The sequence below is a fragment of the Astatotilapia calliptera genome, chromosome 20 (genome assembly GCF_964374335.1).
Source record: "Astatotilapia calliptera chromosome 20, fAstCal68.1, whole genome shotgun sequence".
Taxonomy (NCBI): domain Eukaryota; kingdom Metazoa; phylum Chordata; class Actinopteri; order Cichliformes; family Cichlidae; genus Astatotilapia; species Astatotilapia calliptera.
Window position 1 is genome coordinate 19,584,601 of NC_137441.1, and position 144,179 is coordinate 19,728,779.

General features: G+C 41.7%; 4 protein-coding genes across 11 annotated transcripts in view; 1 reads left to right on the top strand and 3 right to left on the bottom strand.

Moving 5' to 3' along the window:
- Nucleotides 1-8,030: 8,030 nt before the first annotated feature.
- atp2b3b (ATPase plasma membrane Ca2+ transporting 3b) lies at nucleotides 8,031-110,025 on the bottom strand. Of its 4 annotated transcripts, XM_026155339.2 has the most exons (27): nucleotides 109,467-110,025; nucleotides 99,571-100,357; nucleotides 81,348-81,545; nucleotides 79,282-79,539; nucleotides 77,267-77,392; nucleotides 75,927-76,052; nucleotides 74,009-74,065; nucleotides 72,508-72,549; nucleotides 72,229-72,393; nucleotides 71,773-71,844; nucleotides 71,487-71,629; nucleotides 69,453-69,585; nucleotides 68,188-68,297; nucleotides 67,841-67,975; nucleotides 66,930-67,036; nucleotides 66,678-66,753; nucleotides 65,368-65,526; nucleotides 64,686-64,865; nucleotides 36,824-36,911; nucleotides 36,626-36,732; nucleotides 36,057-36,248; nucleotides 27,693-27,906; nucleotides 26,131-26,342; nucleotides 18,662-18,769; nucleotides 18,219-18,401; nucleotides 17,065-17,224; nucleotides 9,027-9,201 (listed from the first exon to the last, which is right to left on the bottom strand). In XM_026155339.2, the coding sequence occupies exons 2-27, from the start codon at nucleotides 99,818-99,820 to the stop codon at nucleotides 9,176-9,178; spliced, it is 3,627 nt and encodes a 1,208-aa protein (XP_026011124.1). In that variant the 5' UTR covers nucleotides 99,821-100,357; nucleotides 109,467-110,025; the 3' UTR covers nucleotides 9,027-9,175. The 4 variants fall into 4 exon arrangements, with proteins under 4 accessions (XP_026011121.1, XP_026011123.1, XP_026011124.1 ...); XM_026155336.2 differs by lacking the exon at nucleotides 17,065-17,224 and having other exon boundaries at nucleotides 8,031-9,201; XM_026155340.2 differs by lacking the exon at nucleotides 74,009-74,065.
- Nucleotides 110,026-118,081: 8,056 nt separating this feature from the next.
- Nucleotides 118,082-127,748, bottom strand: ccnq (cyclin Q). Its single transcript, XM_026153303.2, has 6 exons — nucleotides 127,595-127,748; nucleotides 127,346-127,480; nucleotides 124,654-124,837; nucleotides 123,440-123,572; nucleotides 122,959-123,177; nucleotides 118,082-119,647 (listed from the first exon to the last, which is right to left on the bottom strand). The coding sequence occupies exons 1-6, from the start codon at nucleotides 127,596-127,598 to the stop codon at nucleotides 119,558-119,560; spliced, it is 765 nt and encodes a 254-aa protein (XP_026009088.1). The 5' UTR covers nucleotides 127,599-127,748; the 3' UTR covers nucleotides 118,082-119,557.
- Nucleotides 127,749-128,119: 371 nt separating this feature from the next.
- cfap126 (cilia and flagella associated protein 126) lies at nucleotides 128,120-141,749 on the top strand. Of its 2 annotated transcripts, XM_080294569.1 has the most exons (6): nucleotides 128,120-128,246; nucleotides 128,334-128,396; nucleotides 128,512-128,586; nucleotides 128,686-128,886; nucleotides 137,519-137,590; nucleotides 140,928-141,029. In XM_080294569.1, exons 1-5 carry the CDS (start codon nucleotides 128,220-128,222, stop codon nucleotides 137,579-137,581), a joined length of 429 nt encoding a protein of 142 aa, XP_080150695.1. In that variant the 5' UTR covers nucleotides 128,120-128,219; the 3' UTR covers nucleotides 137,582-137,590; nucleotides 140,928-141,029. The 2 variants fall into 2 exon arrangements, with proteins under 2 accessions (XP_080150695.1, XP_026009089.2); XM_026153304.2 differs by lacking the exon at nucleotides 137,519-137,590 and having other exon boundaries at nucleotides 128,126-128,246; nucleotides 140,928-141,749.
- Nucleotides 141,265-144,179, bottom strand: part of LOC113012887 (alpha-1,3-mannosyl-glycoprotein 4-beta-N-acetylglucosaminyltransferase C) — a 7,343-nt gene continuing 4,428 nt past the window's right edge. For all 4 annotated transcript variants that reach the window (XM_026153308.2, XM_080294566.1, XM_026153307.2 and 1 more), the window contains one exon: nucleotides 141,265-144,179. This exon is cut by the window's right edge and continues 433 nt beyond it. In XM_026153308.2, coding sequence (XP_026009093.1) covers nucleotides 143,717-144,179 — 463 coding nt within the window. In that variant the 3' untranslated portion in view covers nucleotides 141,265-143,716.

Consider the following 144,179-nt stretch of genomic DNA (forward strand, 5'->3'; position numbering starts at 1 on the left):
AGTTCAGCTGAAGCCTGAGTGAGTCACTATGACGACACACTCCGTGAAGCTAACCTGCCCCCTAGCAGGTTTACTACAACTAACCCTGACTGTCTCCGCCCCTTTGTCGGAAACCTGACAGTAGGAAGTGTCGGACATGGCGTGTCCCTTCCTTGAAGAGCCAGTAGATCGTGAAGCCCAAATTCTCCGCAGAGCTCTCCGCCGGGAGAGAGTGATCAGAGCGCGTTTGGACATTTTATCATTTCCTGATGATTTTCTGTGCGAACGTTACCGTTTCTCAGCACAATCTATAATTTATTTGGATAACATCCTCAGGCCATATATTACGCATGTGACACATCGCGGACATGCGCTCAGTTCATTGCATATTATTTGTATTGCACTTCGGTTTCTTGCAAACAGGAGCTTTCTGTATAATATTGGTGACGCTGAGCACGTTTCCAAGGCTACCGTCTGTCGGGCAGTCAGGAATGTTACAGTTGCACTGAAACGTCTCCTGCACTCGTTTGTGGTGTTCCCCGGTCATAGACCCACAAGATTTATCAAAGAGGGATGCCACAAAATTGCAGGTATCAGGATGACCAAAACTTAATGTATGATGTGGTGATACTTGGACTACTACTTAAATTGCACATTTATTTTCAGGGTTCCCAGGCGTGATTGGCTGTACAGATGGCACTCACATTCCAATCATTGCTCCTTCAGTAAATGAAGGAGACTATGTGAACAGGAAGTCTTTCCACAGCATTAATGTACAGGTACATAGTTCCCTGTAGCATGTCAAACTAACAAATTATTTCATTATAGTAATGGATGCTAATTTGTGTTCTCTGCACTGTGAAGATCATATGTGATGCTGCCAACATTATCACAAATGTGGAAGCCAAGTGGCCAGGCTCTGTCCATGACTCACAAATATTCCGTGAATGTACACTGAGCACAAAATTTGGACATGGTGAGTTGAAAATACTTTAAAATATATAAAGACCAATTGCTTCAGGGACATTTGAACTGAAGTGTACCCTTCTGTCTTAGGAGAGTTCACTGGCTACTTGCTTGGTGATAGGGGGTATCCATGTTTACCCTATTTGCTTACCCCTTACCCTGACCCTGAACCGGGCCCACAGCAGCGTTATAATCTGGCTAATTGCAGGACAAGAGCCAGAATTGAAATGACTATCGGAATGCTTAAGGCCCGGTTCCAGTGCCTGCAAAGACTCAGGGTCACCCCAGAAAGGGCATGTGACATTATTGTGGCATGTGTGATTCTTCACAACATTGCCACAATTAGAGGAGAACACTGTCCTTCTGAACCAAACATCAGCAGTGATCCAAACCATGAACATCCTGACCCTCCCACGGACATACAAGATGGAAGAGCAGTCAGAGACACCATATGTCACAATCATTTCTTTTGACCCATCACCTCAACATGTTGAAAGAAGAATAAACAGATTTTTTGTTCAACTGGCTTTATTGGTCGCCTGTATTTCCTGTACACAAAGTATTAAAAGATGTAAACCTCATAAAGTGTCTCTGTTGCTTCCTCCTCTGTAACAGCTGTCAATGTTTCTTCATTATTTTCCTGTAGTAAAGAAATAGACAACATTGCTGTTCTACTGTAAACTCATATAATCTGTGGAGTATTACTCACAACTGCATGTTGGTCTGGCTCAACAGGAGGCTGCACCAGATGCAGTACACCATCACCATCAACTGATAGAATATGAGGTTTATACAGGTCACTTATAACTTACAAGGGACCAAATGGCAATTAACAAACATACCAAGCACCTTACACTTCATTGTCATTATGCTCTCAAAGACAACCAAGGCTGAGGGAAGGCAAGATCAGTCGGAAAATAACTTCACTACAAAATAATCCATTATGGTAAAGAGTTTATCAAATGAATGAGTAGCACTGCAAAGGTGACTGTGAAGAAAGGATGTATGCACATCATGTATTATTTTGAATTTACCCCTTATGTAGGCACTTGTGTCTTGCGGGGTTATTGCCTCAGAGGATGTCCCCGCAGAGATGCCTTCGGCCACAGGGCGCCCACTGTTTTGGCTGAGGGCCAACTGCTCAGCCTCTGTGAGTGGTGGTGGTGGAGGACCCCCACCTGTTTTTCGGGCCTCCGCTTTTTTTCTGTTGGCTATAACGGGCCACATTTGAGCATACAGAGTAAGCAAATATGTACTTGTAATGTGCTCAGATAATTTCAATAAGTGCTTACAGAAAGAAAATTAATGTAGCCTCTAACTGCAATTGATTTACATGGGACAAACAGACCAAGCACTATGGCTCATAATACAATTACACCTTACCTGTTTGGACTATATTTTTATATTTCATTTTTACTTGCTGCCAGGCACGTTTGGGGCCTGTTGGGTTGCACCTGCGCTCACATCACATCACAAAATAAAATGTATAAAATAACAAATAAAATAACATATGATAAAATAACGTGTTAAATGGGTGGAAATCCCTCGATCAATGTTTATATTAACACTCACGCATTGACTCTGTCGGCTATGTTTTGCCATGCATGCTTTTGCAGCTGTGGCTGTGTTACTTTTTTCCGCGGAATTTGCATGTTATCAGCATATGCTGCCATCAGAATTTCGGCCTCGAGCGCTGTAAGATACATTGACCACGCCTTCTTTCCCTCCGTCTCCATGGTGACTCGCTTAATCTGTGCTCCGCTTATCAGGGCTTTATGTATCCTCGTCCGCGCGCTTCACTTGGGGTTAAAGCAACTCCGCGTTGACTGAACTAATTGTTATCAGCCTTTCTGAAACGGAATATTCCGAGTTGGACAGTTCGGGGTTACTCAACCGTGAGTGTCGTTTTTCACTCTGAGTTTTCCAAACCGGCTTCCTGAAACAGGGCCCTGGTCAATCCACTTTACATATTCCCATCTAGTGATATTATTTTATCATTGTGTTAATATATCACAAGGTTCAGTTAGCTTTGCACAAAAATGGAAACCTCCAAAGAGCTACTTTTCATCTTGAGTACATTTTTACTTGCGTAAAGAGGTTGAATCAGTACTAGAGTATTTTTTTTTAACAGTAGTATTTGTACTTCAACTTAAGTACAGAATGTTTGTACTTTTGTCAACTCTGTTTATACATACACAAACCTCGTTAACTTTAATATCTGAATTCACCATTGTGACAGGATGTATTACAGAAAATAAGAAACAGCATAACAAGCCCACTTTAATACTATCCACTCCACCTGTTTGACAAGCCACCATGTTTGTTGCGCAAGAGGTTTATTGAAGAAAGTAGCTGAAGCGTCAGGTTCATTGATGAAGAAACCCACACAGATATAAATCCTCGATGTTCATCAGGTGATTTTAGTTACCTTTGAGGGACAGGATGATGCATCACCTTGTGCAGAGGTTTGAAAATGGAAGGGCATTCCTGCATTATTGTGAACAAACAACAGGACCACACAAACTTTGTCAAAGTTATTATTGTAGAATACTTTGATTTTTTTTTCTTTCATACAGACAAAAGGTGTTGGACTTAATTCCCATTAAATTCTCTTAGATTTCCATACAGACTTAGTCTACAGTATACAGGTGTGTTCTTTCTCATATATAGATATTTATTCGCTTAAATAACAGGCAGGTAACTCTTTAATATATTCAATAGTCTTCATGGTTTGTTTTTTTTTCTTTTTTTTGGTCTTTTTTTTTTTTTTTCCTTTTTTTTTTTATTTCAGCACAGTTAAGGCTGCATTTTCTGTCTGCAGAACAGGACTGCTTTGTGCAAGAAGGGGGACCATTCCACACATAATATTTACAATAGTATGTATAATGAATAATGTAAAAGCCTTCATTTGTTCCTGTGGTAACATGGCAGTAAATACTGGTGGCAGATCTAAAAGAGCAGCCTAAACAGCACATGGAAGCACTGCACTTCTGCAGTCTCTAGCTCTGCATCGCCTTCTGATTCTCCATCTTCTGGGTCCCCACTTTGTCCAGTCTTTCAGACTATAATGAGGTACATTTGTATCTCCTGTTCTCTATTTATAGAGTGGTGTCTCTGGTCTTAAGAGACTGTAAGCATCTCTGCACCTCAGCACACTTCAGGGGCTGTTCACTGGACAGAAAACACAGCCCTCAGAATATGCTCAGGAGAATGTGCAACTGTCTTTCCATCAGTGGGAGCACCGGTGGAGAAAATCAAGAATAATAATCATAATAATAACAATATAATACAAGTGCTTCCATTTTGTTGTTCCTCTCTTTACAAAAAGCAATTCAAATAAAAGAAAGAAACATTTAAAAAAAAAGTGTAACAGGAACATAGTACCTGTAAATCAAAGATCCACATGTGCACATTTGGGCGATCTGTACAATGGTGCAGTTGTACAATTTAGAATTTTGATAAATAATTCTGATAAATATATTCTTCTTCACATTGTTTTGTCTTTTGTGAATCTGGCTCACAACATCATGATGTAACATGGCTGGACAGATGGACAGAGATGCCTGGACAATCAAATTTACACCACTTGAGATTATTGCCCTGTAGTCTGGTGTGTGTGTGTGCGTGTTTTCATACATACAGAAAAAAGCACTGATGTAGCTGTGCTGAAATAGAGGAGACTTGAGCAGGATGTGCGCATGCGTGCGTGTGTGTCTGTGTGTGTGAGAGACAGAAAGAGAGTGAGCGAGAGGAAGAGAGCAGATGTGGAGAGATCAGAGCCTAAATGACTTACCAACACATAAAGTGTGACATTAATGATACCAAATGCATGCTTCAAAACAGACAGACCTATTGGTCACCACCTGCCCCACCCAGCTCAGGTCGGTTTAGGGTGGTGACGATGATGATGAGCATTCAAGAAGACAAGAGTTCTGTACAGGTAAGGGTGTTCCCAGAAAGCCCTGCGCACTTACTGAAACAGAACTAGCAGGACAGATGCGTTCTCTCACTGTGGTTTTAATCCAATGGTTGGGTGCGTTTGTCGACATGGCAGTCTTTTGCATAACGTCTGCCCTTGCCTTAGTCTGGCGGTGGGACAAGTCAGCTGCAGGGGAGGTGGAGGGGCAGAGAAAGGGGAGGTAGCAGGAGTTTGCATTGCTTTGAGGTGTCACACTCTGAGGCAACATGAAGTCAGCGGTCCACCCACACCTAGTACAATATGGGATACAGGAGGGCGCTCTCACAGCTGCTCTGGAATGTGATGTTTGGAATGTATGTTCCATGGAATGTCAAGGTGGAGGTGATGTCACTGGTGTCATCACTATGGTGGATATCTGATTTTTTTTTTTCTCTTCTTTTGTTGTTTTCGTTGGGCTGTGTGCTCATGCAGTGTGTTATGGCCTTTTAGGTTGGCAGCTTAGACATAATGTCTGGCAAAGTGGCTGACTGGGTTTCTTGTAGTGAGTTAGATAAAGGCATGGGTTCAGCAGGAAGTTAGCTTAGTTTAGCTTAGCTTGACATAAAGACTAGAAACAGTTCAGTTCTTCTAGCAGCACGTATAAAGCTCACAGGTTAGATGTGGTTTAATACAGAAGTGTACTTAGCCTGACCCATAAATCACTCTGCACACAAACCTTCCTAAAACCATGACTTATCCTTCTATTTCTAACCATTTCTTTTAGGGATTCTCAAAGTTTAGATGATTGGTTTCCAGCTTAGCAAGCCTACATTTACTTCACTGTTTGTCTATCCAGATGTTTTTTTATATGGGTAATTGTGGTTAATTGTTTGTTTGTTTTTTAAACACTAGTGAGCTGTTCTATTTTTTTTACACTGAAATTGAGTTGAGTCATATCTCCTTCTGCACTGCATCACACCATGGTGTGATCCACAGATGTACAGTAATGTAGTTGCTGGCTATGTTTTTAAGGGCTATGACCTGGAAAGGACTTGGTTGATACTTTTGTTTGTTACCAGAGGCTTTGGCCTTATTTCCTGGATGTGTGTTGAAAAGTGAATGAAATGCAGCAAGTTTAAATTCCATGCCCTTTCATCTTTTATATGATGAGGCACCACAACAGCAAACCTTAAGAAAGCTCTGTTGTAAAAACTGTAATAGATCTAGATTAGTGTCACAAAGAAAACTTACTACCTGTTTCATGAGCCTGCTGTCCAGAGTCTGGCTGGGGATGTTTTAAGCCCTGAAATCTTTATTGCATCCAGTTTTAATTTTAAAATAATTTAATAAATGAGACTTGGACCTGCATAAACAGCATAAAGTGGAAATAATGTGTCAACAACTATGAGACCATTATTGGGACTGTGAGCTTTGTGGTGTAGCAGCAGCAGTTCCTCTTGTTTGCTGTCTAAAACATCCTCCTGCAGCACAGTCCACTGTCACCACAATGATGCTCTTTCTTGTAGCAGTTTGATGTCTCTTGACAGCCAAGAGAGAAGAGATTTTGACCTGCACGTGTCCTGTGTTTTTTAAAGGTTACAGAACCATCAATGTATAGGCTTAACCCCTGTATCAAACACTATCAGCCTTCACTCACTACTATTGTTATATCTGCATTTAGGATGGCATTTACAGATCCTTATCTGTGTGTCATATGTTTTCATAGATATTGTGACAATAATAATGCATTGGATTTATATAGCGCTTTTCAAGGCACCCAAAGCACTTTACAATGCCACTATTCATTCACACACTGGTGGATGTAGCTACGGTTGTAGCCACAGCTGCCCTGGGGCAGACTGACAGAAGTGAGGCTGCCATATTGCGCCATCAGCCCCTCTGGCCAACACCAGTAGGGTAAAGTGTCTTGCCCAAGGACACAACGACCAGGACAGAGAGCCCGGGGATCGAACTGGCAACCTTCCGGTAACAGATACACTTCCCAACCCCCTGAGCCACAGTCGCCCCAATATGAAAAGCTGTCAGACTTTAACTAAGATTTTGCTTGTTTCCCTGGCACAAAACAAAAGCAACAAAATTGCATAACTCAAAAATTTAAAAGGGAGACGTCACGTGGTAATTGGAGTGCTTTACAGGTGTTTCTGAATAAGTTAGGCTAGCTCTTTATGCTAAATGGAGCTAACTAGCTAAAACACATAGCCTTATATCTGTACAGAGTAATGAAGGGGAATGCGCAAGGACATAATAACATTTACAATATGCTCTTCTTGGTTGTACCTGATATCTAAAAGTGAACACTGACATTAGATGCGGGCATGTGGTTGAGACACTGAGCAGGTTAAAATGGCACAATCCTTTTGTCTGCGCAGAGGGCGCTGGTTACGTAACAGAGACGACCTGATCATGTGAGCAGGAGGGGCTTCCAACCGAGTGCACGTTAAGTCTTAAAGGGCCTTCGCCTGTGCATTGCGTGTTTGATGGCATTTAAAGGGTTAATGCTTCCCAAGCATTCAGCTTTTTTTTCAAAAAGAAAAAAGCTGACACACACGCACCGACAAACTCTTGGACGTAATGCGACAAAATGAGCAAAGGAGGAACAGCAAGAGAGAAGACGATGGGACACGGAACAGAAATGAAGGGACTGGAAGAGGATGTCAGCCATGGAGGTTGCCCAAGGTGACAGGTGCAGATATTCCCCATGCATACTGGGGATATGGCAGGAGGCTTGAAATGAAATTTACACAGTAATATATCCAAATTAACATGACATCTCATACACTGTTCATCTCAGAGCAATATTCCAGATAACAGGTCATGTGAACAAATGGGGCAGCATTCAAAGACAAAGTGAGGTGATGAATGAGTTCTGTGTTGTTGCTTCCCAAACATTTATATCTATGTACCTATAGACAGATACATAGATATAAGTGCCCTGATCTTTTAGACATTGTCACAGCCATTGTATTTAAATGAACAGCAACCTTTTTTTGTTATGCTTTTGTTTGTTTTTTTCAGAAGAGACAAGACAATATACGTACACACAATGAACGAGAAAGAGGGATGAAAGAAAAATAACTCAAAGTTTCTGAGAAGAAATAAAATGATATATAAGAACGAAATAAATGAGCACCATTATGTTGGGAAATAAATGAATGGGAAATGGAAATGACTGTTAAAGCTTTAACAAAGCGTTTTACTTATACTACAAGCAAAGTAGTGACTTTGAAGCGGCTGCAGAATCTACCCAGATAAATGGTGGTAGATAAATGGTGGTGGAAAGTGGGTGACGACAACATTAATGATGAACACCAATAGAAATGGAGTGAGTCAGCCCCCATAGCCGCATGGCCTTGTTCTGCTGAAGCATTAGGGAATGTGTGGTTTTCTTCTGGACGTCTGCCCCCCCCCCCACTCAGACCCTGCCAAAGCAGACCTGCAGGTGTGTGTGACAAGAGCGTGCATGAAGTTGGTGTGCAGCTGGGCAGGGTGAGTGGGGTTCCACAAGAAGGGGGTGACAGACTGAGTTGGATGGTTTTGTGGGTAAAGGAGGGGAGGGACTGGGGCGAAGGTGGGAAGTCAGACTGAGAGGGCTGGGGTAAGGGCAAAGGGAGGGAAAGTGGCAACATGTTCTCAGGGAGTTGTAAGCAGAAGTCTCCGGCCATTGTCCACTCCCTCCTTGTCCTTTGCTCCCTCTTGTGAGCTTGTTGAAAGGGCGATTAGATGAAAATGTCATGTGTGTAGGTCCTCAGCCCTCTCTTTTTCTCACCCTAACTTCATCCCCCCTTTTTCCACCCCCCCTCCCAAACCCAAGTTCAGATCAGTTATAAGGAGGTCTCCACACAGTAGAGATGGGCCGGGTAGGGGGTTGAGGGTTTCACCGGCCTGTCCCTGCCATGATGATTATGGTGGAGGTGGTGGTGGTGATGACGGGGGCTTCGGTTGTAGGTGATGACTGCGTTGGTGCTGTTTCGGTTGCTGTAGGCGACCATTGAATCAATGCTGCTGCTGCTGCTGCTGCTGCTGTTGTTGTTGTTGTTTCGGTTGCATGGGGTCACCGGGAGGCTGTACTGGCGGTAGGGCCGGGTGGGATGGGTGCGAGGCGGGGGTTGGGGCTGGGTGGGAGGCGGGGGCGGCTTGCGGAGGGCCGGGTGCAGGTGCTGGTATCTGCTGAGTTCTGATTCGTCATCCACATCGGTGTCGTCGATCAGCGGGATGTTGTGGATGAGGTCATTGATGAGGAACTCTGGGTGGACCATGAAGTTGTGGATGGAGTTGCGGGATTCCGGTTTCTCCCGGCCCTCGTACAGTGAACTACGGAATGCTTTCACCACTCGCATCTGCCCAGAAGAAAAGAGATCAGGGAGAGACCACAAAAAAGACAGAGGAGAAAGTCAGAGAAAAAGAAGAGAAAAAGGAGACATGGGACCCCAAAGACAGACCCACTTGTGTCCTCCAGCAGACAAACAGAGTAAGAGACAAGCAGACACTCAGGGCCAGGTGGCTGCAGTTAAAATAAAGGCAATGTAACTTCTAATGGTCAGTTAAATTTTTGACCAAGAGCTGCTGTGGAAGCTGAAATTAATAGGACTCGCTCAGGACAAAGGACAAAGGCACATCAATCTTCCACTTTTTAAACAGAGTACAAGTAAAATAATATTTTGAAATGATAAAATATGCTTCATTTTTTTTTTACTAAGATTTAAGGTGTTTTGACACTGCAAGTGACTAGTGCTCTTCAGAATGATATCAATCATTCTAATCGACACATCAATATTATTTTCAAGGATAAGAAACCCTTACTTGTATGGTAAGTTCATTCTCTTAACTTTGGATATGGTTAGGCTAGCGCTATATCTCTTGCTTTTTTTTGTTTTTTTGTTACTTAAGTTAAGCTAAACATAAACATCAAACTCTTAGTATGAAGAAAGATTTTGAAAAAGATTTTTAAAATGCTCAAATACACAAATCTGAACTGATACCCTTCTTGTGTCAGTCTGCTAAATATAAATGTACAGCTAGCACACTGTTAGCTAGGTCTTGATTCTGATCTTCTGCTCTTGATTTATCCTGTTTAAAATCCCCATCGGAGCAGTAGCTTTAAAAAAAAAAAGAATTTATTTATTTTACATGAATTACATTTAGAATTTAAGTAAAAACACAATAAAAGCATTTAATAAATGATGAATAAGTGATATTATATTTTAGGCTTTAAGGTGCTAAATAGTATGTGTCATCTGAACAACTTGACAAATTAGTTCAAATCCCTACTTAGCTGTTTTCGCTCTGCCCCACAGATGCCTTTTTGAATCATGCATCTTTAATTGCCCAGAGTGATCAAACCCAACTTCTTCATGCCCTAAGCCCCTTGATGTCATAGATTTTAACACTGTATTCTTAAAAGCAGCATAAATACTGTAAGACCTATGTTTTTAATATTTATATTATGGCATGGATTCAGGTAAGAAGCAAGTTAAGAAAATGCTATAAAGATGACGTGAGAGCACAAATTGATATAATCATTTGACTGGTATGGAAGAAGGTTGACAAATAGCCATGGAAAGGAAAACATGGATTAAATAAATATATTTATAACTTTGTTTAGATAGATGTTGTTTTAGGTAGTTTATTTCTACATCTGGATCTGCATGATGTCATTGAAAGTGGACATCCCTAACATAGACAAAAACAGCCCTGGCTATGAGCACAGAAGTCTCTTCTAGCTGTTGCTTAGACCTGTTGTTTATGAAGGGAGGCCAATCAAAAGAAAGTTGGCTTAAAGTGAGGGTAGTGTTAAAGGACGAGTTTCTTTCAGACAGGACCTCTATGACCTGAGAGGTTGTTATAAGACAGCAGAATAGGTCATCTTGAAAATAAATTGGTGCATTTCATTTAATTGAGATATATCACCATATCATGTAATAACCACCTAAGTCCTTTGTGTTGCCTGCATGTATGATCCATTCTGGATAGAAACACATTTTTCAGAAGCTACACCACATTGTTAAATAAGCAGAATAGATCTTGTTTAAAGTTTTTAACTATATCACCATCCAAACCATGGCACTGCACTAATTTAATAGCAATCTGTCTGACAATTGAAGATTAATTATACTGGGGTAACATCATATCTGGATTAATTTAGCGTCAGCTAGACATCCACCTGATCCTGTGTGTCTCCAACACACAAAAGTGAAAAATAAATAGTTTTAAAATGAGTTGGCTGATGACATGTTTCTGTCAGTTCTCACACATCGGTCACACCTTACAAGACAAAAACATTCAGTAGCCACCATCACAAAAAACACTAAAGCTGCAGAAACTTTACATCACACACACTTGGCATATGTGTCTATATGGCTGTTTGTGTGTGTGCAATCTGTTGGGCTGGTGATACATTATGCATGGGAAAAACACTCATACCTCAGCACACAGGATCACAGGCATGCACACACAGATGAAGGTGTTTGTTAGGCACAAATGGAGAAAGAAGCAGGAATGGTGAGTGTGTTAATTCAATATACAATAAAAGAAGAATTTTGCAAGAACCTATAGCAGTGACCAAACACACATACACACATAAATAATACATGCATGCAGCAGAGTGGACCAGAGTTATCTCCACATCGTGCAGTTTGGAGTCTGAATTCCGCATGCATCGGGCAGCTGTCAGTCATGGGAGCTGTTTGTTAAAGAGAGCTGCTTTATAAACACAGCCAAACTGTGAGTCATTCAGTCAGCACCCCGACACGTGTGCTCATGCACATGTGCAAAGTGTTCTGTGTGCCATGCAGCAGTGACAGACAGGAGAGCAGAGTGACAAGAATGATGACGATGAAGTTGCTGCGGGATGTAAAATAACAAATCTTGCAAAACAGAAAAGTGACATCATGAAGAATCAGCAGGTTAGAACACTATGTGATTAGCTAGATTACTAGTAAGAAAAGAGTGAAGCTTGGGTGTCAGCCCTGCCACAGAGAGAGACAGTCAGGTCATGCTTAATCAGATCTTTGTCACTTACACTCTCTTTCTGTCTCTCCCTCTCTCTCACAGACATGCTCGCACACAAACACACGCACAAGTGAGTTTTACGAGTGCACTTCAAGGTGGTGTATGCGTGCATAAACACATTCCTTTGCCATAGCAGTTGGTCCATGCACCCATCTCCAACGCCCAAACAGAGGAAAAGAAGCAGCATGAGCTCAAAAGAAAGAGAGACAGTTTAATGCAAATATACTGACAGGCAGAGGCAGACAGAGCCTTATACAGAGACAGTTTGGCCGAATGAGATCGGCAAAGAAAAAGCTTCATGTTCACTGCAACACCTACTGGAGTCCCAACTGTGATTATGAGAGGCGGATGGTCAAGCAGCTGAATGGAGTTCAATGCTGCAGTTGGCCAAACTAGGAGAAGTCTCTATATATGACTCTGGCTCATATGATAGACTGAGAGACATACAGATGTACAGACAGACGGTCAAGCGGTAGGTTCAGTGCTTATCTGTTTTTCCAAAGAGCATGTCAGACAGTAGAAAAACACCTCATGCAGCCTGAGAAGGTTTCAGAATGTTACTTTCTCACTTCGTCAGTGCTCGGTTTGTTTTCATTTTGTCTCCATGGTAAGAGTAAACTTTCGAGTATATGACGCCCACCAGTGTGACCAGAGAGGCCCGGAGGTCAGGGCACTGCTGTGTTACTTATTCCTCTCAACCATTTCTTTTCTGTCTCTCCCTCTCTCCCTGTTGGCTCTTTCAGCAGTGCTTGATGGAAAAACAATGATGGTTAAAGTACGAGGAGAAAAAAGGGCGCTGGAAGATAGAGAGGCAAAAGAACTGCTGATGAGAAGAGACTGCAACATAAATACTGGGAGAAGCTGTGAGGTAGATGACTGGTTAATGGTTCTTAATTCCCGAATTGAGGCCCAACTGAAGAGGCATTCACCCCTGGTATAATGAGCTGTAATCCATAGTGACACCTTGTGGCATTAAGAGCATCTTTTCTTCATATGTCATATGCTCACATCCCATTTAAGGGTGGAGGCTGATGTATTTTTTTAATTTTTAATTTAAAAATTCTTTACTAAAGAACTGAATGGATTAGAGTAAAATAGCTTATTGCCCTTTGTTTTTTCCCGACAAAAGTAAACTTAAAGGTTAATCTCTTTAATGGGACTTGCTCATGGAATTAACTAACTCAGCTTGAAATGAAATGAAACTGGATCCATAGATCACTTCTAAAGATCCAGAGGAATCTCTAAGATCCAACACAGCTCAGGTGAATGACGGCAATAAACAAAGACTTTTATCATTTTTATATCTCCACTTATTATTTGTGATATTTCCTTCGGATTTGCCTTTGCTGTCTTCTCATAGAATTGGTCAGGGAGTCAGTGGTGTCAATGTCAGGGTGTAGGCACACCATAATTCAACAGGGCACAAGTCTGGTTGCTTTAGAAAGAACTTTGGGTAGTGGATTAGAGTCTGTCCCTGAAACAAACTGTGGATAAGCAGCAATGCTGGGGGACAGGCCACTCTGTTTGGATAGCACATGGGCATCTGCAAGTAATGTGAATTTGGTGCTTTGGTCCAATCAGACAACCAACCCCTGGCAATGAAGAGGACATTTCCCTCATCTTAAGAGGTCATTAAAAAAAAAAAAAGGGTGATAATATAAAACAATTTCCTGAATTGTGACAGCTTCACTGCCAACTTAAACTTGTGGTCACTCATAGTATTACAATCCAAATCTCTTTCACACTGTTAACAAATTAATATAAATAATCATAGAGTAAAACTGTTTACAGGACAGCCACAACTACTACAAGGCCAATTTTACCTTAAATATTTTTTAAAACAATTTTCAGTCCATTTGCCCCAGAAAAGTATGACTATCCCAGCTGACACTGGACGAGTTGCAGGGTATAAACTGGACACTGCATCAGGTCATATGCGTACATGTTTGCACTGGCATAGAAGAGGAAAATACTGAAAAAAAAGTGGGGATTTTATTTCTAAAAAAATGTCACTATAAAAAGATTAATTTATACCCCTTGTAAGCTGTTATAAAATCCAGTTCTAGCTATGTGTTATGTGTGCAACTACGCTTGCTTACACACCGCTTGTGAAAAAATAAAAATGGTGCTCACAGATTTCCAATTTCCAATAAACATTCAAATTACTGTAACACAAAGTCAAAAGAGAGCCATGACTTTGATTTTCCTCCGGATTGTGGGTGTAAAAGCACACTTTACCCACTGTAAGCAGGTTAGAATGCGGACATTCACTGATAGCAGTAATGTCTACAACCAAAGAACATCTCAATACTCACAAATTTCTCACAAAAAATGGTTAAGCATTTTTATCACGATTTTGACCAAAGGGACTATAGATGGCATATTAGGGCCACAGTAAGAACAGAAACATTACTGTTAATTTTGAGAATAAAGTCAAAATCTTGAGATGAAACTCAAAAGACAAAAGCTAAAACACAATTTTGACTATGCAAGTTGTAGAGCGTATAGTAGCTGTGGCAGTGTTTGATTTGAAATGACAACTTAAATCTCAACATTCTGACTTCATTCTCAAAATATTATTTTAAATTTTATTTTAATAATATTTAATCTCAAAATCTCTTTCTGTAATCATTACAGAAAGCACTTAGAGTCCGTGGTAAATCTTTAACAGAAGAATCAGCATGCATTAGCTGAATGGTAGCATTTTATGGCAAAATCTTGGCCCACGTAAAGAAAGTGTTGTTTTGTTTCAGTTAATACAGAGGGAAAGATTCACCTTGACTGGCACATGCATAAAGAACCATGGCTGAATACTCTTCCAGGCACATTACAATATGTGTTAGCACCATACTTTCATTGTTGGTTCACCTGACCTCTCGTTTAAGAAAAACCCTTTCTGAAATATATATATATATATACATTTCTCTGGCTTAGGCTTGTGACACATTCGGATTCATATTTTCTGCATAAACCAAGCTGGAGTTGAGAACAATGGGAGATTTTATTTGACCACTGGATGCCTCCAGACAGCACAAAGTGATTCAGAGAACACAACCTGGGTCACATCAGACTCAAAGTTAATGCTTGGTCCTTCACATTCTCTCCCTGTTCCATTTGTTTGTCCAAATCCATTTTGTTTCCCATCAGGGGCTCAGCCACTACAGGATGGCTGCAAAATGTAAAAAGTATGTGTCACGCTGCTGTTGAGTAACAGATTTGGACATAACAAGCTATTCGAATTAAGGTAGAAGACTAGAAAAAGCAAGCAAATGAGCTAGCAGACCTAAAAACTTGCTTCATACTTGGACTGTACATCCCTCCTTCCACTCCTCTACAACCAACTTTACACCAAACCAATGTTCTACTTCCAGTGTTGATTTTTTTAACATGCTATATTATAAAGTGTTGAAGTGAAGGATATGTTTCCAAAGTACTTAAACAAAGGCCAGGTTCCTCCTACTGTCTGCACAGGGTGATTGTGACAATGAGGTGTCAACAGTGCTGCCTTGGGCCTCTCTCTGTATTTACACCTACATGTGATGAGAATGGTGGAGAGGAGGTCAGCATGAAATGGAGGAAGGGAAGGATGGACGGAAGGGAGCAAGAAAGGTAAAGAGAAGCAACTGAGAAGACGGTTGATGACAATCAAATGAAGAGACAGCACAAACACACACATGCATGCACGCAGTCACGCAGACAGGTATACGAGCACAGGTGCACACACTCACACGCCAACAGAGAATACACACAAGTCAAACTGCAGCTCTCGGATATGTCAGCAAAGAACACGTGTTCAAACAGGCTTTCACACAGACGTGCAGAACTGACATACAAAGAAATCAAGAGAAAAGATGGAAGGGTGATTGCTATTCTAGTAAGAAAATGGAGGATGACAAAAAGGGATGAGGTAAAGGACAACGTAAGGTCCAAGAAAACTGAGAAAAAAAAATTAAATGAAGAGAAACCTACTAAAGAAATCTTATCAGTATGCTACACAAGAGCCTGTATTTAGATCTGATAAAATCTAAATACCACTACAAAAGAACAACTCTACTTATGAAGAACAATTAGAAAACATTTCACATAATATTTCTGCAAACAGGGAACCTGTAATATCTCATAAATAAGGAAGAAAGACAAGAAAGAGAAAACTGCCATTGAGAGAGAGAGAGAGAGAGAAAGGGGTGAGGAAAAACAAAGTGGACAGAGAGAGAAATCAGGACTTTTTGGAGACGTCAGGGGGCCAAACTTGTGACGTTGGAGCTGGAAATACTGTTACAGAAATAACCAGTTGACAACAATTTCAGCACCGAACAAAAGTGAGAGAAGAGGAAGAAGGAAAGCTAGAAAGATAGAGGCAAAAGGAACCGTTTCTTTATAAAACTACATTCTTAAAAAGAGCAGTGTGTTATAGGGCTTTTATACTCGAAGGTTTACAGTATTGCTGAAGCCACATGGAAGCCTTTTGTTAATGATAATGAATTCTATGGCAGTGAAAAATATTTGTAGCATTTTCCAAAGTATGTAGAGACTCAAGAATGTATTAGAGAAGTACTACATTGTGTTGTTGTTCAGAGAATAGAAAGACACCTTTACAATAGAGATTTTTACAACAGAGGCAAACCACAGTAACTACGCTTGACCTCAGTCACGGACAAGAAATAACACATTGTGCAGGAGGAGCTGTTATCTGCTCTCTAAACTTCAGGATGCATCCGTAGCTTCTGAGAATTATGCATAACAAACTCCTTGTTTTTTTAAAATCTGAGTCACTTATAAAAGTGTTGCATCTTTTGCATCAGGGCACATCAGACAGAGAGAGAACAGTTAGCTCCCTCCTGCACTGACAAACAACAAAAACAGTCTCTGGCCTGGGACCAGGAGTGGGTTGGGACCAGACCAGACAATACCAGAACTACACAGCCGTGGCAGGATTGGGTGCTGTTTGAAAGGGAGAATAAGAGCAAAGAACAGAGGACACATTGCACACAACACGAGTAGCGAGCGAGCCGGAGGGACACAACCATAGAGAGTCAAAATACTGCAGTCCACGTGCCGTGCAGCTGTGTGGCAGTGTGTGGGTGGTTGAGTGGGTGCGAGTGTGTGTTTCTGTGTCTCTGAATGAGTGTGTGAGTGTGTGCATGTATGCACGAATGCTTCTGTATGTGTGTACATGCGTTCGGCGGACTCACTCCCAGGGGCTGGGCTGGTATTGGCTGTTGCAGTAGAGAGAGCTACGTGAGAGGGGGTAGAGATAGTGTTTACGTCGTGGAGCTGACTGAGCACAGAGGAGCGCCGTCTCACCGCTCCCTGAAACGAACCGCTTCGCTTGAACGTGCTCACTACCTCCATCTGCAGGACAGAGATACAAACAGCATCATTCAGTAAGGGCAGGAAAGTCCAGTCTGAGTGTGTGCGTGTGTCTTTGGTCCTTTTAAAAGATTCTCCTGTCACAGACAGAGTAAAAAATTCTCTGATTTCAGTGTATCATAACTGATTCATGAATATTACTAACAAAATCTGTGCATCTACACACTACGCACTCAGACCAAACCCTCTTAATGAAAAACTGGCCACTTTATGCAAAGACAGGCACTTAAGCAAAGAGTCTGGGCTGGCTCTCTGACACTCCTTAGGAGGAGACTGCTGTCGTTTCCCTGTCTTAAAGTCCGCTCTCACACAAAGTTGTGCAAGAATCAATCAAAGCAATCAAGCGAATCAGTGGCCTGTCTAGTTGCATAAGCTTGCGTACAACATGTAAATACTCACTCCTGCACGCACAAACATATACACACACATACACTCACACCATTTATCTCCTGTTATGTTTCTGAGCATCTAAAATAGCACTCTCAAGGTAGAGAAGGCCATTGTGTGATTGTGACTTTGTGGAACAAAAAGGTTAGCTGCGTTGGGGAGAGAGAGAAAAACAAAAACCTGAATCATTATGTTTGGCACAATTCAGAAGAGCACAACAGCATGGATGAGAGAGACTGACTTTTGAAGAGTAAGAACAAATCTAAAATTGTAACTCTCAAAGAAGAGTCAAATATGCAGCACTTCTTTCTTTCCAAAAGTCTCTTTAGTTAGCGTGTGACGGCCATGATACTAACAGTTTATTTAGGCAGTAAGAACACTCCCATAGTAATGTGGATTTTATCATGCTGCACATGATTAAAGAAGTGCAGCTCTTTGTGATTACATACCACATCTTTTAAAGATTCCCCAATCTATCTGTAATTAACCTTAAACAAACTGCTTGTGGTCATGACCAAGTGAAGCTTCTGGCTGACATGTCTAGAAATCTGTTGGTGAGACTTTTGGTTAGGGCCTGGTTAAACAGTACCTGGGTCTGGATACGGTTGAGGCCTCTGAACCAGAGGATCTGTCCACGGCGCAGCTCTCTTTCTGCACAGTCGATCTCCTCCTCATCCTCTGCCAGCTCCTCCCCTTCCTCCTCCCCTGGTTCTAGTCCCAACCCCGCCTCCTTCAAACACGGCAGTCGCTCTGCAGGAACTGTAGCAATCACCTGGAAGCCAGATTTGTAACAATGTTACTTGACCAGAACAAACCAGAGTGACAAAATAATGAGCAGCGTGTGTGCTTTTCCAACCTTAGTTCACATGCAGTGGTTTATTATTTAACTGTCAGTTTTAGCACAAAATAGCTCTGAAGTGTTCTCTCAGGCAGTGTGAATATATTTCCTTAGCCTCACCTTGGAAAAAACCAGGTCTGCCAGCCTACACTTGCTTAGTGTTGTTTGATTCAGCAGGCTAAAGAGCTACTTACCTGCCCCCAGAGCAGCTCTCCAACTCCCACAAACAGACACCAAAGCCACTGCTCGATGTTGAGAGGAGCACAGCTGAAGGGTTTCCCTCCAAACTGCACAATCACGATCTGCAGCAGAAACACAGGAAAAGAACTCATTACACATATACACAAACAAAGCAGAAAGCAGTGCTACACCATGTAGCTCTGCTCTATCCATCACTAACTTTCACACTTCTTAGCATATGACACAAGTCCCATGATAGGGGCAGAGTTCTCATGCCACCAAAACTTACAATCCCAACAAAAAGGGGAGTCCTAAGGGCTTAACACTGAGCCCTATTTCATCATGCCCAATTTCATCTAATCTTGCAAACTAATTAGGGTCGAGATTGGTTAGTACATAGATGGGTGATTACCGTTGAATACCAGAGCCTATTTGAGTGGTTGTGGCTTAGAATGGGTCAGCAAACAAAGAAAGTTTGTAATTGATCCTTGGCTCCACAAATCTATATGCTGAAGTATCATCAGGCAAAGTACTAAAGCAAGAGGTTCGTACGGAATCAGCCATTGGTGTGTGTGTGAATGTGAATGTTGTTGTTGTTTTTTCTACTCAGAGGACAATGTCTGAACATCAGGCTTTTCAATATGTTAGTGCTAACACTGATAAGTAAAAACCACAAATGATTATATTAAATAAAGGATGATATTACTTTCAGGTTGTGATTAATGTGGCAGAGGTATGTACACATACATATGAGGTCAGAATTACTAACCTCCCACCCAGAAAATGTCTGTTATTAAAGTAACTCTCAGGTGTTGTTAAATGGAACAAGAGAATTTCAACACAGCCAAATATCCTAGTTTTATGTGGATGCTTATATTATTTTACTTTGAAGACAGAAATACTTTTTTTTCCACAAAAAGCAATCATTTGCCTATCCTTTTTGCTCGATAACAGCCCGCAGTCATTTGTTGTCTCACTCATGTCTCCTGAGCAATCCACGCGGACTCTTCTTTGGTGAATCTCTCAAGCTCCTCCAGATTTTATGATCTTCTGGCATGGACCTTGGTCCACGAATTTTCAATGTGATTCAAGTCAGTGCTTGGTGCAGGCCAGCCAGTAATATTCACTTTGGTCTTCTGGAGGTATAATTTGGAACATTGTCGTGGGGGAAGGTGACAAAGTGACAACCCAGACCCAGTTTTGCTTCTGACTACTTAAAGCTTTCTTTCAAAATCTTTACATACAGTGGGGCAAAAAAGTATTTAGTCAGCCACCGATTGTGCAAGTTCCCCCACCTAAAATGATGACAGAGGTCAGTAATTTGCACCAGAGGTACACTTCAACTGTGAGAGACAGAATGTGAAAAAAAAATCCATGAATCCACATGGTAGGATTTGTAAAGAATTTATTCGTAAATCAGGGTGGAAAATAAGTATTTGGTCAATAACAAAAATACAACTCAATACTTTGTAACACAACCTTTGTTGGCAATAACAGAGGTCAAACGTTTACTATAGGTCTTTACCAGGTTTGCACACACAGTAGTTGGTATTTTGGCCCATTCCTCCATGCAGATCTTCTCGAGAGCAGTGATGCTTTGGGGCTGTCGCCGAGCAACACGGACTTTCAACTCCCGCCACAGATTTTCTATGAGGTTGAGGTCTGGAGACTGGCTAGGCCACTCCAGGACTTTCAAATGCTTCTTACGGAGCCACTCCTTTGTTGCCCGGGCGGTGTGTTTTGGATCATTGTCATGTTGGAAGACCCAGCCTCGTTTCATCTTCAAAGTTCTCACTGATGGAAGGAGGTTTTGGCTCAAAATCTCACGAAACATGGCCCCATTCATTCTGTCCTTAACACGGATCAGTCGTCCTGTCCCCTTGGCAGAAAAACAGCCCCATAGCATGATGTTTCCACCCCCATGCTTCACAGTAGGTATGGTGTTCTTGGGATGCAACTCAGTATTCTTCTTCCTCCAAACACGACGAGTTGAGTTTATACCAAAAAGTTCTACTTTGGTTTCATCTGACCACATGACATTCTCCCAATCCTCTGCTGTATCATCCATGTGCTCTCTGGCAAACTTCAGACGGGCCTGGACATGCACTGGCTTCAGCAGCGGAACACGTCTGGCACTGCGGGATTTGATTCCCTGCCGTTGTAGTGTGTTACTGATGGTGACCTTTGTTACTTTGGTCCCAGCTCTCTGCAGGTCATTCACCAAGTCCCCCCATGTGGTTCTGGGATCTTTGCTCACCGTTCTCATGATCATTTTGACCCCACGGGATGAGATCTTGCGTGGAGCCCCAGATCGAGGGAGATTATCAGTGGTCTTGTATGTCTTCCATTTTCTGATGATTGCTCCCACAGTTGATTTTTTCACACCAAGCTGCTTGCCTATTGTAGATTCACTCTTCCCAGTCTGGTGCAGGTCTACAATACTTTTCCTGGTGTCCTTCGAAAGCTCTTTGGTCTTGGCCATGGCGGAGTTTGGAGTCTGACTGTTTGAGGCTGTGGACAGGTGTCTTTTATACAGATGATGAGTTCAAACAGGTGCCATTCATACAGGTAACGAGTGGGGGACAGAAAAGCTTCTTACAGAAGACGTTACAGGTCTGTGAGAGCCAGAGATTTTCCTTGTTTGAGGTGACCAAATACTTATTTTCCGCCCTAATTTACAAATAAATTATTTACAAATCCTACCATGTGGATTCATGGATTTTTTTTCACATTCTGTCTCTCACAGTTGAAGTGTACCTCTGGTGCAAATTACTGACCTCTGTCATCATTTTAAGTGGGGGAACTTGCACAATCGGTGGCTGACTAAATACTTTTTTGCCCCACTGTATGCTTTTTTCTTCATAGTTCCTTCCACATTGATGAGATTCACAATTCCAACCGCTGAATAATATTCCCCCCACCGTGTTTCCGTGTAGGAAAGGTGTTCTTGGATTGTACATCTCGCTTTTCATTCTCCAACCAAAAGAGTGTGTCTATTCAATTCTATTCTATTTATACAGCGCTAAATCACAACAGTCACCTAAAGTCGCTTTATATTGTAAGGTAGACCCTACAGTAATACATACAGAAGAGCTAGCTCTATGGCTAGAATTCTAGTTTCAGCTCATCTTAACAATGGATGCATAATTGTTATGACTGCCGTCGTGTGCTGGGGTTCTGACATGTAAATGTGAGTGTGCAGGTGCGCCTCCAGGAGTGGTGGATCCCGAAGATGGTGTGCCCGGATTGGATGCTGCTCTGGAGGCGGAGTAGAAGATGGCGCGGTTGAAGACGGCAATCCATCCATCCTCGGTTTTACCCCAATCGGCTGGGGCTGCGTCATGCCCTGTGTTGCTTTGTGAATCCAGGAGGAAGTTGGGCACAGTTTTCTCATGTTTTGTTAGTCAGGAAGGTAAGTGATTATTGTTTGGTTATTTTTCTCTGGGGCTAGGCAAGCAGTTGCTCCTCTGAGTTAGTTTCCTTTTCTTTGTTATTTTGGCATGGGTCCACCCCAAAGCCTGAGTGACTCCTATGAAACCCGTTTTTGTTTCGTTCCTGTAAATAAACCATTCCTTATTTTAACTGATGGTGTGATGTGCTGCTTGGGGTCGAACTGGGGGTGGATCATTCCTCTTGCTGCGGTCGGGTCCCCTAGACCGGCCATAACAATAATCTTTTCTCAAGGTTGTCGATAGTATGCTGCAGTCTAACTTGAACTCATCTGCAGAAGTGGTTTTTTTTGGTCTTGTTAAAGGTAAACCTTGTTAGAGAAACCATAGTTGGCAAGCACAGCAGTAATGCATATCTTGTAGCTGATCACCAGGTTTGCACAGATCTTAAGAATGATTCTGGGAAACGCTCCAAATTCCTTAGTTGTCTTGGCTGCCATTTGACAGCTTAAAGCTTCAGCTCCCTCCACAGCTTTTCTACAGGACTGAGGTCTGACTTCTAGATAGACCTTTATGTGGTTCTTCTTTAGCCACTCCTTTGTTGGCTTAGTGGTGTGTTTTAGGTTACTGTCATGCTGGAGAACCCATCCATTGCCCATTTTCAGTATTCTGGCTCAGGTAATTTGTCCTGTACGCTTAGCACAAATACAGCCCCAGAGCATAATGGTTCTACCTCTGTGCTTGAGGGTGGGGATGATGCTCTTTGGATCATAAAAGCATTTATATTGCTTCATTTGACCACAGCACTTTATTCCAAACCTTCTCTGAATCATTTAGATGGTTACTGGCAAATTTAACACAGGCGACTGTGGCTCAAGAGATGGCAGTTCGTCTTGTAATCAGAAGGTTGCCAGTTCGAGCCCCGGCTCCGACAGTCTCGGTCATGGTGTCCTTGGGCAAGACTACTGGGCTCCGACAGTCTCGGTCATGGTGTCCTTGGGCAAGACTACTGGTGGCGCCAGTGTCCGGCAGCCCTGCCTCTGCGCCCCAGGGCAGCTGTGGCTACAATGTAGCTTGCCATCACCAGTGTGTGAATGGGTGGATGACTGAATATAGTGTAAAGCGCTTTGGGGTCCACAGGGACTAAGTAAAGCACTATACAAATACAGGCCATTTACCATTTTTTATATACATGTGCCTTCTTGAGCAGGAGGACCTTGTGGGTCTTGTCGCTGCAAGATTTCAATCCATTATGGTTTTTTCATCATTTGTCTCTGCTGTAGTAAATAGGCAAATATCAGCAAATAGGTTTGATAATAAATAATATCAACTCATTAATATTGTTAGATTTGTATTGTTGATTGTCATTTATGCTTAGAAATATTTAACCATATATGCTTAGAGGTGTATAATCATTTGTAGATAGAAAGGATGTCTCATCCTATTAACTCTGTGTAGAGGGGGGTGCATACATTCCTCTACTCAGAGTGTCCTGGCATGGATCACACTCCCTAGGAGAGTTTATCTTCTCCTTATTGATTTATGGTATAGCAAACACACGTATATCTGTTTGAGTATAAGAGCCTTTTGTTCAGACGTCCTGGCACCAGCCTTTGGGGAGTCTTCACAGGGTCACATCTTGACCTCACACACACACACACACACACACACACACACACACACACACACACACACACACACACACACACACACACACACACACACACACACAGTATTCTTTATTCACATGTATACCTATGTAGACGTCATATGTTAATGAACCTATGCATATTCATGTAACCTCAATAAAAGAACAGTGGTACGGGAGAACGGACGAGAGCAACTGGGGTCAAGCGAAGGAACGGCGTTTGTCCGGTCTCTCCCGTGCACGAGAAACATGAAGAACTTTGCCTACTCGTGTCTTGCGTAATTGTCTTGTGTAATTATATTGTCCTTAACGTTCCAGCGGATAGGTTCAAGCTACAAACCTATCAAATATACTGGCCTAAAATGTATAAGGCCATCTGCACCCAAAAGCCTGTATCAGGCCAGCTCTGATAAAATGTCCTTTATTTCAGGACATTTTATCAGTCTTGCAGTCTTTTGTACAACACAAAAGACTGCAAGTGTTTTAGTCTTATTGCTGCAGGGAAAACACTCAACATTGACAAATAGAATATGTTCCTGCTGCAGTGTGCTGATTTAAACGAATGAGATTTGAGTTTAATGGAGTATATAGTCACTGAACACTTTAGTAATTTTTTGTATTTCCCAGATTTCTTTGAGTGTGGATTCTTCTGATTCCAAAAACAATCAACTGGAGAAGAGGCTTGCAGTTGCCCTTTACTGGGAGATGAAGCTTTTTTGTTTGTTTGTTTTATAGAAACAGGAAAACATGGAGTGGGCTTTGAGAAGAGTGAGTGAAATCATATGACCTCCATATATGTGAAATATATTACTTTAACTTATCTTCAACCATCAGATGTACTGCTCTTGTGTCACCCTGCAAATATTTGTTGGTTTCTAAAAGCACACTTAGATCAAGTGACACGAGTTAAAACTTTGCATGAACTCTGAACTCTTCTACAAGTACAACCTCTTCTACTTTTTCCAGATTATCTGTGATACAGATAAAAACATCAACATTACATAATCATACAATGCTGCTCTTAAAACTGGATTTTACCACTACTTGAGTTGTGGAAACTTCTGGACCCCTGGAGATCTGTGACCCCTGGGCAGATTCATCTTTGGTAACTCAGACTTGATTGTAAGCTGAGAACAGGGAATCTCTGCCATATTAGGCAGAGCAGTCAGTCTGCCCCAACTTACATTACTGTGTAAAAAGATGTATATAATGTATAGAACTAAACTTTAAGAGTAATTATTCCAAAACAATATATGTGGCTTGCTCAAACCACTTCTTTAAGCTCAAAGTAAAGCAGCACTCTTATGTCCTCTAAGGTCTACATGCCTCAGTGGATGTACCAACAGCACTTGATCATTTACACGTGGAATAAGGCTTATCAGTGACACTGCCATCTTTGGACCAACCCAGAGAGTCAGAAATCACACTGTGAATACGATCCATCATATCACATATAATATCATTTTGTAGCTTTCTTACTTATTTCTTCCTCTTTCACCTCTCTCAAGCTGCTTCCACTCTTCAGATCTCTCTGATTTTATTTTAATACAAATCTGTTTTTTCATCACTATTATACCCCAAATCCCTGCTCCTCCCCTCAAGCCCCCCCTCTCTTGTTTTTCTCTACCCAGGGTAACAACAAGCACCGTAGAGTTCTGAAAATATTCTTCTTCTTTCTTCCCTCCTCTCAGTCTCTCTTTGTTTTCTTGTCTGTATTTCTGTGTACACAGAGTTCCTTTCTCATTGCATTGCTAATGTGTTCAGCATGAGTCAATTGATCCAAATATGGACTGAATCTATAAAAGTGACCAAAACAGCAAAATAAATGACTAAAATATAAAACCCAGTTACAGTCTCACTTCTTTTGGGAACATTACTTTTTACCCCAAACTAAACTATGTTGTAATCCTTTACCAAACTGTTGAGAAGAGACATTCATTTATGTCTCACTATAAATAATTATGATACAAAAAATAATTTAGAGTTCTGGATATGGAAATGTTAAAATAAATCACATGTCAGTGACATGCCATTTATGTAATGAAGTTCCAGTAAAAAAAACATGTGTTTTGTAGACTATGAGCTTCCATTGCTAGTCTTGCATCTTAGAATAGAACTTAACTGAACCAAATGCAAATGGTCATTTTTAATAAGAATTCATCCCTCATACGGTTATTATAAAGGTGAGAACCTTAGCCATAAATCCAACCCAAGCTATTTTTGTAGCATGCTGTAAACACTTTAATTTCATGGACTTAAGTGTGACATTTTAACACTGGAGTCTGTGAGGTTTGATTCACTCTTGAAACAGCCACAAGTGGTCATTGGAGGAATTAGTTTTTGGCACTTGAATAACACAGTATGCTGTACCATAAGAAGGACAAAACATCAGCGGCTCAAAATTTCCTCTATGAAATACTAAAAGGTGTTAAAGGATTAACCTGACCTGCACAGCAAAAGTTCCCAAAACAATGGAGCAGAAGATTGGGTTAGAAAAAATGCCATCAAAAACATTTCTCTCTCCATGGATTTTGCGAGCATTGATCTCGTTGAAAAGCTGCATGAGGACAAAGGTGTTGAAGATAATGGTGTAGTGCTCAGAGGGCGGGGAGTGAAGCGGAGCATTACGACCACTGTCAATGTTGAACATTCGTTCGCCTGGAGAGCACAGAAAAAAGGAAGAAATAAAAGAACATTCAGACTTGGTCTTAGTAGTAAGATTATAGACAGGTTTAGGTTAGGGCTAGCATGGCCAATTAATTCGGGATGTTACCATGCTGCCAAAAAACAATTTTAAGTACATAAAGTCACAAAGAAAGGTGCAGTTGAGTGTGTTATATTATTCTAAAAATTTTCTAAGGTTTTCTTCCATATTGCCAAACCCTACTTCTGAACTCGCTAGTCCTCAGTGCAACACAATATTTTACCTCAATGATATAACACACTGTTGGCATTAAAGAAATTGTTCATATTTATTTGATAGATTCCAAACTGAGCATGTAAATGGGAATTTTCTTCACACATAAAAGTTATGGAGTTCCACAGGGTTCTGTGCTGGGACTAATATTGTTTCACTTAGACAATATTATTAGAAAAAATTATAAATTTTCATTCTTTCTCCATGAAACCAGATGATACAAATCAGCTAGTAAAACTACAGGTATGTCTTAAAGCCCTAAATGCCTGAATTTACTTCTTTAAAAAACTGAATGGCAATGGGCCTAGAAAGAACAACCATGTATTAGCTTATGCAGTGGCTCCTTTTAAAATCCAGAATTGAATTTAAAATCCTTTTCCTCATAAATTTTTTTTTAACAAGTCATACTTTAAAGAACTCATAGTACATTATTATCCAATCAAAGCACCAAGAATGCACGCTTACTTGTAGTTCCTAGAATTTTTAAAAGTACAAAGGAAGACAGAGCCTTTAGTTGAGGCTCCTGTGGAATCCAGTTTGGATGTGGAAGAAATACACTCTCTAATTTTCTGATGAGAAACTTGCCTTTTTGATAAAAAGTTATTGTTAGGTGACATGATAGGTGTCCTTTGTGTCTCTCTGTTCTCTTCCCTTTCCCCTCACTCTTAACTGGCCATGGTAAATGATCGCCCTACCCTGACCCTGGTTCTTCAAGAGGTTTCTTCCCGTTAAAAGGCAGTTTTTCCTTCCCATCAAATGTTTCCTAACAGGGGATGTTGCTATTTCTTTCTAATATTGTCGTACATATTAGCCTACAATACAAAGTGTTTTTAGGTGACTACTGTCGTATATTGGGAATATAGAAATAAAATGTAATTGAATTGATTAACCTCTTAAGCCCCAATGCCCCCCTGATACGGGGGCAAAAGGCAGGAGATCAGTTAGGCTTGGGGCTTAAGAGGTTAAGGTTAGCATAAAGGGAAGGATATCCTTAAGTTATACCCTTAAGTATCCTGAGCCTGTGTATCAACCAGTACTCAATCTGAGTATATAGCCTGTATGTGTGTTTATTTTTAAGTGTATTTCTGTACCTATGAACAGCAGGGTAAAGATGATGACCAGCTGGTACACTCCATGGCCCAGGATGTTCTTCATCATGGTCAGTGAAATGAGCGGGTTGTTCCGGCCATAAGGCTTTCGTAGCAACAGGGCCTCAGTGGGGGGCTCGGTAGCAAGGGCCAGAGAAGCAAACGTGTCCATGATCAGATTTACCCACAGCATCTGCACCGCCTTCAGGGGAGAGTCCTGCAGAGAGATTTGCAACCATGGGTTGGTATCACAAATCGTGCATAAAGTTCTCCTGCAGTAATTTATTTCTTCTACAGTTGGAATTACTAATTATTTTATTAATTGTCTATGTGTGTCTGCGTGGTAAAAGTAATCTAAAAGTGACTGTAAGGTTGCTGAGGACAGACTGTCTGCAGTTAAATTCGTTTTGTATTTTCCATTTGTTTTTATTTAGTTTAACATTTTTATCGTCAGTTAATTTCAGAGTAGGTTTACTAATTTAACTTTTGTTTTTATATGTGTGTGTAGGTTCTCGGTCATTCTGTCATGAATCGCTGTACGGTAGGCAGGAGTTGGACCCAAAATGCAGGCACTCAGGCACGAGGTTTAAACACAAAGAACTCAGCTTTATTTGCTGGCAGGAGTTAGGATGCCTGGGTCGTTGACCCAGGGTTTTTGAGTTTATTATATTATTTATCATTTCTAATCTTGGGTTTCTTTGTTAGAGTTCTCTTTTATGGTTTATGTCTCTGTGCATCGTTAGTTGCTGTCTCCCCTGTCTGCGATATCCCCGTATCCAGTCAATGTCTGTGTCTGTCCTGGTCCCACGTCTCTGTTCCCTCTGTTGCAGTGCCTGCGTGTGAGTCTGTGTCTTTAGTTCAGTCTGTGTTATGTTTCCTGTTTTATTTTGAAGGTCCATGTCTGATGTTAATGTATCTGGTTTCGCTTCCCCTTGTCTCGTTAGGCCTGATTTGCCCCAGCTGTGTTTCCCTCCTGTTACCCATTCCCTGCCTGATTGCTCCCTCTGTGTATTTAAGCCCTGTGTTTCTCTGTGTCCGTGTCGTGATCTACCCTCATTCATGCTGTGTGGCCTGAAAATATTCCTGCCCTGCCCTGCCCTGCCCTGCCCTGCCCTGCCCTGCCCTGCCCTGCCCTGCCCTGCCCTTCCCTTGCCTGCCTGCCTGCCTGCCTTTCCTGCCTGCACACAGCCGGACAGCAGGAGAAAGTCATACAAAAGCAAACTAAACTGGAAACTCACAAACTAAACTCACAGTGAGACACAGGGATATCCCAAGGTAAGTTTTCTGTTCCACATTCGGAACAGAAAACAAAAGCAGTGCACAGTAAACACCGGAGCCCAAGAAAACAGCCCAAACACAGTTCAGTTCAGGGGGCCGACCGTGCGGACGGCTACGGCGGCGGCGTGGAAACAGTTCAGGCGGCTGACCGTGCGGACAGCAACGGCGGCGGCGACTCAGACGAAGGAGATCTTGGGGAAGAGCTGGCCATGCAAGGTGTGGACGAGGAAGTGGCGAGTCAACCGCAGGACCAGACCACACGGCAGCTTAGCAGCTGCGGGACCAGAGGAAGCTGAAGCTGACGCTGCAGACGAAGATCTTCATCTTCGTCTGCAGCCTCGGATGAGGCTGGACCAGACGTGGATGAAGACTCGGATGAGGCTGGACCAGACGAGGATGAAGACTCGGATGAGGCTGGACCAGACGAGGATTAAGCTGGACCAGGCCGTAGCATCTTGGACCCTCCAGCGGAGACGAGGAGGTTCTGGCCAGGCTGACCTGAACCCCCAGCGGAGACGAGGAGCGGCTGGAGAGGTTCCCCTGAACCCCCAGCAGAGACGAGGAGCGGCTCAAGGGGTTCTCCTGAACCCCCAGCGGAGACGAGGAAGTGCTGGCCGGGCTCACCAGAACCCCCAGCGGAGACGAGGAAGAGCTGACCGGGCTCACCGGAACCCCAAGCGGACGAGGTAGATGGCGGCGCGGGAGCCGCAGAGTGCTTAATCTGCTCACTCGAGCCTCCAGCAGGAGCAGATGCAGGGCTAGAGGGTGTGGGGACCCCTGACTGAACATTAGGCTGACTAGGTGGGTGAGTGTGTGGCTGACCAGGGAACTGAATTGCTACAAGGGACTGAACTGAAGTCTGAACTGGCACAGGGGACTTTGGGGTCCCTAAGGACCCCAAAGCGCTTTACACTACATTCAGTAATTCACCCATTCACACACACATTCACACACTGGCAATGGCAAGCTATACTGATGGCTGTAGTGATGGCTGATGGCTGTAGTGAGAGTGGTGAAAATGGAGTAGGTGGTGGAGTTGATGACTGCACAGGAAAATGAACTAGGGGTGACTGCACAGGAAACCGAACTAGAGGTATTAATGACGATTGGGGAGAAAGTGGAGCTGGTGGTTGAGTAGATGACTGAGCTGGAAACTGAGCGGCGACTGGGCGACAGACTGTACTGAAGGAGACTGAAGTGCTACAGGGAACTGAACTGGTGGCTGCTGAGCTGCAGGAGACTGAACTGGGGACTGTAGTGACGGTTGTGGTGACAGGGACATGGGAGACTGAGCTACAGGGAGTGGAGACACTGAAGACGGAGTTATGAGTAGCAGGGCTATAGGCTGTGCTGCGGGCAGCAGTGACGATGGTGGTGGAGGTGTAACGGGTGGAGGAGTGGCCGAATTGGTTGCGGGCCGGGCGGCTAATGGCTCAGCCACAGAGTGCATTAATGGCAGGGCTATAGGTTGAATGACTGACTGAGTAGCAGCCTGAATGGCTGAGTGTAGTGATGGTTGTGGTGGAAGAGAAGCAGCTGGTAGTGTGGATGATGGAGCTAAGGGCGACTGAGTGGCAGACCGAACTGATGACTGAAGCAATGGTAGAGGTGAAAATGGAGCTTGTGGTGGAGTTAATGACTGTGCTAGCGGGGACACAGGAGACGCAGCTAAGAGAGCTACAGGAGGCTGGGCAGCTAAGAGAGCTTCAGGAGGCTGGGCAGATTCACATTACTATCCGTAGCACAAAACACAACCCCTGAATGAATAGTCCCACGGTTCGACACAGAAAAAGAGAGTTTATGGGAGTGAGGAGAGAAAGTCAGGAGAGAATGGAGCCAGCTAAGAAGAGGAGGATGTCCTCCCCTGTGTGGGAACATTTTGATTTTATTCCTCCCAACAAGGTATGTAAATTTCTACAGAAGATGTATTTTCATAATACTGATGGTGCAATACAATTTATGTTAAGGGGCTTTACTTTTGTACAAGGTGAAGTGTTTGCTATGTGCCAGGGAGCTGGGATATAACAACATCAGATGTGCACCTTGTTAGGCCTCTGGCTTACCACCACATATTTTAAACGCAATGCAGGTTTCTGTAGAGGAAACCCTAGATGTGCCATGGGCACATTCTTTACATGGAGGAAGGGGAAAGTAAAACTCTTGGCTCTTATAAAGGGACAGCACCTAGCCACTGGTACAGACACCAACTAGGGATGAACAGAATGACAAACAGTGCTGAGGAGTAACTAGGGATGGGTACCGGTATCCGGTGCCATGATGGCACCGGTTCTGACATAAACGGTAGTAACCAGACCGAAAAGCAGCACACATTTCGGTGCTTTATTTCGGTGCTTTATTTCAGTGCTTTTTTTTTCTGAGCTGTGATACACTTTAGATTCTAGCCAATCATTTTACGTTTCCGAGGACAGTAGGCAGGTCCAGGTACGTACGTACGTTCTTTTAGAGCAGAGCTACAGATTAAAAATGCCCTAGGCGAAGCGGTCAAAAGTCTGGCTGTACTTCACAGCAAAAGATGCAAACTCAGCAGCAACAAGTGCTTTAAGCTGATACTGTGATACTGTCAAAGGAGGTAACACCTCAAATCCGATGAAACACCTGGCGACGCATAGCGTTTTTTTTTAAAAGCCGAGAAATGCGCCGTATTTGATAGCTTGCTGCGAGACCTCACACCGTGCACATCTACTGCGGGTGGGTTGCCAGTTATCGGACCCGGAGCAACATCCCCCAAAAACCCGAAGAATAAAGTCCTGGCCCCTAGCCCTGCCAGTGTAGCAGAAATGATGACGGATGATGATGGCAGCAGCCGCCGTTCTTCTCTGCGTGAGTAGCTTAATGTTGTTCGTGTGTAATTTACGTTGAGTAGGCTATTAAATTAATGCATGTAAGGTGAACTAACAAACATCATCATAGCTACATGCGGCTGTCTTCTTGTTTGATGGCAGACACTCCCTTCACCATGGCCAAAAAGGCTAAAATGACCAAAGAAAAAGTGGAAAACAGTTAAACATGAGAGGTTTTTGGACAAAGTTTGTGTTTTTTCCATTGTTTAAGCACTGCTTCCAGCCAAGAGTGATACCATATATGCCCCATAGCTGCAGAAAAGGCTAACATTGTTATCGTTTTACAAAAAAACAGCTGAACATGAGAGGTTTTTGGACCAATTTTGTGTTCTCCATTCTTCAAGCACCGGTTTGAGCACCGTTTAAGCACCGGCACCGTTTCAAAAGTACCGGTTTGGCACTGGTATCGGATAAAACCTAAACAATACCCATCCCTAGGAGTAACACAATACATGTACCGGCGTTACGTATTTAAAATACAAAATATGAGTAACTGTAGTGCGTTACAGTTACCGTTTAAATAGGTGATAATTAGAATACAGTTACTTTGTTGAAATAAACGGTTTATACGGCAGTCTTTTCCTGTTTCATATGTTAGGCTCTTAGGCTCCCTCTTTAATTTTGGATTCTTAAACGCATTGCCAGAAACCCAAAGAAAACATGCGAGAGGCTCTAGTGTAAGCATCCTGTTAATGTTGGTGGCATCAGTTATAAATGTGTCACTTCAGTCTCTTTGATGTACTATTGCTTGCTGTGTGATTTCTTACTATTACTGAAGGCTACTCACCACCGAGCTAACATTGTTAGCTGGCGTTAGCTAAGGTCAGTTCACAGACTACAGACTGTTAGACTTGATGGACAGCATTAACAACCTGCTAGCTGCAAACAATCATGTAGAGTTCTGAAAGCAGACAAAAAGAAAACATATTACTGATGAAAAGGTTTTCTATACGAAATCACTGCAAGAAGTGCAGCCTTACCTACTGTTTTTTTTACTGTTACTTATTATTTATATCTTTAACATGTTTCTTTCCACGTGTTTCTTTTTCCATAGCCGACAGCACCTCTGTCACTGTGGACGGGTCACTGTCACATGTTGAAATGTAAACTGATGCAGTTTTAGAATGCTCAAAAACAGCTGAATTTAATTTTTTCATCTAGATTTTAATAGTACAGAATATAGCCATTTTTAAATATGTTTCCAGCTTGTTTCTAATGATATGATACAGTATGAAAGCATGTAATGTGAGATAAAAAGATATATGATCTGATACTCTTTTGCAAACTGACCAGAACCATTGGTGTCCTATAATAGTCCACTCTCAGTGAAGTAGTGTGTGTGGCTGTCATCTCCAAGAACAGGAACTATTCTTTGAGAACTAGCCTTCTTTCTAGTTACAGCACCTCTTCCATTGTGTCTGCCTGCAATGGCAGATCTAGAAAATTGTACTTTACATTGGGTGGGGGCAAATCAGTCTAGGCAGGGTGGCACATACCTCTTAGTGAAGTATGTGGAAATCTGCCTGGTCTCCTCTGAGTTTCAGCCATGACTTAGGGACTGAAAGCAGCAGTTGCCCAGCTGACCGGAGGGAACTAGTGGTTACATAAGGCTTCAACAAATCTGACAAATAAACGGGGCCAAACCATTTAAGGATTTAAAAATCAATAAAAGAACTTTAAAACTGATCCTAAATTTGATTGGAAGCCAATGTAGAGAGGCCAAATGTGGTCGAACTTTCTTCTACCAATTAAAAATCAAGCCACAGCATTTTGAACTAATTGTAAGACCAGCCCCTATTAAAATGGAATTACAGTAATCCAGGCGTGAAGTAATAAAGGCATGAATTACAGTTTCTAAGTTACATTTGGAGAGAAAGGGCTTGCCTTCGATAGACGTCTGAGGTGGTAGAATGCTGATTTTACCACCCCATTCATGTAGTCATCAAAGGTAAGTGCAGAATCGATCTTTACTCCAAGATTTATGTTTGAACTATTCAAATGAGAGGTCAGAACAGCGAAATCAACATCTGGAGGGTTGGAAAATTGATTTGGGCCAAGTAAAATCGCTTCCGTTTTACGATCGTTAAAATTAAAACTTTTGTTAGACAGGTATGATTTAAACCTCAACAGTGCCAAGTCAGAAATTCCCACACAATGGTGAAGGTGGGAGATCAATAGATTGTGATCCACTGTGTCGAAGGCAGCGGTCATGTCCAATAAGACCAGCACTGCATATTTACCACGATCAGCAGCTACCAGAACATCATTGATAACTCTTACAAGGGCTGTCTCCGTGCTGTGAAAAGGCTTAAAACCGGATTGAAAAATTTCAGACAACTGGAAGTCATTCAAGTAGTCCATCAGCTGAGTATAAACAATCCTTTCCAAGATCTTACTTAGAAAAGGAAGCTTAGAGATAGGTCTAAAATTTGACATGATTGAGGTATCTAAGCCAGGTTTCCTAAGCAAGGGATGTATAACTGCATGCTTAAACTCACTAGGTACTTGACCAGACAGAAGAGTAGTGTTAATAATGTTCAGAATTTGAGGTCCAATAATACGAAATACCTTTTGGAGAAAGCGGGGAGGAACCACATCATTCGGAGAACCACACGGTTTAGCATTTAACACCAGTTTCTCTAAATCAGGCAGAGCAATTGGTAGGAAGGTGGATAGCAAACATGAGCACGAAACATGCTTAGAAGGGTCGGCAATAGGAGTTGGAGGTCTCATGCTTTCAACCTTGTCCACAAAGAAATTAATAAACTTATTACACAAAGCCTCAGAGGACGGCACGGAAGCATAGCAAGTACAGAATTTATAGTGTTATACAGAACACAAGGGCTATGCCAGTTTTCTTCCGAGTGGCTGCTACTCAGAAGAAAAAACAAACAAAAAAGAAAAACAAAATTAAGTGCACGGTGAAAACTAAATGTCTGAGATGACCTTTAGTACAAATGTACAAGTTACGTCTGACCCAAAAGCTCAGACTGCTTTCAAACATTGTTTCAGAGCATTTTTCTACACTTGGCTACCAATCTAATTGTTTGCAACATTGGCCAAATTCAATATAAGCATCAAGATGCTTGGAAGCATGATAGTTCCTTCTTCGTAATTAAAGATTGTTAAAGTTGTTCATAATACAGAAATACAAACATGTAGTCACTAGGGGTGGGCTTAAAAAATCGATTTTCCCAAATCAAAACTATTTTAGTTTGAATAATGCGATATCGATTCATTAAATCCTGTATAAATGTATTTTGCCAGAAACACCAGAATCTCAGGTTAAAGCTGACAAAACTATTTCAACAACCATCAAACAGCTAAAACAGCAAATAAGAGCAGGTAAACAGATTCCGCAAAAAGATGTAAACACAAAGCGCGGATCTCGCCGTTCACCCGGTGGCACATACGCGACACGCCATTGGGTGCCGAAAGTCGACATGTCACAGATTCTGAAACTGCAGGTTTTGTCACTCTCCCACCAAAATTCACTGAACCAGCAGCAATAGAAGATCAAAACTACGCTTCATGTTTGAAAAACATTAACATGATTTCTCTCTTGCTTTTGCTGTTCTGCTTCCACCAAGATAAAAATCATACTTCCTGCACAGCTATGTGTAGACCAGTTTACCATCAGAAATCTGTTTTCTGCATTATTCGTTTGCTTATCAAACACCAGTCTACGTTGTGCACAGCACTGTCGCCCGCTGTGTTTTTTTATTCAAAAATGACCTCCAACTAGAAAGTCTAATTTCTGCTGTTCAATATTGAAAAAAGTTTAGTTTTTACAAAATATGCCTAATTGCAAAATACTTACCTCTGCCTCTAATAAAACCCCTGCAAAAAGCCAGGCCAGGAAAATCTCCTTTATGTTTTTCTATGCTTTATCCTCAGTTACTTTGACACAATTTTGACTGTCTGAGTCAAAACTGAATCAAATCAAATCAGTTATAGAAATAGAAATCGATACCCAGCCCTAATAGCCCTATTACATAACTGTGCATTTCTAAGTTGATCATCATTACTTGTCAAACATATAGAAATGTTTCCAAGTGTCAGGACATCACTGCTTATATAAGCTTGGTGTACAAATGCATAAAAAAGCATTGTGCATTACGTTTGCCCTAGCAGGTATAAGTGAGCGACATTTACAGAAGTGATATCTGTGTGTGTGTGTAGGAAGGCACATGTGTCAGCATATATGTGTATTCATCTGTCTGTCTACCTGGGTGATACAGGCCCCGGTGAAGGCCACGATGACAGCCACTACGTTGACTGTGAGCTGGAACTGTAGAAACTTGGAGATGCTATCGTAGACGTTTCTTCCCCACATCACTGCCTTGACAATGCTGCTGAAGTTGTCATCAGTCAGGATAATGTCAGACGCCTCTTTAGCCACGTCCGTCCCTGCGATACCCTGACAGAGATTGAGACAGAGTGAGGGGGAGTCAGAGACTCATGACATGATTCATGCAAGCATTCAAGCATCCAAATTACTTTGGAGTGCTACTGTCTCAATATCATGCTGTCCTGCCTCCAAGTGCTACCACTTGGCATGAGTAAGAGCTGTGGCCAAAATAAAATGCACACTACTCAAAACACTTGTTATTACAAAGTACAATGGAAAATACTCTGTCCTTTACAGATTTATAATAGATGTATTTTATACATCTTGAATCATAAAAAGATTTACTTCAAAAATACAGAATAAGAGACTGATTACTACAAAAAATGTCATGACAGAAGCACATTAATCCCAAATAAACACTAATGGTGAACAGTATCTCAGGTTACCATGGCAAAGCCCACATCAGCCTTCTTCAAAGCTGGGCCGTCATTAGTTCCGTCTCCTGTTACTGCAACAACCTGCCTCTGTTCTACAACGCTGCTATCAATGATGCCTGGGTGCAAACACAAAGGAGGAAAAAAAACAGTTTTAATTGGCAGTGAATCGGTTTGTATATGAGTGTGTGTTTTGGTTTATGGACTCACCTTTAACCAAAGTGTGTTTATCAGTTGGTGAGGACCGAGCCAGCACGCGCAGTTTGGGCCAGATTTTATCGATACGCTCCTGTTCAATCTGTTAGTTTAAAACAAAGAAAAGCCATAAACTAGTCTCTGCTTTAACTACATGTCACTGTGGATTCAAAGCGTTAAACATGTTACAAAGGTGTGACTGACAGAAAAAAATAATAAGGAGAAGAAGCACTTGATTCTTATATACTGCCCTCCCTCATTCAGTGTAACCATCCTGTACCCTTGTATAGTGATCACTTACACACAGCATTTTTAAGTATACATTTAAATTCATACTCCATAGAAAACTAGAGCCACAGCACTAATCAACAGCCATCTATCCCATTAAGCATTCTGCTAAATTCAAAGCCTAAAGCTAAATAGGCGGGATAAAAGCATTGCCCATACAATTTTTTGCCTTTTATTGTGTACACTAACTACAGTGGATACAGCCATGCCAGAGGTAATCTGAACCTCTTTATATTGGTTGCAAACCTAAATAGCTTTCCTTTGATAATTTAACTGATTTTAGATGCCATCTTGGTGCAAGTGGACTATGAAAATAGAGTAGCTAATATTCTGTGTGCTGCATCCTGCATGCTCTGTCTAGGCATCTACCTCGCACAGTGTACTTCCTATAATTAGAATGCATCTGACTCCTAGTGTGTTTCATTTTAGATTTGTGAATTATTTGTGATTTGTGAATAGTTTCTCCTCCTGTCATGGTTTGGCAGCCCTCGCCAGTCGACCTTCACCCGATGTGTCTGTGTATTGTGTTTTGTTTTGGTCTTGGCTCCCCTCTGGTCCTCTATTTCCCTGTTTGTGTGTATTTGTTTTTGGACGTGTGTGTGTTTCCGGAAGTCCGGTTGCAAACGTCTGCAGACCCTGAAGATTTCCTGCGCTGAAGTCAGCCACACCTACTGCTCATCAGTTCTCGTCAGCTGCAGCTGCTTGTCATCGCGGGCAGCCTCCCTACTTAACTGTGTGGCTGAGCTTCAGTCGATGCTGGATTGTTGAGTTTAGTTGTCAGTATAGCCCCGGCTCAATAGTGAAAACTTTGTGTGTATATCTGTGTGTTGCTCGCTAGACTAATCATTGCGTCTTGTCTTGCCAGGATTTGGGATTGGAGCCCCTGTACAGATTGAAATTTGGAGTTTCCCGATACACGCCACAGACATGAACACTGTGTGGGATTTGGGAGAAATCGCCACGGGGGCCACAGTGCGGGGATTGTCACATTGTTATTCACCTTTGTTCACTGTAAATAAATTCACTGTCTCTCTTTTGGAAAAGTCCTGTGTTTGGGTCAGATTCTTACCACAAATGTCACACCTCCCAAATGTCATAAATTGACTACAAATTTATGACAGAAAGTTTTTTAGAAAATTGAGCCACCTATGACTTGTCAGTTTATCAGCATATTTTACATATTGACACATTAAATAATCAGGCCCCATCTTATCTTAATGACCTTGTAGTACCATATCACCCTATTAGAGCACTTCGCTCTCGCTCTGCAGGCCTACTTGTTGTTCCTAGAGTATTTAAAAGTAGAATGGGAGGCAGAGCCTTCAGTTTTCAGGCCCCTCTTCTGTGGAACCAGCTTCCAGTTTGGATTCGGGAGACAGACACTATCTCTACTTTTAAGATTAGGCTTAAAACTTTCCTTTTTGCTAAAGCATATAGTTAGGGCTGGACCAGGTGACCCTGAATCCTCCCTTAGTTATGCTGCAATAGACGTAGGCTGCCGGGGGATTCCCATGATGCATTGAGTTTTTCCTTTCCAGTCACCTTTCTCACTCACTAATAGACCTCTCTGCATTGAATCATATCTGTTATTAACCTCTGTCTCTCTTCCACAGCATGTCTTTTATCCTGTCTTCCTTCTCTCACCCCAACCGGTCGCAGCAGATGGCCGCCCCTCCCTGAGCCTGGTTCTGCCGGAGGTTTCTTCCTGTTAAAAGGGAGTTTTTCCTTCCCACTGTCGCCAAAGTGCTTGCTCATAGGGGGTCATATGATTGTTGGGTTTTTCTCTGTATCTATGAAGCGCCTTGAGGCGACTTTTGTTGTGATTTGGCGCTATATAAATAAAATTGAATTGAATTGAAATTGAATTGAATAAATACAAGCTTATATATAATAAACCCGGATTAAAAAGATGCATAAATAGTAAAAGATAAGTAAAGTCTGAGAATATAAATACCAAAGAGTAAAATTCATTTGTTCAATTTTCTTGTATATTAAAAAGATCAAAGTTCATGTAAAATGATTAAAAACATGTTTGCATTGTTTAAAATAAGTTATCTTTCTTTTATTGGGAATTGCTTGTGAGAACTGTAATTTCCTACGGGGATATGGTCTATGAAGGTAACACAGGGTGGAGAAAGAAAAGGAGAAATAAAAAGACAAGGCAAGAAGAGAGGGCGGTCTTGTTTTTATGTAATGTTAGTAAGTGTGTTTTGACTTTTCGTAAAGACAAGTCACAATGTCGATAAGCTAGTGACATTACACGTAAAGTTTCAGCGTGAGTCTGCTGGACTGTGTGTTTTGTTTCTTGTGGCCGCGCACGCATTTGAGTTAAAGTGAGGCTAACCCAGCCGTTCGCTAATAAGGACTACTGTAGACTGCCGTTTCTCTAAAGTTGTGGAACGTAACAAGCTGCAGAGGATCGTTACTGAACTGGATAACGACGGACAGACCCCAGATAGTCACTTAGAGTACCTCTGGCAACGTGGGAAGCTAAAACAGGTAGCTTGTGGAGCACGTGGAGATCACAGACCTTCCTCATCTTTGTGCTACTGCATCCTGTTGCCTGGATTAATCTGGTGGGAATTGCAAGTTTCACAAGGTATTGAGTTTATTTATTTTTTGCTCATTGAGTGAAGAACTTCCGGTTGGGAGATCTTTTGGATTTATACTGGAGCAATACAGGCCTGCAACGTAGGGTGTATTTCTGACGGCTTTAGGTTTAATTTGGGACTATAATTGTTTTATCACTGGTGGTTTACATTGTATATGAGGAAATTCTGTGTACAGCTGGTAAATTGCTGTGTGTATTTTGCTTTGCCTGAATACTGAAACCTGCCATTTTATTATTTTATTGTTTTCATTGTTTGGTAAATTGAAGGAGGGTTGCAATGCTCTACTTTACATGGTGTATGACATAATTTACTGCACTGTAGACACTAGTGTTCATTTTCCCGTGTAGTGCTACTGTTAAGGAATAAGCTTCATTGATCCCAGAAACAAAAGAGAAGTTAATTTAAAAATATCATACGAGAGTACACTAGAAAAAGAACCCAAAGCCCATTTATTTAATGGTATTGAGTAAATGAGGGCTACATAAAATGGAGGCACCGCTGGGATGTTTTTGGGTTTCATAGAAGTATTAAAGGGGCAACACACTAAAAAAAAAAAAAAAAGTTAACCTACAGTAGCTAGTTTACATTTCTTAGTATTTTTTGCTACAAAGAGTATGGCAGACCACACCGGGCTTGCTGCAGAGCTGAAGAGTTGGTGTCGGGGTGAAGGTTTGGAGGAAGCTAAAGCACTCTTGGTTCTGGTTCCAGAAGAAGTGGAAATAGCCCAGATAGAAGAAACCTTGGAGACTATTAAGTGTCTAGGGCGAGTCCGGGTTAGAGGGCACTTGTTCCACACCCCCTTGAGCTGCCTAATGGTTCTCTGCGAATGCAAACAAAGTATACCTAAAGATAATGCACCCAAAGAAGTGCTGGACCAGCACAGTGGTAAGAAATGAATGTGCAGCTCCTGACGATTTTGCTGTGAAGTTGAAGAGTCTCTTAGACACTGAGGGTAGGACTATGGAAGACATATACAAAGCTTATTAATCAGCCTTGCTCCTCCGCAGCCCAGCTCTGATCCTTCCATAAACTCCACTGAGTCTGTCTTGCAAGTGGTTGGTGATTTTTTGGAGAAGGCACATAAACCACAAGCTGAAGGTGGTTATTGGCGTTTGAGGCTGTTTTCAGGGAACTTGCCAGTTCCCCCTAGTGAAGACCCCTTTGACCATTGGCTTGAGCAGGCATGGCTCATGGTAGAGGAAAGGGACTGTACAGACAAGGAGAAAAGGCACAGGCTGATGGAAAGTTTAAAGGGGCCAGCGTTGGAGATTGCCAAATCGGTTCGTGAGTCAGACCCCGAGGCAGGTCCCGTTGAATACTTGGAGGCGTTGGAAAGCACATTTGGCAGTGCTGAGTCTGGGGATGATCTCTATTTCGCTTTCTGCTTAATGCAGCAACAACCAAGTGAAAAACTGTCTAATTTCTGAGGCGTCTGGAAAGGGCCCTTACTAAAGTTGTCCAGAGAGGATGATTTCCAGCTTCTAGCAAAGACAATGCTCACCTAGAACAACTTCTGAGAGGGGCTGTCACTTCCGATCTCATGCTAATTAATCTGCACCTGAGAGAAAGAAAGTCCAAACCCCCAACTTTCCTCCACCTCTTAAGTGAGATTCGCACAGAGGAAGAGTGTGAGGCATCAAGGAGAAAACTAAATACCTCAGTCCAGCATGTACAGACAAAACCTTCAGGGACTGGCAATACAGAATACAAAGTCTCAAAGCTGAAGTTAAAGAGCTTAAGGCCAAGTTAGCCACTTGAAGTCCCCTGATGTCATAGATAAAGATTCGTCCTCAGTACAGTCAAGTGAGCACAGTGACACCAGAGAACTGGCTGCTTTGAAAAGACAAGTGAAAAGACTGCAACAGAAAGTAGCCCAACGAGATACTGCTCCAGACTCTTCGGTAAAACTGGCTACCATGGGAGCAGTAGAGGCTACCTCAAAGACAAGGACCCTTTACCAGAACAGAACGCCTTTGGATGAGCAGTTCTGTTACCGTTGTGGGGAAAAGGGACATTTTGTCGCAAAGTGTCAAAATCCTGAAAATCAGAGCAAAGTTATACGAAAGCTCATCCGAACTGTCAAGACACTGAAAGAAAGTTCAGGTACTTCAACAAGTAATGCCACTGACACTGACTGCCATCTCAAGCAGTGTCTTCTGACTTCTTCCACCCCAGCTGGAATTCCAGAAGGACTGATTGGGCCGCCAAGTATTGTGCCACTTAAAGTGAATGGACAGCCCTGTGATGCCTTATTTGACAGTGGATCACAGGTCACCATAATATTCGAGTCCTGGTATAAAGCCCATCTGCCTTCCATCCCAGTGCATCCGCTCACTGGTCTCAACATTTGGGGTGAGTCCAATGTCAGTTACCCCTACCTTGGCTATGTTGTGGTAGATGTTGAGTATCCGGCTGAAGTGACTGGCACCAAACACACTGTACCAGACCTTGCCTTGATCTGTACAAGCCCAAAAGAAGAGCAGATTCCTGTCATTGTTGGCACTAACACCAGCCATGTCCGCAATTTGGTACAGGAATGCAGAAAAGAGGGGCTTGACATAACCAAAAGCCTGGGCATCCAAATTCACAGGGAGTCGCTACCCACATTCACAGACTCCCTCACACTAAGCTCTCGAGATGACCAGGTTGGCTGTGTGACTTGGCAAGGTTCAAATCCCTTGTCCTTACCCCCCAGAAAAGACTTGCAAATAACCTGCAAAGTTAATTTTCAGCAGACAGTTGGCAAAGAGATCTTCATGTTTGACTCTTCTCCCTTAGCTCCTCTGCCAGGTGATGTCCTGCTACAGCCCATGGTTGTGCCCGCCAATGCGGTACAAGTTAACAGCTTCAGAATCCTGGTGCAGAACCAGTCCGCCAGGGAAACCATTATCCCTGTTGGAACCGTCATGGGTCACCTTTATCGCACCGAAAGCGTCATCACCATGCCAAGCAAAAAACCAGAGATGACAGCATTTGACAGCAGCCAGATCGACTTTGGTGACTCTCCTGCGCCTGAAGAGTAGAAGGACCGGCTTAGACAGAAACTAGCGGAACGCTCCCACGTCTTCTCAGTCCATAAATGCGACGTTGGCCTCGCAAAAGAGGTGGAGCACACCATCCGCCTGGCTGACACAAGACCTTTTCGGCAAAGATCACGTCGACTGGCACCTGCAGACATAGAGGATGTAAGAAAACATCTGCAAGAGTTACTATGTGCATCATTAAAGAGTCCCGTAGCCCCTATGCCTCGCCGATTGTAATTGTTAGAAAGAAAAATGGAACCATACGGATGTGCATAGACTACAGGCTCCTTAACAGCCGGATCGTGCCCGACCAGCAGTGTTGGGACTAACGCGTTATTAAGTAACGCGTTACAGTAACTACGTTATTATTGTGGTAACGAGCATGGTAACTAGTTATTATACCAAAATCAGGAACGCGTTAATCATTACTGGGATTTAGATAGGCTCGTTATTCGTTACTTCGTGTGGTGGCATCGCGGAGCTTCCACAGATTCAGTAACATTAGCAAGTGGTGGAGGCCAGCAGGTGGATGAGGGAAAGGGGAGGCAGGAGGAGCAGAGACCTCAGGCGGCCACCGGTCCGGTCCGAGTGTCAGGTGAACTGAACTTCAGGTAAGAAGTTGTGACCTGCAGTCTATCTGGGTCAGATATAAACCAAGTTTAGGTGGAGTTTATTTTCGTTGTGCTGGCTTTTTCGTACTGCGTACTAGCTAGCATGACGGGGTTTCTATACAGCTGGGTGGGTGCTATGATGTTAACTGAACTTTATTTTGTTCATAAGGTTAATTATTAGAGTTGCCAACCATCCCGTAAAAAACGGAATCATTCCGTATTCAGAGAAAATATCATGCGTTTGGTATTGAGGTGAAAAGGAATGCAGTTTGTCCCGGACTTCAGCTACAATGAAAAACAGACAAAGCTGGAGTTATTCCGTTTCTTTACACTGCAGCTGCTTCTTCTTCTCTCATTCTCTCCCCTCCCTCTCCAGTTTCTACTTCAATCATGAAACTGATCAATGATCAGCTGATCGGCTTTTCTCTCTTGTTTGTTTATCTTGTCCCAGTCAAGCCCTGTATGCAGCTCATCTGCAGTCTGGTGTTACCTACATCTTCCTATTCAGAAGGCAGAATTTCCGAGTTCTTAGTATAATCGAAAGCACCACGACTGCAGTTTTTGTGTTGGATGTAAAAAGCGCACATGACGCTGTGACGTTGGCTAGAATCATGTCGGCGATCAACGACGGTCCAGGCGTGGGATTTCTTTCGTGGAAATATGCAGATTATTTTTTCCTTTCTATTGGTAGGTGGCACAGTGCACTTGTGGCAAGTAAGCAAGCTAGAAGACTGGCAATCTTGCTGGGTATCCAGTTATGGAAGCAACACATTAACAAGAGAATTCTGAGTAAAACCAAAGTTACTTTCCCTAGTAACTAGTTACTTTGAAAGTAACGAGTAACTTGCAGTAACTGAGTTACTTTTGATAGAAGTAACTAGTAATGTAACTAAGTTACTAATTTAAAGTAACTTACCCAACACTGCCGACCAGTACATGACCCCCTGCATTGACGAAGCACTGGATTCTTTGTCTGGGAGCAAATGGTTCCCAGTGCTGGATTTGCGTAGTGGATACTACCAGATTCCAATGGCAGAGGAAGATAAAGAGAAGACGGCGTTCATCTGCCCCCTAGGCTTCTTCCAATTTGAGAGAATGCCGCAGGGAATAACAGGAGCGCCTGCGACTTTCCAGCGTCTAATGGAAAAAAACAGTCGGAGACATGAACCTCCTCCAAGTCCTGGTATACCTGGACGACCTGATTGTCTTCGGAAAGTCACTGGAGGAACATGAAGAGCGGCTCATTAAAGTCCTAGATCGTCTTGGAGAAGCAGGACTAAAGATCTCCCTGGACAAATGCCAGTTTTGTCAGCCACAGGTGAAGTACCTCGGGCATATTGTGTCTGCCAAAGGTGTCTCTCCTGATCCGCAGAAGATTGAGGCTGTTACCACCTGGCCTCAGCCCCACGACCTAAAGTCTCTGAGATCGTTCTTAGGTTTCTGCGGGTACTACAGGCGATTCATTGCTAACTACGCCTCTTACTGAACTGACCTATGCTCCGATACAAAAGAGCAAGAAAAAGAGTCCAGACCTCAACAAGTCCTACTTGAAAGAGTCAGAACCCTTTGGAGATCGGTGGGATGACTCCTGCAGCAAAGCCTTTCAGCAGATCATCCACTGTCTAACCTATGCACCGGTATTAGCCTTTGCTGATCCTACCAAGCCTTATGAGCTCCACGTGGACGCAAGCTTCAAAGGACTGGGGGCTGTCCTATACCAGCTACAAGAAGGGGACCTAAGGCCGGTTGCATTTGCCAGCAGGAAGCTAAGTCAGGCTGAGAAGAGGTACTCCATACATCAGCTGGAGTTCCTGTCGTTAAAGTGGGCTGTGGTGGATCGCTTTCATGACTATCTGTATGGGGTGCACTTTACATTGCGTACAGATAATAACCCCTTGACTTATGTTCTGTCTACGGCAAAGCTCAATGCCATGGGACACAGATGGTTAGCTGCTTTGTCCACATATGACTTCGATGTCCATTACAGACCAGGCAAGCATAACATAGATGCAAACATCCTCTCCAGAAACTTTGACACTGACACTGAATGGGAGACTATACCAGAGGCAGCTGTTAAATCCATCTGCAAAAGAGTACGTGTGTCAGAAAGCCCAGAGTTACCCACCAGATGTGTCGACCAAACCGGGGCTTCCCCGGAATACATCCCTGACATCTATGCATTTCCTCTTACGATGGAGTTACAGTCACTGGAACACGTCTCAAAATCTGATCTCGCTAAGGCACAGAAAGAGGATTCAGTCATTGGTCCAGCGGTCAAAGCTGTCCAACAGAATTTATGGACAGGCAACAGTCCGGAGCTGTTGCTCCTAAAAAGAGAGAAAGATAAGCTGACTCTCCTGAGTGACGGTCTGCTCTAACGCATCACCAAACGTCACTCAGTGGAGGAGGTCCGTCAGCTAGTCCTGCCAAAGGTGTATCATGACGTTTTGTTGAGATCAGTACACAATGACTCAGGACACCTCGGCATAGAGGGAACTCTGGATTTACTCCGTCGAAGGTTCTACTGGCCAAGAATGTTGCAAGACACTGCGCAACATATCAAAAGTTGTGGTGAATGCATAACACGCAAGACTCCTGCCCAGAGAGCCGCACCACTTCACCAGATCTCCAGCAGTGGACCTATGGATCTGGTGTGCATTGACTTTCTGTCAATGGAGACGGATTCCAAGGGCATAAGAAATGTCTTAGTGGTCACCGATCACTCCACACGCTATGCCCAGGCATTGCCGACCAAGAATCAGACACTCAAACAGTGGCCAAAACCTTAGTGGATAAGTTTTTCGTCCACTATGGTCTTCCGGCTCATATCCATTCAGACCAGGGGCGAGACTTTGAGAGTCTTCTGATCAAAGACTTGTTGAAGAACATGGGGATACAGAAGTCGCGCACTACTCCGTATCATCCGCAAGGAGACCCTCAGCCAGAGCGGTTCAATTGAACGCTGCTTTCAATGTTGGGTACTCTAAGCACAGAGAAAAAACATCAGTGGAGCCAGCATGTCCCTTATTTGGTCCATGCTTATAACAGTACAAAATGTGATGCAACTGGTTTTTCACCATACTTCCTAATGTTTGGTCGTGAAGCCAGACTGCCAGTGGACTTGTTGTTTGGGACCACAATTGACAAAGCTGAGGAAAGTCACTCATGCTATGTGTCAAAGCTTAAAGAAGATCTCCGTCAAGCCAACAAGCTAGCATCCGAGAAAGCAGACAAAGTCCATCAGAAGAACAAAAAGGGCTATGACAAGAGAGTTGGTTTCCAGTCTCTAGAAATAGGAGACAGAGTCCTATTGAAGAACTGGGGTCTCAAAGGGAAGCACAAGTTGCAAACAAGATGGAGTCCAATACCTTACCAAGTTGTTGGAAAAATGCCCAATCTCCCTGTCTACCAACTAAAGAAGGAGAATGGAAGTGGTCGTCACATCCACAGAGATCACATCCTTCCTATTGGCCAACATGTAAAATTGCCAATCCCTGAAGTAGGCAATAACTGTTGTGACAGACAAAAACCAAAGGGCAAGAAACCAAAGCAGGCCACAGTTGTGTCTGACCCTCAGCTGTCACAGGATTCTGATTTGTCGTCAGAGAGTGAGTACTATGAGCCTCAGAGGCACTACTATACTCAAGAAAGAGTGAGAGAAGCACTAAGACAGGCTCTTAGATCTCAAGCAGTGCCACAAGAGGATTGTGCAAATGACCAGGACAAGGTCAGTGATGAAACTGCTTCTGATGAGCGCAGTGAAAATGAGGAACTGCAACCGGAGGATGGAGGCATTATTCAGGACAGAGAGACTGAGCCCGACCAAATGGTGGATATTAAGAAGGAGTATGACCAAAATGAAGAAGATGATGAAAATTCTATCCCAGAACCTGATCTGGATCCCAGAACAGCCTGTTCTGTCTGCCAAAACTGAGAAACCAAATACACACCGTGATCTGTTGGGTGACACTCCTAAAATAAGGCCTAGGAGACAGATTAAACCAGTAGTTCGTTTAACTTATGATGAGCCAGGAAAAGCTAAAGATCAGCCTATCACTATTATACATAGAGGGGTTGTCATCACTATAGGCAAAGACTAAGAACCATAGCATGTAAAAAGGATCATCCTAATTCCCAAGAAGTTCTTGTAGTTCCTTGGTAGTCTGTTGTAGTAATGGGTCGGGGATCTTTGACGTGAACGACGCGAGTCGGCTCCTTATCGCGAGCCGTGGGGGTTTTTCTTTCTTTCTCTCAGCCTCTCTCTCTCTCGCACTTTTTTTCCACTTCACTCCGCATGCGAGCCTTGTGCATTGCGCTGGGAAGAGGGGCAGTAGTTACACTCGGTAGCACAGGAACAGAGTAGGAGAGAGAGACAGAAAGAGCCAGGGACAACAGCGTCACATTAGAAAGGTATAGTAATCATCCACAACTATTTTCAGTTGCAGATGATAAAGGATTCAGAAAGTTTATTCATGCAGGCCCATATGACAGAGAATATGCATGTTCTTTTTGTTTTCATATTTTAATTTATATTTAATTGTGTTGTTGTTTGCAGTGTTTTGTGTTGTTTCACTTTAAATTTGTAAAAGGAAAAAGCTGAAAATTTAAATAGTTAAAAGTTGAAATGTGAATAGTTGATTTTTGTATTATATGATTTATTTATTAAATTTTATGTGGAGTGAATAAATAAAAGTATATTTACGGTGGCCCCTACAGACAAAGCACATACAAACTTCAAATCACATACGAACTCTGAAGCACGTACAAACTCCAAAACACGTAAAAACTCCAAAACACGTAAAAACACGTACAAACTCAGAAGCACATAAAAACTCTAAACACGTACAAAAGACAACAGAAGTGATCCAGGATGCTAGGTGCAGTGTTGAGCTTTTGTTACCTTGTGGCTACACAAGCCAGCAAGTACCAACGACCGGATTTGGTGTGTGGTAATAACAGGTAAATGAACTTTTTTTTTTAAATTATTTGACTATAAATGTATAAATACACAAACAATACACATATGCTTTCATGCTTTCAATTGTGTAATTTAAGTGATCTAGGTAGCTCTGTTTTGGAAGTTCAGTTCATGCTAGAAATGTGTTTTGGAGTTTGTATGTGCTTTTTGGAGTTTGTACGTGCTTTGTCTCTAGGGGCCACCGCATATATTTTTATATAAACATATATAAATAAAACCACTTTTTTTTTTACATTAGTAATTCCTTTTGTGTATAATTTTATATTATTGTTAATAATAAATTAATAAACCCTCTGGGTTTGTTCAAAATCACTACCCTTTCAGCTTGTTCGTGGCCAAAAGTGGCCACCAACAGATTAGGTCTGTAATTTTTATTATTTTTGTGTTTTTATGCCATTTTTTCTGCATAAAGCTTTTAAGTAACTTCAGTTCTTTTCATAAATATAAAACAATTATTACTTTTTAAATTTTTAACCCTTTAAACACCAGTTTGTTTGTCCACTGCACTAGCTGGAAGACAACCTCAAATTTCGCAATTTTATATAATTGCATTGCTACTGAAATTTCTTGTATTGTTAATAGTAGAGTCTGGGGCATGTAATTGATTCACATCAACATTGATTATAATGCATTGTTATTTTTGTGCAGAGAGAGCAAAAACATAAAAACTCCCTCTCAGCTTGTTGGTGGCCAAAAATGGCCACTCCTTGTTTACGTTTACAAAATGCTATAAAATTCATATATATTAAGAAAAATTTCCACTTTTTTTGACATGATTTTTTAGATTAGTATCAGTGCTGTTCATGAAAATCAAAATTTCATTCAAATTCAGAATTTTAACCTTTTAAATACCAGTTAAATCAAATAATCCTAGGAACTCATAAATGGAAAAAATCACAAAACCCCAATTTTTTTCCAAATAAAACATGTCGTCTGATTTATTTTCTAACCATGGTGGAGGTTAGATGTATAGCAATAATTAACAGTATTAATGACTTTTATGCATCTTTGTTTTTTTGCGCAGTGACAGAAAAACAAAAAAAATCCCTCTCAGCTTGTTCGTGGCCAAAAATGGCCACCTCCTGTTTACGTTTACAAAATACTATAAAATTAATAAATATCAAAAAACATTTTTCTACTTTCATTGACTTGATTTTTTAAATTAGCACCGCTCCTAGTCATGAAAACCAAAATATAATTCAAATTCAGATATTATACCCTTTGAATACCAGTCAGATTATGTATTATTGCTACGCTTTTGGGGGAAAATAGTAATAAAGGTCAAGGTCAAATTTATTTATATAGCACATTTCAAACAGCCGATGCTGCACAAAGTGCTTAACAATATAAAAATGGTATTAAAAAGCAACAATGTAATACAATAATAACAGTAAAAAAACAATAATAGGACAGTAAAAGAATTAAAACAATAACTAAACTAATTCAAATAAGACCAAAATGCTTGGGTCATAGTGTGTTAAAAGCCAGGGCATAGAAATGTGTCTTTAGTAATGATTTAAATTGCTCAAGTGTTTGTGCAGATCTAATATTTAAGGGGAGACTATTCCAAAGTCTGGGACCTGCCACAGAGAAGGATCTATCACCACGGGATTTGAGGTTAGTCCGTGGGATGGACAGCATTAGTTTTGAGCTAGACCTCGTGGTTTTTCCTGGAGCATAGGCAGAGAGGAGCTCAGACAGGTAAGGAGGGGCTCGGGCATTAAGTGACTTAAAAACAAAAAGTAGAAGTTTAAATTGGATCCTGTAGGAGACAGGAAGCCAGTGTAAAGAAGCCCAAACTGGAGTTATATGCTCTCTCCGTTTGGTACCAGTTAGCAGGCGAGCAGCTGCATTTTGAACCATCTGAAGACGATGGATGGTGGCCTGATCTAGACCATAATACAATGAATTGCAGTAGTCTAATCTGCAAGTAAGAAAAAGGTGAATAACACGCTCAAAGACGTTAGCCGGAAGGTATGGCTTTACCTTGGCTAGCTGTCTTAACTGAAAAAAACAGGACTGAACTACTGCACTCACCTGCTTATTCAATTTAAAAGAACCATCAATGTAGACACCGAGGTTTTTTATATGTGTTTTACAATATGAGGAAAAGGCGCCCAGAGTGCTGTCGATATGATTAAAGTTGCCAAAAATGACAACCTCAGTTTTATTTTCATTTAGCTTTAAAAAATTTAATGACAACCAATGTTTGACATCATCCAGGCAGCGTAATAAGAGCTGCGGATGGTCTAAAGTTCACATTATTTAGCATATGAATGGTGAAACCTAATATTTTTTATCATCATTGCAGGTCAGTAACAGTAACTGTAACAATGATTTATTTTTACTTTATTTTTTTTTTCTTTGGGGGGGGGATGAATGGCCAAAAAGAATATCACACATGGTGTGTTAGTGGCCAGAAAGGCAATTTAATGACCAAATAACCCCTGAAATCACCAATAAAATGATCAAAATTTATATTCCAGTATGTGTGTGCTTCTGTGTGCATCATCATTAGCAGCAAGATGTACTAACCAGATTAGAGTGGTTTTTGTAGGCACACTTTCTACACCTGGTGCAAGGGGCTGCTGTTCCAATCCTGGAGGTGCGCCTTTTGCACCTTCTTCTTATTTTGTTGGTGGGGTGTGGGTCACACTCTGGTTCAGACTACTCTATCAAGGTTCAAGGTTCTTTATTTGTCACATGCATAGTTATACAAGTATAACACACAGTGAAATGTAGCCTGACACGCTCCTCGACATGTGCAAAAATTGGGGGGGGTGTAGAGGAAGAACATTATATATATATATATACATACATATTGTATATACACTGGGTGAATGTGCAGTAGTAGCAGCAAGCAGGTGAATTCTGTACATTAATATGAATAGACATCTGACTATTTTACAGGATAGACAATATAAACATATTTAAAATTAAAGGAATTGAAATGTACATTGTGCCTTGGTTTAGAGTGTCTGGAAGAGAGTCCTGTCTCAGTCAATTATAGATGATGTGAGAGGGCGGGTGTGTGTGTTTAGGGCACGGATGGCTTGGGGATAGAAGCTCCTCTTGAGTCTCTCTGTCCTTGCCCAGAAGATGCGGAACCTTCTACCAGATTGCAGAAGTTGGAACAGTTTGTTGCCAGGATGGGACGGGTCCTTCAGTATCTGCGCTGCTCTAGTCCGGCATCTCCTGGTGTAGGTGTCCTGAAGCGGGGGGAGAGCAATCCTGCAGCAGCGTTCTGCTGTACGGATCACTCTCTGGAGAGCTTTTTGGTCCTTCACACAGCTGTTCCCAAACCACGATGTCATGTTCTGTGTGAGGATGCTCTCCACAGCGCCTGTATAGAAAATCCTGAGGATCTTTGGAGAGACCCTGAACTTCCTCAGTTGTCGTAGGTGATACAGGCGCTGCCTAGCCTTTTTGGTCTGGATGTGGGCAGCCCATGTCAGGTCTGAGGAGATGTGGACACCAAGATACTTGAAGGACTGCACCCTCTCCACTGGAGCTCCATTGATGATGATGGGCTTGTAGTCTCTGTGCTGAGATCAATCTTGAGATCAATGGCAGAAGTGGCTGAGAATCAGGGAGAAGGGTGTATTGCAGTTGTTGAGGTCACCAGCATGTGTCCCAGCTCTCCCAGGATCACTTTTCATTTGTAGGTTGTAGAGGACTCCCCCACTTCAGTGAAGTTGTTTCCGGCGGGACAAAGGCATCATATCTATATCCAAGACATCCAGGAAATTGGAGAAAAGAGCCATCAGCCATCAGTTTTCCTTCTACAACTCGAGGTGCCAACATCCTCTCTAAGTTATCCAAGCAATATTTGTGCCTATTGTAGTCCAGGATTGCTTCTTGCTTTTACGCATCCTTTATTCCCCATCACTGACTGCTGGTTCCTTGTGTGTTGCTGTCAAAAGAAACACATTCCTCCGTTGCTTTGGCATGTGGGATATCGCTGTGGTAGTTTTGGTGAAGCCAAAGACAGACAACAAAATCTTCCTGCATTAGCAGCCTGAGATCTACTTTTGACTTCTTTATAACAAAGGAGATCTTTTAGCTGCTGTGCACCCTTACAAACCTGCACGGGAGGCGAAGGTGTGAGGATTGGAGGATTATAGATGAAGTGGAGATGTGAGCCTAAACCAGAATAAAGCAATACGTAGCATGTTGGATGACAACACTGGAAGTTCTCAGGAAGTAAAAAAGGGCAAGGGGTTCAGACTCCAACTGACGGAGGAGCCCCGAGGACAACGTCTTTACTTCGGTCACCTTGGCAGAGGAACTCCTCAGATGAAAAATGGCACAGGGGAAACATCCCAGAGCGTCCTCCTCAGCTCCTCCAGTTGCAACAGAGGGAACTGCATACAGGGTGACCCCTGGTTTGATACCAGTGGGTACTGGATTGTAGAGCAGTTTCTCTTCAGTGGTGGGACCCACATGGTTTTCCTTTCATGAGGGATCCACTCAGTCACCGGCTCCTCTGTCTCAGAAAATGTTCCTATGTTCTTTTCCATCATCTGCTCAGCCTCCACCTCCATGCCCCCCAACCCCAATCCTCCCCCAAAGAAGAGGATTCAGGCACTGGCTAGTACTCAACATCAGTGGTAATGCAGTCAGCCTCTTTGGAGATTGTCCCCTCATCTTCTGGAGAGGAAGTTTCTTCATCTTGGGTAGATGACTTTTCTTCAAGGGCAGAGGACTGCTTGCTGTCCTTGCTCTCTGACCATCATATAGGCAATGCTTGAAGCAGTGATGACCTTCTTGCCATATCGCCAGAATAAATGATCTGGAAGCTGTTAGGCTTACTTACAGCAGTAGCAACGTCTGCACCTGCATAAACTCCAGGACATGTTTACAAACAGTGTTTGTTGTTTGTGCTGCATGTGAGTGAAGTTGCCCCCCCCCCCCCAACACCTTCTTCAAATCCAACAAAAGTGGTATCAAACATTTGTGCTGGTTTGTGCTGCAAAAAGTTTCATTTGTGCTGCTATCATTTTAAAGATATTAATAAAAATTTCTAGAGGTCATCAGAGGTCAACCAGCCCCCCCACATTACCCAAATCCAACAAAAGTGGTATCAAACGTTTGTGCTACATTTGTGCTGGTTTGTGCTGCAAAAAGTTTCGTTTGTGCTGCTATCATTTTAAAGATATTAATAAAAATTTCTAGAGGTCATCAAAGGTCAACCAGCCCCCCCACATTAATGGAATCAAACAAAATTGGTGTCAATCAACTGTGCTATGTTTGTGCTGGTCTGTGAAGGTTCTCAGTCATCCAGGTCATTGTAGTCAAAGGAGCTTGCAAAGAAAAGCGTCTGGACTTCTTTAAGTTACTTGAAGACGTTTCACCTCTCATTCGAGAAGCTTCTTCAGTTCTAAGGTCAAATGGTGGAGAGTCCCAGGTATAAACCTAGTGGGAGTTTCCCCCCACAGAGGGACAAAAAGACCCCCTGATGATCCTCTAATCGCCTGAGCCAAGGTGTGAAAATGGGTGTGGGTCCCAATCAGCCAGAGTTTCGGGTGAGTTCATTGTGAAACCTGGTCATTTCACATTTTGGACAGAGAGAACAGATGGTTTGAAAGAGGAGTGAAAGAAGCCATCTATGTCCACTGTGAGCGACCATCTTTGAACAGAGGCGGTGGTTTACGACACCAACTCTCTGCCATCTATAATCCAGTTTTGAGATCCCTTCCCAGACGCCTTAACACCCACTCACATCCTGGGCCATCTGATCTCAGGAATTCGCATGATAAGGTGGGGCCAGGTTTCACAATGAACTCACCCGAAACTCTGGCTGATTGGGACCCACACCCATTTTCACACCTTGACTAGGTTTATATATGGGACTCTCCACCATTTGACCTTAGAACTGAAGAAGGTGAAACGTCTTCAAGTAACTTAAAGAAGTCCAGACGCTTTTCTTTGCAGGCTCCTTTGACTATGGTTTGTGCTGCTTAAATTGTCGTTTGTGCTGCTTCTGTTTTAAAGATATTAATGAAAAGGTAAAGGTCAAAAGGTCAACCAGCTCCCCCACATTACCCAAATCAAAGAAAATTGATGTCAAACGTTTGTGCTACGTTTGTGCTGGTTTGTGCTGCAAACATTTTTGTTTGTGCTGCTAACATTTTAAACATTTTAATAAAATAACGTCTTGATGCGTGCTTAATCATCCAGGTAAGTAAATCCCAAAAGGTTGATTCTGTTCATCTGGACATTTTCAGTTGGAGAAACGTTTCGTCACTCATCCAAGTGACTTCTTCAGTCTCAGCTGACTGCAGGTTTCCCCAACCTTATAAACAGTACATTTGCATAGTGAAGGAAACTAGCACCACTGAATGAACAATGGGCTCGGGGGTTAGTTCCATGATTGTTAGTATGCAAATTCTTATGACCATTGATCAATGACAACTAATCAAAGCCTACTGATTAATGGCCATGAGTACCATTCACAGAAAGTGGGGAATGGCTACAATCACAGCATTGTAGGATGGCGAAAGATGTACCCTTGGGCCCCCCTTCTCGATTCAGAGATGGTCAGCATCCTGACAGCCCGATGGACGAAGCTGTCTCTCAGTCTGTGTGTTCTGGTCCGGAGGCTCTTCAGTATCCTTCCTGATGGCAGCAAACTGAAGACGCTGCTGAAGGGATGAGTGGAGTCACCTGTAATGGAGAGGACCTTCCAGATGAGGCAGGTGCAGCTGCTCTCACTACCCGTTGTTATTTTTTCCTGCAGAACCCAGTGCAGGAGTCATACTTGTGCTTCTCAGTTTGCAGAGGAAGTAGAGTCGCTGTTGGTCTTCTCCACATTCAGGGACAGGTTGTTGTTGTTTTACCACTCTGCCAGATGGTTAACTTCACCCCTGTAGTAGATCTCGTCGTGGGTCAGCAGAGTAAAGAGAAGAGGGCTCAACACACATCCTTGGGGAGCCCCCGTATTCAGTGTTCTTGGGCTGGAGTTGTTGCTGTCGACCCGTATTGTCTGCTGTCTTCCTGTCAAGAAATCTAGCAGCAAGGTGCTGATCCCCAGCAGATCCAGTTTGTGAATGAGTTGCTGGGGAATGAATTCAAATTCAAATTCAAATTCAAATTTTATTTGTCACGTACACAGTCATACACAGTACGATATGTAGTGAAATGCTTGGACAACTGCTCGTGACCTAAAGAAAACAAAAAAGGAAAAGGCTATGAATAAGATAGGAAATAAATATGAAAAATTAAAAAGGGTAAATTTAACTAGGAAGGAATAAAATATAAATTAAGGTTAAAAATGAAATAACTGTACAACACAAATTAGAATATGATGATGCTGAAGGCTGAACTGAAGTCTATGAACAGCACTCTGACATATGAGTCTCTAGTGTTGAGATGTGTGAGGGCTGAGTAAGGGGCAGTTGAAATTCCATCATCACTTGAGCGTTTTGACGAAAGCAATAATTTGATTTGATGCATGACTAACCGTTCAAAGCACTTCATAATGATGGAAGTGAGTTTGACAGGACGGTAGTCCTTAAAGCAGGAGGTAGATGACTTCTTGGGTACAGTAATGATGTTGGAGGCTTTGAGGCATGTGGGAACGGCGGTACTGATTTTGGCAAGGGATCTCCACACACTGTCTGGGGATTGTGTCACCACGGTCTGCAGAGTGGGCTTGTAGTCTGTGATGGTTTGTATTCCTTGCCACTGCCTCCAAGTATCTCTGCTGTCGCTGAAGCTTTGCTGTAGCTGATGCCACGTGATGCCCTTGCTGTTCTTTGGCTCACCTAATTCTGAAGGCTTGCATTTTTCAACCTTAGGAGTATTTAAACCTGACCTGTGAGCCATGGTTTCTGATTGGCCCGGACAGTGATAGGCCTGGTGTCACGACCTGCAGGATTGGCAAGGTGCTGATCAGAATCTCTCCCCTCCTAGCCCTCCTTCTCTTCTCTTTTTCCCTCTCTCTCCCCCTCTCTCCTTCTCTGCCCTGTTTTGCAGGGGCGGAACTCATGGCGACTTCACGCCCTCGGTCCACGCCTTCCTGGATTGGGAACACCTGGGCCTCATCAGACCAGCTGGTATATTAGAAGGAGGAGATCAGCTGTTCAACGCTGGATTGTTGTGAAGGTTCTAGTCAGTACACGTCTAGCTCAACTTTCCTGTGCCTCCGTCTCAGAGACTTAACGAGTGTTTCTTTGTTCCTAGATTCCCTGTCTTTCCCTGTGTGGAGTGTGGAAGGAGTGACTGGTCGCTAGCGGAGAAGAGAGAGGTTGAACTGAGCGCGTGTGTGATATCCCTGTTTTCCCAGGAGCCCTGCCCCTCACGTCTTGTATATAGCACTAACCCCGCACTGTCTGTACATACACTTGGTGAAGATCTGTAAATAAACCGTCTCTGTTTAAACGCTACTCAGGAGTCCTGCGAGTGGATCCTCTAAGCAACCCGTGACACCTGGTCTCTGTGACATCATCGATGCATTTTGGGATGTAGGCAGTAACAGTTTCTCTATATTCCTGAAAGTCTGTGGTGTTGTCGTGTGTAGCAGCCTGTGGTGGAAAAGCAGTCTTGCAGTGCCTCTGAGGACCCTTCTGGCCACACCTGTACCTGCTTACGAACTGGTTTGGTGACTTTGACCAGGGGCCTGTTGGAACCCATGGCACACCTAGGTTTCCGCCTGTACTGACCCTTATGCAAAATAAGTGGAATTAAGACACAGTTCCAAAAGCAAACACAACTGATCAGTGCTGAGAGTGGTCCTGTTGCTGAGGTTGGGGTGATCCTGTAATCTTTTATGAACTATCTCCAAAGCATCTATGACTGGGATGCAAGTGAAGACAGATGTAACATCTCTCTCTCACCGTACATGTACTGTTTATAAAATTAGGGAAACACAACCTGCACAAACAAAATAATTTGCAGGACAAATGTTTGACATCAATTTTGTTCGATTTGAAGAAGGTAGGGGGGGAAATTTCACTCACATGTGTTTATAAGGTTGGGGAAACCTGCAATCAGCTGAGACTGAAGAAGTCACTTGGATGAGTGATGAAACGTTTCTCCAACTGAAAATGTCCAGATGAACAGAATCAACCTTTTGGGATTTACTTACCTGGATGATTAAGCACGCATCAAGACGTTATTTTATTAAAATGTTTAAAATGTTAGCAGCACAAACAAAAATGTTTGCAGCACAAACAAATCAATTTTCTTTGATTTGGGTAATGTGGGGGGGCTGGTTGACCTTTTGACCTTTACCTTTTCATTAATATCTTTAAAACAGAAGCAGCACAAACGACAATTTAAGCAGTACAAACCAGCACAAGCATAGCCAACACGTTCTCACTCCCAAAGCGTAACATTTTACGCTAGGTGACAAATCGTCAACATATTACATTTTCGGCTACCCACCACGTTCCTAAATGACGACCTCGGAAAAAAGAGGAAATATGAGAACCGTCTGGACTCCATCTACACATGTTCGCTCTTTTTCTTCAAATCGCTTAGAAACACGCTATTTCACATCATTATAGTCCTGGTTAAGATCAGGAATAAGGTTATGGTTAGGGCTAGGGATAAGGTTAGGTTTAGGGCTGGAATACAGGGCTGCAACGTCTATTACCGCGGGAGCCATAACCCGCGGCGTACCATAAGAATGCAGAAGGTCTCCTTTCATGTTCCTCAGGAACGCCGCGGGACGTGACAAAACGTCGACATGTTACGCCTCGGGAGTGAGAATGGGCTGACATAGCACAGTTGATTGACACCAATTTTGTTTGATTCCATTAATGTGGGGGGACTGGTTGACCTTTGATGACCTCTAGAATTTTTTTTAATATCTTTAAAATGATAGCAGCACAAACGAAACTTTTTGCAGCACAAACCAGCACAAACGTAGCACAAACGTTTGATACCACTTTTGTTGGATTTGGGTAATGTGGGGGGGCTGGTTGACCTCTGATGACCTCTAGAAATTTTTATTAATATCTTTAAAATGATAGCAGCACAAACGAAACTTTTTGCAGCACAAACCAGCACAAACGTAGCACAAACGTTTGATACCACTTTTGTTGGATTTGGGTAATGTGGGGGGGCTGGTTGACCTCTGATGACCTCTAGAAATTTTTATTAATATCTTTAAAATGATAGCAGCACAAATGAAAATTTTTGCAGCACAAACCAGCACAAACGTAGCACAAACGTTTGATACCACTTTTGTTGGATTTGAAGAAGGTGGGGGGGCTGGTTGACCTTTTGACCTTTACATATACATTAATATCTTAAAAACAGAAACAGCACAAACGACAATTTTAGCAGCACAAACCAGCACAAACGTAACACAGTTGATTGACACCAATTTTGTTTGATTCCATTAATGTGGGGGGACTGGTTGACCTTTGATGACCTCTAGAATTTTTTTTAATATCTTTAAAATGATAGCAGCACAAACGAAACTTTTTGCAGCACAAACCAGCACAAACGTAGCACAAACGTTTGATACCACTTTTGTTGGATTTGGGTAATGTGGGGGGGCTGGTTGACCTCTGATGACCTCTAGAAATTTTTATTAATATCTTTAAAATGATAGCAGCACAAACGAAACTTTTTGCAGCACAAACCAGCACAAACGTAGCACAAACGTTTGATACCACTTTTGTTGGATTTGGGTAATGTGGGGGGGCTGGTTGACCTCTGATGACCTCTAGAAATTTTTATTAATATCTTTAAAATGATAGCAGCACAAATGAAAATTTTTGCAGCACAAACCAGCACAAACGTAGCACAAACGTTTGATACCACTTTTGTTGGATTTGAAGAAGGTGGGGGGGGGCAACTTCACTCACATTTGTGCTGCAGCTGCAGCTGCAGGTTTGAACTCTGCAAAATGTCCTGTGATTGGGGGTTTTTTTGTTTTTGTTTTTGTTTCTAGAGTTAATATTTTGGGTATGGTCTCTTTTATGAAAAATACAAGAGTAAAAGTGCTTTTAACATGTGCTTCAATGCTAAGTTTGACTGGGAACATCAAAGCTCAATAGCCTGCATCCACAGAAATTCACTGGAGTCTATGTAATGTTTGATGCATCATTATTTATTCCAGTCTATCTTGCAAATACATGTTTGTGCTGCAATGTCATGCACAAACACAAACTATTAGATCCGTAAGATCAAACCTGTGTCAAAATTGTGTCATTATTCTGGTCCATTGGAGTGTGGTAAGCCATCAAAGGCCACTACTAGAAACTAGGAATATTACATGAAATCGCTTGCTTGGCCAAAAATGGGTAAATGATGTAATTTGGTAAAAAACATTAAAAACTACAATTTCCATGTGTTGAGTTTAGAATGAAAGCAATTTTACCTAAATCGCATGATATAGTACTGTCAATGACAAGGAATCAAAAGAGGTGGTTATAATGGGTTTCAATTGGCCAAAAATGGCCACGATAGAGCCAAGTGGAACAAATTGGTGTATAGTGTATATTATTGACATTATTAATTTGCATTAACAGATCAAAAATGGTTGAAAAAAGAAAAGTGAAGTGGCCACAAATGGCCAGAATAGAGCCCAGAGGGTTAAAGCAACAAAACAACCTGAACAGCCGGTTTGGAACCGAAAGAGCCGGCTCTTTTTAGTGAGCCGAGCCGAAAGAGCCGGTACTTAAAAAGAGCCGGTACTCTAAAAAGAGCCGGAAATCCCATCACTAGTGGGAAGCTAAAACAGGTAGCTTGTGGAGCATGTGGAGATCACAGACCGTCCTCATCTTTGTGCTACTGCATTAAGAGCAGGTGACAGGTTTGGAGGAGCTGAAAACAGCCTGTTGCCTGGATTAATCTGGTGGGAGTTGCAAGTTTCACAAGGTACTGAGTTTATTTATTTATTTATTTTTTGCTCGTTGAGTGAAGAACTTCCGGTTGGGAGATCTTTTGGATTTATACTGGAGCAATACAGGCCTGCAATGTAGGGTGTATTTCTGCCGGCTTTAGGTTTAGTTTGGGACTATGATTGTTTGTCACTGGTGGTTTACATTGTATATGAGGAGATTCTGTGTACAGCTGGTAAATTGCTGTGTGTGTTTTGCTTTGCCTGAATACTGAAACCTGCCATTTTACACTATTGAGTTCCTGTTTCTCTTTATTCTTTATTTTTTGTGTGGATGCCCTCAAAGGGCATTCACTATTTGTGTGGACACTATTGAGTTCCTGTTTCTCTTTATTCTTTATTCCACTATTTACTAGTTGCTTCCGTACACTTTTTGGCACTCAACTACTCCCACAGTTTTCAGCCGATTTTCGGCATTCAAAGTTTAAAAAATTCTGCTCTTTCTGCTGATGACTGCTATGACTTTTGGTACTCATAACTTCTATACTTTTTGAGATATTGAATTTTTTTTGCAATATTTTTTGCCCATTTCTGCCATATCATCAGTGGCCTCACTGATTTTCCTTGCCGGGTTGACCTGTGTTTTAGCTCAGTGAGATGAGCATCCGTTCTCAGACTGGGAGGCTCGGGTTCAAATCCCACTTATGGCAACATTTCTTTCAGTTAACATTTAAACTTTTTTTAACTCTTTTGAACACAAATTTCAGCTTTTTCACCCCTTTTCAGCACAATTTTAATTTTTTTCACCACTTTTCAGCACAAATAACAGCTTTTTCAGCTGTTTTCAGCAAAAACCTCTTTTCAGCAGAATTCTGCTCATTCAACTCTTTTCAGCAGAAATTCTGCTAATTGAACTAATTTCAGCAGAAATTCATCTGATTGAACTCTTTTCAGCAAAATTTTCAGCCTTTTCACCTCTTATTAGCACAAATCTCAGCTGTTTTCAGAAAAAACTATTTTGAGCAGAAATTCTGCTAATTGAACTCTTTTCAGCAGAAATTCTGCTGATTGAACTCTTTTCAGCAGAAATTCTGCTGATTGAACTCTAATCAGCAACTCTTTTCAGCATAAATTCTGCTGATTGAACTCTTTTCAGCAGAAATTCTGCTGATTCACCTCTTTTCTGCAAAGTTTTTTCACGACGTTTTGTAACTCCAAAAAACAGCGTTTTTCGCATCTCACAGCTATCGAATTCTGGCTGCTCATCACCCTGTTTTCCAGGCGCCCGCTCTCTTTGCCAGTGGCGCAATTGGTAATGAAACGGATCTTCAGACCAAAGTTCAAGGGTTCAATTCCACCATGGCCCAAATGTTTTTTTCACTACAAATTGATACACTATCACAGACCTGTAATTCATATTGATAATTTATTACAATTCGGCAATGTTTTATGATTTTGGCAGCTTTTCTAATATGGACCTCAGATTCTTGTTAACGCTCCATGGCAGAAATACATACAAATACACAGCCTGATGAAGCAGACAGAAGCAGTACCTCTGATTGGTTCAGCATTTTCACCTCTTATCAGCACAAATCTCAGCCTCTTCTGCTGCTTTCATTAGAATTTTAAGCTTTTCCAGAAATTCTGCTGATTGAACTCTTTTCAGCAGAAATTCTGCTCATTCAACTCTTTTCAGCAGAAATTCTGCTGATTAACCCTTGAGACCAGAAGGACAAGGTTCGAATCCTGCTCAGGGCAACGTTTTTTTCAACTTTTTCAGCTCTTTTCAGCAGAAATCTTCAGCGTTAAGGCATCCACACAGCATTTTCGCAGAAAATGCAATTTTTTCTAGTTGTGTGGATGCCCTCAAAGGCATCCACACTATTGAGTTCCTGTTTCTCTTTATTCTTTATCTTTATTATTCTGCTAGTTGCTTCCATACGTCTTTTGGACGTTAACTACTCCGTCAGTTTTCAGCCGATTTTCTCCGTTCAAACTTTAAAAAGTTCTGCTCTTTCTGCTAATGGGTTCTATGACTTTTGGTGCTCATAACTTCTATACTTTTTGAGATATTGAATTTTTTTTTGCAATATTTTTTACCCATTTCTGCCATATTATCAGTGGCCTCACTGATTTTCCTTGCTGGGTTGACCTGTGTTTTAGCTCAGTGAGATGAGCATCTGTTCTCAGACTCGGAGGCCCGGGTTCAAATCACGCTTATGGCAACATTTTTCAGTTAACACTTTAACTTTTTTTAACTCTTTTGAACACAAATTTCAGCTTTTTCACCCCTTTTCAGCACAATTTTCCGTTTTTTCACCACTTTTCAGCACAAATACCAGCTTTTTCAGCTATTTTCAGCAAAAACCTCTTTTCAGCACAATTCTGCTCATTCAACTCTGTTCAGCAGAAATTCATCTGATTGAACTCTTTTCAGCAAAATTTTGAGTTTTTTCTGCTGTTTTCAGGAAAAACCTCCTTTCAGCAGAAAATCTGCTGATTAAACTCTTTTCAGCAGAAATTCTGCTGATTAACCTCTTTTCAGCAGAATTCTGCTCATTCAACTCTTTTCAGCAGAAATTCTGCTCATTCAACTCTTTTCAGCAGAAATTCTGCTGATTGAACTCTTTTCAGCAGAAATTCTGCTGATTAACCTCTTTTCAGCAGAAATTCTGCTCATTCAACTCTTTTCAGCAGAAATTCTGCTCATTCAACTCTTTTCAGCAGAAATTTTGCTGATTCACCTCTTTTCTGCAAAGTTTTCAGCCTTTTCACTAATTATCAGCACAATTCTCAGCCGCTTCTGCTCATTTCAGCACAATTGTCAGTCTCTCCACCTCTTTGTAAAGCGCTATATAAATACAGGCCATTTACCATTTGTGAGAAAGAATTTGGCGCAGTGAGATGAATAGCCGCCTTGAGACCAGAAGGGCCAGGTTCGAATGCTGCTCAGGGCAACATTTTTTTTGTTTCAACTTTTTCAGCTTTTTTCAGCAGACATCTTCAGCGTTAAGGCATCCACACAGCATTTTCGCAGGAAATGCAAATTTTTCTAGTTCTTTATTATTCAGCAAGTTGCCTCCGTACGTTTTTGGACGTTAACTACTCCCTCAGCTTTCAGCCGATTTTCTCCGTTCAAACTTTAAAAAATTCTGCTCTTTCTGCTAATGGGTGCTATGACTTTCGGTGCTCATAACTTCTATACTTTTTGAAATATTGAATTTTTTATGCAATGTTTTTTGCCCATTTCTGCCATATTATCAGTGGCCTCACTGATTTTTCTTGCCAGGTTGACTTGTGTTTTAGCTCAGTGAGATGAGCATCCATTCTCAGACTGGGAGGCCCGGGTTCAAATCCCGCTTGTGGCAACATTTCTTTCAGTTAACAGTAAAAAAAATTTAACTCTTTTGAACACAAATTTCAGCTTTTTCACCCCTTTTCAGCATAATTGTAAGTTTTTTCACCACTTTTCAGCACAAATACCAGCTTTTTCAGCTGTTTTCAGCAGAATTCTGCTCATTCACCTCTTTTCAGCAGAAATTCTGCTGATTGAACTCTTTTCTGCAAAGTTTTCAGCCTTTTCACCTCTTATCAGTACAATTGTCAGTCACTCCACCTCTTCTTTGTGAGAATCCGTTTGGCTCAGTGAGATGAGTAACTACCTTGAGACCAGCAGGACCAGGTTCGAATCCTGCTTAGGGTAACATTTTTTTTTTCAGCTCTTTTCAGCAGAAATCTTCAGCGTTAAGGCATCCACACAGCATTTTCGCAGGAAATGCAAATTTTTTCTAGTTATTTTATTGTTTTCATTGTTTGGTAAATTAAAGGAGGGTTGCAATGCTCTACTTTACATGGTGTATGACATGATTTACTGCACTGTAGACACTAGTGTTCATTTTCGCGTGTAGTGCTACTGTTAAGGGATAAGCTTCATTGATCCCAGAAACAAAACAGAAGTTAACTGAAAAATATCGTACGAGAGTACACTAGAAAAAGAACCCAAAGCCCATTTATTTAATGGTATTGAGTAAATGAGCGCTACATAAACATTTGGATAAATGAATGTATAAACGACTCACACTGCATTAGAGAAGTGAAACTAATGCAAATGTTCTGTAAACCTGCATTCTTTTTAATGACCAGCAGGTGGCGACTCCTATGATTGTAAAAGACCTCTCCAATTGTATAGAAGTCAGTGGCAAACTTGCACTTAGCTCTCAGGAAACATTTTCACTTCAACATGAAAATGATTTTATAAATTTAATTAACTAGCTCATATACAATAGCTAATAGCTTATTATTGACAAATCGTGGCTGGTGAGTGTGCAGTGTTATGCTCTCATGATGATTTCAAAAAGCAAAGTTGGCAACATATGTGTCTGCTTCATTCTTGTTAAAAACAGGGTCAATAATTCAAAAATCTCTGTTTTAAGTGTCTTTAAAGGAAAGAGAAGCCCAGCTGTTTGACATGAAAGAGATGCAATCATTTTATAGTTTTAAAACAAATGTATTAGTGTGCATGGAATCCAGTTGACAAGGTATTCAACTAATTTGAGACCACCACTTACCTCTCCTTTCTCGTTTCTGATTCGTCGGTTAAAGTCTTTGCCCTCTAGACAGATAAAATCATCTCCGGGGTGGATGATGCCACATTTAGCAGCAATGGCCCTGGCTGTGTTAATGTTATCACCAGTCACCATCCGCACTGTAATGCCTGCACGCTGACACTTACGGATGGCATCGGGCACCTTGGAGAACAAGGACATTTGTTCACAAAAAAATATAACAATATTATTTTTAACAGCACAGTCGCATTATGGCATGAACAAACCCAAAGAACCAATTCAAATTCCAACTATTCCAAAACACATGCTAGCTCTCAAATCCCATACTTCCATACTGACACTTGAAAAAGTGTATTCACTCAGTAAAGGACACCTAAATGCTAAGTGTTTGACAAGTGGCCAGATGGTGTACTCAGTTGCTGAGTGGACACATCTTGCCCTCGACTGTCACTGTCCTGAGTAATACAAAGCAGCAACCGAAGGACCACCAAACAATTTCCAGCCAGTGGAAGGAGCAGAAATCATCAGTACAATAATCATACTAATGCTAGCTGGCTACCTATATGGCTAACAGCACAATTTACTTAATACACAAGTATATATGTAGTGGACTATACAAAAATGAAAATGGATTTATCCAAATTACCCAAACTGAGGCAAACAAACACACTTCGTTGTATCCTACCTCAGGCCGTACAGGATCCTCTATCCCAACTACAGTGATGCAGGTCAACTCCGTTACTATCTCTGTCTCGTTGTCCCATTCTGGTTCCGGATTGGATGGAAGGTCACGGTATGCAATGCATATGGTCCTCAACCCCTCACATGCCATGGGCTCAATCACCTATTAATAATCATTATTGCAGCAATAATCAGGAAGATTAGACCACACTATATTGTCCTGTATATAACATTTAAATATGAATACACAGCTGGAAGGAAAAGACCTCAAGCTGCAGACAGCAGTAATGTAAAGATGAGGTGACTAAAGCTGCCACAGTGGAAACTGAACTACTGAGCTGGAACAAAATTGTGTAAGAAATTATTTTTCTCACGGCAGAAGTTGTTTATCAAAACGCAAATGTAGGCCAGTCAGGCAGTCTGTCAATTAACAATACTCAGCCTGCGCAGGCTTAGAACTATGTGGAACAAATACATGTGTTTTGCTGTTACAAGTTTTAGTTACATCAAAGCTGATCTGGTGAACACGTATAGCAGATTTAGAATGTAAGTCTACCAACGCTGGTCTTAACTCACATTCTGTTCTGTGATGCTTATGGTGTTTAGTGTGACTCCAAGTGTGACTTCTTATCTATAATGTGTGAAGAATATTTTTGCTAGTGGATATTTAAGGTACAATATGGGCAGACTGAGTCAGGAAAGCAGTGGCCTTACAGAGTTTTTATCTGGTTTCACAAAGTAACAGCCAAACGTAATGATGCTGCAATAGGCCTCTGTCTATCAGCAGAATACTGGTACAAGAGATCCTTGAGGCAGCACCACTGGTGAAGCTTGTGCTTATCATGACAATTTCACGATGTAATAAGAGGTGTCGGCATCTCAAAGTTTGTCCTACACAATAGCATAGCTCCTCACTAACATCACGCATCTAACAAGATTATTAAACAAAAGAGGTACAGTATTCAACTCTGTATTCTGTTTTATTTCACTTTCATAGCTTTCTCATATTTCTGTTTGCAGATTTACCTGCTTGGCATAAAACAGCAGAAAGGCACAGTTAGAGACTGTGACGATTACTTTAAGTTTTGGCACTCAGCACTCAATCTGGGTTTTAGTTTCTGTTTAAGTCACCCCTCTGGATAGAATTTCTGTTTGATGTTTGTGGAAAACAAAAGAAAATCTATCATGTTTTGTGACATGTAAAATCTTCTAGTTTCTGAAAAGGGAAAGTCTTGAAAATTACTGAGAAGGTAGCTAAAATCTATTAGGAGAAGGACTTTTAGAACGATACAATGAAGGAATCAGAAGTCTTACCTGTTTTACCATCTCATCTCTGTCACGTGGGCGGAAACTGCGAGATTCTCCATTGGCATCGAGAATGTAGGAACACCTGGAAGACAGATGAAGATTTTTGGGGAGGAAAAAGAGCAGCTTTTATTTTACAGATTAAAACCATTTAAACAATTACATTAAACACAGTGTGAGCTGTTGCTGTTATATTAGTTTACATAATCTCGTGTAACACCAGACCACTTCCTCCTTTGCTCATCCTCCCCTATCACTCACTTCTTTAACATGATTTCAGATGCTCCTTTGCTGTAAAGCCGGAAGGAACCATCAGGCAGCTTGATCACCGTGCTCATGGATTTACGCACTGAGTTGAATGTATACACCTGAGAGAGAGGGGAGATGTGTGATACATAAGAGTACAATCAAAAATAGACTTTAATATCTCTGACTTAACGCCCCGCGGGGTGTGCTGAAGGTGTACTTAAGGGTTTGAATCTTTATCAATGTAAGAAATCATGCTTGCTGCACTGTCAGCATGTCAACTCATCATAAAGTAGGGGAAATCAGCTATACCCTCATCATTTCATCACTGAAACGCGATTGTAGTTTATGTAGCTATGAATAAGTGATGATTTGAGTCATCACTGTGATCTGCCAGCACCAAGGAAAACAACAGGCTTGTTTGTCTCCCATCATTGTAGCGGAGAGAATGCTGTTGAACCCAATCGTCAACAGAGTGTTTGAAAATCCTGTAAGATTTTACAGCAGAGGTGTCAAACTCAGATTTACCAAGTCTGATACCCCTTCTCATTTAGCAAGTTTAAAGATTGCACAATGAGAATCAAATCAAGGGCCAAATGTACAGCATAGTTCAGTTCAATTCCATTTCAGTTATTCAGCAACAAATCACAATTAAGTATAATCCTTGCGACCTGCTTACATCATCAAAAGTGCAACAGAATGCAGTTCTTGCTTTGTTTTGAGGACACTGAGTGTGATTAGCTCCCACTTGATTTTGTTTATTAAAGCATATTGTGAAAATGTATAATTTAATTCTCAGACTGTTGATTCTTTCAGTTAGATGAGTTCAAATACATAGTGACCTAACCTTCTGGCAAACTTTTACTAAAATGTTCTAAAAATAAAAATTTACTGGTAAAAGTGAAATGTGCTGCATGAGTTCCTACCTTGTACAGTCGCTCCTCAGGGATCTGCTCTCTGATGGGGGCATAGTCCTGTTGTAGGTCTAATACAAATCCCAGCAGGCCACACTCTGTCTTGTTGCCCACCTGCTTTGCCAAACCCCCTTCCACATCAGGTGGCTGATGGAAAGTTAGTTGAGGTGTTTGATTGGAGAGCGAGAAATGATGGAGGGTAGAGAAAGTACAAAAATAAAAATGATATTAAAGAAAAGGAACAGGAAAAAGAAAACCCACAAGTCCAATTAATTAGTGACAACCAAGGACCGGTAAAGCATTATTAAACCAGAGAGCAACCTGCAACATAATGGCACCTCTGTCAATACATGACTCACTAAGATCTTGGAGGTGTAGGCGCTGTTGATTGCGATAGCATTGACTAACAGATTCAGTGTCCGGGGGTTGATTTGTCCAGGTTCTGGGATCACACGGTGGTGCACATCACCTGAAAACAAGAATATCACTTTAATCCCCATTGGTAATAGATTTTTTCTGTGCTGCTATTGTGCCATCAAGCTGTTAATGAGTCACCCATGACAGAAAGTTGTTTTGTCAAGACAGAACACTGCTATGCTGCTAAAGCTTTTTTCACCATTGTTTCCACTGGTGAGTTTTTGTATGTAGTACAGTTATGTGCCAATACATTACTGACGGCATTTCACAGAGGCACTGTTTTCATCATGCAGAGTGCTGCTGAGCCTGTCAGAACAGTTGTATAACGTATTCTGTGGCTCTGCAGGCGCTTTGTCAAGCCCTAGAAAATAACCCTGCCGATGTCATCACGTGACTACAAATTTATGACGGAAAGTAATTGTTACAAACTAGGACATTGTGTTTGAATGACATCGCTAGAAACTACTGAGTAAAAAGGATTCAGTATGTTTTGGAGCTTGACTCATAGCAAGAATTAAAAGTCAAAAGTTCATCTTAGCCTCTGCCAGTCACTGTTAACCAATCTTTTTGAAACACGTTTCTTAACTTTGTAAAAGTGAGAAGTCTGATTTTGAAAAAGGAACATGAAATATAAACAGCAACAAAAAGGAAGAGGTGGCTGTAACCAATTCATTGTGGATGTAGAAAGACAGTCAACAACTAGCATGTAAAGTATTAACTAACAACGACAACTATTATTGTTGTAAAAGAGTTATATAAAGCTGCGCATCATCTGCAAAACAGTCAAAAGATCTAATATTTCTGGACACACTGAGCAGGCGCATGCATAAACAACAGTTCCATCTCCTTTATACCTTGAGGCAATGTTAAAAGGGATGTCATATATTTATTGTTTCAAATCATAGGTCAACGTTTCAATTAATGAGGTCAGTTTATAGAATCTTTCAATTTATTTATTTAACTAGAACTAGACTGTCACTAATTGCAATACTGAACTACACTACAGAATATTAGAATGGATGAAAGTTTGATTCATTCTAATATGAACTAAGGGAGAGGCCAGCCACCCTTCGGAGGAAGTTCATTTTCTGCCGATTGTATCTCGTGTATATCTCGCTCTTTCAGTCACTACCCACAACTCTTCAGCATTCACAAATTTGTTCACCAATCTTCAGCATGGCATTTATGAATTATCACTTGTACTCACCGATGTAAGCCTGCACTACAGTCATGCGGTTCGTGGTGAGGGTGCCTGTCTTGTCAGAGCAGATGGCCGTAGCATTACCCATGGTCTCACATGCATCAAGGTGCCGTACAAGGTTGTTGTCTTTCATCATTTTCTATAAATGACATAGCAGTGTGTGAGGGGAGGGGAGGAGGGAGGGTGGGATGGTGTGAATGAGGATAGATAGATAGATAGATAGATAGATAGATAGATAGATAGATAGATAGATAGATAGATAGATAGATAGATAGATAGATAGATAGATAGATAGATAGATAGATAGATAGATAGATAGATAGATAGATAGATAGATAAGGATAAGGGAGGATATGGAGAAAATGTTAAATGTAAAATTAATGTATTAATAGTATACACTACGACACCAAACCCTTTTTCTGAAACTAGATGGACACTTTCTTAAGGTTCTCAATTATATTCTTTTAGAAAACTGATTTAGACACACCTCCTCCCCATCTTACCTGCCACCAGTGTCTAGACTCCGGAGGGTCCTGTTCTAATTCCTAACACCACTGGGATTCTGTTCTGCTATCATGGGTCATCTGAGTCTAATTGCCAAATATGTTAATAGAATTCTGTATTTCAATAAATCACTTCACTTCTTACAAATGAGCTCTCTTCATTGAACTGGCACAGTGGGATTCTCATGGTCATTTCAGAGCTCTTAATCATTTATTTATTTTCTTCATAAGGATTTCTGCTCTTTCCCTGGCCCTTCCTCTGCCTGACCCTCCAGTGATAAGAGTGGGCAGGTTCAGCCTGTCATTCTCTATCCTCTTCGCTCTCCAGATAACCTCCAACATCTCCATCTATATTCAACCTTGAGGAAAAGGGGCTTGGGGCAGCGAAGAAAGGCTGGTTACAAGACTGAGTATGGTGGCCTCACACCAAAGAAGTCTCTCTTTCAATTTCTGAGGATTCAAGACTCTGCGCTAGCCTGCTCTCCTGCCTCAGGATGGCCGTTCAGCGTACCAGAGCTCCCGCTGCCTGGCCCGTCAGCCTTGTCGTTTACATGGGAACATACAGCACGGGACTGTTTGCCAGCCTGTGTCAGCCAAGCTGGGTTTTCCAAGACCATGCCTGTCATGAGTAAGACTGACGTGTGCCTTTTCTGAGTTGGCCAATCTAAAATTTGTGTTTCCTCTTCATCAGTCGGTCGATATGTCTGGGACCATGAAGTTTGTTTCTTTAATGAACATTAAGAACGTTGAGTCTTGTCTTCCTGAGCCAGCTAATAAACAAAGTGTGTTTTGTATTTCAGAAACGGTTAATAAGAAGAACATGTTTGGTGCTTCTGTACTGGCCAAATTTAAAACAGTGTTTCCTTTTGCTAAGCTAGTAGACAAGATAAGTCCATATGGTCTTACAGAGTTGATCTTTTCAGAAAGTGCTATTGTGTTTTGTCCAGCCTTTTTAAAGCCTGTTTCTGTGACTGAGCCACTCTCCCCAGAGACTGTTAAGGTTTCACAGCATGTCTCCCCAAGAACTGATTCACAGCACGACTCCCTGGAGACCATTAGTGGTTTGGCTGAGCTGGCCTCCCCAGAAACTGTTGCCCTGCTGGGGGTTTCCTCAAAGACTGCTAAGAGCGCAACTATGCTAAGCAGCCTAAAAGACTGTTCCGCTTCCTAGCTTGGTTTGTAGAGACTGCTGCTCCACCCAGGGCCACTCCAGAACCTAACCCTTCACCTTTCCCATCCCCCAGAGTGAGCGTAGCCAGGATCCCCCCTGTCCCTGCATCCGTACCCACTCCCAGGGTGAGGACAGCTGTGGTTCCTTCTACTGGTCCCTCCTTCCCAGGGAAGCTAGTGCCCAGACAGGGCTCAGCATGTCCCTACTCCTGTTCCAGTCCCCAGGATGAAGGTGGCTAAGTCTCTTTTAGCTGACTTTTTTTCCCATGACAGTCTCAGCGTGAAGCCAACGTGACCAGCTAAAGAAGTAGCAGTTCCTACATGTCCATGTGGTTAATCATTCATTAAAGCTGACAGGCGAATGTACCTTGACAGAGTAAGCCAGAGAGATTGTGACAGCGAGAGGTAAGCCTTCTGGGACAGCAACAACCAACACAGTGACTCCAATAATGAAGAACTTGACAAAGTACTGGATGTAGACTGGAGTGCACTCTGGCAACCATGAGTGACCTGCAACACACAGCAAACTGCATATTAAACCTACACAACCTCTGTTGAAAGCCTAAGAAATGTTCGACATGACAAGAAAACACTGTTGTGTTTAAAACAGTAATGAGCGATTGTGTATGTTGGGAAGCTGCATAAACACAAACCTTCAACGACAAATGTGTTGATGACAAAGAACAGCACCAAAATGATGACAGTGATGGCTGACATCACCAAACCTGTAGGGAGATTAAGGAAGAGACAGCTCATCAGAGTTGCTCAGTCAAGACTGCATTGCATTTTATGTTGGGCCTGTAGTGACACATGCCAAGAATAAAAACATGTCGTTCACATTCTTGTAGCAGTCAAGAACATCATCTTGCACACATGCCTGTCTCTAAACAGTAATACAGCATCTTTCTACCCAAGTCTTCACACTTTCACACTCAGACCTTCACACTATTCCCACAATTTGTTTTTCATACTGAGAAACCCATACATTGTTGCAACAAAAGCTCAGTAGGACATACAGCTGCAGATTCCACTTTGTGTGCTGATATTTTAGAGGACACTGAAACTATAAGGGCGTGAAATTCTGCCCGGTATAGGGATGAGTTGTGTACCTGCTTTGCCAATCTGAACAGCCAGTTTTGTGAGCTTTCCCTGCAACACACTCTTCTCTTTCTTTGGAACATTGGTCTTCTTCTTCTCTCTGTCCTCTACCTCTCCTCCTTCTGCACTCTTCAGAGGTTGCATCTCCATGGCAACTCCCCCATCCTGTTTTTTGGCTGAAAAACACACACAGCAAAAAGATTTGAAAACTGTAAATGTCTTCAGCACCTGACAATAAAACAAACTCACTCGACATGCAAACCAAATTCCAACCAAACACAAGCCTCTACCTTTGTTCTGATTGTTCTCCACTGCACCATCAGGTTGCTTTCCTGAGACAAAAGGAGGCCAAGTTAGACAGGGCCATAAAGGTCAAAGAACAAGAACACAAAAAATAATAAAACAAATAGTGCATTTTTATTGTGACAACTTGCAGAAACAGAAAACACACAGAACAATACTAAAGGGAACAGTTCATACTTCATACACTGGGTTATACAAGAGAGTGAGAGGCAATTTCAAAGGTATTATCCAAAGGTAATCCACATAATCTGATATCACCACAATGGTGTTCCTACAACATGATGACCAATGTTGCTCTGGTAGTCACCTCACACAAATGGTTTTGGCTTCATGACATTGTTCCAATCAGTGTTTTCTCCATTACAAAAAACACAAAATAGCACTAGAAACAGAGATCATGCTTCCCTTATATAGGCTTCTCTTGACAAGCTTCCAGTAAAATATAAAATTGAATTGATTTTAAAATCATTTTCTTCACATACAAAGTCTTCAATAATAAGGTGCAGCCATATCTTAAAGACCTCATAGTACCACATTATACTAATAGAGCACTTTGCTTTCAGACTGCAGGTCTAATTACTGAAGGCACTCTTCTGTGGAACCAGCTCTTGGTTTGAAATTGGGAAACAAACAGTTGATGATTAGATTTAAAACATTCCTTTTTGATAAATCTTATAGTTACGACCGCATCAGGCAACCTTGTAGCATTCCTTAGTTACACTGTCAAAGGCTGCTGGGAGATTTCTTGTGATACACTGAGCATTTCTTCTCCACTAACTTCTTTTCAAGCCCAGATGTTAATGTCCCTACTGCTGCATATCATTATTTTTTGTCTTCTCTCTTTCCAATAGATTGTATTTTGTCCTTGTTTCTCCATGCTCTCATTTTTCTTCCCCAACCACTCATGGCTGCATCTCCATGGTTCTGCTGAAAGGGAGTATTTTCTCCCTATCATCATCTAGCCCTTACTCATAGGGGATCTTCTGATTGTTAGTGTTTCCGCTGTAATATTGTGGAGTCATCACAATATAAAGTTTTTCTGTAGTGATTTTAGGATAAAAAAGCTGTGTGTGTGTGTGTGTGTGTGGGGGGGGGGGGGGGGGTTGGAGGGTGACAGCTGCTCTCAAACCAGTGTGGGATAAAACCAAAAAACTTAAAATTGGTTAAAAATTCTACAGCACTTGCCATAATCTTTGACTTGTTGTCTTGTTGTTGTCTCTTGAATGTTTACTATGTACTGATGAAAAAAATAAAAGTCCACTAAGTCTTAATATTTCGTTTCCCCACTCCTGCACACCCACCACAACAACATGAGTTGCAATAACAGTTCCAGAGTAACATCATTATGATACTGCAGGATGAACATCAACACGGTGATATCAGATACAAAGTGGCATCATACGGCACTGTCACTTTCACTGTGTACACTATGAGTTCAATTCATTGGTTGAGGAAAGGAGTGGGGCGGATAACTTTATGCTCACATACCATTGGTGACTGTGCTGTAACTGGCATCTGTAGTGATGAGCAACTCAGTACTCTCCTCTGTTAAATGTGTGACAAAGGAAGGTTTTTGTGGGAAGGGGCACATGAAGGATTTGGCAAAAAGGGAAAAACAAAAAACAGCAAATCTGTATAAAAAAAACTCAAGAAGTGAATGTGGTTGTATGCACAGCTCTGCGTGCGTAATATGTATTGCATAGAATGAAACCTCAATATAGGAGACAGATTAAAGAAGAAACGTAAACAGCCCCACAGCAAAATCCCACTGCATGAGGAAAAACTAACAAGTTCTGGCATTTGTAGAAGTCTTCTGAATAATGTATTAGTTCCAGTAAACGAGTGTCTGAATGATCCAGCCCACACAGGCAGCTGCACTGAGCTGCAACACATCCCAGGATGCAACGAACACTTTGGGAACAGAACGAAAACAACAAGCTGTAAGAGTATTCTTTAATAAAATAAGTGTCATCAGACCCTTTGTTGCTGTTGCTTCAAGACGTCAACAGTAGCAGACACATTTCAATGCAGAAGTGAGAACTGCAGCAGTACTGTAGAGGCACAGAAGAGTGCACTAATAATGATATTAACCTTAAGTGCTTCTGAAAATATTTGTAGCTTCTGCTGTCTGCAGCTCTGCTCTGACTGCATGGCTCCTATGGAACAAATATGAGCACAGACTAATGCTTTGTGCACTGACCAATCAACACTCTTCCCTGAAACTCTCCAGCTGCCTCACTCTCCCCTGCTCTTTCAATAATTGATTCAATCTGCAGCCTCAACCTCTCTCTCTCAGATTAAGGGTGGGGAGGAGAGACAGTGGAGGGCAACGCCAGAGAGAGGAAAGTGAAAGAGGGCACAGGAGCGGGGTAAACAAGAGAAACAGTGAAAGAATCGGAGAATGACGGACAGGCTGATAGAAGAAAGGGAAAATGAGAAAACAAGTGGGGAAAGAGAAAGGGAAACAGGTAGTGGAGAGAGAGATGACGAGGATGTGGGCTAAATTATCTATGAGGTTAAACTGGTGTGTTTCCTGTTGAAGCTCTTATCTGAAATCATTCAGGCATTCAGCTAACCCCTTACACACACATCCCAGCACACACATGTCACAATGTGTGAGCATGGATGGATTATGAAACAATAGCCCCCTGGGCACAGACATGTAACAGCCTCCCCCCCCCCCCCCCCCCCCCATAAGAGCAAGACCTCCCTATTGAAGCAGACACAAAAGAAGATGGCTGTGTTATTTGTAGTTTCTGGTCTTTTCTTTACCATATTGTGTCTTATTTTTATGCTGGGTTTTACGTCTTTTGTGTTTGTTTTGTATGTTTGATTGTTTTGTTTCTGTTGGTGTGTGTCTCTTTGTAGTCATCTTGGCTATTCAAAATGTATAATATACATTTTGAATGTCCAAGATGGGGTGTATGTATAATATACATTTTGAATGTCCTTATAGATTTTTAACATCAGCACAGTCTCATTTAGTTACAATTTCAATGTAATTTCATTTATATAGCATCAAATCACAACAACAGTTGCCTCGAGGCTCTTTGTATTAGTGAGTTTTTTAAGCTTACCACACTGTGAATTTTCATTTTTTGTTTTGTTTTGTTTTGTTTTTCTTTTTTTAAAATTTCAGTTAAATAATGTTGTAATATGTGTGTCAGATGCTAACCAAAAGATAGTAAAGAAAGGGCGACTAAACCAAAGGTCACAGAGGTGATAAAAGAGAGAGCTTTATCTGCTTCATCTTTTTACATCCTCTACTGGTTTGAATATATCAACAACAATACTGCACGTATTAATAATAAAGATGAAAATATTTAAACCTATCATAAAAGTGAAACGCATCTTCAACAAAATTATCTTAATTATTCTCATTTATTGTCTCCACTGGGTCACTTACCTTTCTTCTCTTTCCCATCTTCCTCCACATCTCCAGCTCCCAGGAGAGTGAAGATGATGCCTGTCTGTGAGTTGACACCAACAGCTGTCACCAGCATCCTCCCCGAGCCCTCCATCACATGGGTACCTTTAATAGTTTAGATGAGTGCTACATGTAAAGTGTTGGTCTCAATAGTTACAGTAAAAAAAGACAACCTGGAGGAAAAAAAATTAGTTAAGGCTAAACCCTAACCCTCAGGAGCAGGGTCACAAAAATACTGACTTGTCTTTCATTGACTTGAATTGATGGCAAAAAGCTTACAAGACTTGACTTGGTGACCCATAGTATTTATAAATTGAATATGTTTGTATAGTTTTACAATCTGTTACTTTACCAGACAGTTATGAATAATAAATAACATCACGAGGATGTGCTTTATCTTCATAGGTGAATGCACACTTGTAGTTGCAACTGCTGGCGCAAGAGCAACATGAAAAAAACTCAGACTGCACAAGCCAACTAAAAATTAGCCACTGGATGTTTCATTCTGTTTAAAAGCTACAGCTTGTTTCCGCCTGATGTTTGGCGTCAGGCCGACAGGTACTTTACCAGAGCTTTTTCATTGGTTGCTGGAAAAAAAGTAGTGACACAGACAAACAACAAGAGCAGTCAGAGAACGCAACTCCCCCCAAAGGGCAAGTGCTATACTAAAACTTTGATGATGTTTTTATTACAACATGTTGATGAGGGCCTGCTTTTATAACATGCTGATGTCTGACCTTTGACCTATGAACTTGAAGCATTACATACTATAATTGTGTATTGTATTACCTTTACCCATATGGTTGGAGCAGAAGTGGCTGAAATCTTTGGCTTCTATAAGCTGTAAAACTTAAGATTTAAGATATATTCATGCAGTGTGTAATTTTCCAAAAGTTTATGGTGTCATTGTGATGTCACAGGGTGTTGTACTGAAGAAAGAAAAAGTGTGTTGCATTGTTCTCTCCATAATATACTGGTTTTGACATTTGGTGTTGGTGTTGACTTGACCCAATTTTCACCAAAATTAAATCAGCTCGAGCTGATATTGGTATCTACCGACACACAAACTGTTAATTAGAATGTTGATATCTTAATAACTGTGGACTCTAGACTGCTAACAAACAGACAGACAGACAGACAGACAGACAAAAAAACGAACAGAATGATCTCTCTGATCTCTCTTTTTGGTGGGAGAATTAAATATAATAAACAGTGAGTTAAGGGGCATTAAATCCCCAGTACATTTAAGTACGTTATGTACTTAAAAATACCTGGGGGGAAAAAACACTTGCCACTTTTTGAGCAAAAAAACAACAAACCTGAGAGCAGCATGGGGTCCTTATCCACAGATTTGCGTACATGGTCAGACTCTCCGGTAAGAGAGCTCTCATCTATCTTCAGATCATTTCCTTGGACCAAGATACCATCAGCTGGCAGTAGGTCACCTGAACATAGACATACACATATCAGTGTTTTACTCAGCTTGCTTGCATTATATATCCTCACTATTACTGCACAGCACCAATTAAATTCACTTGACTTTAACTGCTTTTTATGCCATTTCCCTCTCTCGCTGTCTCTTTTTTTCTCACTGCAGATAGTATCCCCATCAATGCATGCATGCAAATGGCGTGACATAAATTCTACAACAAACACATGAAGGAACAATAAATGTATGGAATGGATGGTGTTCTTGATTATTTTTGTGTGTCTGCTCGTTTCAGTGGTCACTGTGGCTGGTAGCTTGACTAATGAAAAATGCCTTACCTAAAAGAAAAAAGCTTTTAAACTCTTTACTCTGTGGCAAGAAGTATAATCATTTAAAAAATAATTACTTTCTATCAATGAGAAGAGTGTCCAAAATTTGAGTGTACACGTGTGCATTCACTGTTAAGGTATTGATTGCCATCTCCCCCTGGTTCTTTACCTGACATGCAAACCCATATTATAAATGAGTGGGGAAATGTCAGTGATATTTTTATGTTTTAGCATGACATAAATGATTAGCATCATCTAAAGGACATTTGTGATTCATAACTGAAATCAGTGTTATTCAATCATCCACAATCCAGGGTTGATTCTCTTTCCTTCTATGACCTTCACATTTTCTTTTAGACACTGCTGATTTGGAAAAAAACAACATCCCTCTTAGTTCCCACTCATTTTACAGGCTGTCATTCTGGATGCTTGAAGCTTTGCCTTGATTCCTCACTTCCAGTACCAGCATCAACAGAGAGTATCAATAGCTAATGGTATCTTTGGTCCCAGTCATAGAGACTTAGAGACTTGTTTGGTGATTACCTGGCAAACAATGATCATTAGGGTAAAGTATTCCCCGCAGGTGGTTTCTGAAGGTTCCTTGCTGTCTCTATGATTTTAGCTGAACCACAGTCATGCAGGCCTACAGAATGATCAGTGGCTCCAAGCCATGAAAAGTGTGTTTCTGGGTGGTTGGTGGTTGTTTGCTGACACTAGGTAAATTGGTCACAAAAGGGTATATGGTGATTCACCATGGTCTCCTGGTGACCAAATTACATGGAGGTTAATGGTGTAGAAGCTTCTTTGTGACCAATTTGACCTAGCAATACAAGCAACTTCCAGCAACCAGCTGGTCGGAAAGGCACATTTTTCCCTAGTGATCAGAATTTGCCAGGACTGTCTCTAGGCATGTGTGACTGAGGCCTTACCTAAAAAAACCCTAAACATATCTAAGTGCAAATGCTGGTTAGCTAACCTGTTGAATTATTGTTATTATTGAACAAGCTAGCACAAGCATATGTATGACGTCAAATAGTATTGATTTTAGCCATAAGGAAATCATATAATGACCTAAAGTGAAAATGTTGCCTAGCATTGGTTAATATTAAGTTAACACCATCTTATACAATATCTATCATATCTTAGTTGTTGTACAAGATACATAACACACAGTACATAAAACAGAGCCTCGTGCATGTCTCATCACTGTTTTGGATGACAGTAGCAGACACATGAATTCAACACAGGCAATAGTGTTGATGTGGTTCATTTATTGCTATGGGTGTCAATAATTGCAATGGTTTTCTGAGGTTACACAGAGCTCCCCTAACAGCATACATTACATCTGTGTTTTACTAAACTGAGGTAGGTTTTGTGAAATTTGTACATCAGCTTTCATTCTTTATCAGATATGTTTGTGATTGACTCTTATGATTAAGTTTTATTTGATCTGCAGTGTCCTTAGATCTTCTAAATTAATCAAAATACTTACAAAAATGAAACTGAACAAATCATTTAATTTGTTGGTATGTTGTTGGGTTTTTTGTATGGGAAGATCTTATAATGGATTCCTTACCATATTTGACCTGAGCCATGTCCCCCACCACCATGTCAGCCACAGGGATCTGGATGACGTTTCCTTTTCGCACAACAGTGAACTTCTGCTCTTGCTCAATTCGACTCTGTAGACCCCGGAACTGCTTCTCTTTGGACCAGTCGTTAAACGCTGTCACCAAGACAACACACACAACAGAAAGCAGGATGGCAGCGCCCTCAATCCAGCCAGCATCTGCCTCGCCTTCATCCTCTGCACCCGCCGACACATTCCCGCATGCTGAAGATGGAGCAATTGTTTAGAGTCAGATATTTTTTGAACATGCCTCAGAAAATCAATAGCTGTTTTCCCAAAAAATATCTAATTTCAAACGGGGAGGAAAATAACAGGGAAAAATATAATAAAATGGTCCACAAGAAAAACTCATATTAGGTAAATATCAAAACCTCATCATTGTTTCTGGTGAGTCACAGAGAGCAAAACAATATGGCTTAAGCTTAGAAGTGCAGAGGCTACTTTTGACTGTTATTTTCAGCATCATCTAATGACTACACATGGTCATTGCTCTTTTTAATTTGCATGTGTGTCTGGTTTAACACAGAGCCACAGTGTCCCATATCTGCATCCTCTGATGAGACCACTTCCTCTCTATCATGACTCTTCATTGTCACTGAATGGCTCACCAATCAAACAGACCCAATTTGGTGAGCCATTTCACTTTCTGTCTCTTCAGCTTTTGTCTATTGTGTGCTTGTATTTTTCTTCCTTATATAAAAAGATTCTTATTTTTTTCACTCCTCTCTGATTTCACCAAACAACAGGAAAATCAACAGCAACAAAGTATAATATTTTGCTAAACAGAACATCTAGAGGCAACATTTGAGAATGTTTTGATGGAAGTACTTGTACATCTAAATGAGATAATAAAACAGCATGCGAATTTGTCACAAGAATAACTTAAATCATCCTGGTCTGATCCTGAGTAAAATGGGTCTACTGGAATGGGTCTCTGTATACATAGACAATTTGATGTTTAAAAGTCTCAATGCTGATGCCATTTTGGGCGTCAGCATCTTGGTCTTAGTTGGCATTAGTTGGCTAAAAAAGTAAATATGATAATAAATGAGCAGTTACCTTTGGGTAAAAAGAAAATCAGGACTAAAAAAAAATGTACTCGCTCTTGCACCAGGCTCTAAATTATGTTTATTTCTTCTCTAAAGTCTGGTATTATAGGTAGCATAGGACTCTATAGGGACTGACTCACTATTAGATCCACCATTCAAAGAATTTCTCTAGCTTATACAGCAATTTTCAATAAGCTGTAGCTGACATCACTGAACAGCTGGCTGACTTTAGTGCTTTTATAAACACTTAATCTAATGCTTTCTTACTTATGTGAGGCCAAAAAATAAATTAGTTAGTGGTGATTGTTACTGTATTTAGCATTTTGCTTTTTTGTAATTTTTGAAAGTCTAGATTAAGTTTAACAGAAATAAAACACGTTCAAGTTACTGCTGCATTATAATATTTGCTAACGCTAATAAAATTTGAAAACAGATAAAACTAAAAATAAATAACTTTGCATTTGTCTCAGTCCTAGCAGTCCTAGTCCTAGCAATTCTTCTTAGCTTTGCTTTAATATACTTTATATATTGGTTTCATAATTTGATTTGACCAAGTCTTCTCAACTCAAGTTCCACTTCCTTTTTTCCAACAGCATTTAGTTTTTCACTAGCAGATTGGATTTGGATGAATTTAGCTCTTCTTTATTAACTTTTGACTTCTCTTTTTCAATTGCCATCAACATGTAAATGCAAGCTGGACCACAGTGCTGAGCAAAATGGCTTGCTACAACCCTCCCCCTTTGTATTCTTTTCCAGTGTTTGTGTGTTTTCTTCATATAACCTTAACTTCTCCTCCGTCTTGTTCCTCCTCTCTTATCCTACTGTATGTATACTGACAATGTCTTACTTTTACTTCTCTCTATCTCGTTTTCATTTTTCACGTCCACCTTTTTCACTCTTGCTGACAGACCTTTTGTCACACCCTCCCAAACCAGCAACCACACCCTTTGTCCACATCCTCACATTCAGTTTCTTTTCCAGGAGGCTGGTAGAAGGAGAGGCCAAGGGAGATGATGGCAGCGGCCTCCAAAATGATAAGTGTGACATCCTGTAAGGCCTCCCACACAAGTTCCAGGAACGTCTTGGCCTTTTTGGGGGGAATGAAGTTTTGGCCGAAGGTTTGGCACCGACGTTCCAGGTCTGCCGGCTCCCCACTGAGACCTGATAAAGGAGGATGAGGCACGATAGGCAAGACTGAGACAGAAAATACAATTTCGTAAAATAAATGCTTTAAGATTTACATAGCCAAGTGAAAAAACAAAACACATTTGCATGCACAGATGTGCAAGTTTCATTCCTAAGTGAAGATATATGTGGAGATAAACCAACAGTGTACATAGGGACAGTAAGACACTTGGAATGCGACATACATGCACAAAGCATCACCCACACTAAATTTAACAAAAGCCCTTTGCCCAGTAAAATAATCTCAAAGTCTTTAAAAAATGTAGCTAAACATGGCTCTATATTTCGTTTAAGGATTTTGTGGACAAGAGACTAGGCGTTGAGTCTTGTTGTACTCTCTCTGGGAATTTTAATGGGTGATAGGGGTTGTCACCTGAGTCCACCTGAAATGAGGAGGACTGTTGTTGTCAAAAGTCTATCTACACTCATCATGTGCATGGATATCATGGTTAATTTGGGTGTTTAATGACTTCTTTGAACTGTTCCTTTTCCAGGGTGGAATGATTGTACACCACTTGTCATTATGACTTTAAATAAGTTTGAATTTATTTGGGATTTTCTCCAATATAGACAGAGTCAAAAGCATACATACAGACTTAAATATATGCATACACTTAAATCTTTTAAGACGTGCTGCTCAGTGTTCTACAATTTCTTTTAACTAGACAAGGCAATGACCTATTAACATGATCATGTTTAACTGTAACTGTAACTATCATCCAGCACAAAAAGGATATGTTTGAAATAACTAATCAATATTCAGGGAGAAGGGAGAAGTCAGTGAACTCAGTAAAGATTTACACAGATTAGGAAGGTCTTTGACAACGTCTGAAAGAAGAAACAGATGAGATCTGGCACTATATTAATTGACTTAAATTGAATTGAACAGAACTGAATTGAGATACATTTACTTACAATGTAAAGAACCCAAGAACCATCAAGGCTCAAGCTTGCTATGAACTAGTAAACTAGTAACTACTGAAACATCTCTGACTGTCAGCAGTAAAGTGAATTTTGCACCGCTATGGACTGAGAGGGTTCCAACCAAGAAAAACCGGCACCTTCAAGCTCAACTGAAATTTGCAGTTGCCTTCTGGAGAAAAACAATTGAGCTACTTGGCCACAAGGATGAAATGCATGTTTAGAGGAGTAAAGGTGAGGCTTTCAGACCTAAGCACAATACACGGTAGTGGTAGCCTCATGTTCTGAGGTTGTTAATAAATTAGATGGAATAATGGAGAACTACCTTCAAATTTTTCAACATTGCTTCAGATTAACAGTTAAATGGTTGAAATATGGACACAATCGGGTGGACCGACACAACAATGATCACAAACACATTGGTTTTTGAATGGATAACATTAAGCTAAGAATAATTAAGAACAATAAGCTAAGAATTGGCCTTCCTGAAACTACAACCTCAAACCTATAGAACGTTTGTGGATTATGCTGAAAAGCCAGATTCAGGAAATACAGCAAATTTAAATAAACCTGAAGAGATTGATCAACTATCCAAGAATTGTCTGTGAAGGTTCTCAGTCATCCAGGTCATCGTAGTCAAAGGAGCTTGCAAAGAAAAGCGTCTGGACTTCTTTAAGTTGCTTGAAGACGTTTCACCTCTCATCCGAGAAGCTTCTTCAGTTCTAAGGTCAAATGGTGGAGAGTCCCAGATATAAACCTAGTGGGAGTGAGGGCAGCACGGTGGCACGGTGGTTAGCACTGTTGCCTCACAGCAAGAAGGTCCTGAGTTCAATTCCACCATCAGGCCGGGGTCTTTCTGTGTGGAGTTTGCATGTTCTCCCCGTGTTTGCGTGGGTTCTCTCCGGGTACTCCGGCTTCCTCCCACCGTCCAAAGACATGCAGCTTGTGGGGATAGGTTAATTGGATAATACAAATTGCCACTAGGTGTGAATGTGCGAGTGAATGTGAGTGTGAATGGTTGTCTGTCTTTGTGTGTTGGCCCTGCGACAGACTGGCGACCTGTCCAGGGTGTACCCTGCCTCTCGCCCTATGACAGCTGGGATAGGCTCCCGCGACCCTGAAAAGGATAAGTGGAAGCGAATGGATGGATGGGAGTAACCCCCCACAGAGGGACAAAAGGACCCCCTGATGATCCTCTAATCGCCTGAGCCAAGGTGTGAAACTGGGCGTGGGTCCCAATCAGCCAGAGTTTCGGGTGTGTTCATTGTGAAACCTGGCCCCACCTTATCATGCGAATTCCTGAGGTCAGATGGCCCAGGATGTGAGTGGGCGTTAAGGCGTCTGGGAAGGGATCTCAAAACTGGATTATAGATGGCAGAGAGTTGGTGTCGTAAACCCCCGCCTCTGTTCAAAGATGGTCGCTCACAGTGGACATAGATGGCTTCTTTCACTCCTCTTTCAAACCATCTGTCCTCTCTGTCCAAAATGTGAACATTGGCATCCTCGAAAGAGTGTCCTTTATCCTAAGATGCAGATGGACTGCTGAGTCTTGTCCTGTGGAGGTGGCTCTTCTGTGTTGTGCCATGCGCTTGTGAAGTGGCTGTTTGGTCTCTCCAATGTAGAGGTCTGAGCATTCCTCGCTGCACTGTACAGCATACACCACATTGTTAAGTTTGTGTTTTGGCGTTTTGTCTTTCGGGTGAACCAGTTTTTGTCTGAGCGTGTTGCTGGGTCTGAAATACACTGGGATGTCATGCTTGGAGAAAACTCTCCTGAGTTTCTCTGATACACCGGCTACATAGGGGATGACAATGTTGTTGCGTCTGTTCTTCTTATCCTCCCTCGCTGGTGTCTGGTCTTCTTTTCTGTGCCTCTTTGCTGACTTTAAGAACGCCCATTTAGGATAGCCGCACGTTTTGAATGCTTCCTTTACATGTGTGTGTTCCTTCTTTTTACCTTCAGGCTTAGAGGGAACACGTTCTGCCCGGTGGTGTAGGGTCCTAATTACTCCAAGTTTGTGTTCCAAAGGGTGATGGGAGTCAAAGAGGAGGTACTGGTCCGTGTGTGTGGGCTTCCGGTAAACTTCGATGTTGAGTTTGCCGTTCTCTTCAATGTGCACGGCGCAGTCCAGGAAAGGCAAACAGTTGTCCGTTGTGTCTTCCCTGGTGAACCTGATGTTTTTATCCACAGCGTTAATGTGCGCAGTGAAGGATTCCACTTCTTGTGTCTTGATTTTGACCCAGGTGTCGTCCACATATCTGTACCAGTGGCTGGGTACTCTTCCTTTGAAAGAGTCAAGAGCCTTCCTTTCCACTTCCTCCATGTAAAGGTTGGCTACAATAGGTGACACGGGGGAGCCCATGGCACAGCCATGTTTTTGTCTGTAAAAGCCTTCGTTGTACTTGAAATATGTAGTGGTGAGGCAGAGGTCTAACAGTGTGCAGATCTGATCGGGTGTGAAGTTGGTCCTGTCCTCCAAGAAGCTGTCTTCTTGTAGTCGTTTTCTGACAGTCTCCACGGCCTCCGTGGTGGGTATGCAAGTGAAAAGAGAGACTACATCAAAGGACACCATGGTTTCATCTGGATCCAGGGTAAGTTTCTGGACCTTGTCGGTGAAGTCGGTGGAGTTCTTGATGTGGTGTGGGGTGTTCCCCACGAGAGGCGCAAGGATGGTAGCAAGGTGTTTAGCAATGTTGTAAGTGGCTGAGTTTATGCTACTGACTATGGGTCTGAGTGGGACAGCTTCCTTGTGGGTCTTGGGAAGTCCATAGATGCAGGGTATGGCATCCCCTGGGTAAAGGCAGTGATATGTAAAGCGGTCAATAATTTTGTCCTTTTCAAAGTCTTGAAGGCAAGCTATAACTTTCTTTTTGTAGCTGCTTGTGGGGTCTCGCTTTAGGGCTTCGTAGGTATTGTTGTCACTGAGGAGAGTAGTGATCTTTGTATGGTAATCTGTAGTGTTTAGGACCACGGTGCATCTTCCCTTATCAGCTGGTAAAACAGTGATGTTGTGGTCTTTGCTCAGGGAAGCGACAGCCTTCTTTTCCTGTATTGTGAGGTTGGATGGAGGGACTTTGGCACTGGAGAGCGTGGCTGAGACTTTCATCCTGATTTGCTCTGCTTCTGTCTGTGATAATTTATTAATCCGTATGGCAGATTCTGTGGCTGTGATGAGGTCCACTATGGGCAACTGTTGTGGAGAAATGGCAAAATTGAGTCCTCTGGCTAATACTCTCTTTTCAGGTTCAGTGAGAATCCTGTCTGAAAAGTTCTTAACCCATTTCTCCTGACTGGCATCAGGTGTGTTTTCTTCTCTGGGTTGTGTAGGTTCAGGATGAGGAGTGAATGTTTTTGAAAGCAAGGTGTGAAATTTCCTGCGTTGTCTTTCTTTTCCTTTAGAGTGTTGGGCCCGCTGAGCCTTGTCCACAAACTTGTAAACCTCTTCTAAGATTGGAGAGGGTAGAAGGATTTCCAGTTCCTGCAGGGTCTGGCTGATCTTGATCTGGAGGGCATCTATGGTGAAATGGACCTGTCTTATCCTTTCACTTAAAAGGTGATTTTGTGCTCTCTGTAGAATCAAGTCTGCTCTGTATACCCTGACAGTGGATCCAAGGCGCAGGCTCTTAGGAACAACTCTGCTTTGTCTGCTGGTTCACCCGAAAGACAAAACGCCAAAACACAAACTTAACAATGTGGTGTATGCTGTACAGTGCAGCGAGGAATGCTCAGACCTCTACATTGGAGTGACCAAACAGCCACTTCACAAGCGCATGGCACAACACAGAAAAGCCACCTCCACAGGACAAGACTCAGCAGTCCATCTGCATCTTAAGGATAAAGGACACTCTTTCGAGGATGCCAATGTTCACATTTTGGACAGAGAGGACAGATGGTTTGAAAGAGGAGTGAAAGAAGCCATCTATGTCCACTGTGAGCGACCATCTTTGAACAGAGGCGGGGGTTTACGACACCAACTCTCTGCCATCTATAATCCAGTTTTGAGATCCCTTCCCAGACGCCTTAACGCCCACTCACATCCTGGGCCATCTGACCTCAGGAATTCGCATGATAAGGTGGGGCCAGGTTTCACAATGAACACACCCGAAACTCTGGCTGATTGGGACCCACGCCCAGTTTCACACCTTGGCTCAGGCGATTAGAGGATCATCAGGGGGTCCTTTTGTCCCTCTGTGGGGGGTTACTCCCACTAGGTTTATATCTGGGACTCTCCACCATTTGACCTTAGAACTGAAGAAGGTTCTCGGATGAGAGGTGAAACGTCTTCAAGCAACTTAAAGAAGTCCAGACGCTTTTCTTTGCAAGCTCCTTTGACTATCCAAGAATTGTGCCAGCAGCTTGTTGATGGCTACCAAAAGTGTTAAGGTTCAACTTGCTTAGAGATATTTAAACAAATATTAATGGGAGCTCTATGTATTTTTGATCCTGTGTGAATTAGAGAAAATCCTAATTAAATTTACATTTAAAATTGTGCAGCCAGTTCTTTAAAAAGTAATTAAAGCTGTATGCTGTACAGCCATTCCACCCATCAAAGGCTCAAATTTACCATGACATTTATGCCCATGATGAGTGTACGCAAACTACTGACTACAACCATCCATCTATGAAGGTAATACATCTCCATACTCACCCTCCTCTCCCCTCCCTAAATGATTCTGTTTCCATAGTGACTAGGACATCAGGACCAGGGCTTCCTGTCTCTAAGAGGTTTCTGCCCAGCAACAGGTGATGTCATTTCTCCTGCATGGTAGGTTTGAAACAGAATCATTTTTTTCTTTTGTGATTGGCCGCGGGGGATAGGAAATGGCAATTTGTATGCTACTGTGGTTGGCTGAGCTCAATGACTTGTGTGCGTGCATGCATGTGTGTGTTTTTAGACATCCTGCTCCAGCGTGCTTGCAGGAGAGAGAGAGAGAGAGAGAGAGAGAGAGAGAGACAGAAAACAGGTGACCTTATGCTGAGTAATTGTATCCTCCTTTTATTAGTCCCACCTCTTCATTCTATTCCATAGACTCTCTACTCCTCCTCCTCTCTCTTTCTCCCTCACTCAATCTCCCCTTGATGTGTCCTTGACAATGCGGCAAGCTGTTCTAGCTTTTCCTCCTCAACCACATCACACACACACACACACACACACACACACACACACACACACACACACACACACACACACACACACACACACACACACACAGTTTATCTTATGCCCTCTTTCTCATCATTTCTTCTCCCATTCCATGTCTTCAGTCTTGGTATAATGGTCACACACTGCAGTGTTCTAGTATCCATACACTGTGCGTAAGTGAGAGAGAGAGAGAGTGCTTCCATGCTGATCGGTGGATCATGTTACAGATGATGTTCAGCATTAACTGCATCATAATGTATACTTGTGTGGTGTGTTTTCCCTGGTGTGTCTGTTCAACACTGTATATACCCATAGTCTCCAATCTGATCTGTCAATACACATTCCAGCTCTATGTTCGCCGTGATTGTAATCATAGAGAGCATAAGAAGCAGCTTTTGTTGGTGTGTCAGATCTGGAGCAGAAAATATTTCATGGAAATTATCAGCCACAAGTTTTTAAGCAGATCATTACAAGGTGGGGATAGGAGCATCTTTCTTCATGTGTGTTTGCACTCTGGCTGCTTTGAGATGACACCATATGTGATTTGTGAAAGCGAGCACAGTGCAAGAGAAGATGGTCAAAGTGTGTGGAGATCACCATTTGTGTGTGTGTGTTTGTGTGTTGTTTGCCAACTGTGCTTTGTAGGGACATCTGCAGATACATGACACCGTGTCAGAGAGGGAGAGAGTGACCGTGTGTGTATTTATGTGTGTGTTTTTGCATTAGGTTTGTTGGGACTTGCTGCACTGACTCCTGCCCAGCTCACAGTATCAAATTAGCAACACTCAACACAGACTTACTGTAGCTCAACACCCACCACCCATCTCGTGTTTTTTCAATCTCTCTTCTCTGTCTCTCATTCTTACACACACATCTCACAGATTTTACTTACACTTGAGTACACACACACACTCTCTCTAACTTCTTGCTCTATTCACCTCTCTCTGTTCATCACCATCTCACTCTTCTTTCACTCTCTCTTGCTGACTTCCCAAGCCAACTTCTCTCTGCCGTTGTGTTGCTAGGTTACAAACTAGTTGAAGGAGTGGGCGTAGTGTGGTACCACACCCCTGGTAGAATACACAAGTGTGCGCATCTACACATTCAAAAATATTAAAGACACAAATATCCAAAATCTAGTTTGGCAAATTCATTATAACTTGATCTTTGGGAATCATGTGTGTCAGAAAAAGAGACTGCATGAAATTTAAGCACTGCAGAAGAAATTACCGTATTTCCCGGACTACAAAGCGCACCTGAATATTAGCCGCACAAGCTAAAATCAGGGGAAAATCCTGTTTTGTACATACATTAGCCGCACCTGACTAAAAGCCGCAGGTGTTTCAATGTTGACTTATCATATGTAAGAGAATATGCACAAAGGGAATTGTCAGGAAAGAGATGGCTGTTTGGAGACACACGCCTTTTATTAATATTTTGAAAAACAAGTTATGGGTACATATTTGCATAACTTTTTAGGTATATGTACAAGTAGCGGTAATTACAAGTACAAAACATGTACTGTGCTTCATAAATGAGTAACAAATGTAGTACATAACAATAACCTACAGCACACCAGAAAAATAGATTCAGACCAAGGCTGGACTGGGACAAAAAATCGGCCCGGGCATTTTGACTAGAGACCGGCCCACCAGGATAAAGATTGAAAATGTGACATCATTCAGGGGTAAAAACCGCAAAGGATTCTGGGAACTTGTGGCAAGAGGTACTAGCGCACGCAGGCTTTCAATTGAACTCAGTTACACAGCGATAAAAAGAAACACAAAAAATGGCAAGAAGCTGTTGTATTATTAACTGCAACAGCCGGTCGCATGACAGCCACGGGAAGCCGATCGTTTTTTTTTAAATCGGATTACGTCCTTGAAGAGAAATGTTTTAAGCCATGTTTCCGAAGTAAGAGCCGACGGATGGTCTGGATATACCAAATATAACGTCCCAGAACACTCCAGCTCACATGTTAGTCTGCTCCAACCATTCCCACAAAGGTCAGAGTTTTTTAGTCGTTAATACGTCATTTTTCTTAACATAATTGGTGATATAGGTTACAAGCAAGTCTGGCGCTGAACAGAAATTGTCGCGCTATGCTCCTTTGTTTATTGTGCATAAATAGTAAATTGTCCTGACACAATATTGCGTTTCACTTCTGTTATTACCATGGTACATTGACAAAAACATATACTTTTATTCACAGGATAAAACAGTTGTTTTGTATCACTAATTGTCCAGTGCGATTACAGCATACAATATTATTGTCACTGCTACATTTCTGTAATGAACCAGAAATTATTTCCACTACTAATTAATTACCGTTGAGCTCAAAGGTTATACTAATAAACGGTTAACAAATGTGTATTTATGACGACGATTTGTGAGACTGGTAAACTTACCTTTGTTCGTACGATGGTCTTTCGTTCTACACGGTGCGTTTCAAGGTCCTGTACCCATCTGTCGGTAAACTGTACCTGGGCTTGTTGCAGTGACCTGAAGTTACTAAACTTCATGAGTGTATGCACTCACTCCAAGAACCGTGTAATTATAAATATGAGCGTGGTGAAAGTTGGGCAGCACGCTAACGTCTTTTGTCCCTCTGTGTGCTTGTAAGGGTCTAACCCTTTCACACCTTTGATTTTTTCCTCGTATCTTTTCTTTGTCTTTTCGTCGAGTCTGTCTTTGTACGGACCGGCATTGTTCTCCTTTTGTTTTGTACATTCCTTTTTTGTGCAGCAAAGAAAAAACAAGAAGGTATTGGAACCGGAGAATGAACGTTTTGCGGTGCTGCAAATGCTTGAATTTGATGCGGTACTTGGATTGTTTTGCCACGAGTTCCCGGCATGCAATGCGCGAAAATCACGTGATTGCTAAACAAGGGGGCGGGTGCATTCGGCCTCCTCGGCTGTAATTGGTCCAGCCCAGAGTCGATCATGACCAATTGGCCAATCCAACACCTTTCATTATATATACCCTTCCTAAAAAAAATTAAAAAAAAATCCATCGGCCCATAAAAACAAAAAATCGCCAGCGGCCCACCGGGCAAATGCCCGGTATGCCCGATGGCCAGTCCAGCTATGATTCAGACTAACTTTTAGGCTCAGGTGCAGTGACACGGCTTTAACAAGAAGAAAAGTCAGTCATTCACCACCATCTTTCTCTTCTTCCTGCGCACTAAAACCACCAAAGTCCTCTCCTCCAGTGTTGGAAACGAACAGGCTCAGGATGGCTTCGTCATCCACTCCATCCACTCTCAGCTTCTTTCCTTCGTTGTCACTTTCAAAACCAAACAAATCCTCGTTGTCAGTGTCAGAGTCGAACACCCTCAGAAGGGCCGTGGCGGTGTCCTCCATCATGCAGCAGTCCAGCCCTTCGAAATCCGTTGGTGATCATGGATGTTTTCACACTTTTCCACGCTGTTAGAATCCAATGGTGGAGTTGGGCATAACTTGCTTTTTGCAAGTTTATCGCCGCACATCATCCAGGCCTCCAGCTGAACGCGTAGCGCTACTTTGAAGTTTGTTTTTCGCGCTACTTCGTACGGCACTACGTTGCCTGGCGGATGGACATGTGACCAACATACCACTCTTGAACCCCGATCCTTCCGCCAGGCAACGTAGTGCCGTACAACAGTAGAACAAACAAAACAAATCCGCTCATGGACAATCCATAGAAAAGCCGCACCTGACTAAAAGCCGCAGGGTTCAAAGCTTGTGCAAAAAGTAGCGGCTTATAGCCCGACAATTACGGTAGTTGCTTAATCAGTTAGTTGTATGAAAAGATCAGCTGACTTGTTTAGTGTTTCTCACACACACACTTTGCATGTTCTTTTTTTATCCGAGACAAGATATAATCAACATAGTTTGGAATAATACACAAACTTTTATTTTGAATAAACTGGTTACCAGCTAACATAAGGTCTGTGTTGTAGCCAATTTGAACGTCCACCATTTGAAATGCAGCTGGCGATGGCAATTGTTCTGCTATATTGGATTTGGATTTCTGCTGCAAGTTGGAAGGTCAGTCTAACCAGAACCTGAACCAGCTGGAGAGCCAGCGGTGCTGTGTTGTAGCTCACTGAGTCTGCAGAACGAAAAGAGGAATACTGTTGCCAGTGGCAGTGCAAGACTATAAAGATGAAATGGGAAGAACTCATAAGACAAACACCTGATTATTGTTATAATATTATTGTTATTATTATTATTGCTTTTATCGTGCGATCGTGGCTCAATAGTTGGGAGTTCGCCTTGTAATCGGAAGGTTGCCGGTTCGAACCCCGGCTTGGACAGTCTCGGCCGTTGTGTCCTTGGGCAAGACACTTCCCCCGTTGCCTACTGGTAGTGGTCAGAGGGCCCGGTGGTGCCAGTGTCCGGCAGCCCTGCCTCTGTCAGTGCGCCCCAGGGTGGCTGTGGCTACAACTTGCCATCACCAGTGGGTGGATGACTGGATGTGTAAAGCACTTTTGGGTCCTTAGGGACTAGTAAAGCGCTATACAAATAAAGGCCATTTACCATTATTATCATGTTACAATATATTGGTAGCATTATGAATTCATTTAAGAAAGTGTGTGTGCGCCTTTCTCTCATGCACAGGAACACACATGCAAATGCAATACAATCTAATTCTGGGGGAAACACTTATTTATTAAGTTAAAGTTTGTCTCCTGGCATTGTCAATCTCCTTTTGTCTGCTAGAGTCTTTCTGAATAAGCAGCTGAATCAGTTTAAACACCTGAGAGGGGCAGGGAGGGCTAGCTGGTTAGCAGAACTATCAATATAACTGTGACAAAATTAATTCCTAGTTAATGTTTTTTCCTAAGTTAATCACAGATCAGCTGTTCACTATAGTGTATAAAAAGATAAAAGCTCAAAATACACTTGAGCCAGACATCATTCTACCTGGGCAACCCTACCAAAGTGTGATAAGCGCTGACATTACATATTTAAAGGTTTCATACTCTGCCATGAATTATACGTGTGTAAAAGTAAACCTGAATTGGGGCAAATCTTTGAATATGCAATTTGGTTCAATTCCATCTCCACCAACACCTACACCATTCACTCAAGCCTAGCTCCCCGCCTCCTCACAGACTGCAAGCTGTAATAATTCATCCATAATGTTCTACTCAAAAACCAGAGGAGGAGCAAACTGAACAGGTATCAGAACGGGCATGAATTTTATGTGAACTACAATGTTATAAATGTAACAACAGTTACCAAGCATTACAAAGCATTACCAATTAATGTATTAATGTACTCACATTACATTTTTCTGTGACACAATAATGATGCCAGTATGTCACATGGTCACATAATGTAGAATTATCAGCTTCATATATTAGAAGAAAAACAGAAGAAAATCAACTATTTTTATCTGGATTTACATAACATACTTCTTTTGAGTGGAGATATGCACATTCCTTCAAATTTGTTACCTAAAAAGACAATAATGAGATAGTTATACGTGCTGTTATTGGGATACATATGTGGAACAATAGGATGTCAACTGGCTATTACAAGGCAGTGTATCTCAGGCCATGTTGCAGAATAAGGCTATATAAGTAGCAGCGGAACGAATTACCTTCTACAGTGACCAAACAGAAAAATAATGTCATTTTTACTACTTAGCATTACATCTATTTTTCATTTTTTTTTGCATTGCAACTGCACTACAGTACTGCACAGTATTAATATTGGGCAGTGGGCACACCTCAGGTTTGAGGGGTGTGTTGGCTGCTAATCTCCATGGCAAACTAATGACTTCAACCTAACAATGACAACTTACCACATCCCTGTGGGTTGTGAACAAAAATGGCCATTGTGCACATCAATTAACTTTCACTACTGTGTCATGATAAGCGACAGTTTATTACACACTGAGAAGAAGGACTGATGTCCAAATTTAAAGCCTTGTTTTCCTGTTACTATGATGTTGATCAGTCTGAGCAATTTGTCTAATGCTCAACTTGTGTACAGTTGTACACAACTGTACACAAGCTTCTTCTTTATAGTTATAAAGAAGACAAAGCAAAAGAGGAGTAATGTTGTTGGTGTAGCTAGGTCGAACTGAGACGGCATAAACAGGCAGTAAACCATAAAACACTTGGTTGCCATTGTCTATTTATATCTTTTTCTGGACCTCGCTAGTTAACAACATTAAACATGACTGATACCCTTGTCTTTCACAAAATGGCAGGAGTTTGTGCCTCTGTAACGGCCTAATCTCACACGGTGCCCACCATGCCTCCAATAGCAGTTAGTGTGAGACTGGAGGCATGGTGGCTAATGTTAGTGGTTTAACTAACATTAAATATAACAAAAAGGTGAGATATCTGACAACAATGATGAACTTTTATTATTATTATTATTATTAACTTCACCTCCATCAACCGCCAAGTTCTCCCAAGATATTAACATGATTTGAGATATTATTTCCACATACTGAATAAAACATTCAGGTCATTTTGCAATTTTTAGTCATTATACATGCCAGAAAGGAGGAGCAGACCAAGGATCTGATCATTGACTAATGGCTTGTAATCGGGAAGTTGTTAACCAATGAGCAAGCAGCTTCACAGTCAGAGCCGCCATATTTGGTTTCAAAACACAAAGCTGTTGTTGCCAAAAAACACTCATCTTAACGCTTCAGAACGAGTTCTCACAAACCTATAGATGGCATTATGGTGGCTATATCCATCTTTTATACCATCAATGTTTAAATTTAGAATATTACATGAATATTGATATTATTATATATTGCTGATAATATATAATGTTGTAAATATGATAAACCATCAGCAACTCTGGCAAGTTACCGCCACCAGGCAAGTCAATTTGTTACATCACGTCTCCTTTCTCAAGCTGTCAAACTCAATTCTGTTGTCATCACTCTGGTCCATTAATTTGCTTGCCCACCTTCTGCAAGCCAGTTAGCTTTCTCTGTTCTCTGTGCCTTAATTCTGTGCTCCTCTGTCATTCTACCTTTCAGACTCTCATTCATGCCACCTGCCTCCCCATCTACACCTCATCATCTCTCCAGTCACTAGTATCTAGGCCCCAGGAGGTCCTGTCCTACTTCCTACCATTGTTGGACTCCACTCTGCTGCGTAGCTTTATCACAGTCTAATTATCAAATAGTTTATTACCCAAACTCATTGTTCCTTTAAAAAATAGTTTTAAGTTATTTCAAAACATCCTATTTATTCATTGTTTAAGTCCACAAATAATCAAACATTAGCGATAACTAATCTCCAATATACACCAATCCAACTTTTTCCAGTTCTGTACTGATGATATTGGCACTTTGGCTTCAGGTATCTGCTGATACCAAATACTGAAATCATACCACAAATAAATTAATAAGCCTAATTTATCACTGTTCTCATTAGTCGTTTTTTTATGATAAGCAACAGACTCATTAAACACCTCTTTGTAAATTAGCAGTTTAAAACCTAATATAGAATGCAGAAAAAATCACTAAAAAATCGAAATAAATTTGTCCCAATTTCAGCCTCTACTTATCTCAGTTTGAGAGTTTTTAGTGTGCAGCTCTTCACATCTAAGAAAGACAATGGCTAACTGAGTTGACAAAAGAGAGAAAGGAAAACACTGTTGGTGCTTTTCATTTGTGTCAATGCACTTTGCAGTTCATTCAAAACTACTTTAAACATGCAAAAACAAGCTGTAAGCCTAGCAGGTGTGAAAGACCTGCAAACTTGAAAAATGGGCAGTTAAAAAAAGCAAACGAATTCAAAGACAAAAAAACATAACAAAACATTTGTCAAATTTGAAAGCAAGGGCGTAGATTTGGCATGGACGGAAGGGACACGTCCCCACCAATATCCAGCGATTACTGAATCGTCCCCACCAATAATTTGATCTCTTCGAGTATAGAAAAAAAGAAAAACGATCTGTCAACGTCTCGTTCACCTGACGGTGCAGAAAGAGTTAAATTACATTCTCTACTGGAGTCCTACCTCATGTGACAAATATGGCCAATGTGATTGGCTGTGCCTTTCAGGGAGCTCTGTTTAGTTTTATCAGCTGCAAGCCTGCGCTGCCAGGACCTGCAAGGAGGAGAGGAGGATGGCAGCAACAAGGAAGAAGCTGGATATAAGAGAGTGTTTCAAAGAAACCTGTAAGTCACTTAAAGTTAAGTTCACTCATAAAATGTGTCCGTCATAATAACGTTACAGGCTATGCTAGGCTATGGCCCACATCAGTCTAAAATTGTATGTAACCACGAATAACGTGTTTTGGAAACTAACTACGCAACAGGCATCACTATTAGTTATTTCAGTCTCCCAGAGTAGCATTTCTAATTTTGATTGAAACTGTCAGAGAAAACGGCAGCCTCGAGCGAGCCAGGATATTCGTTTACAGAGGCTGTTAACATTATATGTCTAACGTTAAAATGTTGGTGACACAATAATTTCATCCTAATGGCACTGACGTATTCATAGGGTTAATTTTTGAGACAAAATATCATGAGGTAGTTATGATTTTGCAAATATTCCACCTTGTAGTGCAGTTTGCACAAATTGTTTTAAAAATGCACTCACCCTACAAACATTACAGATGTGTGACTCATCAGCATGGTGTGTCTAAAATGTTGCATACCGTAATTTTGCTGAGAGATCTGTTACTTTGTGGTAATCTTAGATGAGTAGTTTTATGGACAAAAACCACCAGGTCATTCAGTGTTCCCTTAGTGCTAATGTATAAGAGATGTTGGTGTACTATAACTGAAGTAATGTTGTTAAGTCCTTAAAGTCATATTCTTTTATTGTCATGACTCTATTTTTATTTTTGTATGATACTTGATTTGTCTGGAATATGGCTGAAGTAAACTAAAGCCTAAAATACTTAGTCATTTGTTTAATAGTAATTTAACATTATATAATTCACATATAAAACTATGAATTTAAATTTTAAATGGTTTAAAAGCATGTAGAATAACATATGTAAGCAAGTATATTTCTCCTTTTTTATCAAGAAGCAAAAACAAAAAGGAAGAAAAAAAAAGAATCAGGGCAGGGTTCGGTGGTTGAATCATCCGTCCCCACCAATGCCAAAACCAAATCTACACCTTTGTTTGAAAGGCTCAAAAGAAATGACAAGCACATCCGTGGCCAGGTGAGGCCAGAACCCTGAGACTCAATGACACATTAAGCAGATAAAAGAAGTGTTGTACTTGCATTAGCTGTTTAATTAAACTCTCAAAAGGAAGTCCAAAGAGATCTAAAAGGAGGCCTTTATTATGCTGAAAAACCAAAATAAACCTGTCAATCTATTGGGTTCTCAAAAATAACAGTAAACAGGCTAAACAGTTAATACTTTTGTTAAGCCTCTTGAACTAAAATGGAAAATCTGTAAATAATAATAATAATAATAATAACAACAACAACAACAACAACAATATAAGAACAGATATAAGTTAAAGTACTTCTTATCTTGATGGCCTGAATGTATTACTTTAGTGAGTGAGGGTTTATAACCGTCCTGCAATCAACCCTAACTTCATGAATGTTGTGATGTTCAGTATTTGCACAAACCATCAAAATGAGTAATACAGAGAGGTATATTAAGGCTAACTTCACTGATGTGAATAAGACAGGAAAAACACTAAGCAAACACAGGTATAGCTGAACAGCTTCAACACCTGCGAGACAACATTTGGGCATCATAATAACTTTGAAAAGGATTTATTAAAGGTTTATTTTATTAGCATGTCCTGGTAACTGGCAGCCTATGAAAATGATTATTTTTCCTTTTGCCTCCTTGACTGTTAACAGTTGTTAGACAAACATAATAGACTTTCACCTAAACCACCCTTGCAGGTATACTGTTAGAGATTGTAGTTCATCCATTTATTGATTTACTCTATCAGCTTCCCATTCACCCATCCAATATAATCCCATCATCCCTTCACCAATCAGACCATCCGCCCATATTCTCTTTACACGCACCTCAACCAGAAGCTGCCTTCCAAGGTCAGGATTACAACTACAGGAAAATGGAGGCACCAGCACTTAATTCAGAATTCATCTAACATGTGTTGCACTCATTTGTGTATTGATATTGCGCACAACAATAAACATCATTAGCAGTTTTAGTGTATGTTCGTAGCTTGTTAAAATAAAAGGTGGCTTTGTTCTAAAATGACTGGTGACCACACCTAATCTGTTTCTGTTGGCCAAATGATGCCAAATGATGATGAGACAGAATCCCCACCAGTGATGGCGTTACAACGGCGTTACCATTACTAACAAGAAAATGCGGTGCGGTCGCGTTACTATTTTTCAACAAACAGACGGTTGAAACTGTCTTCAGCTTACCGCACCTTATATCAGTTGCATGGAAGTAGCTGTCCATGTAAGTAATCTGGGCGCTACAGCTTTAAACAGCTGCGCGCGGTCCCGCGGATGGCAATCACTTTCTGCCCGACGATCACTTTTTTGCACCACACCTGGAGCTCAGGGGGGCAAAACAATCGCATGAGTGCTGCTGCTTGACTGAGGAAGAATAAAGTAGTCGTGGTAAGCCAATCACATGACCCGTTCAAGATGACAAAGCAACAAGGTGATATATACCAGTTTTTAAATTGTGTTGATAGGCCACGTAAAACTAGAGTCATGATAAACAATATATACGAGTGTTTTTTTCCTGAATAATTTCGTCATGTTTACTGTTTAAGGACATCACTAGCAAGCACTCTCTGCATATGCCCCAAAAAAAAAAAAAAAAACCAAAAACAGCCCTTTCGTGGAAAAATACACCATGTCAACCAATAAAAAAATAATATGGAAACATGACATTTGGTTGTTTAGGAAGAGGGGGAAGATTGAGGAGTGACCACGAGAGAGAGAGAAAGAAAGACAGCAGAAAAAGAGAGAGAGAGAGAGTTTTGAGATGTGAGAGATTTGTGACGTTTAGCGTGTTTGGAGTGTGTAGTTAATGTGTTGTCTTGTGTAGTTAGCGTGTAGTGTTGTGGATAGTTTTGTGTTGTGTGTCAGAACAATGAGGCGACTGCTGTCTCCAGATAAAAAACAGGATGAGTGACACACCTGCTGCTGTCAGACCTGCAGGTATCAGGTTGTGATGTTCTCCTTTATAGTGGACAGAAATTATTTTTTTGGGAGTGGCACAAATAATTTAGGTAGCATCCTATTGAATGCAGAACAGCTGATTGTTATGTAAATAGTTTGAAATGGTTATTAAAAAATGGGGTAAAAGGTAAATGGCTGCTAATAACTTTGTTGTTTGCAAAACTTGTGCATATGATTTTAAAATTGACAATTTATATTTACATTTAAAGTTCTGAAATATGATTCATTAAACATATTTGTGGTTGTTTCTACTTGGATTTTATGTTTTTTGTCTGATTTTAGATCAATTGTGTTAATACAGTATGTCAAAATGAAAACATAACTGTAAATTCAGACACGCGAGGTTGTGCTGAAACAGATGATACCAAACAAGGCAAAGTAAATCGTTTTTAAAGGAGAAATGTAGAGGTAAAATCAAAAGTGGTTAAAATGGCCAATTATACCCTGGACCCCAGAGGGTTAAACTTTTTTTTATAATGCGGTAGTTACTTTTAAAGTAATTAATTACTTTTAGAATCTTGTAACTCAGTTACTAACTCAGTGACTTTTTTGAAGAAGTAACTAGTAACTATAATTAATTACTTTTTCAACGTAACTTGCCCAACACTGATCCCCACTGATGCACTGGTGCCTGTGTTTGACTCCAATCAAGAGTACAATCTCATTCATCCTCCATCTTCTGCTCTATAAATTCATCCAACCAGCAACCACCTACTCATCCACTGTACCATTCCTCCACCAGCCCATTCATCCATCTAGGCACGTCTTCTTTTGTTATCAATTCTTCCCACTGAACCATTTCTACACCCATGTCTGCTCACCATCAGTGGTATTGGACTGTAGTCGCCGGCAGAGACCCTCTGTGTCTCCATAGCTGTCCTCTATCTTCTGTAGGGCATCAGCCCCTCGGAGCTCCATCAGCTCCCTGAGCTCCTTCACTGTGACCCCAAAGTCTCCCCCTGCATGGCTGCCATCTGCCCTTCCTCCTCCTCCACCCCCACCTCGTGTCCCTTTGGGGTAAAACTCCACAGCGCTGTTTGCCATTTCACCCATTGTGGCTGTTGTTGACATGTCAGTAAAAGGTTTTGTGTGTGTGTGATTTTCTTTCTCTCCGTTGTCTACTCAGGCCCCCTTTGGTTTGGATTCTGGAGGGTTGTTCATGTGCTCAACAGTCCTGTTTCTGACTAAATGTTTTATTCAAAAATGATTTTATATCAGGGTAATATGTATTTTTTTCACTTTAATGTCTTGGCAATAGTCTCTCACTGCTCCTTTAAATCTCCATAACTGAAGAAGGCTGAAGAGGAGGATGAGGGGGTGAAGGACAGCGAGCAGGGCCACTTCAGAAGCGTGACATCTGAATGAATCCAGCTTTCTCTTCCGTCGTCTCCTCTGCGACTCAACTCTTTCCTTGTTTCTGTCCCCCTCCCTCCAGAGTCACGGCCAGTCCATGGACAGGCGCAGGTACGGTCAGGTGGACCAGCTGTTGGGCTTACTGATGGGGATGAAGTGATGATGAATGGATGGAGAGAGGGGCGATCAAGGCAAAGGCAGCTGATAAATAAGAGACAGGATGTGGAGCCAGTTCAGAGGTAGCTACACCAGGACCTAAGAGCAAGAGAGAGAGAGAGAGAAATTACCAGCCTGTTCTACTAGTCTCAGTCATTGAGATTACATCAAATCATTTCTCGGGGCAAGTCGGCAGAGTCAGATGCAAAACTGGTGCTTTCTATGCAATAGTTAAAAATGAAAGCATTAATCTTAACATAAATAAATGTACAAAGAGGAAAAAGTCACAATAAAACCCTGAAACGCAAAAACCAAAGATCATCACCCATATAGTGTTACGTTCCCCTGAGGGGTCTAGGCAGTTAAGGGGAAGTAACAAAAAGTGTCCAGGTCAGAAAAAGGAGTCAAGGAGGCAAAAGGGTTAAATTAAAGAGTTTTATTAAAGTAGCTCAACTAAAAGAGACGGACAAGCCGCTATCACCATTTAAGAAAACAAACAAAACTCAGGCGTTGGTCAATAAAGTAAACCCTATGTCAAAAAGAGAGAGCAGCTCACTAACTGCAAATATACCAAACACTCAGCTCACTAGCTGCAACCACACTAATGGCACTCTGGCCCAGAGCTCACCTTTCCCTGGGCTTAAATCTCTTTAATTACTGACGAGAGTCAGCTGCACAAAAGGGAAAGGTGGCACCTCAGGCAGAAGAGGTGGTGGGACACGCCCACACAGGCACCTTCAGGAGGAGGCCCAGCTAGGGCCGTAACACCCCCTCCCATAAATACAAACCCGTGGTTTGTCACATAATTATGATAACCAAAACAACTAATCAAGTCCGTAACCGTTGCATCACCAAATTGCAGGCTTTCCACCTACCAAACCCCATAGCAACGGTTAGGCATTGCCTGCGGAAGCTGCCAACCCCATCTCAATGGGTTCATAATACGGACTGAGGGTCGCCGCAGACCCTCAAAATAGTGTCCCATGTGATAGCCAGGGCTTGGAACGATCACATGTGGAGAACCCAGGAGGCAGCTAGCAGGCTTTACTGAAACACAGACATGTTTGTTAGCAAGGGATGCAGGTCTGAGGGGTGGTTTTATACATGATCTTTCTCCCTGCAAATCATTTTGAGGACCGGAGAACCACGACTAACTTTTCTCAAAGCAGGCCCTTTTTGCTTTGAGTGGGCTTTCTGTTTGAGTTTCAATTTCAAACAGTTAGCAACGAGGTGTCCAGGTTTGTGGCAGAAGAAACAAAGCTTCGTTTTGGGTCTCGAAACCACAACTTTTTCAGCCTTGTTAGCTGGCCCACTCTTACCTCGCCAAGATGTACTATGGCACAGAGGGGTATCACATTCTACAGCATTTATTTTATGACTTAGGGTGAACTCATCTGCCAGTGTGGCAGCCTGCTGTAATGTGGAAACCCTTTGTTCACTTAAAGAAAGAGCAATACACTCAGGAACAGAGTTTTTAAAATCCTCCACAAGCATGAGCTCACGTAACGACCCCAAACTGTTAACCTGGCTTGCAGAGCACCACCTACCAAAAAGCTTTGCCTTCTCCTGAGCAAAGTCAAGGTAGGACTGACCCTGTGCCAACTCCAAACCTCGAAAATGCTGCCTATAGGCCTCAGGTACAAGCTCATCGGCTAGGAGGACGGCACTTTTAATCTTTTCATAAACTAGGCAGTCATCCCCGGACAGACCAGAACAAGCTTCCTGAGCCCTACCTGTGAATTTACACAGCAATATCACCCCCCACACGTCTTCAGGCCACTGTAATGCAGTTTCTATGCTTTCAAACACACTGAAGAAGCTCTCAACACTGGATTCACAGAAAACGGGAACCAGGTGGATGTTATTACTTACAAACAAGCTTCTAGACACCTGTGCACTGATAGCCGTATCATCCATTTCGGGGGCGGAGATATAAGCTGGGGATGAGCTGTGAGCAGTGTGGGGTGTTCTTGGTGTGTAGTTATCCTGCCTGAAGTGTGGAGTTGTGGAAAGAGTATAGCTGCTTTAGGTGAGAAGTGTGGGCTTGTGGGCCTCGGCAGCAGTAAAGCTAGCTGCTGCTAGTGATAGGGTGAGCTTGTGGGCCCCTGGAAGTGCCTCCTCGTGGTGTGGAGTTTTTGTTTGGTTGTTGTGTTCTTTGTTGTTGCAACCTTTTTTTCCCTTTTTCCAAGTGTTATTGGTAAAACGGCGTTGCCGGCTCTTTATGTTAAGATTATCTATAATAAAGACTATTTTATTTACCAAAAACACCTGTCTTTTTTCCTTTCATTCTGTTCTGGACTCATTTGTTACTGGTCCCCTCACTCGCATGCCTAGACCCCTTCGGGCGGACGTAACACTGTTAAAAGATTTTTTAGTACAACTTTGGTAAGCCACACTGCTTGATGGATTGTCAGAGCATTACAGCTGCCATAGTGAGGATCTTCGCGGAGTAATCTGGGTCCAAAACTCCATCCTGTTCAGGTCCCAAAGTCAAACGAACACTAAGAGTTAAAAACGGTCTAAATTATTTCATCTTTAAGAAAATCATCAGCGTTGCTGCTTTATCGGGTGTAACAATTAAGTTTAACATCCATGCATCCATGAAAACAGAATTTATTAAATTTAACGGAGTTAGAAGTTAACAGGAAGTTAGCTCGCTAGTTTACACCTAAACATTTCATACCATGTTCTGACTGAAAGATTTTTGAAACTAATTAAAACGTACAGCTCTGCTACCACTTCCAACATAAATGAAGACAGAAAACTAAACAGCAGTGGCGTTTTCAGGGTTACTGAAGTTGGACTACCTGGTATATAATATTGTGCTATGTGATTGCTAGCGACATAGCTATGTTAGTATAACATTAGCACAGTGAAGCTGGAGGATGAACGCCAACTTTTTTTCCACTCAATAAAAGTTAACGTGAGGGATTCTGGTGGTTGGGGACAAATGCAATCGCATAGCAGGATGCTATACACGGGCCAAACTTCAGTCAGGAGAACAACTGAGATTACTCATCCACAATACGAGGTTAGTTATTAATATACTGCAACAACATGGGAATAGAACAGCTGCGAGAGAATTCAACATTAATGAATCAATGTTACGGAAGTGGAGGAAGCGCAGTTTTTGGCTTTCCCCATATTTCAAAAGTGCTTCATCTCTTTGCTATGACTGTCGCCCGCCATAATTTGCAGATGATAATGGTTTTAGCCGCTGCGATGCTTTCGACCAAAACAGGTGCAGCTTGATGACATCATCAACATTGCGCTATCGCGATAGAGTGATATAGTCAAAATCTCTATCATTGGCCAAATTTATATCGTTTCTATCGTATATCATTTATATCGCCCACCCCTACTGTAGACCATTGTCAATCAATCTCGTGCCGTGTCTCCTCTACAGTACAGAATGCGTTCAGCTTGTCAAATTTACATAAATCTTCGATCGCTAGCAGTGTGACTCTGAAGTGCTGTACTGTATGTCTGTAAGTTTTCTCCCCAACAAACACAACAATGTCGTGTTTTGCACCGTCAAAGGCAACCGCGGGTGCCTTGGTTTCATTCTATAATACTAGAGTAATTTTTCTACGAAGGTTTGAACTTTGAGTGTTTAAACAAGTGAGAAAAGTGTGAAAATGCTCATGCCTGTCTGAGAAAAGTGTATAATGTGTGTAATGAGGAGTTTTACAGCCTATAATTGTAAAAAATAAAGTTGGCTACTTCGCGGATTTCACCTATCACGAGTTATTTTTAGAACCTAACTCCCGCAATAAACGAGGGACCACTGTAACACTCAAAGGTTTTGCTTTAGTTTGCTATTTATACCCTTGTTATTAATTTAAAATACAGTTGTTGCAGTACATTTATAATGTTCAGCTTCTGACAGAAATAATATTTAAACCATAATTGACCTTATATTTTCACATCTCACTTAAAATTAAAAAGGAAGAGAAAAAGTCATCCTTGTATTTTATATCATGACATATATCAATATGAAAATAGTTAATTGTTTTCCATATCTCCCAGCCCTACTCTGGTGCGTTGTTGCTCAGTACTTCTCTGTCCTGTCCATGTTACTGAGCCACAAGCTGTGGGACAGAGAGCTTTTTATCGAAGATGTAAAATATTGGTCCCAAATTCAGAGCTCTTTCCTCCCTTTCCTTAAAGTGGGTCTGAGAGGGTCTGCTCATTTCAAACTTAATATGCTTAATCTCTACTGTTTACTGTGTGTGTACTCTTTCATGCTTCACAGTTAGGGCTGCTCAATTAATCGAATTTTAATCTCGATTACGATCTGGGCTTTCAACGATCATTAAAAATGACTGAGCCGATTATTAGCCCCTCCCTCGTGCTTTACTCTCGCGCTGCTCCGTGTGGCAAATCGAGCGCACCTCTCTGCGCACCTCTCCGCTGCTCTTAATTGTCACAACAATTAAGAGCAGCGGTCCCCAACCTTTTTTGCGCCACGGACCAGTTTATGCCCGACAATATTTTCATGGACCGGCCTTTAAGGTGTCGCGGATAAATACAAAAAAATAAAACGAGTACCAGTACCGAAAAAAAGAAAATTTATTCATAACACACGTGAAAAGACCAAGGAAAACCGAGTAAACGATAAAAACGATAACAAAATAACGCTGAAAACCGATAAAAACCCTGAAAACCATACGTTTCACACCTGAGCCTCAACTCTTGCGGCCCGGTACCAAACGACTCACGTATCGGTCCGAGGCCCAGGGGTTGGGGACTGCTGATTAAGACTACCCGAGGGAAGCTCGGAAAGCTCGGAAAGCTAAGCAGAAGTTATTTGGAGAGGAGAGTGACTGCTGTTGGTTGAAAAGAGAGGTAAAAAAAACTTCAGTGGTGTGGAAACATTATGGGTTCGCGGAGTCAGACGTGGATCAAGTAGACAGAGTGTGTAAACGTTGCTACAGAGCAACACTGCAAAGTTCACTAAACATAGATGTTTGCATTTTTCATTTATTTTTTATATTGCAAACATTTGCACACTATTTTATATTATTTTTTGACAATCTTTAAAGTCATTATTCAATACATTGTTATTGTTAAATAAATATCGTCAAATAATCGAGATCTCAATTTCAGTGAAAATAATCGTGATTATCATTTTTTCCATAATCGAGCAGCCCTATTCACAGTTCAGAGTAATCTTACACTAATCATTTATGAAGCTCCTCAGCTGATGCTGATCTAAAATAATCTGTTTTCAGTCCCCTACCGCTCCCTTTCAGATAATTTTCTTCTGATTGGCTGCCCCTCACAAAGTTTTATAAAGTCATGTGAATAAGGCTTATATGCGTGCCACCAGACCTACTCTCACTGACATCACACAGAGTCAAACAGAAAACAAAAGACTGTGTCAAAGTACGTGAGTGGAGCAGTCTGAATCCTGAGCTTTTCACTCAGACCGATTACTTACATACGATAACCACATTAATTGAAAGACTGGCTATGTTTTACAGTATCATGCACCTTTGGAACAGTATACAGGGAACAGAAATACGGGTAAAGCAGAATAGACCCATTTAAAAACAGAGCACTGCAGTTTTTTATTTCTTAAAGAGGACTAAACTGATGTTTTACAGAGAACTATTTACAACTGTGGGTCAAAATGCGAATGTGTGCAAACGTGGGAGAGCATGTCACCCAATGTAACACTGTGCCTAAATAGCAATAGTGGGGGTTTTTTTCTACAGCCATCCATTCTCTAACTTCTTTACTTCACAATAGAGGACTTCACACAAAGTATGTGTGAGACGTTATTCTTTAATTCTACCACTCAATAAAATAGTTTTGTATTTACAGCACTGCACTGTTTTAGCCCTACTATCCCCGGGAATCTTGTCCTGCATCATACATGGGGTCACCATATGGTTATAGGGCAGCCACATGTCCTACTGTAGAGCCCCTTGATGTAGTTGGGAGGTCTGTGATTATTAATGTCGTGGGAACTCACTGAATTTGCAAGTAATTTTAGCTGGTTTGGTTTTACATCAGATGGAATTTTCTAATCCCATCCCTAATGTAATAGCCCCAGCGGTTCGCTGGGGCTATTACATTAAAAAAGGGGGAAAAAATTTGAAAAAAAAAAACTGAAAACGCCACTGGTGGGGAAACTAGATATATTCTTTTTCCTGCTTTGGATATTTTGATATTTTTGTGGGACTTCTAAACAGTAAGCTACCCTGTCATACTCCGGTAGTATTAATTTAGACCAGTTGAATACACTACATCTGGAATTTCCTGAAGTGAGCTCCTCATCTTAATCTATTGAAAAACAATTTCCTAATCACTGACATGTTAACCTATCTCTGGGACAAATTTCATTAAAATAAATCTGACACCAACAACACTCAGCATCGCCTAGGACAGCAGCACATTCCTTTCTCTTTCCACTGCACCAACACTAACGAAGCTTCATCCTGCATGAGCAAATAGCACCACCTTTAACTATTCTCAGCATCACACATGACACATCAGATTCTTTTTCCCTATAAGAGTATTTTACATGTGGACGAGCAGAAAAAACCCCAAAGTGAAACTGATTATTAATTCCTTTTCTCCTCCCTCCTCTCCACTCTTCAGTCTCTGCCTCTTGCATCTTCTCCCTCCCCTTTTTCTTCTCTTCCCTGTCATGCTTCTATCCTGACTGAGAGTGTTAGTTTATGACTGAGTCACCCTCCTTTGCCTTTGAAGCTTCTTCTTGCTCTATATCTATCTTTCTGCTCCATCTATATGGTTTTACCACCTTTTTGTGTTCTTCCATTCTGTGTCTTGTGGTGTCTCATTGCTTGTTATTATTTTTACCTATTTTTACCTCCGCCCCAATCCCAACACCCTTTTCTTGCTGCTCTCCCCGTCTACCTGCTTCCTGCTACTGCAATCATTTATTTAGTCAGCCAGTTGCACATTTTCTTATCCAGCCTGATGTCTTACTCACTGATTCCGTCTGATTTTGTAACAGTCACGTAACAAACAGCTTCTGTTCATCGTCCAAACTACTGCACCCAACTCTGAATGTGGCCTTCTGCTTGACTCAGCTTTGATGTGTGCAACACACAAGTGCATGTAAGGCTGCATTACATACATAGCAAAAAAAGAGAAGCACTTTGTTTTGTCATGCATTTCTAACTCTTATGCACACAAACCTTTAGGCACAGGATGCAAGCATCACAAATGGACAGTAAGCACACAAAGACACAAACCCTCATGCCCAGAGACATCAATTATATGATCTGTCATGACGCACACAAATGTGTCATACACAACAACGCTTTCAAAATAAGAGAGTCAGCAAAGGGGGTAGGGGTGTCCTGTCCTGACTGAAAATGTGTCTGAACATGAAAAGAGTCAAACAAAAGGTCACCACAATTGTCAGCAGCCTGTCCATTTATACTGAATGCTGGACCTGCTTGTCCACACACTATCCCTTAGAGGGTTGAAGCAATTTTATTTTTTTTAAAAAGAGAAAGTGTCTGTTCTGTTCCCTCTGGTGTTTTCTCTTCATTGCAGCAGCAAGGAGGTTGAGAAGTGTGCAGAAGACACAGGAGAGAAGATCCTCATGGGATTTGAATTCGGGCCAGGAGGTCCATGTATGCTTTCTGACTTTGTATGTGTGTGTGAGTATGTGTGTTTATGTGTTGTGTGTGGTGGATAGAGGCAAACCAGGCTCCACAGACTTGAGCATGTGTAACTGAATAAGTTTGTGTGCAGCAGTGTGTTCACGTTTCTAAATCTTGTGCACACTGTTGTCATCTGTGGTGAGATTGTCCACATTCCATGTATGCGAGCGTGTCAGTATTCCCTATAGCTCGCTGCAGTCCACCTGTGCACCTGCAGTCCTACTTTCCGAAAGGCCCTCTGGTGGGGCCTTTGTATCTGGGCAGCTGCCTGCCTGGCTTGGTGCCAGTCACACTTCTGTTATTCCCCAGTGGGAATAGCACACTTAGAATTTAACACAGTCAAGAGGCTGAAGCCATTAAAGGTGGGCCGCCAACAGGGCTTAGATATCCACATTACGGTAGAGCCCGTTAAAGAAACAGGATAATGATGAGGGGGGTGGGGATGGAAAACGTTTGAGAAAGACAACAAAATGTGGGCATAAATTAGGGGAAAGAAAGAATGAAAGAAAATGGCCTAGTGATAACTAGTTAATGGGTACTATCGTGTATCCATCTGTATCCATCACATCCAGCACTGATATACTCAAGGTATCCCATGTCCTTCCCACATGAGCGCATATACATCTCCACCCACCCAAAGCTAAAGTCACATTCACACACATTACTAATTCTTGGTGCACCTGGAACTGCCTCATGCAACAGTGTATTTCCCATTCAAAACGACCTTTCCTGGTCACCTTCACACTTACTCAAGCTTCATCTCTCGGCTCATCTTCAACACATACAGCAACAAGAGGAGGTTATGAATAAAGTCGAGACACTTACACGGCAGGCCCGCTCAAAGGCAAGGAGAGACAGAGTGAAGCCAGTGGTGCGCCACTAGCTTACCCGATGTCCCTCCGCAAGGTTACTGGCCCGGCCACCGCCGGCCCACTCTGCCTAACTCACACCCACGCGACGCCGGGCGACATGTGAAGATCCCTTGGGCCACGGATCATTACCGGATCAAAATGAAACCTCTCCGCAGTTGGCGCTGCAGGTGCGATGCGCCGTAACCGAGACAAACAACGTAACTGATCCCAAATAGCCCTTACATGTCTGCTGCATACAGCGCCCGGGAAAGGCAAGAGACAGGCGCGAGAACAGCGCGTGCTGCTCGGTGATAATGTGGGACTGTAGCCCTTCATCAACTGACACGGGACACGGATGAGTGGACGGATGGAAGGATGAATATATATGTAGATTTACACACGCGTGTGCACGCACATCGGCGCGTAGACGCGCGTACACGCAGGCACACACTTCCTTATAATGTCATAGCGCTGCTCGCCAGGTTATTATGGTATGCTCTACTGTATAGGCTTTATTATAGCTGTGTAAGGCCTGCGATGACAAATGCCACATCAGGCCATGTTGCATATTCTGTAAGCCCGTAAAAACCTCCCGACATGCGAGTAACGAATCACAGCGAAAGCAGCACATCTTCCCCATTAAAAAGGCGCTCGGGTACCCGGGGTAAATAACAGTGACGCACGCGAGCACGCACGGACTCATCGACTCACCGTCCAGGCCGAGCTCAAGGACATCAGCATCAGCGCGCGGGTGGGGAGGCAGAATCCCCGTTAATCTGCGTGTGCGTGGAGCGGAGAATGTCCCAAACCGGATGAGAGGACACGGGGGGACAGGGAATGCGGCAGCTCCCGTTGCCTGGAGTCCGAAGGAGTGAAGGGATGAAAGTCGACGGCCGTGCGGGTGAATATTCCGCTCCGCGCGGTCACCTGACGGTTGGTCGGCGGAGTTCTGCGGCGGTTGGAGAGAGAGAGAGAGAGAGAGAGAGAGAGAGAATGCGCCGGTTGAGGGTTTAAACACCTCCGTTGTGGGGAGGGGGCGTCCGTGTGCCTGGACGAGGATAGCTACTCCCTGCTATGAAAGCAGCTAATTTAACCAAATTCGGCGAACTGTGAAGGGCAGTGGGAGAAAAAGGAAAGAAAAGAAACGTGTGAGGAGAAGCTCATGCGACATCTTTGCAGGATGAGGAGGAGATTGAGCTGCTACCAGAGCTCGCGCGCACAGGAGCTCAGTCTCAGCATCCGTTAGAGGGGGTTGAGGAATGCTCTGTACGTCACCCCCACCTACTCGACTGCGTCATGACGACACCAGACACACCGCAACGAACGTTTTTCCTCTAGAGCAGTCTCTGTTATCAGTTGGCATCTAAAGCCATCTTTTAAAAAAATCCCAGCACGGGCACGCATTGATCTCAACATTACCTTTTAAAAATAAAGCTTCCAGTCGTTCACTTATAGACCTAAAGCCACAAACTAACCATTCTAATCCACTTCACCACTGTTCAGGTCCTTAATTTGGCTTAAATCGAGTTCTCCAAGTTACCAAAATAGGCAGCCATTTTGGTAATTTGGAGAACTCATTTTATGCCAAATCAACTAATGGCAAATCTTATAACAACGGAAAACATCAAAACTCTTATTCTGCAAACAGCAAAATATGTAATCCAGCACCTTTAAACAAAATGGCAATTAGTACTACATTTAAAGAACACGTGGATCAGATCCTGTCCATTTAAATTCACTACAATCTTTAGATGTCTGGCATTTGAGTTACGAACACTTTATACAGAAAGAACACCGACATTTTCCTTAAAGGTTTACATAAATGGTGTGGTGTTTGTGGTGATATGTTATTTTGCCAAATGTGTGCATTATGATATGCCTTCACTAGCTGGGACCACATCCTCATTTAGAGTTTCAGGTAGATAATGGTTAAGCAAGAATTAAGGCTGCAGTTTAGGGACAATCTTAGCTTCTGGGCCAGGCATAGCTTCATGTGCTAATGAAAGGTAAATGAGTTTTAAAAAGGGAGGGAGGATGTGCCATAAAAACAAGTAAAAACAACAAACAGCTTGTCTTTCAGGAGGTGGGGGGTCATATACAGACAGACAACTGGAAGGGGTGTGTACAAGGTGTTGGCCCACTCCTGAAATTCAGATAAATTGTCTCGAATTATTTTGTCTTGTCCATCCAAAGGACATTATTCCAGAAGTCTTGTGACTTCTTCACATGCAGTTTTGCACCTCTAAGCCATGCTGCCATGTTCTTTTTAGAGAGGAGGCTTTCTTCTGGCAACCCTTCCAAACAAGCCAGACTGGTTCAGATTTTTTGTTATTGTACTTTCATGAACTTTAACATTTAACATGCTAACTGAGACATGTGGAATCTGAGATATAGTGCTTGGGTCTTTCTGTTTTTGGGTATTTTTTTTCTCTCTCTGAGCATTGCATAGTCTGACAGGACAGCCAGTCCTGCGAAGATTGTGACATTGTTTTAACACACACCTGAATGCTCCATACAAGCAAACTGCCACAACTTCTTTTATAGAGGTGTTCACACTTGCTCGTTGAGTGCTCGATTAGCAGCACCTGGATACTAATTACCTTCTTAATTCCTGGCAGCACTAATGGTATACTTACCTTTCACAGGACTGCATAGAGTCCCGTTAACACTTGTTTTGTTGTTTATCATATTACTGTAGTAGCTCTGTTCCAGTCTTACTAACCAACATTTGATTGTATAGAAGTCTGTGAGAAAACAACACATTTTAATGACCTTGTATTGCCCCCTAAGTAAACAGTGTCCTGATGACTTTAAATTCTCTATAATGCCACACAATGTTTCAGGTAGGCCTGCTTTGTTGTAGAAAAGTTACTGTTACCAGCATGCAGAGTCATTTGGTTTCTTAGTTGCTCTTTGTTTCTAATTTCAAAACACCAAGAAGGCAAAAGCTAAATTCTCAACTTAAAGCTCCAAAACGAGACTTCACTAAAGAACAGGTGGATAACTTCATTGTGTATAGTTTACAGTCAGATAGTTTTTTTTGTTTGTTTTTTGCTTAAGTGTGTAAAATCTTTAAACCTCTGCCATTTATTTAAATAAAGTTGTGAGCTTTGTTACAACTGCCAATCTGAAAACTGACCGAAAAGACAAACACTATGCGTCTTTGTTGTTACTGTTGTAATCTTAGTTTAGTACCAAATGATTGAAAAAATGGCACAGAAAATTTTCAGCAAGTTGTAATTATTTTTGATTGTGGACAGACCTACTGCCTCTATAAAAATGCATTAGAACATTTGTCTACTTTGTAGCAATACAACAGCTGTACTGTAATACAAAATTCCCTGTAAGGTGGCAGAGGGAACAAAATGGTGTCTGGGGAGAGCCAGAAATATGTCTTATTCTAATGTGTCACACATTCATCTTTAAGTTCACCTTTGCAAAGTAAGGGAAATGTTAGGCAGTCGGCCAAGCCGCTGAAAACCGTATAAGACCTACCTAGTACCATCTGAGGTCCTCCACTGCAGTACAGGATACTAATGAATATACCATGTTACTCTCCAACTTTAAACTTTAATACTTTAAAGCTAACATGCAGACAGTAGCTGTGCTTAACTGTGCTTGCATGCTTAAGCAATTTGCTTGAGCACCATTTGTATCCAGTTAATTAAAGCCCTTCCTGTTCTGTTTGCAGTGTGTGGTTCTGGGAAATCTCCTCTGGGGCACAGGAGAAGATGAGTTTATATTTCTGGAAGCAGCAGCAATTCTTATGACATGAATGGAAAAGGATGCCCTGTTATGTGGAGTGAGATCAACTGAAGAGACAAAGTGTTCTTTTCATGCAAACTCTATGAAGTCAAGTGCAAAAACAATTCTTTTCAGAGTCTGCACATACAAGCCCTGTAGATAGTGGCCTCCACACATTGGGAAGCTGGTCCACAGCTCATGTGTCTGGGTGAGAGGGACCAGAGTTAATCCCACTTTAGAAGCTGGGGGCTGTTCTTCTGTTCTCTGCAACTCCACAAAGCTCAGGAACTGTCCACTGTGCTGAAAGCTTGCATATCCTGGCGCTGAAGAACAGAGAGTCATATGTTCACTTCATGTAATCTCCAGCCAACACACACACGTACACCAGTCACCCAGACCCACACCACCCTCCCCCATCCACATGCATGGCTGCTGTTGTACAGCATTATACAGCACGCCAGTGTGAGGAGAAAGAGGAGAAATGTATTTATAGATGAATCAAATGAATTTATTAATAGATATCCTCTACACTGCAGGGAGATGGACCACAGACTGTCCATGCACACACACACACACACACACACACACACACACACACACACACACACACACACACACACACACACACACACACACACACACATCTCGATGAAAGCTTTGGTGCTGATTTTATAGTTTCATCTTGTTATCTTTAATTCAAGTAAAGTCTTACGTCTTTATTTGAGGTTCACATTTGTGTTGTTAGCTCAATCACAGTTGAGAGTGATTTGCATTCCACATGATGAATGAGAGATAGTATATCTTGATTTCAGGAGTTGGTTCTCTGTCCATATATGACTCCCCTGTACTAAAAGCTGTTTGTTCTTGTTTTAGTGCCCCACCCTCCCTCCGTCCCTTTTTCAATTCATTTACCTCTCATTAGTACATGAGGATCTGGCTTGCCTGGGAGCCGGCGCCAGTCCCCTCTGAGCCCTTCCCCAAACTGCAGGCTCAATTCATGCACACACCATCTGCCATTATCTACTCGAAACACTGCCAAACCTAAACGTGGATGTGGTCCCAGGTAGTGAATTGTAATTCCTTTGCTGATCGTTTTAATCTAGCACCAGCCTCAGGTCAAAATTTTATCCTGTCAAATTCTGTACCTTACTGATAATTATCAACATGCTGGAGACATGCTTATGATTACAAGTTAACAAACAAGCTCCTGCTTCCATTTAAGTTTCATTTGAGTTTAATTAAATTTCCAAAAAATTGAGAAGCTGTAAAAATTTATATTGCAGAAAAGACAGTGCAAAGTCACATAGTGGAGCTACTGAAGTCTCCGAGGAACAAGACACAAAATTCTGATATGACGCCTCTTATTAAACAAACCTTTGTCATTTGTCATGATGTGGCAGGTAATTGAGGGGATCCAGTGAGTGAAATATGTTCATCTGCTTTAAAAAAAAAATTAAACAAAAGCATCTCAGCAGTAGATATTGTAGTTAACTCTTGCATTAAAAAAGAATAAAAAACAACAACAACAACATATTTTCTAGTCAGACTGAAAAGACGACTCAGGATATGATATCATCTGATGGATGATACAAATCTTTTTTTTGTAAATATATACTTTCCCACCTCGTACCAAATTTGAATATTATTCTTGACAACTGGATCACCAGCGTTCGTTTACAGGTTTTTCATATTAGCATATCCGCTCAAAGCATGGCTACATCCAAGTAAAGCTTCCAAGCTGCTGGCATGCCTAGAGACTCTTGGCCTTGAGTCTTAACTCTTAATAAATTATAACTGAAGATGTTTTTTCAGAACACTTTGTTTTTGTTATATAACATCTATTTTTACAAAGAAATGCTTCACATTTGAACAGTTTCTTTATAATTATATTCCCACTAAGAAAGGCTGTGTCTCATAAGGCCTTGACAGACCTTCAGCTGACAGTACGATGGATTTTTCTGTCTGCTGACCGATCCATCTTTTCATTATCGCTCTGTTTACACGAACGATGAATCATGCAAACTGCTCTTTTTGCTCCTCCCCTAAATACTAAGACCAGGCACACACGCACGCACACAAACTGACAGACAAACTTGCTCTCTTCAATCTATTGTCTGTGCATTAGGCATTTAGTGTGTTTAGAAGCACTTGGTTGATCTCTCATAGGTCTGAAGCTGAAGACTGCAGGGCTTTTATCAGGTCAAGGACACTCAGCTCCTAGACTGCAGGCTTGATACAGCTTCAACATCCCAAACTGTCATTTTGATATAAACACTCGTGCACATGGAGATGCACATGAACACAGCTGGTTGTGTGAGTGTGACCTTCTGACTTGCCCTCAAGCCCAGAGTAAAGGCTGAAGTGATGTGTAAACAGATCAGAAGTCGACAGAGGAGAGGGGAGGCCATCCAAGCAGGCTGGAGAGTGCTGAAGTGCGATACAAAGATAAACTCTCCAATCCTCCACTCGTCATTTTACCTTCATCTTTGCCTCCTTCTTCTCCTCACCTACCAACCTTACTTCCACTCCTCTCACATCCATCTATGTTGCTCTCCTTTCTCCCTACTCCTCTGCTCCTTCCCATCTGATGGTTAATTTATGGAGCCTGCCTGAACGTGCACCTTCTCCATTATTAATACAACATTAGGGAGACAGAGGGAGGAGGACAGCAGAAGGGAGGAGAAGCAGAGAAAAATGTGGGAGATGCAGGGACACAGGACAGACGGTGAAAACAAAAGCAGTGGAAGGAAGCTGAGGATTTGGGCAGAGGGATAAGTACGGAGATGGACAGGAACAGAGAGAGAAGAAAAACAGAGACAAGGAAGACAGGAAAGGAGCAACTGAGGAGAGAAGCAGACAGATTTTTCCCAGTACATGCACAAGGGGGGAAAAAAGCTGGAGTTAAACGAGAGTGACAGATGAGAAGGGAGAAAATGTGTCAAGAAGAGGAATGCTACATGACACGTGATGCTGTTGGGATGCATGCAATGTATCCTGCCCCGTGAAGAGAGGCAGAATGCACGAAGAGGACGAGGAGAGGAGGGGGGGAGGGGGGCAGAGACTCAGATGTGTCACAAATGATCATGTGACTATCTTCAACCTGGACAAACACACACGTACAGGCAGACCTGATTTTTTTTTTTGCAAGCTAAATTCAGGAAACTAAGGTGCTCATCTGCTAAATATATCACATCTAAGAAGCTTTGAACAGAAGGAAGAAAAAAAAAGACTTTAATAGTATCCACAATTTCAGTTTTCTCCTCGCACACAGCAGCAATGGCAACATACAGAATGTAAGGATGGATATATTCCATATTCATCTTATCATCAGTATATCTTCAAGAGATAATCACAACCAGCAGTGTGGCAGACATCCAAGCACAGTGCCAAACAAGAAGGAAGAAAACATACATTTCACCATATTGATTTATCTCAGTTTAGTGTTTTTCTGTAGTGTAGGTTCACAACAACAATCTTCTTATGGTGTTTTCTATTGGGGCGACCGTGGTTCAGGGGGTTGGGAAGCTCATCTTGTAACAGGAAGGTTGCCGGTTCGATCCTCAACTCTGTCTGTGTTTGTCATTGTGTCCTTGGGCAAGACACTCCACCTACTGGTAATGGGCCGCTGGCACGATATGGCAGCCTCGCTTCTGTCAGTCTGCCCCAGGGCAGCTGTGGCTACAACTGTAGCTTGCCTCCACCAGTGTGTGTGTGTGAATGAATATTAGTGCATGGGTGAATGAGACATGTTGTATAAGAACCAGTACATTCACCAAAGGATTCAGGAATACCTTGAGTAAGAATAGGATCCACAAGTTTTTCATTTATTTTGGATTTCCTCTAATCCACACAAGATAAAAGTATACATATATACCCAGGAAAATATCTGGCTAATTGTTAAATGTCCCTTGAGAAGTTGCACATTGACCAGATGCTTCTGGTAAGCCATCAACAAGCCTCTGGTATTTGCTGGATATTTGATACAATTTTTCAGTAGGGTTGAAAACGGGGCTTTGGGAAGGCCATTCCAGCAAGTTAATATTAGCCTGCTTTATCCAGTCCAAAACCAGTTTTGGTGTGTGTTTGGAATCACTGTTGAAACACTAAGTTGAATTCAAGTTTCAACTGTCTAGCCATTGATTTGAGTTAAAGGTATTAAAGATGTACAGATGAGGATTACAGAATTTGTAGCCCTCTATGAAGATTTATTGGTAGTTAAATATTTTCCAAGTCCTGTTAAACAGAGCAGGGAATTTTTGACATAGCTTTCCCAAACATTGTAGTTTTATTTTGGATACTTTGATTATTTTTACTCTGCTTACTGAAACAAAATATTACACAAAACCCCCAAACTACCAGCGCGAAAAATTATTAGCCACCTGACGCTAATGGTTAACTTTATATGAGTTTGCTAAATAACAACTTGCAGTCATTTGTTGCAGTATTGAAATGCATCCGAATACTAACAGCGAGAAGTCCAATCATTAGGTGATGCATTTTGAACAAGCACTTGGTGATAAGTAAAACTACATTTTAACAGGAAGATAGGTACAGCAGAACCAGCCTCAGAGAGGGAAAAGCAGTGTGCCTAAAAAAAGTTGGTTGGTGAAGGAAAGACAAGAATATGAGGACTGAGGACCAAAGAAAAGTGACTTCACAAACAGTGTTGACATATTTTCTTTTATTTATTATTAACTTTGTTTACTGGTATTTGTTGCCATAAAAACAACTGAACACCTGTTCAAGTCACATTAGGTGACACAATGCAGTGAATCAAGCATTTTTGAAATGTAAGAAATTACATTTAAGACTTGTTGAGGACTTATTTATATACCAAACAGAATGAAATTTAATCCCTGCTTCATGATCAAACCTTCTAAAGAATCAAGACATCACTAAAATCCAGTAGGGATTTACAGAGAGCAAAAATTGCTTTAATTTTTTTCCAGTACTTCCCAGCAGTCTTAGATAAAACAAAGCATTTCAGTTGTGAGTCGAGATGGTTATATTTAGTATTGATGGAGATTTTTCAGTCCTTAACCCTAAAATGAGTAATAGGTTTGCCATTAACTTCTGCATACTCACTCTTGATAATTAAAAAAAACAAAACAAACAAACAAACAAACAAACAAAAAGCCGCTCTTAAATTGGACCTATTCTGCTCATTTCCAGTTCAGTAGTAGTATTATTATTTGACTAAAGGAATTTCATATGCCCTTACAAGAAATAAGTGGAACATGATTTAAAAAAAATATACTTCTGCCAGGTTTCTCATCATTGTAGAAGTTAATCAAATGAATTTAATTATTGTCAATGTATGCCATATTAGATTATGCTGAAATGTTATTTTGTATGTTATGTTGGTTTGTCACAAAACGCATCAGACTCTGCAAAATGTAGTGATGTTCCAGGGAAAATAGCAGCTGCATTGTTGTGGCTAATGTGAATCTTACTAAATGAAACATGCTATGTAACCACAAAAAGCACTAAGAAGGGAATAATATACCTGTTATGGACATCACTGTAACATCATTATCTTCCTTTTGTTTATTTTGTCAAAAAACAACACAAGAATTTCTTAGTCTGTTTCTCAGCATTTCCCTTTATTGTCTCAGTCCCAAACAAATTGGTTACAAATTTAGTTCCTTTTTATAGTTTCCTTAAAAAGATCTTATTTTCATTTCCAACACCATATTTTCATTTTTGGGTGACACAATGTTAACTTTAAATGATTAAACTTTAAAAGTTCAACATCATCTTTTCCATTCAAAGTATTTCCTATAAATGAGCTTGAAAAAAATATAAGTAAAACTTGGGAATAAAGAACCATTTAAAAATCTCTTAACACTGTTTTATCTATTCATTTGACATCCATGAACTTAAGGTAGGCTCAGTCTTATAATCATACTGTAAGTGAATGAGGTCAGCTCTCCCCTGGTATATAGACATGTTACTTTCTCGCCATGCTGGAAGTGGGAAATATACTCCCTCGTCTCCCCGTCTACAGAGCTGCACTTACTCAGCTTGCTCATGTCTGTGCATTTTGCAATAAGCATTTTAGTTGCTCTATAGCACTATACCCGACTCCACTTGCTGGTTTAACATCTTTCCTGGTGGAAAGCCATTGTAACACAATGTATTTCTGACAGAATATAGGGGAAACGAGTCCCAAATATTTGTATTATTATCAGAATGAGCCCCCTTTAAATTACAAATAGTTTCTAATCATAATATGTAAACATTATTATACATGGAGAAAATGCATGAATATGTAAAAATTTGCTAGCCCTGAAACAGACTTGCAAGTTGTTTAGCCACGATGCCTCTCGCCCTAAGCGAGAGGCATCGTGGCTGGGATAGGCTCCAGGCCTCCTGTGACCCTGAACTGAACAAGTAGTTAATAAAAATGAATGGATTAATGGAAATTACAGATATTCCTCTATAATACTTCATCCAACCAATGCATTTGTATGTGAATACTATGCATCGTAAAAATACAAGATATTTATGGTATCCAGTATGTAGCATCCATTGTCCTTGAAAATATGCAGGTTTATTCTGCAAGGTACTAATCAAGCCTATAATCTCAAAGAAAAAACAAACAAACAAAAAAACTGTGCTGTACTACCCTAGTCCAGAAAGATCTAAGAGTAGTCACCATCTAGCATTTGTAGTAAAAATGTGTGATGTGTGGAATATGAAGAGATCGGTGGTACTGAGAGTCAGCATGTTTTTGAAGCGCTCAGGATGTATTATGCAGTGCAAGGCCGACAAATAACAGATCAGAAATGAAAGAAATGTCTCCCCACACTGGAAGAAATCAGTAGTGCAGGCATGTTTTTGTTAACTCACAGAATAACTGGGGCAAAGACACAAAGTGCTCTTCTACCTTAGACACACCTGAACACAAGCACTTTGAGTGCTCAGTTGTAGCAGAGCACTATATAAGTACAGTTTTACACTACAATGTGCACCATAACACACATTCAGCTTTGTACTGCACAGTCAAGTGGCAAAACAGAGACGTGATGGTCTTGTAGGTGTGTTGTTCAGATACATCAGATACACTTGGCCTCCATATCATAGAGCTGAAGAAGGTCTGCGATCACAGCGTCGATATCTGCTTTCATCACGTCGTCACACAGCACCTACACACACACACACACACACACACACACACACACACACACACACACACACACACACACACACACACACACACACACCTCAATAAACAGCAGACATCAAAAGGTCGACACACCATTTTTAAAAAACATATTTTTTTTGTCCTCTTGCCTTGAGGACCAAAGCAGAAAGACAGAAAAAAACTGGGTTTGCCCCATTTCCATTTGAATACTGCAACTTAGAAAAAAAAAAATCTAATCTGGACAGGTTAATGTTACTTCGGTTTAAGTGCACAGTGGCACAAACAGTACAGATCTTGCATAGGCACTCCATGATTTTAGTTTTATCAAGGTTAGTGTCAAACATACTGTTTCTCCACCTTACAGTGCTGTTATAGACAAATCTAAATGCAGCTCACACACTTAAAGCCAGGAGCTCACGTTCCACATCCTGCAGGCTCCTTCAAAGAATAATTCCAATTTGTGTCAACCAGCTGGATTTTTCATTGACATGGCTATTGTCTCCTGCAGACACTTGAGGAAATGAGGACATGCTGAACAAAAAGTTATCCACAGGTAAACAAGTCTCTCTCATGTGGACCAATATACAACAGGAGTTTCAAACCAAGGGTTTCATTCAGCAAACTGAGCCTTTGAAAACTATGAAAATTATAGTGAAGTCATTAATTTTTAAACAAAAAGTACTTGTATTCTTGTTCTTCTGGTGTCTGCATAACTATGCTAGAGTGAAATGTATGGAAAGTGAAAATTCAAGAAAATATCCAGATATTAACAATTTGTCTGAATAATAAAGTTGGATATTATTATTGTTGTTGTTTATCATTTAGTTTAAAAAAACAAAAAAAAAAAAACAACTCAACATGCAAAGGTTTTGTGCTTCTTGGTAAACACTTACCAAGAATGCAGGCAGCGAATCCTGACCGCATGTTATAAAACGGCCAAACCTCTCACATGTCTGGAAATGCAACCTGGGCCAGTCAGACAATGAAATCTGCTGGCTGACAGGCCCAGGAAGGCTTTTCCATCTTTAACTTGTGTAGCATGCTGTAAGAACTGTGATCGATCCACGAGTTTCTTATAAACATATAAAGTAGAGTTTAGTCAGAAGTTTAGACATTTATGAATGTGCTATACATAAGTATTTATCCATTTGTGTCATTATAAATCACAAAAGTTCAAAAGGTTTTAATTTTTCAAGTTAAAAACTTATAGAATATAGACAAAAATACATTTAATAAATGAACTGTGAATTGTGGCGTATTAATTCAGAATTTGGAAATGTTCTCAGGCATTCCATACCACTCAATAAAAGAAGAAAATGATCTCTGATATAGAGGAGTAGGACATCATGTAACTTTGTCTGGGGCTTGTGGTTTCAATGTAAAAAAAAAAAGTGGCTGATGTGAGGTTTTCTTCTCCAGTCAAGCTCAAACTGTTCTGGATGTGAAAGAGTGCTGTGGCGCAACATCAGCATACAACCCTGACCACCTGGATGAGGCAGTAAACACCACTTTGGTACTGCAGATTATTCCTTAATTTTTGAAGCTACAGCAGCTCTATAAAAGATCTATTTACTTTTCGACTGCTATCAACTTCAGCACATAAACTAACGCTTCAATTAACTGAACACAGATGCTTTAACTGACATTTTAAATGCAGTGTCGGGGTGGCTGAAGCTCAGGAGGCAGAGAAGGTCATTTGCTAATCGGAAGGTTAGCGGTTTGATCCCTGGCTGCTCCAGTCTGCATGCCAAATATCCTTGGGCAAGATACTAACCCCTAAGTTACTCTCTGATGTATCCATCAGAGTCTGAATGTGTGTGAATGTTAGATATAAAGCACTTACATAGAAAAAGCATAGATAAAAGTGCTTGTGTGGATGGGTGAATGTGGCAAGTTGTGTAAAGCACTTTGAGTGCTCAGGTCGATTAGAAAAGAGCTCTATAAGAACCCTGTCCACTTACCATTTACCAGTTGGTGGTTTCACACAGTTACCATTACTGGCTGCATATGAGCTCATCAGTCAGCTGCTTTCAAATAACACATCAAGAGTGAAGAGTAGGCTTTAACTAAAGACACATGGCAGATGCTGCCTCTCTCTAAGCCTGGTTCTACTGGAGGTTTCTTCCTCTTAAAAGGGAGTTTTTCCTTTCCACTTTTCTCTGTATTATTGTAGGGTCTTTACCTTAGAGTACAGCTGTTGTTGTGATCTGGCATTATGCGAATAAAATGGAATTGAACTGATATCTATAACTATGGTCACTGTAAACATACAGACTGTCACTTCAAGTATTTTCAGCCATGATATTTCACTTGCTTTCATTGCCATACTTCAGCTACTCATCCTTATTCATCGAGTTAAATGTTTCTTGTTGCTGCTAACATGTTGACACTGGACACTTAACGGCTGTCACTTCCTACACACAAATGAGTACCAGAGGTTTGCACACTAAAATACTTTAAGTATCTTTAGTGCTTAGAAGTTAACTGAAACTTTAATCACATTTACAGTTTACATTCTTCCCTGAGATTTCAGTTGCTTTCACTGGAACACTTTGACTGATATCCCACTTGCTTCCATCTCTTACTCTTTGACATTTGCCGTCACATATCTGCCATTTCAGTTGCTTTCATTGGTGACACATCAGTTGATAAATCGCACCAACCAAATGGGACTAAAACCTTTTTCAAAATCTGACACTGCAACTGGTATACCAACTTGTGTTGTTTTGACGAACTGTGACCTTGGACGTAATGCTGAGCTTGTCATTGGATGTAATTTGTTAGCTTGTTTTCTAATTTTTAATTCATTTTCTCTATTATTAAATTTATATTAGATTTAATCTGCCTCCCTGTAGTTTCATGTTGGCATCCAGGCATAAAACTGACACTCGTGATACACAGTGTAAATGCCTGCGCCTCTACCCTCACTAAATTGAAAGTGCGATGTGAGCAGCTACTCTGATCCGACATCATCATCTCAAAATGAGGGAAAAACAGAAGGAAAGTGAAGGAGGGTTTCTGTTCTGTTTAAACTGGAGCTTAATGGAAAAGTAGAGATGTCAGTTCATCATCATCAGAATTTCCTGTGTTGATTTCAGAGCTAAATGAAGGAGGAAATAACTTTCATCTTCTGGGTTTATCAGCTAACACCTGCTAGCCTCTAACTTCCTATAAGATGATGTCACATTTTCCTCTTGAAGTAATAAATCCACCTACAGTGCACAGATTCTTTCTCTCACTTGAGCACGGACACACGCACTTTGGATTAGCCCTCTCTCTTCAGAGAGAATAGGAACACTTTTCAGCACATACCTGCCACCACTCTCTCTCCCCAGCAGGCAGTTCCACTCCATAGCTGTTTAGAGCCAGGTACAGCATTGCTATGGCGATGTGTTGGGGTCTGTGGCAGATGACCATGGCTCCATGGTAACAGTCTCTAAGCAGCGCCCAGGAAGTTTCAGCTACAGGAGTTCGAGACCAAGCATGGCGGTTCACAAGTGACTTGACAGACAGCAGGTAGTGGAGCAAATACTGAAGATGAAAGACAGCAGACAAATTTAAACTTCAGAGATCAGGCACTACTACACTTACTATTTTATTAAATGCAAGGGTCATGTAAGTAAAACTAAAAGCATTCAAGCCAACAAAAAACACTTATTTGTCCCAGAGATCACAGAGATCATAAACACAAGCACATTTGCATCAGAAAATCAGGCAGTAACACAGACCAAAAAGGAGGTTTAGCACCAAATAAGGAGGGAACAGGGATCCGTGCACGTGCGCTCACAACTACCTTGTGAGGGTGTTCGAAGGAGACTTGGAAGTTGAGCTGTCGGAGGATGAGGAGCTCACACTGCACCACGCTGTCCCTCAGGTCCCAGAACTCCTTGTCACATTCTAAAGGAGTACTGCCACTGTTGAAATACCTGAAAGGGTGGAGGAGAGCATTTAAGGTGACAGCTCCAAAAACTGAATGGTTAAACTGCCTGGTAAAGAATTTGTTATTTAATGTATCCACTTCCATAAAAGTGTGATGTGAAATGTAAAATAAAACAGGATTCACAGTTGCCTGCTCATCCAGCTGAGCTAAACTGGTGCCCGCCCACATGTTTTTAAAGCACTGGGACAAGAGCCTGGAAGGGTTGTGCTTTTTTTTTTTTTTTAAAAAAGGATGTCCATTTATAGCATGCTTGTCTACTTCAGTTTAAGAGCAATATGTGCTGTATGTGTAGATGATATTTCCTCAGAAAAATTAGTGCCAAACTACATAATACATATGTTCCATGTGCAGAGTGGAGTTCAGGTTTTTTTAAGGCACAGGGAAAATTTCAGTGAATGCAAATATTGAAACAATCAAAAGCTTCAGAACAAGCCACTATGTGGAGGAGTGGGACTGGCAACTTTTAACTTGGCTTAATTTTTAACAGAAATACTTTTTATTATTATTCATGTTGATGTTTTTTTTTTCACTTTTTAATATGTCTACTCTTAAGTTAATGTGTTTTCTCCATGCATTTTCTCACACATGAGTGGGTTAGAGCCTGCCCAAAGTCATACTTTAAGAAAATCAGGGTACCAAGTGCAGATCCCAGAAAATTAACATACTTTTGCACTTTGTTTTATGTCTTATTTAAATGTATGTTTATGACTGGAGACTGAGTATATTCTGGTTTTGCACTTGTTGATGGGACAGAGTCTTATCTAAAAATATTACCTTGGGCTTTACAAGCCTTCCTGGTCAAGGCTATTTTGTTTTTACTCTTGTGATGTTTTTCAGACCAAACCATTTATTCAAGAAAAGCAGACTACTCATTAAAAATGATTTATTAAATGTTTGGGGCTTTTTAATGTCCCTCTCATAACAAAAAGAGTTCAGAAAGACAAAACACAACCTTTTTGTTCTCAAGCAAAGTCAAATATCTAAGAGGCTCAGTTAGCAAGAAATTGTTTTTCTCTCAGCAGTGAGGTTAAAATGTCGATTATACACTCCACCTTTTAAATTATTACCTGTGGCTTACATTGATGATATCACGGGTCCTGATGTGCTGCTCCTCCACTTTACCAGCCAGGTACACACAGCTCATGGCCACTAGGTAGGGTTCATAGGCATGGATACTGACCCTCTCAAAGAAACGATGATAGAGCACACATGCTGTAGCCACGGGCACCGAGCGCATGCAGAGTTTCACTCCTGAATAACAGAGGAGGGGGTAAGATGTAGGTCTTTAAGGGCACACTAATGTTTTATCATCTTTAGCTGACTGATTCACACCTATTTTCACCCGCTGTAATCCTGAAATGCAGTTTCAGTTCACATTACTATTTGTTTGAAATCCCATTAAATCAACAAATCAAAAACCAGGAAAGAATACATAATACTGGACACATGTTTCAAAAACCTTAAACCTTGACTTTCTTAAAGAGAACCTGCTCATTTCCAACTCAATATTTTTTTTCTTGAATTCTCGTAAAGAAGCTCTATATGATTTAAAATTTCAAATAGTCCTTATTTAGATTTTACTGGGTCTCAGCACAGCATTCATACGCTGTGTGAAACAGACTGTCTTCCCCCTTTAAGCTTCAGAGCAATGGGAGATGACTATTATAGGGAACTCCGATATCTCTCACTGTCATCAGACAGAGTGTAGAGCAAAATTATTTTGGCTCATTCTTTGATACTATGGTGATATGAACATCTACCACTGGAGCAATGTATTTGAAAGAAAATAAAGACGAGCATAAAATGTGTTCTTTAATTTATCATTACACCAAAATAAGCAATCACTTGCCTTATGTCAAAAACTAAATGTCAATGGGAGCTGCTTAATCACGGGTGTGATCACATGTGTCAGAAAGTGAGGACCATTTCAGGAAAAAGGCTGATTAGTCTTTCTAAATTTCTGGCACCATCTATCTAATTTTATAGATGCCCATTTCCACTTGGTAGAAAAAAAAAACATGATATAAATAAAAACAAACAAAAAAAACAAAAAACAATAATGCATACTTTAACCATCTAGATCTAGATCGTAGGGCAGCAAAGGTTAGTCAAAATCTATGTTTTCACTGAGTAAGTACATAGACAAAGTATTGTCCTATAACGAAACCTCTTTTTTTCCAGGCTTAGACAAAATACAAAAGATGAACGTAGACAGTGTTAGCACTTTGCCCGCTGCCTCGTTGTTTATTTGAGACAGAACTGGCTATATTTAGACCGGAAGATGCAGCGCTGAGCTCAAACAGAAAATAGGAAAACAAAAATTATTATGGTTTTTTGGTGTGCTGTATATTCTTAGCAAACCATAGTCTTTATTAGATATAATATACATACAGATATAACAATAAAATTTTAAAATAGAATCAAGATGAGCACCTCTGTACAGTTGTAATGAGGGGAGTGATTAACTATAGAGACCAAAAGCATTTTTTGTGAACATGTTTACCATGCATTGCTGAATTCAGGCATTTAAACATGGGTTTCTAATGTTCAAAACACTCTTAAGCACAATGAAGTGGGTAAGAGGGGAGGTGTCAAGGGGAATGGGGGGGGGGGGGGGGGGGATTTGAGACAAGAGCAAGAGTAAAATTTACAAGAAGCTAGTGAGACCTGCTATGATGTAAGGTTTGGAGATGGTGGGACTGAAAGAAAGATGGGATGCGGAGCTTCAAGTGGCAGAACTGAAGACGTTAAGATATTTACTAGGGTCCACCATGATGGACTCACTTAAATGTTTAAAGTGTGTGTCTTTTAACTTGACACAGGGTTATTAACTTCTCATTAGTGATCATGATTGACTATAACTTGTAGTTAATCTTGACCAGCATAAAAAGGATTTCTTTGACAGCAATAACTGGAATGTATTCAGAACAAAGGGAAAGTACTACAACGTGTGACGCAGAAGTGTACATTTACACAAGTTGGGAATGTCTCTTGGAGACATTTATGAATAACTGTGCTTTCAGTATAATCAGTTCAGACAATTGTGCATAAGTACACGTTATTCAGATGTCACCACTTCGCCAAGTCTGGAGGAAAACCCAAATGAGACAAAATTGGTTACGATGTTCGCAAATAACCCAGGAACCAACTAGGCTCAAGCCAACAATGAAACTTTCAAGCTCAGCTGAAATTTAATGCTGCTCACATGGTTGCCTCTTTAGGCATTTGACTTTAGGCATTTAGCTTTTTGGACAAAATAACAAGAGATCGTTTTGAGGAGTAAAGGTGGAGCTTTCAAACCTAAGAACATTGTACCATCTTGCCAAGCATGGTGGTGGAAGTATCATGCTCTGGGGCCGTTTGTGGTGGTACGAGTTGTACTGGTACATTGCACAAAATAGGCAGCATTATGAAGAAGGAGGACTACCTCCAAACTCTTCAACTTCAGCACACCTTAAGGGCTAGCTGGCTAGCTAAAACTTTGATAATAACTGAGTGTTCCAACAGAACAGCGATCTCAAACACATGAAACCAATTAATAAAAATGAACAACAACTCACTTTTTTTTTAAACTTTTGATACAACTGATGACGTAAATCAGCTGATACATTAATCTGAATTCATTATACTTTTTTTTTAAAATCAAAGACTTTACTTGTCATTCCTAGCAGGTAAGACTTGATAAGTTTACTTTATAGCCCTGAAAACTTGCTCTTCGAACCCTCTCTCACACTCACACACAGACCACCCCTGGATTACCTGTCTCCATGATGAAACGACAAACGCGAAAGTGTTTCGTGTCAAGGCTCGGGTCAGCCGCTATATCCCCACCAGAGTCTCTCCTTCCAGCAACGCGCAGAGATGCGGTCGAGTAAGCAGATGGTCCCTGCATGTCTAGTGGAGTACAAGCAGGGGTAACCAACAATAGAAAAAAAGCACAGACTGTCTACAAGAGTCAAGAAGATGATAATTGAAGGCTGTGAGTTTCATTGTAAACTTTTAACTTACCCATCCAAAGTGCAAATTCTACGTGATATATTTATTCCTACTTTTTGAAAAACAAACATAAGATCTGCTTGTTAGTTACATATCTTAATCAACTTGTCTTCTTAGTTGCCGCTAGTAATACCCGGAAGAAAAATAGTTGGACTTCCGGTTATATATATATATATATATATTTTAAGTGCGTAAGAAAGAAATATGCTTTATGCAACACTCTGTGCAATCCCGTCTGCAGGAAAATAAAAACATAATTAAACGCAAGCATCCGCACATGATGTGTTTTGACATACGAAATAATTTCTACCTCATAACTTCCGTTTGAGATCTTTCAAAATAAAAGCCCCCTGAATGCGGAACAGATCACATTTAGGCCAATAAAACAACTTGTAAATTAATCATTACAAACACGGAATCAGATAGTACTGATAAAACATGTATGAACAACAACAAAAAAACCACAAACAAAAAATAAATAAACTGTACAAACTGATTCATATGAGGGGTTTTTTCAGGCCATAGTTTGTAACTCTTTTCAAATAAGCTGTTGTAGGGAGAAGTCTGTTTGTCTATATTGCTAAGCAACGAGTCAACAATTTAACAGATTAGGAAACCGTAACTTACAGATCCAGCAATGTCTTCCAGCTATTCGGCAAACCAGGTAATCTAAATAACAACGCCAATAAAAACTCTAAACATTACACATTTTACTTCTCTGTTTATGCGTTTTTAAAACTTCTATTCACAGTATGACAGCGCCTTTAAACCGCACAGGCTGCAGAACTGGTGTGAGACTAAGCACTTCAAAGAGGTATAGGAAGTTTTCAACTCTTGATCATTTCCATTTCGTGTTAGATTTAAACAAATTTGTGCAAAAATAGATTTTTACAAAGATTTTATCTCCCTCTATGTGTGGGTATTTGCAGAGACCTAGTGCACAGGTGGGCCGTACCATCTTCATCGCTGATGATAGAGGACACCTGCTCCCAGGAGTGGGGAAGGTGAGATCACATCTTTCTTCTTTCCCCTCTTCACTGGAAGTGACGTTTTTCACTGTGAATATATGACTTCACTCCCTCACTGCGTGTGTGTTGCTACAGAGAGGCCTTGCATGGCCTGACTTTAAAGGCACCTGGGATCTACCTGCTCGCATCCCAGGCCAGCGAATCAACCCTACCGCCCGCTCTGTGGAGGGCCTCAACAGGCTCAAATCATGGGGACGGTACCCAAAGAACGCTGACATGTCTCAGCCACACAGAGGCAGCAAAAGCACAAATAGGCAGAAGGAAACTGGCGAGCAGGTTAGAGCCACACAAACACAACAACCTGGTGTGGTGTTGAGTCTGGAATTTTTCCATCCAGACTGATGTTTTCACAAACTCTGTGCTGTTTTCACAGTGTGTTTGTCAGTCATATGACTTACCCAAAAAAAGTTGCTGAGTACTGCTTCATCTTTCCAAGTAAATGTAATGTTTGAGCTGAATCTTGAGACTGCCTGAGCAGGTTTCAGCGAAGACTATCTTTATTTTTAACTACATGCTTTGGTACAAACATTACTGATTCACTATGATGAGTACAGAGAAAGCATATTGCTGTGAATGCTTTCATCAGCAACTACACTCATGTGAAAGAGACAATTTTCATAGGATTCTATGATATTCCATGATATATTCATTGTTCAGTAGCTTAACAAATGACCACAAAAAGAACATTCCTCTGAAAACAGTCAGGTAAAAAGACTGGATGGAAAATGAGTGAAAAAGAAACCAATATCTAAAGTAAAAGTTTAAAAAATCTTCAGAAAGCCTGGAACACTATTTCTCAAGACCACTTTAAAAATTGCAAGAAAATCTGGCTCCAGGAAACAAAATATAAAGAAATGAGTAGTGAAGACTTGTTATAGTTATGGTTGGAAAATTGTAGGTACATATTACTTTCCACAAGTCAAGGTCAAGGTAACTTTATTTATGCCCATAGGCAAGGTAAATTTTCTTTACAGAAAAATGTTAGCATTTGGCATCCCTTCAAAAACACACAATGTCAATAGAAAATTGTATTTGTTTAGTCAGTATAAGCTTTTAATGATATAAGTTTATTTGTGATAGAATGCTGCATGATGATCTTTTCCTTGCTTAGAACTGATTGTTCTTCATGAAACGTGTTCTGATACTTGTATCTGAATCTTTCCACAGCGATAGTAAGAAGTTGAACAAGCAGTTCTGATCTTGCACACACACACACACACACACACACACACACACACACACACACACACACACACACACAACAATCACATTTTACAGGGTATCTGATTGAGTCAGATTTTTGTTCAGATGTTACATCATATCCTTAAAAATGTATTTAGTGTGTCATCAAATAGAAAAACTTTCTAGATGCTCCTAATATCTTCTGTATATAAAAGACACTGTTCAGATTATGTCTTTAAAGCTAAAGGGAGGCCATGCTTATCTTTGAAAGACCATAACTATACCACTCCAAATAATATCTTCTTGGAGAGGAGGAATATACAAATAGGTTGTAAGTAACCGGAGCTACTGTCTTGTTTCCATGTGGTGAGAGGATGGAAATTAGCTGGCTTCAGGTTGCCTCAGAGCGTTGTTGACATTTAAAGGTCTCTCTGGTCACTCTGGACCAAAACAGAAGAGGTAGAGGACCAAAGAAAAACAATAAGGAACCCAAGAGTACGGAAAACAAAGGGGTAGTTCTAAGGGTCTGCCTGGTAAGACAGATGAGCCATAGGGACCGGCTGTAAGGTTCTGTTTTTCAAAGAAACATGTTGTGTCATTATTTTGTTTCACATTTTTCATTTACTTATTTATTATCTTCTGTCCCTTGAAGTGGAAATCAGGTTTTATTTGATCGCAGAATAATGATGATAGGTGAGCGAGGCAGAGAGGGTTTTCCTCAGAACTGGAGTCATACTTAGAGCAGTCAGATGATTAGGGCTGCAACTAACAATTATTTTGATAGTCGACTAATCTGCCTAATTTTTCTTCTATTAGTCGATTAGTCAACTATTATTTCAGCAACTCTTATGTCCGCTTCCTGTGGGCAGACCTCATGTTCTGGCTTTAGTGCCTCACCTGCTCAAGTCTGCCCACCCATGAATTTCACCCTGTTATCTCATGACCCAGAAAACATTTGAATTTGAAAAAAAATCTGATTCATTTTTAACATAAGACCGTCAGAATAAAAATGAAATAAATGAAAATATTAAGTAATACAAATTTAAGTGCAAGTAGTATTTAAACAAAATTAATGATGTGCAAACAGGAAACTAAAATGGCTTCTGTCCACAAGTTCGAATATGTCATGGATCGCTGTGTGGCAAGCAGGAGGAGGACCCAAATGCAAAACTCACAGACACGGGGATGAACTCGAGAAACACAGCTTTAATGCTGGCACGGCAAAACACAGGAAATACAAAACTAAACTGGGAAAAGTAAACTAACACTCGCAGGTAGACACAGGAAGATCCACACAACATGAGGGAGAACGCGACACAGCACTGAGGGAGACGCAGACATAAATACACCAAGGGTTAACGAGCGGAGTGGGAGCACATGGGGAACACAGGTGACACTGATAATAATCACGAGACATGGCAGGAGTGAACACAACACTGGCGGGGAGACGGGCGAAGCGAAACAGGAAGTACAGAGGTTCAGACAGGAGGAGAGAGAGCACGAGTAGAACACCAACATAACGGGCAGGGGAGACACGGAATAAACACGAAAGGGGACGAGGGCTCATGAATACACAGAGGGGCACACAGGGGGTGAGAGTCATAAAGGGAAAGCACTCAGGAAACAACACAACAGGGCAACTCAGGAAACAGAGCCTAAACAGGGAACTGAATACAAAGATACATGAGAATTAAAAATACTGGGCCAACATGGCCCATGACCCCCCCCCCCCCCCCCCCCCCCCGCAAGGGCTGGCACCCGACAGCCCCAACCCGCGAACAAAAACAAGAAAAACAGAAAACAACCCACCCAGGGCGGGAGGCGGGGGACCAGGACGGAGGGACCAGAACAGGAAACAAAACCACCAACAGAAAACACAGGAGCACAAGACACTAGTCCATAATAAATGTCAGGAGGCCGACCCAGGGCCCACAGGCACAAAAGTTCACGGGTCACACGGTCGGGGGGCCGACCAGACGGGTGGCACAGGTGACAGAGCTGGTCCGGAGGCCGGCCGCGTAGAAGAAGGCGGCGGCCAAGGAGATGATAGAGCAGTTCAGGAGGCCGACCGTGCGGAAGGCAACGGCGGCACTCCGGCGTCAGGCGTGGTGGCCGAGGCCCGGTGGGCACAGGACCGGACGAGGCAGGACCAGACGGTGGCGTGGCAGCCACAGGCGAAGCGGGGGCCGGACCAGGCGAAGCGGGGGCCGGACCAGGCGAAGCGGAAGCAGATGCTGGAGCTGGAGCTGGACCAGGCAAAGACAAGGCTGAAGCAGATGCTAGAGCCGGACCGGGCGAAGCTGAGGCGGAGGCCGGACCAGGCGAGGATGCAGATTCTGATGAAGCCGGACCAGGCAAAGACAGGGCCGGACCAGGCGAAGCTGCAGAGGCCGGACCAGGCGAAGACGGGGCCGGACCAGGCAGAGCTGCAGAGGCCGGACCAGGCGAAGACGGGGCCGGGCGAGGCGGGCGCAGGTGGCAGCTGAACGGGCCCCTCGGACCCTCCAGCGGAGACAGGAGGCTGAACGGGCCCCTCGGACCCTCCAGCGGAAACGGATGCAGAGCCAGCGGGTGCGGGGACCTTTGGCACCGCGGGCGCTGACTGTGGCGGCACAGGGCACGCAGTCGGCTTAGGATGCAATGGCTGGGGCTGTGCAGGGCAAACAGTCAGTTCAAAGTGTGTCAGCACCGCGTAATCCTCAGCTGGCAAAGAAGGCTCACAAAGGCTTCCAGCTGAGGTGGACAGTGACTGAACGGGTTGCTGGGCTAAGCACTGAGCTGGTGACAGAGTCAATAACTGAGCTGACAAACGAACAGGCAATGAAGCAAAGGACTGGAGCGGTAACGGAGCGGATGACTGAGCAGACTGAGGAGCTAATGGCTGCGCTAGAGACTGAGCTGGTAACAAAACAGGAACCTGTGCTATGACCTGAGCTACTGACTGCACTAAAGACAGGGGTGCACGTTGCAGTGATGGCGGGACAGCAGGTAGTAGAACCGATGACTGAACAGGAGACGGAGCTGCTAACTGTGCTAAAGTCTGGACTGGTGACAAAACAAGAATCTGTGTTAACAACTGAGCTACAGACTGTGTTATGGATAGTAATGCTAGTTGAAGTGGTAGTTGCGCTTGTGGTTGAACAGGTGTCTGACTCTGGGTTGCTCTCCTTCTGGGAACAGGAACAGGTGCTAGGCCTGGCCGAACACCAGCCATCCCCACCCGAGAAACAGATACGGGTGCAGGGACGAGCTGGGCTCTGGCTGCCTTTACCCTGGGGGCCGGTGTAGGTGCAGGAGCAAGCTGGACCTCTGTCGCTCCCACCCGAGGAACTGAGACGGGTGCAGGAGGCGGCAGGGTCGCAGCTGACCTCACCCGGGGAACCGGAACAGGAGCAGGCAAAGTCTGGGTGTCCATCAACCCCACCCGAGGAGCAGGTACCGGGATGATAGGAGCCTCTGCCAGTCTGGGAACAGAAGCAGGGACCAGCTGGACCTCAGCTACCCTCTCCCGAAGAACTGATACGGGAGCTAGGGGAGGCTGGGCCCACGCTGCCTTGGTTACAGAAACTGAAGCGGGAGAGCTGAGCTCAGGAGCAGAAACAGACACAGGGAAAACGGAGTTAGTGGAACTAGAAACAGTGTTAGCGAACAGAGATTCATGGCGGGCCACTCCCAGCGACTCTGTAGGCCTTAAGCTGTCCATGTTAGGTGTAGCAGTCCCTAAAACAGTCATTGCACAGGAAGATCCAGGTTTAGCAGAGTCAGAGTCTGTAATACCGGGCACAAAGGGATCCATTATGGACACAGGAGCATTCACACAGACCGTTTCTAAATGTACAGGTTGGGGAGCAGCATAGTCCAGGAGTGGAGACACTGTTAACTTCACAGTGCTGTTCACAAGTATGCGGCTCAAAAACGGTCTTTTGCTTCTCTACGGTGAAATAATCTGTCTGTGAGTTAATTGCTGCTGACCTGGGAGGAGCACAGGAAACATAGTCGCTCTCAAACACGGGCGTGAGGGTAGGCACTGCAGGACCAGAATTAACAGACCCAGACTTCCCAGACACGGAGTTAATGGCCTCAGGGATGACGCGCACGGGGCTTACAGTGCCAGGATTCTTTAATTTAGCATGAACAGCAGTCTCTAGAGGGGTGATGAAGTCAGTCTCGTGCGTAATAGAAGCGGAGGCGAACGTAGAAACAGTATGAGGAGTAGCTTTAGCGTGGCGACGGCGTGAGCGTCGTGTTTCCCCGGGAACTGTGCCATGAGTTCCCGAGGCAGTGGGTGCAGGCACTTCGGTGATGTCGGCTGGCTGAGCCGATGACGAACCGGGCTGCGCCGGAGAAACAGGGAGCTTGTGCAGCTCTGAGCGCGGAAGTCCCAGGTAGAGCGCAAAAGCCTGCAGCGGAGTAAGGTCGTTTGTCGACGGCTCAAAACCACTCCCCGACCGCCGAGTAACCCTCTTCTTTGCGCGGGACGTGGGCGGTGACCGGAGAGGCGAACCAGAAGTCGAAAAGGCCGGAGGAGTTGTGGCAGGCGATAGGCTGACTCCTCCAACTCTTCTTACCGTGGGGCGGTGTGGGGAAAAAGCAGCAGCCTTTGCCATTTGGACGCTGCGCGGCCCACCTAGCGCCCATCGAGTCCCATGAAAGGCAGACTCGTGCTCCCGGGCGTGCCGAGCCTCCTGCCTTCTCCTCTCGCTAGGGAAGGCGGAGTTTGCACGCTGCCGGTTCCGAACGGAGTTTGCTGGGTCCATTACTGGTCGCGTTCTTCTGTCATGGATCGCTGTGTGGCAAGCAGGAGGAGGACCCAAATGCAAAACTCACAGACACGGGGATGAACTCGAGAAACACAGCTTTAATGCTGGCACGGCAGAACACAGGAAATACAAAACTAAACTGGGAAAAGTAAACTAACACTCGCAGGTAGACACAGGAAGATCCACACAACATGAGGGAGAACGCGACACAGCACTGAGGGAGACGCAGACATAAATACACCAAGGGTTAACGAGCGGAGTGGGAGCACATGGGGAACACAGGTGACACTGATAATAATCACGAGACATGGCAGGAGTGAACACAACACTGGCGGGGAGACGGGCGAGGCGAAACAGGAAGTACAGAGGTTCAGACAGGAGGAGAGAGAGCACGAGTAGAACACCAACATAACGGGCAGGGGAGACACGGAATAAACACGAAAGGGGACGAGGGCTCATGAATACACAGAGGGGCACACAGGGGGTGAGAGTCATAAAGGGAAAGCACTCAGGAAACAACACAACAGGGCAACTCAGGAAACAGAGCCTAAACAGGGAACTGAATACAAAGATACATGAGAACTAAGAATACTGGGCCAACATGGCCCAGGACCGTGACAGCATAAAGTTTCAAATTAATTTAAAAAGATTTTATTTTCGAGTTTAGAGATGATTCAGTTCATTAATTTCCGATTGTAGTGAACATGCTCTGGAGTGAGGCTTGCTCTTATCTTTGAGATGATGTTCCCAGCTGTTGATAACTATGCTAAAGATGCTCTCTATCATGACTTCAGCCATTTGAAAGGTGCATGAGCTTCTCAAATGGCTTTAGTGTTTTTTAGCCCAACCAGAAGCCTTGGATGAACCGGGATGTTCGTCTCCTCCTGAAGGCCCACAACACTGCCTTTAGGTCAGGAGATGCACACGCCTACAGTACAGCCAGGGCTAATCTAAAGAAGGGCATCAAAAAAGCCAAACACCATTACAAAAAGAAGGTAGAAGAACACTTCTCCAACTCCAACCCCTGACGCATGTGGCAAGGACTCCAGACCATTACAGACTACAGGACCACCAAACCCTCCCCGCATCCTCTGATGTCTCCTTCCTCAATGAGCTCAACAACTTTTATGCTCGTTTTGAGCGAGGGAACCCCACAACCACAACCAAAACAGACATGATGCCAGACCACCAACCTTTGACTCTCTCCCCCACCAATGTAGGAGCGGTGCTGAGCAGGATCAATGTCCACAAGGCTGCAGGTCCTGATGGCATCCCCGGGCGTGTTCTCAGAGCGTGTTCTGGGGAGCTTGCAGGAGTGCTCACAGACATATTCAATCTGTCCTTGGCCCACGCTGTGGTACCGGCCTGCTTCAAATCCACCTCCATCGTCACGATACCCAAAAACTCCAACCCATCTTGCCTCAATGACTACCGCCCAGTAGCACTCACCCCCATCATCGCTAAGTGCTTAGAGCTAGCACACTTCAAATCCTGTCTCCCCCCCACCCTGGACCCCCACCAATTCGCATACCGCCAGAACAGGAGCACAGAGGATGCAGTCTCCATCACACTGCACTCTGTCCTCTCACACCTGGACAACAACAACACAGAACAGCCAGAATGCTGTTTATAGACTTAAGTTCAGCATTCAATACAATCCACCCCTCACAATTCATCAGGAAACTGACAGACCTGGGCATTAGTTCCCTCATCTGCAAATGGTTACTGGACTTCCTGACCAACCGCCCCCAACATGTCCGGCTGGATAACCGCTGCTCATCATCAATCACAATGAACACCGGTGTACCACAAGGCTGTGTGATGAGCCCTTTCCTCTACTCCCTCTTCACCCACGACTGCAGACCTGCTGATGGTTCCAACACCATCATTAAGTTTGCAGATGACACCAAGCTCCAAGCTGGTCAAGAAGGCTCAGCAGCGCCTCTTCTTCTTGAGGACTCTGAGGAAGAACTACCTGTCCTCAGACATCCTGGTGAACTTCTATCGCTGCACCATCGAGAGCATCCTGACCAACTGTATAACAGTCTGGTACGGGAACTGCTCTGCCTCGGACCGGAAGGCGTTGCAGAGGGTCGTGAAAACTGCCCAGCGCATCGCCGGAGCACCACTTCCGACCATAAAGAACATCTACAGGAAGCGGTGTCTGAAAAGGGCTGGGAAAATCATCAAAGACCCCAGTCACCCATCACATGGACTCTTCACCCTCCTGCCCTCTGGGAGGCGCTACAGGAGCCTCCGGACTAAGACCACCAGGTACCGGAACAGCTTCTTCCCCACAGCTGTCAGACTCCTGAACTCTGCCTCCTGACATCTGACCCACGTTAAACTCATGGACTGAACATACACACACCCACAACCACCTACACACACCCACAATGGACAACTGTACCCTCAAACACACAATAATAACATGGACTGAACCACCACTCACAACCACTAGCACTTTATATAGCCTCTGTAGAAATTATCCACATACCTCACTTATCTTAACTGCACTACTGTATAGCTCTGTGTAAATAATCATTCTGTACATACGATAATTTTTAATCCTACAACTGTTTATAACTTGCATAGTTCACATTTTTGTATAGCAGTAGATCTCAGATTTCTGTATAGTTTTTTATATTTATATCCTGTTCATAGCCTGTACATAGCTTGTACTCACTACATACTTATAGTTATAGAATATTCATAACATACTTCATACCGTGTACATTATAACATACCATAATAGACCCATTTCTGTAATATACTTACATATCTATATTATTGCTAATATATATAGTAATATATCTATATCACGGCTAAAGCACTTCTGGATGGATGCAAACTGCATGTCGTTGCCCTGTGCCTGTGCATGTGCAATGACAATAAAGTTGAATTCTATTCTATTCTATTCTAACAATAAAATTCTGTGTCAACAAATTTTATATATTCGACGACAGCGATTATGGCGACGAATCCTTGCAGCCCTACAGCAGATGAGGTGGAGGCATGCCAGACAATAGAGCAAGAAGGTGAAAGCTAACACAGAGGACATATACCAGCTTTTGGGGAACCCGCGAAAGGGAAAAATGACAACAGGCAAAGCTATTATGGATAAGAAGTATTGTGTAAGCTGGGGCTTTGAAATTGTGGGATTTGGTTTCTCAGTTTCCATGCAGGACACTAGCCTGTGAAGGGAATCATTTTTCCATGGCAGCCTTGTTGCATTATGTTTAAGTGGCTTTAAGAGCAGAATAAAGCCCTGACTTTCCACAGGGCTTTATTATTTTCCTGTTTATCAGTTACAAGACAATATAACTTCTAACTATTAAATAATAACTATTATAACTTGAAAAGACTAAATTCTGATCCTAGGTTATCTGAGCCATTCAGTAACCACAGATATGCTGAAGAATGTTTTGCTCCAGAATGTTTCATGAGAATTCAACTGAATATCATGGTTTGGGGTTGACAATAATGAATGAATAATTTCATTCATTATTGTTTTGATTTGGAGAAGTGGGCTTTGAGGTCTCCAGTTTAGTCATAAATAACTTTAGGCTTAATTGTGAACTTACTCTTCCCTTTGTCTCATCTCTGGGTTTCATCCTTTAGTACCTTCCATGTTAAGGCTATCATGTTTCTGATGCTTTTGTCAGGCTTGTGTGTCTTAATCCTGTGTGCTTATCTTTCCTGTTTTATTTTGATAGTCCCTTGTCTTGCGTGCTAAATGTTCCGTTTTGCTTCCTCTGTCTAATTTGTCCCTGTTGTTTTTCCCAGCCCTCCCCTACTCATCCTCCTGTGTATATATTGTGTATGTGTTGTGTCAGTCTCCCTTTGTTTATCTGTTCAGTTTCCCTCAGTGTTATCTAGCCCCTTGTACCTCTGAGTATTTTCCCAGTTTAGGTTGTGTAATCCAAGGTTTTTAGTTTCTTTTGTATTTTCATGCTCAGTTTTTGTTCTTGGAAGTTCAATCTAATAAACCACCCGCTTTTATTTAAGATGATCTTGTCTCCAAGTGTCTGCACATCACACTTGGTTTCCACAAACCTTTGACACTGAAAGGGTTCTTATTCCCCCTTCTAGATATAATAATGGCTAAAAGCTTCAGAGTCCTACATTAAACAGTTCTTAATATTACAGATGGTACATCTGTCACACTGTCCCTGCTCAGGCTCTTCAAAAGATGATATGTCTTCCTCTTAGCTTTCAACTTCTTGCTCTGATATCTGGCCTTCCTCCACCTCATCATACCCTGACAGCAATGAGACTGATTCCGCTTCCACAGTTCTGAATAAAATCCTTTGGGCCTCTTTCTGCTCTCTGCATCCTGAAGTATGAGAATTGGTTCAAAGCCAGTAGGGCACTGAATAAAAGTTATGTTTTGGAAGGGTAAAATTACTTTACATTCCTGAAATCCTACTTAATCCCAGTCCCTGTCAGAACTGTTGCTGCAGCTTTCTGAATCAACTGGGAGCTTTTTGTTCAGGGAGCCTTTATGGCAGTCTGCTGAATTACTTTGAGTTGTCAAGCCTGGAAGTAATAACTTCATGAATCTTTTCAGCATCTCTTTGAAACAGGATGTTTCTAACTTTGGAGTTATTGTGCAAATGAAGGGCCAGCCTTATATATTTGATATGCACATCAGTAACTAAAGCTGACTAATTGCTTGCAACCTATTGGGACTTATTAAGTATGAAATATATTTGTAATAGGTGGATATCGGTCTGGCTCCAAGATGAATTTGATTAAACTAGTATATCCAACATCAGTCAAAAGAGCATGTGCCCAGACCTTAGTTCAGCTAAGACTAGCCCCCCCCCCCCCCCCCCTTCCTACTCTTGTGCACATAGTAAGTGGTAGTAAAGACTTTTAATGCTACAGTCACACTTCCGTCCGTGGCTCATGGTCACTGACATTAGCAAATGTCAGCAAGTTAAGAATGTAAAAATGTTAAAAAGTATTCCTTTATATTGGGGGTTACTGATTAGATGTGCTTACTTTATGACAGTTTTCTGTGTGTGACACACAGTTTTTGGCATTTAACATTATCTGGTGACTACAGCTGCGCTATAACAGTTACAGTAGGAACACTGTGCCAAGAATGAAGGCAGTTCTGTGGATGACTTCAGCCCTGCTAGTGTGTTTAAGCCAAGTCTATGAAAACTTCTAAATCAATATTAGTACTGAGAGGGAATAAAAAGAAGAAGAATTAAAAAGCACAAGTTGTCTACCAGGACTAGTTCTTAAAGAAAAGCAAACAGTTATAAACGGAATTCCTTTAGCTTATTTGTTTCTTGCAGTGTACGGTGTATCCATATAAATGGCCCACCCTGTATTTCATGTTTTTAGTAGTGATTTTATAAGACCACAAGCAAGTTGTGCAGCAAACATAGTAGTTAGCTGGAGGTATGTTAATTTAATATATTTGACGTTAAAAAAAAGGATATTTATGCAGTGCAATGTAATATATATTGTATTGCCTGCTACAGGACAGGCTGCACATGTGAATTTGTCAGTTTTTTCCTCCTCCTTTTTTTTGCATTTTCCTCCCAAGTTGGTTTTAGAGTACGGTCACATTTTAAAACTGATTTTTTTATTTTGGGTTTGCTTTTATGCCTACTGGGTGCAATATTGGTCAGGCAATGCGCAATCCCTGAGCTGAGCTCTTACCTTAGAGAGATTAGGCCTTGCATAGGTGCTCACTGTGAGTGGAGTTGCTGTGCTTAAGATTATAGTGCTACCAATCTTTGAACTTAATCTGTTCGATGACAGGTTTTCTTTAACAAACTCAGAAAACTTGATTTTCTCTCTGAGTCCTCACCTTCTGCTGCATTTTAACCAGGTGACTAACATGATAATTCAGTTCTTCATTAATAAAGTTGCAAAGATGTGAGAATTCATTTGCCGAATTCTACAATTTTCATGAAACATTGGTTTGCTTAATTATTTTTGTACTTAACATTACTGCTTTCACAGTTATTCAGCTCTCAGCGACAGTGATTACGTCACAGATTTATTATCAGCTCAGAATCAAATCTATAGACTCCATCTCTGTAATTCTGTAGACAGTAATGCTGTCAGTTAGTTTTCTTACACTGCGAACATTTACTGTACGTTACAAACTATGTGGTAATTGGTCACATTGATCTTTTTCAACTAACGCATGTGTTTAAATCAGGTTGAACAAGAAACTCAGAGTTGATCAATTTGTTTTTAAACTCAGAGTTTGAATCTGCATCCTGGAACAGGGCCCTGACATTATAAAGAATGCAGAATTTTTAAAGCACTTTGTTTTCATTTAACAGCAGTACCATTAAAAAGTATAGTGAATTTAAATGTTTCAGCTTCTGTTTCAATCCTTTTCAGACCAGTTTGAAAGTACTGCAGGATGATGCCACCCAGTCTGCTGCAGCTGAAGCCCGACCAGCTTCTCAGAATTGGTCCACTACTGGGAGTGACAGAACTACCAACCAGAACCGGCCAGGCTCACAGGCAGCAACAGAACAAGCTACAGGAAATGACAGGCTGCCTAGCCATTGCTCTGCAGCTGAAAAGAATTCAGCTTTGAATCAGGCTGCTGTGGAGAAAAACCATATCAGGCCTGATACTGGTGAGGGGAGACAAACAAGAAATATGTCAGCAAAAGCAGTCAGCCAGCCATCACAAGCATCCATCGAGCAGAGACAGAGAAAGATACAGCAAGACCTGTGAACAGTCCTTTATTTCTCAGTGCATCAGAAAATGACAGAAACCTATAAAAATAAATACACCTGAACAATAGTAATGTTGACCAGTTGTAATGAATCCATTTTCAGCATGTGAATTATGGAAAGGAAAAAAATGGTAATACAAGGAAATGTTATTGGTGTTGCCTGAAATGTTACTGATTGCACTCAAACTGCCCACTATATCAGCCCTTCACTTCTCCTGTGCCTTTTACCTCTAATCTGATTTTTTTTTTTGTCAAGTTGACACTCCATCAAGAATCTCTTATTGTTCCGTCAGCTGACCAGTGTAATGAGTTCCAGCATTACTGAATGATGGAGAAGAATAAAATACATTGTTCTCTCACACACGCTGTTGGTTAGTGGTAGGTTCAGCAGCATTTTGCAGTTTTAGTCTGTCACATTTGTAAACCTTGTATACACTGGGTTCTGTTTTATAAAGCTAATCATTGGGAAATTGTAAGCAGCCCATTTTTGTCTCCTACTATATCAAACCATGAACGGATGAAGTCAGAGTTTTTGGCAAATACTGTGGTGTTTATCCTCCATCTTTGTTAATCCAGACTGTATTAATTTGGAATCTGTGGGTGCTCCCAGAAGACGGGGTATGTGTTCATTTATTACATGAAATGGGTTGATTGGATACTTCATAATTCAATCCAGAAGCAGGGCATGTGACCATGAAATGAAAATTGGCAGTGCCAAAAAAAAAAAAAAAAAAAAAAAAAGGCAAGAGGGGCATTCTCACAGAATATTTTTAATCTACTTTTTACACTATAAACTTTAATTACTGCCCTACAAAGAAGTAGATGCAGAAATTTAGTTTTTAGCCAAATTAAAGTGAAATTAATCTCACTGATTATTATCTGTTATATATTCTAAAAGTGGAACAGATTTGTCTAATTAGCTGAATGAATGCAAGTTTCAGTGGAAAGACATACCTTTGTGTCTTCAGTGCATATCTTTGTTGGGCTGTGTTAAAAACATGCTGTTCAACAGGTGGCTAATGGATGGACACTTTCTCTCAGAGAGAAATAGCTACTTTTGTCTGCTCTGTTATTCACAACAGGTTGCCACAGTGGCTAACTCTGCATGCAGGAAAGGTAAATGGACTAGTTCTTATGTAGCATTTATCTACTCGAGCACTTTATACAAGATGTCTCATTCGCCCATTTATACATCAGTGTTCAACCGCTTTCTATGTAACATTCACACCCATTCACAATCAAATGAATACATCAGGATTCAGTATCTTACCCAAGGATACTTTGGCATGCTTTTATCAGCCCAGTTTAATGCAAAAGAGTGTAAACTGGTCTGAAGCAAGTTAGATGTGCAATATAAATTTAATCTAGTCAAGGGATCCATTCATCCTCTTAACTGTTTATCAGATTTAGATTTGGGCATGGGAGCCTGAAGCCAAGAGTCACCTGAGCTGGTTACCAGTCCATCACAAGACCAACAGAAAAATGGTCGATGACTCATGCTCACATTCACACCTGCAGAAAATTTACAACCAAAAGTTAACCTAACGTGCATGTCTTTGGACTGTAGGAAGAAGCTACGGTGCCCAAAGAGAACCTACACAGACACAAGGAGAACATATAAACTCCAAATAAAACTTTGAGTTGGCATATTTGAACCCAGACTTTCAATCCTGTGAGCCAACAGAAAGAACCCAGTGTACTGCTTTTGTGATATTGAAAACTCAACCTACCTTGTTAACCCATTACCCTTTATAGTGCACCCCGCAGAATTAAATAAAAACATATGTACTTATTGGAAAAAGGAGCTGAGGTATTTAAGAAAGCAAAAATTCCTATTTAAAAAAAAAAAAAAAGGAAAGACAGAAAGATCAGACTGCAAATGGGACCCGGCGTCTTTTATCCCCTCTGTGTAGTTGTTGTAACATGTGACAGATGTACACTATTTATAGATCTGGCCTGAGGTTTGAATCAGGCTGCTGGTGCGAAAGGCCATAGCAGGCCTGATACTGGTGAGGGGAGACAAACAAGTAATATGTCAGCTAGCCATCACAAGCATTGACTACATATTGACCGTAGGTTTCAACCTACAGTCAATAGGTTTCATAATAAGCACATGGGTTTTCTCTCGTCTTCATTTTAAAACAATGAGTTAATGATGAGTGCAGTTTCACACACAATGCAATTACCCAAATGCATTAACAATACATACATACATACAACACATGGAGTTGGTTGTCTGCTTATAGCTCTTTGATTCTGTGAAGAGACAACATGTCATCACAAAGTTTGGTCAAACTTGCTTCAAAGTGACAATTTGCTTAGAGCACTTAGTTGATGTTTGATAAATAAAACATTTTAACAAGGCACACAAGTCCCAAGTTCAGTTTGTCAGATTTTGATCAAAATAGTTTTTAAATCTGCCAGGAAGAACTAACATCTATGTCTATTGATGAGGTACAGTCAGCTTTGTGGTGATTCTGATTTTCGTAATGATCAACCAGTCCTTCTGAGTAGCTGTGACCTTTATCTTCAGACACGAAGAGGCTGAGCTGTACTTTTTATCCATCTCCTGCATTTTAAACTTTCCATTCTCAAATGTTCCCACTGACTCAAACTCTGTACAACTCTTCTCTTTGTCTGTGGCCACCACATTGTGACCCATCTCCACCTCACCTGACTCCAGGATGTCTTTGCCTCCTGACCCTGTTTCTACAAATATCCCTGTCACCACAGTAGGTTCAGTAAACACTACAGTCAGGCAATTTCCTTTTTCTGGGGTGCGGCCCCAGAAGAATCCTTCGCCAGCATCCCAGGCCAGCTTGGGGAAGTGCTTCTGATAGGTGGACATGTCAGAGTAAACTTCAGCTGAAGGATTGGTATAGACATCCTCCTCAAAATCCTTGTCT

What these genes read in the sequence shown, in the direction of transcription:
- atp2b3b (XM_026155336.2), bottom strand. Translation starts at nt 99,820, where the DNA reads ATGTCAACAACAGCCACAATGGGTGAAATGGCAAACAGCGCTGTGGAG. An exon ending in TCTGAAATCATGTTAAAGAA is followed by an intron (nt 66,754 to 66,929) that starts GTGAGTGATAGG and finishes TCTGTCTTCCAG; the next exon opens with GTGTTCCTACATTCTCGATG. An exon ending in TCAACCGTATCCAGACCCAG is followed by an intron (nt 9,202 to 18,218) that starts GTACTGTTTAAC and finishes TCTTCTGGGCAG; the next exon opens with ATGCGAGTGGTGAAAGCATT.
- ccnq (XM_026153303.2), bottom strand. An exon ending in ATCATCAATGTAAGCCACAG is followed by an intron (nt 123,573 to 124,653) that starts GTAATAATTTAA and finishes CCACCCTTTCAG; the next exon opens with GTATTTCAACAGTGGCAGTA. An exon ending in CCTTCGAACACCCTCACAAG is followed by an intron (nt 123,178 to 123,439) that starts GTAGTTGTGAGC and finishes TTTCATCTTCAG; the next exon opens with TATTTGCTCCACTACCTGCT.
- cfap126 (XM_026153304.2), top strand. Translation starts at nt 128,220, where the DNA reads ATGTCTTCCAGCTATTCGGCAAACCAG. An exon ending in CCAGCTATTCGGCAAACCAG is followed by an intron (nt 128,247 to 128,333) that starts GTAATCTAAATA and finishes TTCTATTCACAG; the next exon opens with TATGACAGCGCCTTTAAACC. An exon ending in AGACTAAGCACTTCAAAGAG is followed by an intron (nt 128,397 to 128,511) that starts GTATAGGAAGTT and finishes GGGTATTTGCAG; the next exon opens with AGACCTAGTGCACAGGTGGG.